The sequence below is a fragment of the Zootoca vivipara genome, chromosome 2, assembly GCF_965207765.1.
Source record: "Zootoca vivipara chromosome 2, rZooViv2.hap1.1, whole genome shotgun sequence".
In the NCBI taxonomy this organism is placed as follows: Eukaryota; Metazoa; Chordata; class Lepidosauria; order Squamata; family Lacertidae; genus Zootoca; species Zootoca vivipara.
In genome coordinates, this window is record NC_142584.1 from 101,981,105 (window position 1) to 102,117,498 (window position 136,394).

The 136,394-nt window shown below is 45.2% G+C and overlaps 6 protein-coding genes across 16 annotated transcripts; 2 read left to right on the top strand and 4 right to left on the bottom strand.

Annotated features, from left to right (window-relative positions):
• Positions 1-1,775: 1,775 nt before the first annotated feature.
• Positions 1,776-27,231, bottom strand: KCTD6 (potassium channel tetramerization domain containing 6). Of its 2 annotated transcripts, none has more exons than XM_060271283.2 (4): positions 27,046-27,231; positions 12,235-12,342; positions 8,161-9,218; positions 1,776-2,350 (listed from the first exon to the last, which is right to left on the bottom strand). In XM_060271283.2, the coding sequence occupies exons 2-3, from the start codon at positions 12,259-12,261 to the stop codon at positions 8,532-8,534; spliced, it is 714 nt and encodes a 237-aa protein (XP_060127266.1). In that variant the 5' UTR covers positions 12,262-12,342; positions 27,046-27,231; the 3' UTR covers positions 1,776-2,350; positions 8,161-8,531. The 2 variants fall into 2 exon arrangements, with proteins under 2 accessions (XP_060127266.1, XP_088518750.1); XM_088662624.1 differs by lacking the exon at positions 27,046-27,231 and adding an exon at positions 26,642-26,772.
• Positions 27,232-31,329: 4,098 nt separating this feature from the next.
• PDHB (pyruvate dehydrogenase E1 subunit beta) lies at positions 31,330-41,279 on the top strand. Its single transcript, XM_035104996.3, has 9 exons — positions 31,330-31,461; positions 33,386-33,493; positions 33,593-33,655; positions 33,813-33,848; positions 33,970-34,255; positions 37,393-37,503; positions 38,848-38,939; positions 40,003-40,144; positions 40,899-41,279. The coding sequence occupies exons 1-9, from the start codon at positions 31,339-31,341 to the stop codon at positions 41,042-41,044; spliced, it is 1,107 nt and encodes a 368-aa protein (XP_034960887.1). The 5' UTR covers positions 31,330-31,338; the 3' UTR covers positions 41,045-41,279.
• A 388-nt stretch (positions 41,280-41,667) lies between these two features.
• Positions 41,668-90,910, bottom strand: PXK (PX domain containing serine/threonine kinase like). 10 transcript variants are annotated; one of them, XM_060271281.2, is made up of 18 exons: positions 90,700-90,910; positions 76,840-76,890; positions 75,036-75,083; positions 68,606-68,792; positions 65,615-65,692; positions 64,175-64,248; positions 63,337-63,411; positions 60,975-61,079; positions 60,071-60,172; positions 57,903-58,064; positions 56,070-56,187; positions 55,867-55,945; positions 54,439-54,487; positions 54,144-54,221; positions 53,793-53,879; positions 52,591-52,660; positions 49,978-50,037; positions 41,668-42,738 (listed from the first exon to the last, which is right to left on the bottom strand). In XM_060271281.2, exons 1-18 carry the CDS (start codon positions 90,799-90,801, stop codon positions 42,530-42,532), a joined length of 1,734 nt encoding a protein of 577 aa, XP_060127264.2. In that variant the 5' UTR covers positions 90,802-90,910; the 3' UTR covers positions 41,668-42,529. The 10 variants fall into 10 exon arrangements, with proteins under 10 accessions (XP_060127264.2, XP_088518751.1, XP_060127263.2 ...); XM_088662625.1 differs by having other exon boundaries at positions 41,668-42,741; XM_060271280.2 differs by having other exon boundaries at positions 49,978-50,040.
• Positions 90,911-98,826: 7,916 nt separating this feature from the next.
• On the bottom strand, positions 98,827-99,776 carry HTD2 (hydroxyacyl-thioester dehydratase type 2). Its single transcript, XM_035106815.3, has one exon. It carries the CDS (start codon positions 99,774-99,776, stop codon positions 99,255-99,257), a length of 522 nt encoding a protein of 173 aa, XP_034962706.2. The 3' UTR covers positions 98,827-99,254.
• Positions 98,827-104,231, bottom strand: RPP14 (ribonuclease P/MRP subunit p14). Its single transcript, XM_035106816.3, has 6 exons — positions 104,020-104,231; positions 102,551-102,658; positions 102,349-102,433; positions 101,948-102,024; positions 100,442-100,520; positions 98,827-99,870 (listed from the first exon to the last, which is right to left on the bottom strand). The coding sequence occupies exons 1-6, from the start codon at positions 104,034-104,036 to the stop codon at positions 99,814-99,816; spliced, it is 423 nt and encodes a 140-aa protein (XP_034962707.1). The 5' UTR covers positions 104,037-104,231; the 3' UTR covers positions 98,827-99,813.
• An 8,774-nt stretch (positions 104,232-113,005) lies between these two features.
• LOC118080862 (monoacylglycerol lipase ABHD6-like) lies at positions 113,006-125,190 on the top strand. The gene is made up of 8 exons (XM_035106817.3): positions 113,006-113,211; positions 113,989-114,145; positions 115,489-115,602; positions 116,939-117,071; positions 118,596-118,753; positions 120,107-120,161; positions 122,213-122,313; positions 124,981-125,190. Exons 1-8 carry the CDS (start codon positions 113,090-113,092, stop codon positions 125,155-125,157), a joined length of 1,017 nt encoding a protein of 338 aa, XP_034962708.3. The 5' UTR covers positions 113,006-113,089; the 3' UTR covers positions 125,158-125,190.
• The last annotated feature ends 11,204 nt before the right edge of the window (positions 125,191-136,394 follow it).

The window sequence follows — 136,394 nt, forward strand, 5'->3', positions numbered from 1 at the left end:
GCTGGAGGCACAAGGTTGGGAAACACTGCCTTAGATGAAGCTAGCAGGGCCTCTGCTTGACGTTTAGAAATATTTTTAGCCTTCAGTTGAGTTTTGCAGGCCTCCAATGTCTTCAGAATTCCGCATTTCCCCCTCTTGCATTCCACCTTCTGGGATTATTTTATTTGGGAGAGTTTGGTAAAACGGCTAGCCATGCAGGTCACTGAAACAGCCTCTTACTTATCGCAGTCGCCTCACAAAATTAATGAGCCTATTTTGTAGTAACCAGGCAGCTGTTGCAAAGCAGAGGGCAGGCAAGCTATTTCACTTTTGTAGTGAAACACATTAACAACCCTCTGCCACTATTCCGGCAACTCCTGCAGCCAGGCTGGTGCCAAAGGAATTGCTCTGCTTTCCTTTGGACCACATCAGTGAGGCTGAGAGGGTGGTCTTGTTGTCTGGGTAGCCCAAGACCTCCATACACACTGCCCAGGCTTGCGCCCCGGGAAGGTCATTTATCACCCACCCTTTAAAAAAAAAACTTTCCCGAACGTTTTTGTGCTTTTACTGCTTTCATATAGGCCACTTATATATTTTTTTTTAATTTTTTGGTTCTTTAACTGAGCAGTATGCTTTTAAAAAATAAATAACCAAACACTGTAGGGGAAAACACGCTGGCGCAAGCCTCCTTTATCTGCCAGAGGCAGAAACCTCCTTCCCTCCCTTTGACATCACTGAAGAAGCAAAAGCAAGACTTAATGACTTTTTAATTAAAAACCCTTCAGGTTGTTCGCAAGCAAGGTTGCAACAATTATTGAACGCACACAAACACACACCTGAATGCCATGTTCCAGAACTGCTTTCTGTGCCAGCTCTAAAACATGACCTTAAAGGCATCTTACTTTGTCATATTTATAATACTGTTTCTCTCACGTTTCCTGTCCTCATGTATTTCATTGTATAAGGGACATCCGGTTATATTTGTGTTTACTACAAGCCCCATGCACAAACACAAAGCGAGAGAGACTGCTGCAATTGTACATTTCTAAATACTTTTAAAAAATTGTTTATCTGCATCCACGAGAAACTAGCTTTTTGTTTGTTTTAATGGCAGAGAAGGCCGGCTCCTATGTTCTTAAGAGAACCCTCTGTTGTCCCGAGTGCTCATCTGGAGGCTGGGAGTGCAAAGGGTGTTCTGGCATCTATGAGCGCTAAGCAGACGCAGAACACAAGTGCTCAGATGGTATGAGGTCATAAGCCTGGGAGGGGTAGGGTGGCTTCGTGAAACATTCCCCGAAGGATGGGAGATCCGCAGTGGCATTTGTGCATCTCCACAATGCAAATGCAACAGCAATACAATAAAATGCATATGAAACATACGTGCAGACTCACTACTTCTTCCCCTTACAAGCGAAATTGTAAAGCAAGATTTGCTTTTTAACCCGATTCGAAAAGCATTTGGCAGGGCCTCAGAGGACCAGATCAAATTGTTTCAAGGGCTGGATCTGGCCTGCAGCGTGCCAGCTGGCCCTTCTTATTCTACGGAAGATGCAACTCTTCACAATTATATTCCTCTAGCCCAGCCCAGCTGCCATGTGTAATATCGATCCCTAAATCCTGACGAAGTTCATTGCAGCACTGTCATTATTTTGGTTGCTTAGAAAATTCCAACCAGTGATTCTAAAAAAGTTTTCTTTCTTTCAGAGATGCTTCTTCATTTTCATTTACTCCTGTGCATGTTGGAATAATTTCGAGAGAGCAAAAAAAACCAACCAAACCAAAGAAAAACGAATCTGTAATTTTCATTTTTTTTTATTAGCTTCTTGTTGGCAAGCATTACACCTGGGAATAATATTGCACCAGGCATTTTTTTAAAAAGGTTCTGCCACAGGGATTCTTATTATTTCATTCCAAATTCAATGGAAATACTTCTAGCTGTATTTTTATCGCCATAGGTAATATTTGGCTGCTTGTTTTATAATGCATGGAAAGAAACAGTTCTCATAACTGTCTGAAAATAAAACCAGGGGCAGAAGAAGCCTGATGGTACCTCAATTATTTTAATACTGCTTGCTCACTGATTTATGAAAACTAGGTTAGATTACATGATGGTAGCTTTTCCTCTGTCCAGCTGGACTTTAACAAATCTGGGTACAGTCTAGAGAGAACTTCTCCTACGCAAACGTCTCTTGTACTGTTTCTTATTCGTTTTGGTGTAGCTTACGCATGAGATAATTCACACTGGACTGGAGCCTCTGGCATGTTCCCAGTGGTTTGTAATAGCACTAGACGGATTAAACACAGGTTAAAAACCAGGAGACAATTTTTAGCACTTTACATTGTACTATGTGAACACCACGGAAAACGTGTCCTAAATTGTGAGGGACAAGGGATACAGGGAAGTCCCTCCCATCTTAAGTTCCAGCCCATCACCAAGCGCTGGAGAGAGTAAGGAGAGCTCTGCCTCCAGCGGAGAGTCAGGAAGTGGTGTCCGAGGCTCAGGCAGGGTTGTGGAGCCCATGCCTCAGGTGGGACAGGAAGTTGGACGCACGGGGGGGAGGCCAATCCCCCCAACTCCCGAATTGCGACGCAAACGTAGGGGGAAGAGGTTGGGTCTGCCAAAGTTGTGGTGCTGGAAGAAAACGCGCCAATCGCCATTCGGGAGTTCTGACACCTCACCTTAAGGATGCATTTTTACTGCTCTGAACACTGTAAATAATCAGCACTTAATAAAAGCCTTAAAAGACCATGCTGGAGTCGTTACTCTAGAGTAGCCATACCAGGCCCTCTGACAGCAACTCCCGAATCTTTTTTGGCTACTTTGGAGTGCAGCGATGAGCGCTCAAGAGGCTGAGCATTGGAGGCTGGAGGCTGAAGCAGCGAAGCAGGAGCTACAGACCCTCACAGCGCACGCACAGCAGCAATTGCATGCCGCTCAGGAGGAAGCGCGAGGGGCGCAGGAGGAGCTGAACAAGCTGGTGGACCAGGTGAGGACAAAAGAGGAGACTGAGAAACAGCTAAGGGTGATGGTATTAGACCTGCAGAAAAAGTTGGAAGAGGAGAAAGCCGCTAGAGGTGGGGGGGCACCCCAGCCGCAGCTAGTCCAAGTGAGAAGGGGACAGAGCCTAGTCACCAAGTTCAGCGGAGACCCGAGGGAGTACCTCGGATTCGAGACTGAGATAAATTATGCGCTGGAATTGCATGCAGCAGAATTCCCAGATGACGCGCACAGAGTCTACTTTATCATAGAGCATTTGACGGGGGCCGCCCGGGAATGGGTAAGACCGCTCATCGCGCAAAAAAATCCTTGCATGAAGAACGCAACTTTATTTCTAGAAGCTTTAAAATTAATGTACGCTAGCGACAGTGAAATGGAGGCCACTAAACAGGAGCTTCATGACCTAACACAAGGAAAATCGACAGTTAGAGACTACTGGGCGAAATTCACCATGCTGGTGCACAAACTGGGGTGGGATCTGAACAGTGAGCCAGTGAAATCAGCCTTCTACCTAGGTTTGCATGCAGACGTTAAGGATGAGCTGGCAAGAGGTCCTAGACCGCAGACTATGGATCAGCTCAGCAAAGCGGCGCTAGCGGTGGGGGTGAGGCAGGAATCCAGATGGTATGACAAACAAGCGACGCGCGCAGCAAAACCTTGGTTCCCACGCTCTCAGGACAGACCACATCACCAAAACCCACCCCAGGGACCGCCCGCCCAGACCAAGCCCAGAGCCGGAACCGATGGAGATCGGGGGAGCGCGCGCGCGGGCTTTTCAAACCCCGGCGGCGCCAAAACGCAAGGAGGGAAGAGGAGGGAATTGCTTTCTCTGCAACTCCCCCCGGCATCGCGTCAGAGACTGCCCTCATCGCAGGGAGTGGCAAGGAAAGGCGGGAACGGTTGTACCTTCCCCCACTGACGTAGCACCACAGCAGGGAAACGAGACAGCCTGGCTGCAGGAGACAAGGGGCAGCAGCCAGGCACAGTCAGCAGTGAACAGCCCCAGCCCGCCCACCCGCACAGAGAGGAGCAGAGCCAGCCCACCCCTCCCAGAGCAGGAGTGGTTCTAGAAGTCACGCTGACGCTCCCAAATGGCTACCCCCTGTCAGTCCTCGCCTTAATTGACAGTGGGGCATCTGCCAACTTCTTCTCGAGAAACTTTGCAGAAGAGCACCAAATCCAACTTCTGCAGCTGGATTTTCCCCTGCATGTGGCCACCATTGATGGCAGAGAGTTGCTGGGAGGGGCCATCACTCATCAAACCCCCCCCATGAGAATGACGGTGGGAAGGCACTCAGAGACACTGGCTTTCAACGTCACGACCATCTCAGACCCCCCCATCGTTTTGGGAATGAGCTGGCTGGCGCGCCACGACCCTTCCATAAGTTGGCACCAGAGATGCATCACGTTTGGGTCGGACTTTTGTCTGGAACATTGCATGCAGCACCAACCAGGGGAGGGGCCTCCGATAGCCACGGTGGCCACCATGCACGTCAAAGGGGGTGAGGCGATACCCAAGCCGTACTGGGACCTGCAGGAGGTCTTCAGCGAAGCGGAGTCCGACCACCTACCCCCACACAGGCCTTTTGACTGCCAGATCAACCTGGTGCCAGGGGCAACTATACCCCCAGCCAAGCTGTACGCCATGTCAGACCAGGAACTGGAGGATCTGCGCGCTTTCATCGACAAGAACCTCAAGCGGGGGTTCATCAGAGAAAGCAAGGCAGCAGGGGGCAGCCCGGTCTTCTGGGTGGACAAGAAAGACACGCAACAGCGCCGCCTGGTGGTGGATTTTAGACGGCTGAATTCGGTGACAGAGCCAGTGGCTTTCCCCATGCCCAGAGTGGATGATCTCCTGACAGCGGCACGCAGGGGCAAGATTTTCACCAAGCTAGACCTGAGGGGGGCGTACAACTTGATCAGGATCCGGGAAGGCGATGAATGGAAGACCACGATGTTCACGCCTCTGGGCTCTTTTGAATATCTGGTGATGCCCTTCGGGTTGCAAGGGGGCTCAGCCTGCTTCCAGGCCTTCATGCACCACGTCCTGGGGTCCCTCCTCTTCAAGAACTGCCTGGTCTTTCTGGATGACATCCTTATCTATTCCAATGACCCAGTGCAGCATGTGAAGGATGTCAGGGAGGTGTTGCAGCGCCTGAAGGACAACCACCTGTATGTGAAGCTGGAGAAGTGCAAGTTTCACACCAAGGAGGTGGACTTCTTGGGCTACAAGCTGTCAGACAAGGGACTGGCAATGGACAAGGACAAGGTGCAGACCATCCTGGACTGGCACAGCCCCAGGACGCGCAAAGATGCCCAACGACTACTAGGCTTCGCTAACTTCTACAGGAAGTTCATCCAGAACTTCTCTCGGGTCACGGCTCCCATCACCGACTGCCTGAGAGGCAAGCAGAAGTTCAGGTGGACACCAGAGGCACAAGCAGCGTTCGAAAGCCTCAAGAGGGTGTTCGCGTCAGACCAGCACCTGTTCCACGTGGTGCAGGATGCGCCCCTACGCCTGGAGACAGATGCTTCTGATAAAGCTGTGGGAGCGATTCTGTTGCAACTGGACGCCAACAGAGAGTGGAGACCCTGTGCCTTCTTCTCCAGGAAGCTGACCCAGCCTGAACGCAACTACACAGTGTTTGATAGGGAACTTCTCGCGATCCACGCGGCGTTCCAGCACTGGCGACACTTCCTGGTGGGCGCCAAGCACCCCATCCAGGTGTGCACAGACCACAAGAACCTGGAGTTCTGGAGAACGGCCAGGGTGCTCAACCAGCGGCAGATACGGTGGGCAGAGTTCTTCTCGAACTTCAACTTCTCCATCCACTACATCCCGGGGGAGCAGAACGTCAGGGCGGATGCCCTCTCCCGCAAGCCAGAGTACATGGAGGAGGAGTTGCCACCAGCACCCAGGCACGTTTTCCCCCCATCTGCATGGTCATGCGGTGCAGCAGTGGTGAGCGAGGCAGAACTCACAGCACTGACGGCAGCGGATGAATTTGCCACCCGCATCTTCAGAGACCTGAGAGGGGGGAGGGAGCAGGCCAAAGACTTTGAGGAGAAGAGGGGTTTGCTTTTTTACAGGGGAGCCCTGTACCTCCCGACCAAACAGCTGAGAGGTAAGGTTCTCAAGCAGATGCACGACAACCCAACGGCGGGTCATTTCGGAAGGGACAAAACCACTCACCTAGTCATGAGACACTTCTGGTGGCCAGGGGTGCGGGAGGATGTTCGGGATTATGTCAGGGGATGTGACACCTGCCAGCGAGCAAAGGTGGTCAGAGCGCCACCAGCAGGTTTGCTGGAGCCATTAGCCACACCGCACAGGCCGTGGGAAGTAGTGTCCATGGACTTCATCACAGACCTGCCGTCGTCCAGGGGCAAGACCGCAGTGTTGGTGGTGGTGGACCTCATGTCCAAAATGTGCCACTTTATACCGTGTGCCAGGGCGGTCTCGGCAGAAGAGACGGCCAAACTGTTTGTGGACCACGTATTCCGACTGCATGGATTGCCTTTAAGAGTTATTTCGGATCGTGGCCGCCAATTTGTTTCCAGGTTCTGGCGACGGCTCATGAACCTCCTGCAGGTGGAGGTCAGCTTGTCGACGGCTCGGCACCCGCAGACCAATGGACAGGCGGAGCGGGTCAACGCCATTCTGCAGCAGTACCTGAGATGTTACGTCAGCCAGAGGCAAACGGACTGGGTGGATCGCCTGCCACTGGCAGAATTTGCCTACAACAATGCGGTGCACGTCTCCACAGGGGTGTCGCCCTTTAAGGCCAACTATGGGCGCGACCTCAGATCTTTCCCGGAGAGGGAGGGGGAGGAGGAGGAAGAGGGCCCACAGGCCGAGGAGTGGGCAGAGGACCTGGAGACGGTGCACCAACAGCTCAGAGAACACTTGGAGAGGGCCAAGGAAGCGTATAAGAAGGGGGCAGATCGCCACAGGCGGCCGGGAGAGGTCATAAGGGTGGGGGACAAGGTTTGGTTATCCTCGGAAGGTCTTCCCACCAGGGGGCGATGCAGAAAGTTAGCACACAGGAGGCTGGGCCCCTTCACGGTCACGCAACAGGTCAACCCGGTAGCCTTCAGGCTAGCACTGCCGGAGGACATGAGAGTGCACCCAGTGTTTCATAGATCACTGCTGTCGCCGTACAGGGAAAGTACCAGGTTCAGGGACAGCGATCAGCCTCCAGAGGGAGGGGGGGAGACGGGAAACGCCCGACAGCTCAATGAGGCAACTGAGATTTTAGACTCAAGGAGAGGGGTGAGAGGACTGGAGTACCTGATAGCATGGGAGGACACTCCGCCATCCCACAATGAGTGGATACCGGCCACGGAAGTACCTGAGGAATTTTTAGTGGAAGAATTCCACGCCCTGTTCCCCCACAGGCCCAAGCCCTGGCACATGGAAAGGGAGGGAGAGGGGGAGGAGCAGGAGGAAGGGATAGCAGGCAGCAGCTCCCCATGGAGATGGGAAGCGGAATTTGAGGACACGGAAGAAGAGGTGTGGGTTTCACCGAGGTCAACGACGTCAGAGGCAGGAGAGGACTGGCAGAACATTTTTACTCCCACCAGCTCTGATGCCACTGACTTCTTGGGATTTCCGTCTTCTCAGGGGGAAGGAGAGAGATCGCAGGATTGGGGGGAAATTTTCACACCCACAGGCTCGGATGCCACAGACTTCTTGGGATTTCACTCGTCCCCAGCAAGCAGAGAGCCACTGGGGAGGAGGAGAGAGGAGCCTGGGAGGGGGGTGGATGTGAGGGACAAGGGATACAGGGAAGTCCCTCCCATCTTAAGTTCCAGCCCATCACCAAGCGCTGGAGAGAGTAAGGAGAGCTCTGCCTCCAGCGGAGAGTCAGGAAGTGGTGTCCGAGGCTCAGGCAGGGTTGTGGAGCCCATGCCTCAGGTGGGACAGGAAGTTGGACGCACGGGGGGGAGGCCAATCCCCCCAACTCCCGAATTGCGACGCAAACGTAGGGGGAAGAGGTTGGGTCTGCCAAAGTTGTGGTGCTGGAAGAAAACGCGCCAATCGCCATTCGGGAGTTCTGACACCTCACCTTAAGGATGCATTTTTACTGCTCTGAACACTGTAAATAATCAGCACTTAATAAAAGCCTTAAAAGACCATGCTGGAGTCGTTACTCTAGAGTAGCCATACCAGGCCCTCTGACATAAATGTAATTATTTCACAGTCCTTCCAAGGATGCCCTCTTGCGTCACCCTTTGTGAAAATAAAAAATAAAATAAAAGTTTCTTTGATGGAATGAGCAGGCACATGCAAACATTTCCTCACGACGTGACGGGAGATGAGAGAGGCCGGAGCATGCCCATTCTCCGGTCCTTAGGAATCCATAATAAATATTTAAAACAAAAATATATATATCTATGTATATATGGAGAAAGAGAGAGATGCAGAAAGATTCTCCAACGTTGTTTAAGTGGAAGCCGGTCTCCAGTCTCTTAATACAGTACCTTGTTCTGAGAAGCTACTACATAGCTTCTAGACAGTAAACAAACAAAAACGGGGAAAGAAGGGGTGAAATCAGTCGTCCGTTTTCTTTGCCGGCCTACAGAAAGTCCAGTTATGTTCCACCGTATTTTCATTGGCTCGTTCGCTCATGTGGTGGACCCTCGTGTTTCGGATGGTGAAGCCTTGCTTCGTGATGTACTCCATCAGGTGGACCCTGAGGGAGACTTCTTGGTGGTAATCGCAGGGCCCAAACGTGAAAGAAACTTGGCAGTCCCTCGTGTCCATCATGTGCTTGTTCCACTTGGTGAAATAGTTGGAGATGCCTTCCAGCAACGAGTGGACCTTGGTCGTGATGGTCAGCTGCGTTATGATCACCGCCACTGGGTTGGAATATTTCGAGAGCTTGCGAGTGCTGGAAAGCTCCACCACTTCCTCAAAGGTATCCACGGGATACAGAGGCTTGGGCTCGTTAAGACACTGTATCAAGGGTTCGATCTGGTAGAAGTCCGCTTCTTTTCGAAGCAGGTCGAATTCCTTGAAGTCCAGAGGCAGAGTCAGCTCTGACGTCCGTAAAAAGTTGAGGACGTACCGGAAAAGCGGCCCGTCCCGGTCAATGAAATAGTTGCCCTGCGAGTCCCTGGCAGTGGGGAAGCCTCCCCGGAACATGGCCCCCAGCATCGAGTCGGGGTACCTCGTGAGCGTGGTGAGCGACGTCGTGTACAAATGGCCACCCACATTCAGAGTGACCGGCTCTGTCATCTGCGGAAGGGGAGAGGAGAAGTTTCAGAGCTCTCACAAGCCAACGTATGAATATCCCATTAAGTACCTTAAACAACCATTTTAAAAATCACTGCTTGTAAAAACAAGCAAGCAAGCAAGCAAGCAAGCAATAAGAACTGCACTTTCCCCCTGTATGGGGGCATTATTATCCAAAGGGTAGAGCCCAACTTGCACTCATGGAAGAGGTGGTGATCCAGAAGAACAGAAATGGAGGGGAGTTTTGCTGATCTGCCTTTCCTCCTGCAGCTCTCCCTCTCGCCACCTGCCACCCTGTTCTGGAGGGTCCCTAGCTCAATTTTCAGTTGGCACAAGGAGCATAGCTGCCAAGTCTCCCAGTGAAAAATGTGGGATCAGCAGCGGCGCGGCACCGGAAGTGGACATGCGTAGAAGCAACTTCCGGTGCTGGCGCCGGCCGATTTCCGGTGCCCATACATGGGTAGTGCGGCACCGGATGTCGCTTCTACGCATGTCCAGGCATGCGTAGAAGCGACTTCCGGTGCCACGCTACCCATGTCTGGGCACTGGAAATCGGGCGGTGCCAGGACCCAAAATGGAGCCTCACTGGCAGGTAGGAAATCCGGGGGATTTACGGGATTTTTTCCAATCCGGGCTGCCAGCGGGAAACAGTTTAAAATACGGGGGTTTCCCGCAAAAAACGGGAAACTTGGCAGCTATGACAAGGAGGGAGCAGGGGAGAGAGGACAACCCCCCCCCCATTGCCTGTCCTCTTAGCCTTGTCCCCTGAATCAAAAAACCCTTGTCTGAGCCCAAAGGCACCAACTGGATTCCTCCCCTAATAAAAACGGAATGAGGCAGAACCGTAATTATTATCTGCCTTTCAATTCTATCTGGAACACAACTGTACCATCCTCTGGGACGCATTCATCTAGCCATATAATCAGCTGCTCTCTTGGGCCGAGGAACAATTGCCGACGGGTGACCGAAAGCAGCCACCTATCAGTGGCACAGCATCTTACTCATCCCACATCGCCCTGGCTCTGCGTCCCATTCTCACCTGACCTGTCATTTCCTTTTGAGATCACAGTGCAGCCCCTGCTGCTCATGTGCAATTATTTTACTGCGCACAAGTGTCCCCACCTCTTGTCCAAAGAGGAGAGGAAGGTGGGCAACCAGGTGAAGGGAGGCGTGACTGCCTCTTTAGGCCTTATTTACAAAAGCTGCAAAAAAGTACCGGTAAGAGGTGCAAAAAGGGTACTTGCACCCCAGGATCAGTCGCAAACCACTGTTCCCTGTGGCACTCCTGGCACACAGGCCACATTGGTTTGCACCCAATTTTAGCTCTACTCGGAGCAGAGCCATTGAAATCCATGGCCATGGCTAGCTTAGGCCCATTTGTTTCAACTGGTCTACTATTAACCCTACTGGGCTTTATGCAATTCTGGTACCCCCCCTGGAAGCTGCACTAAATGGCTCCATGCGGCCAATTTCAACCAAGAATGAGCTCACTGTGCCTTTGTCCACAATGCTGCACAACCCTTTTGGAGATTTTTTTTGTGACAATGTGTGCATATGTCTGGAAGGGAGGGAACCTGCTTAGCCTTTGCAGTGTAGCCCAGCAGGCTAGAAAGTCTGGAATCAAGCACAATGCCTCTCCCCTCCCCCGCCTTGCTCTATGCACATTCAACATATACTAGGCAGAAATAGCTCAGCCGAACACACAAAAAAAGAAACCAATGCCGAGAGGACCAGCGGCACCAGACTTGAGTAAGGATCTCTTTTAGGTCGAAATAAAAGAGCTACATAACAAACGAAATGCTGAAATGAAGAGCCAATTAGGAGAAATGCGTGACTTGCCCAGAGAAACCCCCCGGGATGAGTCAATAGAAATAGCAAAATAAGGCTCCTTTAAAATATTATACTGAAGCTGGAGATAAAACTTTCTGGCTGCAAACATCAATGACTTCTTGACACTGAAAAAACAAGGCCAGGTTGGCATCATGCAGGGGCAGATTCATGGACAAACAAGCAGGACATGAGAGTGCTTTTGAGTCAAGGTGAGATGCTAATCTAATTCTTCCATTGCCCGCGGCATGGTTTTTTGAAAAGGATGCTTGGCATTAGGAGATTCACCTGTGCAGGCCTTATTAAGTGAGATTTCAGCTGTTCTAGTGCATTAGGAGCTATTGACGGATAATGCCCATTCTTTCAAAAGAAAAGAGGCAGAGATGAAAACTTTCTCAGATATGAATATAGTCTCTAGGATGTAGGCAAAGGACACCTGGGGTTTGCTACAACTGGAGTATTACAGTCGTTTTACAGTCGTCAACAGCTATTAGTCAGTCAATCACCCATTTCCACCACCCTTCTGAGTGATACCCCTCCCCACCCTTTCTCTACATATAAGCGCCTGGGGACTTCTATTTCAGTGTATCTGAAGAAGTGTGCATGCACATGAAAGCTCATACCAAATTAAAAAACTTAGTTGGTCTTTAAGGTGCTGCTGGAAGGAATTTTTAAATTTTGTTTCGACTACGTCAGACCAACACGGCTACCTACCTGAAACTAGAACTACCGGGTATTTGGGCAGCTGTAATCTTGGTTTGAGGAGCCATTTGGTGCCTAGCTTATATTATCTGAGTTTCTAACATTGCTTAAAAGCTTCAATGAATGTGACTTTCGTGCATAGCTGCCAAGTTTTCCCTTTTCCTGCGAGGAAGCCTATTCAGCATAAGGGAATTTCCCTTAAAAAAAGGGATAACTTGGCAGCTATGCCTTCGTGCTGGAAGAAGCTTCTCCACCCCTGCCCGCAACTGTCAGAGGAAATCTACTGGCCAAATCTTTGACTATAGGTGTGTAGCTAACAACACATACAGGGTGTTACTACTGGAAGAAATGGGAGCATTTGCATGGGGCCAGCTGTGTGGTAAAGAAGCACAGGAGGGCAGATTTAAACACATGTGCACAGCAGACACACAGAGATCCCCTGGGAGAACTTGGCTTCCCCCCCCCCCCACAGCCCAGCCGGCATACTTACTATATATCCCCAGTCTCCATTATCCATCTGTTCCAATGCGCGAGCTGCGCGAGCCTGGGTTTATCAGAAGTCTTTTGAAAGTTTATGCAACCCACAACTTATTCCTCCCTGGTGGGGGTGGGAGAGACAAAAAAGCAGAGCAGATTATGAGCACTTTCAAGGTGGAGAAGAGAAAGAACAAGAGAGCGGTGTTTCTACCCCTTCAAAAGGCAGGCTCTTTGCCTGCGCCTCGGATTCCAGCTACAAAGGAACTCAAGTACAATCACCTGCAAAAAAAAAATATTACCTTCCCGCCACTGACCTCCTTGCATCCTTTGCAGCTGTAGAGGCGCTGCGCCTCGCAGGGGAAAAACCTGAAATCATTACGCAGCCGCCTGAGTTAAAATAATGAGCACTTGGTCTCTTGAAGGTGATCCACACTTTTTAAAAATGGTCCACGTAATTTTATCTGGGCAAAAGCAGGCGGTTTTCAAAGGTTGCCCCGTACAAACATATGCCAAGGGAATCCTTCGCTCTGGACATGTGAATCGATGGCATGGATATACACCTCGAAATCCCCCTGCCCCAAGCTGGTGGCCTTTAGATTAGGGTTTCCCCAAACTTGGCCCTTCCAGCTGTTTTTGGACTACAACTCCCATCATCCCTAGCTAGCTGGACCAGGGGGGTCAGGGATGATGGGAAATGTAGTCCAAAAAACAGTTGGAGACCCGTGTTTGGGAAACCCTGTTCTAGATGTTTTGGTCTACATAAAACAGCCATCGGGCCTAGTCAGCACGGACAACGTTCAGGGATTGAAGGGAGGCAACCCAGCCAAATGGACAGGGTATAAATAATAAAATTATAATTATGTAAGTCCAATAACATCTGAAGGGTTCCAGGATAGGGGAGGGTTTGCCATTAACCCATGTGTGTCCTGTACAGGAGCTCATCGACTGGAAATGAGCCCGCACTGAGAATCAAACAGCAATAGCCACTGCCATGGGCTAGAGACAAAACAACACACAACCACCAGCTTCATAAACTTTATTATTTATTACCAGTCTTCACCAGCAGGTCCCAGGGCGGGTTACAACCATTAAGAAAGGAGAGGAGAATTAAGAAGTTAAAACATAAATTATGTTCACAGTAACTGGGTGCGGTGCTGAAAACACACATCTCAGATGTCAGAGGCCAGGATAAAGTGCTGCTCCCTCAGCATTCTCCAAAAGCTGTACCGTGAAGACTGCCATGGGAAGGGGGCATTCCACAACTTAGGAGCTGCCACAGAGAATGCCCCTTTGCCAAGCCACCTACCCACACAGTGTCTGAGGGTGGTGGAACAAGCATGAGGGCCCCCTTTGCTGATCTTAACACACAGCCCAGGCTTTGTATTTGAGGGCAAATTGGTACTCCACTCCCACCGATTTGGCATTAAAAACATTTTTTTCAGTCTGATCTCTTCCTACTCTCTAGTCATGCAGAAAAGATTTTAAAAAACAACAACACACAACCATAACAATACCACGGTTTTGTCCTTGGAGACTTTAGTAACTATAGGGAGCTCAGAACCGGAAAAGCATTTGCTCTTCAGCTTCAAACTGGGATCCTTTGCGAGTGCTTTGGAAGAATGCGGCTTCCAGTACAATTGTGCAATATAATAGGGGCTCTCAAGTCAGCAACGCAGGGGGGGGGGGAGGACAAGACGCTCAGCTTCTTTGCAATCTCACAGGAATGGCTAACTACAAACCGGTCCAAACGTCGACCCACATTTCCACAGGCAAACATGAACTCTCCACAGTAAAAACAAACCACCCTCTGCAAAAATCCATCTCATTAGTTGTAGCAATCTTTATTTCCAGCCTTGACATAACTGGCTCACCATCCTTTCATAGGCAGATGGGTTTGGGAAGGGGCAGAGATAAAATAGAAGCAGCTAAAATAGGGGCAGTTGACCTTTTTCGGCCAGAGGAACACACACAATACACACACTCTCCTCTAGAGAATCTGTGTGAATCAGAATAGAATAGAATAGAATAGAATAATAATTTATTGGCCATGTACTAATATACAGTACTTGGAATTTTGTTTCGGCTACATTGCAATGTAAAAGTACTTTATACAAAGTGTGCAGAACACTATTTCAAGATCGCCAGCAGAGTGACTTCAGAACAGGTTGAGGTGGTTGTTGGTGCCTCTGGCGCCAACTGAATGGCACTAGTTGATAATGCTTGACTTTCGAACCTGACTTTCTCTGGAGCAGAAGAAGATGTTCTCTTATATTCAGTAATGTTCTGTAAATTCTTCCAAAGACTAGCTGAGTCCCCAGTTAAGAGAAAGGTAATTGCCCCTCTCTACCCATCAAACGATTGATCTGATGACTGGTTATTTGCATCCTCATCAAGGCACTGTATCTACTTTGAACACACACACCCCTTTTTTTGCTGCCACCCATATTGGGGGTGGCAGGGAAGACCAGAAAATAAATGTTTGGAAGGGGGAGTGTCCAGATCAGGCCGGGACTAAGCCACCCCAAGCTAAGACCAACATCGCCAAATGGCATTCTGGCACAGTAGCTTTGCCCACAATCTGTGTGACATATTCAAATCGTACCATGCCATTGGTTGTACCTACTACGTAGGACTGAAAACACGCAGAAGTTGTGTCAACATCAGAAAATGTTCATTTTATTTATTTAACAAAACTTGTATACCACTTCACCATAAATAAAACCTCTAAGTGGTTGGTTGTTTTTATATGCTATCTAGGTTTGGTAAAGGTAAAGGGACCCCTAACCATTAGGTCCAGTGGCGGACAACTCTGGGGTTGCGGCGCTCATCTCGCTTTACTGGCCGAGGGAGCCGGCGTACAGCTTCCGGGTCATGTGGCCAGCATGACTAAGCTGCTTCTGGCGAACCAGAGCAGCACATGGAAACGCTGTTTACCTTCCCGCCAGAGCGATACCTATTTATCTACTTGCACTTTGACGTGCTTTCGAACTGCTAGGTTAGCAGGAGCAGGGACCGAGCAACGGGAGCTCACCCCGTCACGGGGATTCAAACCACTGGCATTCTGATCGGCAAGCCCTAGGCTCTGTGGTTTAACCCACAGCGTCACCCGCGTCCCATCTAGGTTTGGTAGGCTTGCCTAAAGAAAAAGGTTTTCAGTAGTACAGTCATACCTTGGAAGTCAAACGGAATCTGTTCCGGAAGTCCGTTCGATTTCCAAAACGTTCAGAAACCAAGGCAAGGCTTCTGATTGGCTGCTGGAAGGTCCTGCAGCCAATTGGAACCCGCGTCGGACGTCTGGGTTCCAAAGAACGCTCGCAAACCGGAACCATCACTTCCGGGTTTGCAGCGTTTGGGAGCCAAGACGTTTGAGTCGTAAGATGTTCGTCAACCAAGGTACAACTGTATAGTGAAGGCAACTGACTGATGTCAACTCCTTGACTAATTTTGAACCAAGAAAGCAATCCATGTAATCCATGAAAGCAATCCATGAAAACAAAGAAAGCAATCCATGTAATTGTCACAGCCAGGCTCCCCTCTAGATTTGGGAATTGAGTTCTCCAGTCTGTTGAGCAGGCAAGTGCAGATGCCTTGGCTCCTCAGTTCCTTACAAGAGCTCTGAGGCTTAAGCAACACACGGACTCCCAACCCTGTGTGATTGAGAACCCAGACCATGCAAGGTTGCATATCATGAGAGCACCTGGTGTGTACAGAGGCGGGCTCCCCGCTGCATTCATACCTTCAGACCCAATAGCAACTGTTTTTTAGAAAGCTAAAGGGGGAGCAAACATGAGGATGTGGGGCTAATGGATTTCACCGAGAGATCTCCATCTTTGCCCACCGTAATCCAAGCACCTTGTCTTTAAAGCACCTGTAAGAATCTATTATTCCTCTTTTCCCCACTAAGACCTCACTTTGCGAAGCGGGTGGAGGGAGGAAACAGCTTGAAGGTTTAGTTCAGTGGTGTCCACACTTTTTTCAAAGAGAGCCAGATTTGATGAAGTGAAGGGTTGTGAGGGCCAACCATACGGCCGACCAAAGTTGTTGAGGGTTTTTTAGGATCTTACCCCAGGAAATAGGCCCCCGAAATGGACTTTGGACATGCTTGGTTTAAGCCATGGGTAGGTAAACTAAGGCCCGGGGGCCGGATTTGGCCCAAATGCCTTCTAAATCCGGCCCGTGGATGGTCCAGGAATCAGTGTGTTTTTACATGAGTAGAATGTGTGCTTTTATTTAAAATGCATCTCTGGGTTATTTGTGGGGCATAGGAATTAATTCGTTCCCCTCCCCCCCAAAAATAGTCTGGCCCCCCACAAGGTCTGAGGGACAGTGGACCGGTCCCCTGCTGAAAAAGTTTCCTGACCCCTGGTTTATGCGAGCTTTCTATTGCGAGCCATGTTTTCTGAGAACACAGCTTATGGCGAAACCATCAACCATGGGAAACAAAACTGAAAGTTTTTGATGAATTCACTGCAGGAGAAAGTTTACTGCGGACAACAGAGGGAGATAAAGAACTATCCCACTGGAAATTAACCACAGTCAGATGTTGTGGGCATTTTCCTCCAGTCTTCCTTTGAGAAAGGAAGAGCAGTAAGTCTGTCGGCATCAACCAGCTCGGCTTTTGTGACTGGTTCCCATTCCCTTTAATGACCCCATATTGGCATTACAAGATGCCTAAATCACTGCTCTTTGCAGGGGAAGGAAGATTTACATCTTCTTGTCTCCTCCGCAGGCAGAAGAGACAGCATTTGATCGCCAGCCTGCTGCGAAGCACCAGAATGAATAATTTATCAAAGCAATTAGTTCAGGCAAGCCTCTTCCCATCCGTTTGCACAGGCAAAAGGGAGGCGCAGACAGCAGATGCTTCATTGATTTGGTGTAGGTTTCCAGGACTGCTAACAATCTAGAAATCTGGTTAGAAAACGTTAACACTTCAAGGAAGGAACAAAGTTATGCACAGCGACAATCGCATGCAGTTAGAACATTGCCTTTTCTTTTTTTAAACAAGCTGACTCCGCCAAACAACCTTAGCCTGGAAATTCTAGGGCTGTACAGTGGTGCCTCGCTAGACGAATTTAATTCGTTCCATGGGTCTTTTCTTATAACGAAAAATTTGTCTAGCAAATCCCATAGGAATGCATTGAAATTTTTTTGATTTTTTTTTTTGCCCATAGGAACGCATTAATTGAATTTCAATGCATTCCTATTAATAATTGGAAGAACAACGTTTTTTTTAAAAAAAATCTTTATTCTTTTTTTAGACTTTTCTTTCAAAGTTTTTTTCTTTTCTTTCCCTTCATTTTCACGATCAAATGTTTCTCCTGCTTCCCAAGGGAGGGGTCCACCAATTTTGATGGCAGTGGGGGAGGGGAGGGGAGGGGAGAGAAATGTAAATCAAGCACAGTGCTAAGGGTACAAATTGTCCTCTTCCTGGTCATCAGATTGATTATCTGATGAGAGAGAATGATGACCCCACAGATCTACACAGATAAGCTTGGGGGGGACGGACGACAGACGAACTGTGTGCTTTTGTGCATGACAGCGAATGAAGGACCAGCTATTTGCAAAGCACAGATGGCCTGAAATTGGGGGGAGGGGGGAGAATGTAGATTGTGGGCAGCCTGAATCTGGCATTACATGCCTGCCAAGCAAGTACCCTACCCTGGACACAGGGTGTTGTAGAGGTGCAGGGAGAAAACTGCCATGGTGTTAAAACCCATACTGCTCCTCAAAGCAACCAGCGTACCTACACCCAACCCTAAAAGGAAGGAGGGAAGCTAGGTGCTGAAAGATGGAAATATGAACGGTCAGGATTCTGACCAGCTGTCGACAAAATAATTTTAAGCTCGCGTCTAGAAATCTGAGCTGGTGCTTCGCTTTGTTTGCAAAGGAAAAGGTAGGAGGACACACGCGTAAGCTTATCAATGGTACAGTTATTATGCCTCTGCAGCGATCCCCTAAAGTGATACCTATGTGGTTTTCATTACACAAGGCCCAGCTTGTGCAAATGTCAGGTAATGATTCACACACCGCTGCAAAACCTTTCGACAGAATAAAAACGAATGAAAACAGAATTAGAGTGATCAGTTCTGTTAGTTACAGAGATAGAGCACAGCCTTAAAGGTAAAGGTAAAGGTAAAGGGACCCCTGACCATTAGGTCTAGTCGTGACCGACTCTGGGGTTGCGACGCTTATCTCGTGTTATTGGCCGAGGGAGCCGGCGTACAGCTTCCAGGTCATGTGGCCAGCATGACTAAGCCGCTTCTGGCAAACCAGAGCAGCACACGGAAATGCCATTTACCTTCCCGCTGAAGCGGTACCTATTTATCTACTTGCACTTTGACGTGCTTTCAAACTGCTAGGTTGGCAGGAGCTGGGACCAAACAACGGGAGCTCACCCCGTCGTGGGGATTCAAACCGCCGATTTTCTGATCGGCAAGCCCTAGGCTCTGTGGTTTAACCCACAGCGCCATCCACGTCCCGCGTCCCGCCTTACAGTGAGTCAAACCACTGGTCCATCCAGCCCAGGGGTAGGGAACCCGTGGCCTTCTGGGTGTTGCACAACTACAGCTGTATCATCGACCTCTGCCAGCTGAGAGTTGTAGTTCAGCAACATCCAGCTCACGGTCTTTCACCTTTTAACTGGAGGCACCAGAGACTGAGCCTAGGACAAAGCCATGTGTCCTAACACTGAGTGTGTCGGCTGCTCCCAGATTATCGCAAATGGATGATGTCCTACCTGTATGAACAACTACTCAGAGGTACCTTGGCTTTTTAAAACCTTGAAGATTTTACAAACAATACAAAAATGGGAATTTGAAAGAGATTTTTTTTAAAAAAAACACCAACCAACTGAAAAGGAGGCTGTAATTTTCCTTGCACAACTCCATGCACAACATTCAAGCTGTTTGCAGAATGACAATTGCATCCCATTATACTAAGATCCCTGCCTATGGCACCAAGATATTTTATATATGTAACAGATGGGAGTATGTGTCCTAGCTCCAAGGAGAACTACATCAGCATTTGTGCTGAATCTCTCCCTGCATGAGCATTTTTGTTTTTAAAAAGGAAAGGAAAGGAAAATGTTCAGAGAGATTAGAGTTACAAAAGAACCTAGGCAGCATAAGTAGTCAGAAAGCATCTAAAATACAGCAACAAAAGCATACCATTTAATGAGCAGTCTTTAAATGCTTTCAATGACCCACCACTTGGCTATTTAGCACTACTCTAGTATTGATTGTCTTTGTCCATGGAGTTTTCTTGGCAGGGATACTGGAGCGGCTTGCCAGTTCCTTCTCCAGGAGGATCACGTTTAGTCAAAACTCTCCACTATGACCTGTCCACCTTGGGTGGCCCCGCATGGCATAGCTCATAGCTTCTCTGAGTTATTCAAGCCCCTTCGCCACGACAAGGCATTGATCCATGAAGGGGTCAATGTATGTAGTGATGTATGGAAGTGAGAGCTGGACCATAAAGAAGGCTGATCGTCGAAGAATGGATGCTTTTGAATTCTGGTGCTGGAGGAGACTCTTGAGAGTCCCATGGACTGCAAGAAGATCAAACCTATCCATTCTGAAGGAAATCAGCCCTGAGTGCTCACTGGAAGGACAGATCCTGAAGCTGAGGCTCCAATACTTTGGCCACCTCATAAGAAGAGAAGACTCCCTGGAAAAGACCCTGATGTTGGGAAAGATTGAGGGCACAAGGAGAAGGGGACGACAGAGGATGAGATGGTTGGACAGTGTTCTCGAACCTACGAACATGAGTTTGACCAAACTGCGGGAGGCAGTGCAAGACAGGAGTGCCTGGCGTGCTATGCTCCATGGGGTCACGAAGAGTTGGACACGACTAAACGACTAAACAACGACAAAGTATTGATTATTTTTAAGCACATGCCTTCAATTTGTTCACCTAGCCCCCTTTATGGTGATAACTACTGTACTATAATCTCATCCTGTTTCAGACTAATGGGCTGCATTTGTGTTTTCACAAACAGCTGGAAGGGTAGCTACTGTTTTTGCACTGTTTGTGACTTTCCCTGCACGGTTTTCTCCCTTCTGCCCCAGGCTGAACATTAATTAGGGCTTGTTTTCAACATTATGATATTATCACCAGCTAAATATAACGATATTCTGATATATCACAATGTCTGAAATAAGGACGCAGCTATGTAGAGGCATTGGCTGGCTTCACGGTTTTCCCCACATTGTGGTTTTTTTCAGAGCGCACATGAAATTCACAATATGTTGCCAGCTCAAAAACTATGAAACCGACATCACAGTATGGACTTTGAACCGGTTAAATTGATATATTACCCAATCCTACTGAGCATGTGGGCAGGGTTCACAAATACTCCTTGAGTGGTATTCAGCTAAGTTTTACTCATTACTGAAGGTAATGAACTTAGCTTAGACATGGATGATGATGATGATTATGATGATGATGATTAGAATTTATATACCACCCTAAACCCGCAGGATGCTTTAGCTTAGATTCCTGCATTGCAGGGGGTTGGACTAGATGACCCTTGGGTCCCTTCTAAATCGAAGATTCTATTATTCTATGTTCATTAATTCAGTGCAATCCTATACTTACCCGGGACTTACTTCCAAGCTAAACGTTTACAGTCTTGTGCTGCAAGTGGGTCTTACCCTGTTCCACAAGGGTTCTTTAAAAACAAAACCCACATTCCCATCTACCCACTGAAACAGGGAAAGCTCGAAATGTTCAAAATTCCACAGACTCAGGCCATATGCTGGTATTTGCATCATGACTACTACTATGTAGACCAGGGGTCAGCAAACTTTTCCGCTGGCAGGCCGGATCGCCCGCATGCAGAGCGCATGGACGCGCTCGCGGGAGCACGCACACCCTTGCACACACACCTGCCACTCTTTGCCCGCTGGCTTTCAGAGTCATGGCGGGGGAGGCGCTTCCTGCAGCCAATAGGAAGTCATGGCTGTGTCCTGGAAGTTGGTTTAGCTCCACGCGGGGACTGACCGAGCGGGCAGAAAGGGCCGGGGGCCAGCTTAAAGACCCCCTTGGGCCATATCCGGCCCACGGGCTGTAGTTTGCCAACCCCTGATGTAGACCATCTGAAGACTTTCTTTAATGAACGGAGGATGAAAAGCTGCAGTGTTTTGTGGACGGTGCCTTGCACCTCCCAAATGCTATGGGGTCTGATTTACTAGCCATTGCCGTCTCCCACGGCTAAGCCAACATGGTGCCTTCCAGATGTCTTTGGACAACAGCCCCTGTCAGCTTGGACAATGGTCAGGGATGATGCATGTTGTAGTACACCTGGAGGATGCCACTTTGATTACCCCAAATATATAAATAGGTAGAACTAATTGATGGGACGCAGGTGGCGCTGTGGGTTAAACCACAGAGCCTAGGGCTTGCTGATCAGAAGGTCGGCGGTTCGAATCCCCGCGACGGGGTGAGCTCCCGTTGCTCGGTCCCAGCTCCTGCCAACCTAGCAGTTTGAAAGCATGTCAAAGTGCAAGTAGATAAATAGGTACCGCTACAGCGGGAAGGTAAATGGTGTTTCCGTGTGCTGCTCTGGTTCGCCAGAAGCGGCTTTGTCATGCTGGCCACATGACCTGGGAGCTGTACGCTGGCTCCCCCGGCCAATAACGCAAGATGAGCGTCGCAACCCCAGAGTCGGTCACAACTGGAACTAATGGTCAGGGGTCCCTTTACCTTTACCTTTAGAACTAATTTGGTGGCTAAAAAGAAAGGCCACCTGCTATCTAATCCAGCAGGTACCTGTCCATCACAACACGTATGGGCATAAGCTTAACATGAGTCAACAGTGTGATAGATAAGCTAATGCTAGTCTAGGCTGAATCAAGAGTGTCCCGATCAAGGGAAGTCATAACCTTGCTCTATTCTGCCTAGGTCAGACCACACTTGGGAGTATTGTGTCCAGTTCTGGGCAGCACAATTTAAGGAGGATACTGACAAACTGGAACATGTAAAGAGGAAGGCAACCAAGATGATCAAGGGTCTGGGAACCAGGCCTTATGAGGAACGGTTGAAGGAGCTGGGTACGTGTAGCCTGAAAAAGAGGAAACTGAGAGGATGTGTGCTAACCACCTTCAAATATCTAAGGGCTGTCACATGGAGGATGGAGCAAGCTTGTTTTTTTCCTGCTCCGGAAGCTGGGACCCAAACCAATGGATTCAAGTACAAGAAAGGAGATTTTGACTAAACATCAGGAAGAGCTTTCTGACAGTAAGAGTTGTCTGACAGTGGAACGGTCTCCCTCTGGAGGTGGTGGACTCTCCTTCCTTGAAGGTTTTTAAGCAAAGGCTGGATGACCATCTGTCATGTATGATCTAGTTGAGATTCCTGCATTTCAAGGGCTTGGACCAGATGTCCCTCGGGGTCCCTTCCAACTCTGCAAATCTATGAATCAATGAATATCATACTACAGAACAAGCAGGGCTGCAAAGCTGATAATTTGGCTAACGAAGACAAAGACAGAGGGAGCCCCCTTAGTTAAGCAGGACCTAGAACAGGCATGGGCAAATTCAGCCCTCCAGATGTTTTGGGACTATAGCTCCCATGATCCCTAGCTAACAGGACCAGTGGTCAGGGATGATGGGAATTGTAGTCCCAAAACATCTGGAGGGCCGAGTTTGCCCATGCCCAGGGTGGATAAAAATCAATGATTTTTTTAAAAAAATCAAAAAAATCGGATTTTTTTGATTTAAATCGGATTTTTTTGATTTAAATCGGATTTTTTTGCTTTAAATTGGATTTTTTTAAATAAAATGCTTTTTGAGGAAAGCATATTACCATCCAAAGGTTATTCCATCATGAAATAAAGATTAGTTTTTTTAATTATGTAGTATAAGGTTGTATATGTTTAATTTTGGGGGTAAATAAATTCCATTAATCCATTCACCTCTTCCAGAGGTTTTTGTAAGATTATTGGGCAGTTTCTCTGCCTACAAGATATTATCACAGGTGCTTGGTTTACTTTTGCAGTTCTCAAAACTGAATTTGACTCAACAGAGATCACATGCCTCTTCTTCACAGCAAAAATGTTATAACATGAACAGAGTTGAGAAAAAGACCTTAATCCTATTGTTCTACAAACCTATGAATACAGAAACAACCCCTTCAGTGCTAAGTTTCAAGAAGTTCAGTGAATAGAATAGAAACAATATTTTTCTGATTGTTTGGACAGTATTTAAGTTTTTCATGTGTAGGCTGGGCTGACAGTCTAAGTTTCTTAAAATATATATATTTTGTTTTTGTTTAGCCAAATTAGTTAACAAACATGGATGTTATTGTTTCAGTTGAATAAATCTATTTAAATTGTTATTATTAAGGTAATGATTATTTTTCTCCTTCCTAAGTACAACAGTAAAGTTGTCCAAATATGAATGATTAACCTATTAAACTGGGGATAAAAAACTAATATGAAAAGTTGTTATTCTAAAAATCTTCATCTACTTGCATAATAAAGTTATACCAGCAAGAATTAGTCTTTATGATTTAAATCAACTATGATTTAAATCAAGCCTTACTGACTAGTGATTTAAATCATGATTTAAATCGTGATTTAAATCAGTTTGATTTAAATCAAATCCACCCTGCCCATGCCTGACCTAGAACATTTACAGCTTAGAAGGAAAGTACCAGGATCTTGAACTGGACTGAACTGGAAAATGTCATGTATGATCTAGCTGAGATTCCTGCACTGCGACACAGTATGTTCCTACCTCTAGTTATAGGTAGGTAGCCATGTTGGTCTGACGTAGTTGAAACAAAATAAGAAAAAATCCTGCCAGTAGCACCTTAGAAACCAACTAAGTTTGTCATTGGTATGAGCTTTCGTGTGCATGCACACTTCTTCAAATACACTACTTCTGACGTTAATATGGAAAGAATTGATGCTTTTGAATTATGGTGCTGGAGGAGACTCTTGAGAGTCCCAAGGGCTGCAAGAAGATCAAACCTATCCATTCTTAAGGAAATCAGCCCTGAGTGCTCACTGGAAGGACAGATCGTGAAGCTGAGGCTCCAATACTTTGGCCACCTCATGAGAAGAGAAGACTCCTTGGAAAAGACCCTGATGTTGGGAAAGATGGAGGGCACAAGGAGAAGGGGACGACAGAGGATGAGATGGCTGGACAGTGTTCTCGAAGCTACAAACATGAGTCTGACCAAACGACTAAACAACAACATGGAAAGCAATGTGTGTGCACTGAAATCGTTCTGCACAAAACTGAATTTTTGTAACTGGCCTTACATACCCCTTCACATTTAAACGTGGCAGTAGCTATTTTGTTGATTGAGAGATGGCTAATGGAGAAAATTGGAATCTTCAGATCTCCATGGTAAGAAAGCCAAAAGGAGCGCTACTAAAAAGTAAATGTTTGTGAACAGGAAATTTCAGGATACATAGCTTCTTCTGTCTTGGCAAAGCTGCAGTGATAAGAATGCATGCACTTGCTAAAATTCTCACGGAACGCACAGTCAGCAACTGTCCCCAATGAAACCTGGTAATCCCATGGAATCTTCCATCAATGGATGCCTGAATTTTGTATATTGCAACCCGCAGTTTGAGAATGCACTTATACTCAGCCCAAGCAAATGTGGCGATTTTCTAAACAGCATGGAACCATCAACAGATGCAAAACACAACATTGAACCGTCACTGGGAGACCATGCTTCAAATCTCATTTACAGTCAAGTGTAGGCGTCAGGGAAATCTTTTGGCCGCAGTCCACTTAATAACTGAAAATATGAAGGCTGCTTTAACTTCAAAGGCATCACATAGCCACATATAGAATTAGGGCTTCTGCCTTAGAACAGTAAGAGCAGCAGAGGGTAATATATTGGCAGCTGCACTTATGCCAGTCCATATGTTTGCATGACACTATGAAGTAATACCCAAGGTTTCACATCTGAAAGCAAAGCCAGCCCTACCATTAGGTAGGGAGAAACTGCTGGACTCGGGCAGCAGATTTTGTGATTCTATAAGGCCATCAAATTATCAGTTATTTGGCTTATTATAATTCACGCCACTATGGTGGGTACCATTTGGATTTTCTGCCACAGGCTTCAAAATACAGTACCTTGGTCTGTTTCTTGATTGGAAGTGGTCTTTTTTGACAGCAGTTCCCCCTGTGGAAATATGTGACCATGTGCAAAGCAGACTGACTGGCACAGGCTATCATTTGGAATTCTGCTTATACGAAGCAATGCATCTGAGCTAGCTAAACCAAAGTGACTGGGGAAACCCAGCCAGATGGGCAGGGTATAAATAATAAATTATTATTATTATTAAATTCCAAGAACCAAAAGTGACTTGGTTGCCATAGGTTATAATCAAGGAGGACCTGATTTGGTTAATGTTAGTTCACATGTTGATTATTTCACATGTGAAATAATTGTTTCACGAACAGCAGAAGGGCACTGCACAATTACAGAACAGAAAGTGAAAGATATATACAGTAGAACAGTATTTGCAGCCCTGGATTGTGGGTGGGTTACCAGCAAGAATGAAAACATGTTGTGCCTGAACCAGCAAAAGACTAAACAAGAAACCCTATTAAAAATGCTTCCCCACCCTTCAATCTAAATAAGGATCCTCTTCACCTTCATTTCCAAACACCACTACCTTCAGAAGTGGAAAGCCATAGAGCCACAACACAGAGAGGCAGCTAAACACTTACTTGGGTACCCCAATGGGCTGAAAGAATCATGCTACTGAATTTTTAAAAATTAAAACAGCACAGGGACCCTTCTTCAACACATGCTTTTCTCCACCTTTCAGGGGAATAACTCCACCAAAAAACAGAGGTCCTGGCTATGCTTCAAACTGTCACACATAATACCAAGAATTCCATCTTCCTACAGATACTACAGAAGGATCCAAGAATCCTGGCAGCACACACATTAAAACAAAAAATTCTGGAAATCATCCATCCTTCAGAGCCAACACACACAGAGAGAACTTTAGGTATTTTGCACTCTAATCCCAAGCATGTTTGCTCAGTGGGACTAATTTCCTAGTAAGTGTAATTAGGATTGCAGCCTTAATGACATAATTCGCATGCTCCTACAAAAAAACCAAAACAAAACACCGAAATAAAACAAAGTCCAATATCCAGACTGTACCATGTGATCGCTAACACAGAAAAGTATGCCTAAGTTACCCATTAGCATGTACTGTACTGCAATAGCCCAGAGGATCACTCTTTAACCTCCGTTCCCGTGAGAAGGACGGAATGTGTAACATACGGAATGTGTAACATTTATGTGGTAGCTGCCCGCTATGTCGAATGATCCAGTCGAATGATCTTCAGACACATCCTGATTACCCACTTAATAAGAAGCCAGGCATCCTGACAAATCCCTAAACAGCCACACACCAGGCGTCTTGCCTGCACTCTCCTTACCCTCCTGAAAAGGGACCCAGGCGTCCTGCCTGCCTCCTCTCCTGAAAAGGGACCCAGGTGTCCTGCCTACACTCTCCTTTCCTTTCTGAAAAGGGACCCAGGTGTCCTGGCTGCACTCTCCTTTCCCTCCTGAAAAGGGACCCAGGCGTCCTGCCTGCCTACATCCTGCCTGCTCCTCCCTTTTCTCTCCTGAACAGGAACCCAGGAGTCCGGGCTGCATCTCCCACCCCTCCTTTGTAAGAAGCCCGGGCGTTCCGGTCTCCTTCCCTCCTCCCCTTCGCCGCGACGAGGAAGCCAGGCGTCCCGAGGGTGCAACAACCGCGGCGCATCCCTCCTGGCAGTGTCCCCCCCCCGGCGGCGCCTTCCCGCCATTTTATGATGCCCCGACCTCTGCCGGTACTCACTCGGGAACAGCCGCGCCTCGGGGAAGCTCGCTACGTCTCTTGGCGAGTCGCGCGCGCTCTGCGCTACTCCCGGGCCGGCAGCGACAGGAGAGCGCGAATCCGGCGGCGTCGCTGGCTCCTCCCCGGCGCCGGCGCCTCCTCCTTCCTCCTCCTCCTCCTCCAGGGCCTGCCTTGCTCCGCGAGGCCTCGTGCAAGTTGGAGGGGCGGCCTTCCTAGGGGAAGGGCTGGAGAGGAAAAGGAGGAGCGGAGCCGCGGCGCTCTGCTACGCGTCCGCGGGGTCTGGCGAGGCCTAGGCTGGAGGAGAGTCAGTCACTCTCTCCGAAGCGAGCCAACAGCAAAAAAAATCCCTATCATCCTAAGCAAATTGATTCGGATGCCGAGTTCAGCCCTTTCATTAAAAGCACACAGTTCCCTTAGGTCTATTGGAATGAGAAATTATTCACCTGCAGGCAGAAGGACAATGAGGGAGCCAGCCTTAACTAAACCATTCATCTGGCTCATCCTTCACTTTTTTGAGAATAATTATCTTTGATAGGGCTGCTCATAAATGCTTGAATAGGCATTAGGGGCTTAAATGCAAGGGTCGGGAACCTTTAGCACGCCAGATATTGCTGAACTACAACTCCCATCAACCCCAGTAAGCTAGGCCAATGGGCAAGGATGGTGGGAGCTGTAGTTCAGCAGCATTCTGGTGGGCATCCGTCAGTCTTGGGTTGACGATGGAGGAGTGCACCTTTGGGGGTGAAGTCAAATCGTTGGAGAGTTACAGCGCCTCCAGTGGCTGTAGCGACCAATACAGCAGAGACATGTTGTGTTGCAGGTGGGGCAGATGAAGGCGTCTGGTTGTGCCGATGCAGGTGTACCATGGCGTTTCTTCTTTCTACACTCCTCCCAGCGGTCATTTTCCTGTGGTCACTGCTGGTCAACAACATTGCTGTTGATTTCTTAAACAGGGCCAAAGATTTCCCACCCAACAATGCTGAGAGATAAGAGACTCTCCGGATATCACCCACTGAGCTTCACGTCTGAGTAGGAATTTGAAGCCTAGGCTCTCTGGCCCTGATTTGGAATGTTAACCATTTTGTCGCACAGACTCCGCACTGATTTGTAGTAACTCAGATGTAACTTGTAATATACAGTATATATTTCCACAAGTGGGAGAGATGGAAAGCAGGCCTCATTCCATCAGTTTTGCTGAAAGTCCAGCTCCTTACCCCTGAACTATGCAAGTTTGTTGTTATAAAAACAATTACTTAAGGATTGTCTGAGTATTGTTTTCTCTCCCTATCCCTTTCCCCTTTTGTGTAATGGGGATTTTTTTTTATTGGTTGTAAGCCTGTGGGCAGGGACTGTCTTGTTTAAGTTGGTTGTATGTGAGCCACTCTGAGAACTTTTTTTTTTTCCTAAGGAATAGGGGACAAGTGCTCTAAATAAATAAATAGCTGACTCTGCCACAAATTGGCAATGGGCCCCACTCCAGCCCAGGGGGAAAAGAGATGGGGAAAAGTAGATCCTACAAGCCTTCAATCTGCCCATGCCTATTTTGTGTATCATTTTCAAATACACAGTGAATGGCATCTATAATTTTAGTTAACATGTGATTTTATATTTAGCTAATAACCTCTCCAATAAGGTCATTGTAATTTGCTCTTCGAGTATTACGTGTTCACAATATGTACAAATTGCACTTGACTATTAGCTGTGCTAATGAGCCCACTTAGAATAATCTAATCATTAGCTATTTGAATGCCTTAAAAAAAGTTATTTCAGCTGCTTTCCGCTTCCATTCCTTCCCCCTTTCAAGCCAAATTCAAAAGATACAAATGAAGTCACTGCTCCTTTTGACTGAATAATGCAAAATTCTAACATACATTTCCAAGAAAGAAAGAAAGAGAGAGAGAGAACCAGCCAGCCTCAAGATTGACCCACTCAGTTATTTAAGCTCATGATAATTTATTGGGTCTCACGGTAAACTCTTATAGAAAAAGGTTAGGTATTAAGTCCTATGACGTGTTTTTTCATTCAATTGCTTCAAAATGTACTAACTACATTTTCACTGTCTGAAAGCTCTCTTCTTCTGGCATCTTAATTGGTGCTCAGATTTATCTTTCTGCATAGTCCCACTGTTTTCAAAGGTCCACAGCCCACTCGCATGCATTTTTACATAGAAGTAAGTCCCCTGTGTTCAGTTGGAGTTAGTCCCAAAATGGCTGTGCACAGGATTGCAGCAAGCTTCCTTCTGTGCCTAAAGAGAAACTACTTGAGAATGTGAGGGTGTCACTCTGAACAGACAGCATAAGGTGGCTCCTGGCATAAGAAGTCACCAAGCAACGGCCCAGCAGAGAGCCTTCCACCAACCGGAGAGGCCTTTTGAATTGACAGGTGCATGAATGATCCATCCTGATGTAATGTTGAACAGTCTGCAGGATAGTTCTGCTAGGAAACCTATGATAGTTACAAGTATTCAGTTCTTCAAATCTTCTACATTGTTGTTGACTCTTTGTATGGTTGGATTTTTTTATGAATAGTTGCTTGTGGATTCCCATGGAACATGCTGTTTCCCCCCATTTGATTCCTTTAATGAGTACTTTGAAAGGTATTTTTAAAATGTGGGGTTTCTGGTTTAGAAAAAAATCAAAGACAGAAAAAGAAGACTTTCCTTACCAGCATATTTATTTTAATTTTTCTCATGTTTTTTCTTGTGAAGTGTCAACTACAGCCCACCCACGCCTCGGAAGATGTGAAACAATTACTGGGATGTGAATTTTGTGCAGTGTATCTAGTCTTTTGACTGGTGAACTGGGCTGGTTTGGCTTCTTTAGAAGTTTTGCTGTTTTCTAGCAACACCATTGATTGCCTGAAAAGAACAACGTAATGTGGGTTCTGTAGAAATATTGTAGTTTAACACATCATTCCCGTCTTACTTAGTTGTAATGTTGTCCTTGGAAGTAGGTGTGTGAGGGTATTAATAAAAGTATAATACTGTACAGAGGCAGTTTCAGTTGTATCATTCTGTCATTCTCAAGTGTAAACTAGTCTGATCTTCAGATGAAGGGCAGTAATGTGCGGAAATCTAAAATGTCTCTTAACACATCCAGCTGTTTTACCAAGGGGTTGTTGGGTCTGGTTTTGTTCCGTTCCAGCTTTTGGCTTGTATCCTGTCCCATACAAAGAGCCTGCTGGATCAGACCAAAGGCCCTTCTCATCCAACACCCTCTTCTTACAGTGACTAACTGCTTGTCTATGGGGAAACCCACAGCAGGACACAAGGACCTTCTCCCACAGCAAATGGTGTTCAGAAGATGCATGTTGCCCCTGACTCTGGAAGCTACAGCTATTGATGACCATATCCTCATTTATCTAATCCCTTAAAGCCACTCAAGTTTGTGGCCATCGCTACATCTTGTGGTAACCAACAGTGAAGAAATGTGTGGCCTTTAGTCTGTTCTGGGTCTCTCATAAACCACCCATTCACACACACACATATATAACCTACTTAAATACATGGAAACTACCCCCAATGCCAGGGTCCTGTAATAGGGTCGCATCAAAACTTTTGCAGACACAGGCAAGCTGTATCAGTGGAAGAGATTTCAGATACTTCAAAGGCTTTCAGGCAGCCACTGTGGTGCAGTGGTTACTAGACCAGGGCTTGAGAGACCAGGATTCAAATCCCTTCCCTCAGGCATGAAGCTCGCTGGGAGCGACCTTGGGCCAGTCACAATCTCTCAACTTAAACTACCCCAAGGGTTGTTGTGAGGATAAAATAATAATAATAATAATAATAATAATATTTATTATTATTATTTATATTAATTATTTATTTAAAATGGGAGGGGAAAGAACTATGTACTCTACTTGGCCTCCCTGGGAGTAAAGACGGGATATAGATGTGATAAATAAACAAGGCTTCTCAGTTAATTAGTTCCTAGCCAGGTGGGTGGAACGAAATGCACCCCCTTCCCTCCCTAAGACATTTGACAGCCAAGCCCTGACCCGGGCTTAATGAAGCTGCTACCAACGTCACCCATGAAGCACACGGATTGACGCAACGAGCCGTCCATCAAACGGCAGGGCCCGCCTCGGCCTTACCCTTACCGAGTCTAGCCAATGGGCGCGAGAATTCTCGACTCATGGCGGAAGTGAGGCACGAAGAAGCGTCACGGAAAAGCCCACCCCTGCCCCGTGCTGCTTTCTCGTTGCTAGGCGGCGGCGGCGGCGTACGAGGCGGGCCTAGGGCGTGCGGCGTAAGGGTTACGCTGAGACTCGCACAGGGTTGAGGGCACATCCAAGATGGCGGCGGCGGCAGTGGGGCCACTGTGGGGTCTGGTACGCTGCTCGCAGCGGGTGGCGGCCGGGCGCTTCGCCGGACTTCCGCGGCGGCGGTTCCACGGCTCTGCGGCTGCCGCTGCTCAGGTACGGGTGCTCATGAGGGAGCGGGGACTGAGGCGACCTTCGGGGCAAGGTTATAGATCTCTGAAAGCGGAGCAGTTGCTGCTGCAGCAAAGCAGAGGTCGCATCCCTTTCTGTAGCCGGACAGAATTATTATTATATATTTGTTTATGCGTCGCCTTCCCTCCGCCCCACTCTCTGCTTTAGCACTTGAAACGGAAGGTCCTCTTTCTCCCGGGGGCGCCTTGGCATCCTCGCCTTGAAAGGCAGAAAAGGGCACTCTGCACCTGCTCAAGAGACACTGTTGCCCCTTTTACGACTGCACGCTCTCTGACGTACTCTTCTTCCCGCCCCGGTAGATACTATTGAAGTTACTGGCGAAAGTTTGAACACTTCTCTCACATCCCTTCTCTTTATTGCAGTAATAGCAATAATAATAATAATAATAATAATAATAATAATAATAATGTAGTAATATAGTAATTAATAATTAATAATGGTTTATTTATACCCCGCCCATCTGGCAGGGTTTCCCCAGCCACTCTCCACCAGCCTAATTTCTCTAGGAAGGGAGTTCCAAAGTCTGGGAGCAGACACAGGGAATGTTAATATTACAGATAGTTTTATTTTATAATAAATAATAATATAGATTGTAAACCTTTGAAGACTGTGATTATTTTACGTGATTTTCTTTTGTTCTCCTCGGTGTTCATTATTTCTAGAAATGTGGGTTTCAGAGCAGAGGGCAGATTTACAGGGTTTTTTCTTCTTCTGATACTATGGACAATTTTGTCCATGGCTGCTCAGAGGTAGATATCATTCAGTTCAACAGGAAGGTTTGTAGGATTGCAGCCTATGTAGCCCAGGTGTGGGGATGAGGTTTTGGAGTCTTGTGCTGGAAGTAGAGAATTGAGTGGGAGCATATTTGGTGCAGGTTTTGAAAAAATACATAGGAAAAAGAAGAGAGAAATGGTGGTGGGAAAGGGGTATGCATGTCCTTGTATTCACAAATCTCTTTTTCTAGGAAGCTCTATTGCTGTTTCCATATTGTGTCCCTATCTGTTTATGAATTTAATGTGCACTCGTGTACAAATTCAGTCTTCTCCTATCTCGTAACCATATTGGTGTAGCGTGCAAAAATGTTAACATGTCTCAAGGGGCAAAACAACCCATCAGTTAGCCTTCAGTTTGAATTTCCTAAAGCCGGCCATGCAGCTGTCACAAAGCGAGCACCCACATCCATGCTCAGATTAATCGATTGCTCAGAGTTCATTGACAGGTGAGGGCTCTTGAGAGGAGTCACTGCCAGTGAAAGTAGACGATACTGAGCAAGCACCAGCAGGCAGAATAGGCCTGCTGGCATCACTCTGGAGGCAAAGACCAGGAGACCCTCGGGGGCTGGATAGAGGCACATTTCTGCACCATCCAAGCCACATCCCATGTGGTGCGACAGAGGTCTCTGTTAAGCATTGCTACTGCTGACATGGCCATGGGCTGAAATTTGTAAAGAAAACAAAGTTTTACAAAAATATATTCCTTGATCTATAAGGGATGGCTTTAATTTGATATTTAAATCGCTCAATGATCTCTTTTTGCTGACAGATTAGTCAAAGGAAATCTACCTGGTTGTTTAGAATTGTCCTTTAGAATTGACTTGGTGTCAACAGGCATCTCCAGTAACTGCTGTCAGGATCTAGCCTGGAGCTCAATGTGACCCTAACCCTAACTTTTCCCACTCCTTTCATGAGATCGTAAGTTAGCCTGAAACATTCATTTGCTTTCAGCCATGGAAGTTTCCAATCAACTTTCCTCCTTGATTATGGTGGGGTTACTCTAATGTAATTAAAAAAAAATCATATCCTACCTTTCTTCCAAAAAGCTCAAGGTTCCTAATAGCAAAGAGAAATGGTTTGTGGATTGTGACGTAAATATGTCTTTTCATTAATAGGTGACTGTCCGTGATGCTTTAAACCAGGCCTTGGATGAGGAGTTAGAGAGGGATGAGAAGGTTTTTCTGCTGGGGGAGGAAGTTGCCCAGTATGATGGGGCATACAAGGTAAGAAGACAATGCAGTAATTAGAAGGGCAGCATAATCAGTGCTTTTCTTAAAAAGTTATAAATAGCAATACCATAACCCTCTTTTTTAAACCTATAGATTAGCAGAGGACTTTGGAAGAAATATGGTGATAAGAGGATAATAGATACTCCTATATCAGAGGTATGAATTCATAATACATTTTAATTTTTCTATTTTAGTATTTGATCCAAAAAAAGTGCAATAAGTCACCTAGTTTTCATGAAATATATTTTCAGATAGTTATGATTTAAATTTTAGTTTTCGTCACACTTTGTTCTTCCTCCCCCCCCCCCCCCAGATGGGCTTTACTGGAATTGCTGTAGGAGCTGCCATGGTATGTACCTTCCATATGTGTATTTTAAAAAAAGCTTCTTAAATACAAAATAGTGCCATTAATTAATCTTTTAAAAAGCAACTTGGGAATGGCTATTAACATAGCTACTTCGTCTTAACAGGCTGGTTTGAGACCTGTTTGTGAATTCATGACCTTCAACTTCTCCATGCAAGCTATTGATCAGATTATAAACTCAGCTGCCAAAACCTACTACATGTCTTCAGGTTTGGTACCTGTCCCTATTGTCTTCAGGGGCCCAAACGGAGCCTCGGCAGGTGTTGCAGCCCAGCATTCCCAGTGTTTTGCGTCCTGGTATGGGCACTGCCCTGGACTGAAAGTAGTCAGCCCCTGGAATTCGGAGGATGCAAGAGGTCTCCTTAAAGCCGCAATCCGGGATGATAATCCAGGTAAATGAAGGCAAGATGTCAGTGCAGGTGTAATGCTAAAGTGTTAGCTTATTGGGTTATTACCTGCATTAAACATTTTACGCAGGGCACTGGGTGTCAGAGACAAATCTAATTTGTGGCGTCTGCATCATGTTGAATGTCCGAGATTTAGCTGGTGTAGTGTGCAGTCTTTCATTCCCTTTCTAGGAGGAGAAGAAAACAGTTTGGGTATCCTTTCAGATACTAGATTAAGGAAACATTTTTGGATGGTTTCCTTTTGCACTTGTTTTAACACGCGGGTTGTTCTTAACTATAAAGCTGTGTGTTTTGCCTTGGAAACCATTATGGCTACAATGTTGTATACAAAGGTAGCAAATGAACAAAATAATTCCTCCTTTTTAGAGGAATTGTTCTTCTATTAGTGTTCCTTCAAGTCGAGCTAGCATTCAGCTTGAGCTGAAGTGAGTGTGAGCTGCAGATGTTACATTTGGAAATACAGTGATACCTCAGTTTAAGTACACAGTTGGTTCCGGAAGTCTGTACTTAATCTGAAGCGTACTTAATCTGAAGCGAACTTTCCCCTTGAAAGTAATGGAAAGTGGATTAATCTGTTCCAGACGGTCCGTGGAGTACTTAAACTGAAGCGTACTTAACCTGAAGTGAACTTTCCCCTTGAAAGTAATGGAAAGTGGATTAATCCGTTCCAGACGGTCCGTGGAGTACTTAAACTGAAGCGTACTTAACCTGAAGCAAACTTTTCCATTGAAAGTAATGGAAAGTGGATTAATCCGTTCCAGACAGGTCCACAGAGTGCTCAACCTGAAGTGTACTTAACCCGAAGTATGAGTGTAATTGGTTCTGGAAGTCCGTACTTAACCTGAAGCAAATTTTCCCGTTGAAAGTAATGGAACGTGGATTAATCCGTTTCCCGATGGGTCCGCGGAGTACTTAAACTGAAAGTACTCAAACCGAAGCGCACTTAAACCGAGGTATGACTGTAAATCTTCAGCTCTCTTTTCCCCCTTCAAAAAAAATAAAAAAAATCATGACCAGGATCTAAAGAGTTGTGCAGCAAGTTCCATGGTAACTCTAGAAGTACCTTTCATAAACAGAAGTCTCCCATGGAGCATATCAAACTACTTTAGAAACTGTGGGGAGTTAAACTTAGATTGGGCTCATGTGTGCTGCTGATGTAAGTAAGCCTCATCAGTTCTTTGGATCTCAGCCAGTTTTATCATTCTGCAGGCCAGAACATACCAAAATAGAGTATGTTCATTTAAATGCTATGTTTGGGGTTTGGTCAGAATTATGATTTCGTAGCGGTAGTGGAGGGAAGGGACAATACCCTTAGATACAGCAATCCTAGCTCTTCCGGGAGAGCAGCAGGACAGAACACAGCAGTCATAACTGAAGCTCTGACACATAGAATCCTAGAGCTGGAAGAGACCACAAGGGCCATCCAGTCCAACCCCCTGCCAAGCAGGAAACACTATCAAAGCATTCTTGAACATATGCCTGTCAAGCCTCTGCTTAAAGACCTCCAAAGAAGGAGACTCCACTAACACTAGCCAAGGCAGGGGCGGTGGTTCTTGGTCTTGTGTTTACCTATTTGGGTTTTGTCTTGTACTGTGCCAGCTCTGGAGTTGGACCAGCATAGGATCCAGTGGGTCCGTGGTTGGCCCAGCTCTGCCTCTGAAATTGAGGGCTTCCTGTTGGCTGCTGCCTAAACAGCACAGCACTAGTGATAGCACTTCCCTTCACCAGGCTTTCCATGATTGTAGTGGGGGTCTCCGCAGCAGCAGGGCCCGCACATTGGAGGCCATCGGACTGGGATGTCCATTGGATTCCAGTCCCCTCCAGCAGTGCGGCTCATGGATTAGGACTTCAGGTACAGGAGGCTAGGTTCCAACAGAGAAAGGTGAATAATAATAATAATAATAATAATAATAATAATAATAATAATAATATTTTATTCAAACCACGCCCTCCCCAGTCAAAACTGGGCTCAGGGTGGCTGACATCAATAAAATTACAATAAAACGTAAAAGAAAGAAAAACAATTAATTAAAATACAGGTTAAAATACAATTTAAATTTAAAAAAATTAAATGCAGCCTCATTTTAAAATGGCCCGAATCAAAACCATAAGGGAGGATAACATAGGGGTCAGACTGGGTCCAGGCCAAAGGCCAGGCGGAACAGCTCCGTCTTGCAGGCTCCGCGGAAAGATGTCAAATCCCGCAGCGCTCTGGTCTCCTGTGAGAGAGCGTTCCACCAAGTCGGGGCCAGTACTGAAAAGGCCCTAGCCCTAGTTGAGGCCAATCTAACCACCTTATGGCTCGGGATCTCCAAAATGTTGTTATGTGTGGACCTTAAGGTCCTCCGCAGGGCATCCAGGAGAGGCGGTCCCATAGAATGATGAAGAATGATGTCTGGTGACATAGGCATTCCCATGTACTAATCTAACACTGCTCTGGCTTTAAACTTTGAGCAGATGCTCCCTCAACATTTTTGAAGCATTCTACATTTATTCCAAAGGGTTAAAAACAAATAACAGTGGATGATGAGCTCAGACTACTAAGAACTACAGAATTTTAGCTCCTTTGGCCAACTTCAATTTGGAATAAAGCTTCGCTTGGCTGGTTGTTTTTTTTGAAAGCCCTATTTGAACTAGATGAGTCGAGCCCAGTTCTTTTTTTCTCTCCTAAATTTGTGGCTGTTCGTGCTATCAATTCATGCTTTTATCAGCTGATGTGGGTCAGATGACTGCATAAAGTTGGTATTGGAGAGTGAGCTGGGTCATTTCCCCATGCACACATCCTTAACTTCCACTTGGATATTTCAAATTGGTGTGTGCCGCATAATGGATGATGTCAAAATACTTGCATATTTTATGCTGTGTGCCTTGCCACCACAGGCCACATTTCTGGCATCAGCACAGGCTGCTTGAGCCAGGACAAGTTCTCCCTTGGCATGTTGTACCTGCTGGATCAAGACCCAATCCCTTCTCCATAGTACCAAACTTGGAATGTGGGGGTGTTCTCTTCTGACATGTCTTAGGAGTCTTTGACTACAAAATTAATTACTATGGCTCACCAGAGATTTGAAGAAATGCATCATATAGTTCACATGTACCTGTTATTTATATTGCCTTTCTAGTTGTAATGTTGGAAAACGAGTTGATGTACGGTGTGGCCTTTGACTTGTCGGAGGAAGTCCTATCAAAGGACTTTGTTGTTCCTATCGGAAAGGCGAAGGTAGAAAAGCAAGGTAAGCAAAACTAGCTGTTTTTACTAAACAAGGCAAGACCCTGCTGTGTTCTTTTAATGTATCTATCAGAGAAACACTGTGCTTTATTCTTAAAATGTGTTTCTTTTGCTTGCAGCACCACCTTTTTATGTGCAAAGCTACCCAGCATTCTTCCCATCCCAGATGCATATCCATTAATTCCTAATATTTTATGTATTTGAAATTACCAGTTCTTCTCTGTGAAAGTGTGTGTTTCTCTATACATTGGGGTTCAGTGAGAATGCTTTTTGTTTTCTCACTACACAAAAGACCACCCAGAAGTTGCATTGGTTTTAGAAGGTATTATGCCTTTTTTGAGGGGACGGTGGTGTAGCTCTTCCTTGCCTATAGCACTGTAGGATGATCACTCACTCCACATTGTAAGCCCAACCCTCTGCCCAGCAGCTTTCTCTGGATTTGTAAATTCCACGGTTTGCAGATTTGTTGGGGGGTGGGGTGGCCTGTCAGGGTCTTGGTTTCCTTCTGTCATTCATTGCTTTCCCCCATCCACCCTTTTGTTTTAGAAGGTTCAAAAGCCACAGAATGGCAAATATTTATTTTGCCTAGTAAACTAGCTTTTTTGAATTCTACTTTTCCTTGCTCTCAATAAGTACACGAGTGCTTGGATATCTCAAGTTTAACAGTAATAAAGAGCACTGTGTTCTGACCTTACTTGGCACTAATATGAATGAGGGCTTTTTCAGTGGCTACTCCACTATTGCAGAACACAATTCTACAGTAAAATAAAAAAATTCCTTCAGTAGCACCTTAAAGACCAACTAAGTTCTGACATCCTCTTTCTGTAAGTGCCTGGGGACTCCTATTTCACTGTATCTGAAGAAGTGTGCATGCACACGATAGCTCATACCAAAATAAAAACTTAGTTGGTCTTTAAGGTGCTACTGAAGGAATTTTTTTATTTTACTTCGACCCAGACCAACACGGCTACCTACCTGTAAACAATTCTACAGGACATCAGATGGGGTATCTGTCCTTGTAGCTTTTAAAAAGGCCCGAAAAGACATAACTCTTTATGCAACTCATCCCATTAATTAGTAAAGGCTGCAGTAATTACCATTTTGACCTGGTTTGGATAATTTTTTTATATCTTGCTGGAATAAGGTTTTTAAAGTGCATCATTGCATGCTGATAAATGGCTGTAATCATTCACCAGTCTCTAAAGGGTCATAAGCTGTTTGGTTTAAGAGGTTAAAAGAAGTTGACCGGGTGGCGACTGCTAGATAATCTTCTGGTTTTAAGAATGTATCTGCATGCTAAAGTTAACGACGTTGTAATTCTCAATCCTCACCAGCCTGTGTGTTTCAGGAACCCACATTACCTTAGTGTCTCATTCACGACCCGTTGGCCACTGTCTGGAAGCAGCTGCTGTCCTTGCTAAAGACGGGGTGGACTGTGAGGTGTGTGTGTGTTTTGTCACTCCATGAGATTACAATCCACAGTGAAGAAACCCTCTGAAGCACCTACTCTACAGCTAACAAAGTTGTGGCATTGGAATGTTCTGTTAGTTACTTCATACAGTTTGGTTCCACTATTTTCTTGGCGGTTTTTCAGTGAACTTTGCAGAGCTGGGGCAAGTTAGCTACAGGCAGTAGAAGAGAGTGATTGCTTGGATTTCAATTCATCTTGCAGGAGTTGGAGAAGGGTTGTGTCAAATCCAGACTTTGCACTGAGAAGCTGAACTATCTGATGATGATGATGATGATAATAATAATAATAATATATTATTTATACCCCGCCCATCTGGCTGGGTTTCCCCAGCCACTCTGGGCAGCTTCCAAAAAAAACCAAAATACAATAATCTACTAAACATTAAAAGCCTCCCTAAATCTGATATGTATAAATTATACCAATTCACTATATGAAGCTGCCTTATCTCAAGTCAGTTGTTGTCTACTATGACCTCCACCAGCTATCTAAGAATTCAGGTCTATTCTTGGCCCTACAGACCAAAATCTCTCCCCCCCCCCTTTCTAACAAGAGGTCACAGGGGCTTGAACCTGGCACAGTGCCACTGAGCAGTGAATTACTTGATAAAACTTTCAATTTGGGGCACCGTTTTAATCAGGTAATACATCTTTTTAAAAGTTATTTTTCCACATAGGTCCTTATTAAAAACTGCAGATCACAGGTGCTGTCTTAAGGGGGATGAGGGTCCCCTATGTGCAAATATGTACAGATTTAATCAACCAGTTGACTTACATAGTGTCCAAGATTTGAGAATACCAGTTGATGGGAATGGCAAATAGGTAGAGCACTGTTGCATTTGTGTCCCGATTGGCCACTATGAGAACAGGATGCTGGATTAGACGGGCCTTTGGCTTGATCCATCAGGGCTTTTGTTATTAGACAGGTGGTGGCTCAGTTTTTATGCGCTTGCTTATTTTTCATAATTTGCTTTCTGCTCAGATTAAGCTGAAGTTAATCAGAAATTATCTAAAGCCTGCTCTAATCTCTCTCCAGGTTATAAACCTCCGCACCATTAGGCCAATGGATATTGAAGCTATTGAATCCAGTGTTAAGAAGACAAATCATCTTGTAACAGTGGAAGGTGGCTGGCCCCAGTTTGGGGTAGGAGCTGAAATTTGTGCCAGGATAATGGAAGGTATTTGGGATTATCTCGTGTCTGACCTTCTTAAAATACGTTGCTATTTTCTTGGGAAGCTAGAGATTAGATCAGCAGTTTGGAACCTCTAGTCTCCCAGGTGGGACTGGACTGCATTATCTGTGACCAGTCTTCATGCTGACGGAGGCTGATGGCAAGTTCGAGGGCCACAGGCTCCCTATCCCAAGTTTAGGTCCTTGAATTTGCTCCGATTCTTTGCACAAAGTACAATTATTTAGTCTGCTGCAACGCAGGACCATCCTATTTGTAGTAGCAGCAGCCGTCTCTCCCACTTAAAAGGAAAATGTATTCTTAGATGATCTTAGAATAGATCATTGATGAACCGACGGCTTTATAAAACCCTATGTACAAACCCAATGGAGTTTATTGCATTATAGATTGCAGGTAGGCTATTCCACAAACCGTGTGGAAAAAGCATCTCCTGTTCTTCTACCTACAACTTTCTATGTGCCACCTTGAGCTGCTTGGAGGAAAGGTGGGCTATAAATGAAACCTACATGATCTTTGAGCTTGCTGCTGCCTTTACCTGCTGCTGAAAAGCAAGAATAGGTACTTTTTCTTAGGCAGGTTCACTGCCTCCTCATAGCCCTTTTTCTAAGCTAGAGGCAGTTGTCAGTGTGGTCTGTAACCTGTATCACCCCAGCCATTGACTATGCTGCCTACCCACCCCATCTTAAGTTTGTACTGACTGAGATTCCTTCAGCTTTTGAGAGATGAACCTTTCTGCTTTCAGGTCCTGCTTTCAACCACCTTGACGCACCCGTTGTGCGTGTCACCGGGGCCGATGTTCCCATGCCTTATGCAAAGATCTTGGAGGAAAACTGCATACCTCAAGTAAAAGATATAATTCTTGCAGTGAAGAAAACGCTAAATATCTAGTTCTGTGTATGCTGTATGTGGATGTTGTTCTTCTGGAGTTTAAAAAAAAAAAGTTTGTGGAATGTATATTGCAAGCGATTGTATACATAGCTGGCTTTGTATAGGATATAGGCCTCTGGCAGGGGAAGAGCAATAGCTACGTTGTCTGTTGCAAGGCATGTACTTCCTTCCCAAGGGAGATGCAGATGGCCTTAAATTGTAATAATTGTAATTCTCTAAAGAACTCTTGTTGCAAGATGAAGTGTTCTGTGTATCATTGTACATGGTGATCAGGCTTGCTCCGATTAGCAGCTCTAGTGTCTGAGGAACAGTCTCTTGCTGCTTCTGCTCGTTTTGTAACTTACAAGGCTTGGAAATAAAGTACATTAACAAAAAAGGGGAGAGGAAAGTATCTTTCTGATGAGAAATAGTCCAAAATGGAAGCAGACTTTCTTTGAGGAAACATTTGATACAGGCTGAATTGTCTTCTTTCAGAAATTAGTACATATTAATGTAAGGCAGAAGGTGCTGCAAAGTATCTCTGCCAAAACCATGTAGATAAATGGAATTTTAAAGCTTCAAGGCATTCATATTTTTCACCACGGAGGTGGTAATTTACATTAAAGTGTGTTCCCCTCCCAGCATTGTTGAAATTCCATTAACATTTATTTTAATAAAAATATGACTGAATAATATAATAGGTTACATGAAATCTTATACACAATGACACTCTGCATAGTAACAAACACTGGTGTATACTCGACTTTAAAAATCTACCGATAATCCTTTAAAGTGCAATTTAAGAGTTTGAGCAAATCAAGAAGGGCATCTTTTCACTAACATTTAAATTATGGAGCTCTTTTGTTAACACCCACTTCAACAACACATCTCACATTGCTGTAAATTTTGGTTCGATGGAAATGCCCTGCAACTCCCAATTTAAGTGTAACACAACCTCATTACAAAACCTACTTGCTTGAATTACTCCTCTTTTAAAGCAGAGCCATCTTAGGTTAACAGGTATTCCAACAGTATTAAGAGCAATGCTCAGGACTTTACAGAGCAGAGAAGAAAGGGAGACCAAGCCTTAAATCTCTCACCAGTGTTAACTTTCAGACTGAGTGAATGTTTAGCATAATTAAAGCTAATTCAATGCATCGAATCTTGATGTACGGGGTTTTAAACTTTCAGAAGCAGGTCTCAGAAAATGAACTGCTGTTGTCGAGCTATTTTTATTCTATTAGAAGGAATACAACATACCCAAAACAAGATCCCCCCCAAAAGAAGGAAGGTTCCTTTAAACCGGACACTTCACCCTCCGAAAACGGTACTGCTACTCAGTTAAGAGATTGTGCTAAGGGGGGCGGAGTGGGGAGGAGCTTGAAATGGCTCTAAACAAGCAGCTGTAAAACAAGACGCCACCAGGCAGTGGCTATATCAAATAGTTATTTAAGATTTGTTCCTAGAACACAAGGAATACCCCAAGCTGGGTTGGTATGAACAGTTTCAGCTGATTCTAGGAGCACTGTAGTCAAAGGTTTCTGTTTTCTTCAGACCTCCTTTCTGGAAATTCTGAATGGAGCTGAGTAAGGCGCCCCGGCTTGTGCTGTTTGCAGGCCGCAGGTCAGGCTGCTTTGCCACATCCAAATTAGGAGGAGGAGGGGGAGCTGCTGGCGGCGGCGGCGGCGGCGGCGAAGGAATTGTCGAGGCGCCTGCTGCTGGGAAGATATTAGACGTAACACACAGTCAGAAGCCGAAACCCATTAAAGCAAGATACTGCTGGATAAAAGGACACATCTGCGAAAACTGCCCAATGTACAAAAGAAAAGAGTATGGCAGGAAAGCATGCAAAATAAGAAAAAAAGCCAAGATGATTTCAGGTTAAATAATAATAATTTAAAAATGGACAAGAATACAGGCATACAGGAGAAGGATGAGAATAGATTGAAAAGGCAGGCAGGACAAGCAAGTCACACTTAAGATGTTTTATGGTCCTTGCAATCCATGTTCATGTGGACAAGTAAACTGGAGGAGGAAAGAATTATCATTCCAGGTCCAGTTCTTAAGCATAAAAGCTGGCCTGTAGACCATAGCTTGTGGGACGCAGCCAAGCAGCTTTGGCTCAGCTTGTACAAAGCAAGACAACTGGCCTTCCAAACGTTACTTCTAGACGCCAAGTAGAGCAGCATTGCAAGGAACATCTACCTCAAACGGACCACCACCTAACTCAGTAACTCTTTGAATTTACATGAATGCCGAGTGAAAGCTGGTGCCCGCTTCTCATGCGCAGCTAAGGTAAGGACCACTGTTGCAAGTCTTGCTTAGATAGGCACAGGGTCCTTATGTGCATTGCACACAATGGCATTTTGGTTGACGGTGCAAAACAGGAACGTGGTGATAGGCATTTCCTCCTACGTTATACATTATCCCTGACAAGCACAGCAGTAACAACTTCAGGATTAGCTCTTCCAGGATAAGAGGAACAGAGTGCCGTAACAGAGCTAAGAGGCTGCCGTAGCTACAATTCTCTCTGGAAAATGGGGTATAAGTACCTGCTATGCGCCCCCCAAAATATACTTTGGGTATAGGCACCAGGCCAGCATATCTAGAAATGCAAAATGGCACCCTGGGAAGGGCACAATTACAAACAACAAAATGTTATTTTTGATAGGTGCCTGCACTAGTACCTATCCAGGACTTCATTGTTATCACTGGCTTGAAAGACAAAAGTCATTGTATCCTCTTAGTAGCTTGATACTATGGAGAAAACCCACACAGCAGGGGTGAGGAGCCTGTGGCCCTCCAGATGTGGTTGGGCTACAGTTATCATCCCTGAGCATTGGCCCCGCTGGCTGGGCTGATAAGGAGTTGGAAACTCAACATCTGTAAGGCCACAGGTTTCCCACCACTGCCATATAAGGGTTGAATGGCAAAAGAGCTCACGTGGGGCTGCTCTCCAGCATTTGTGCCCCAACCTACTGCTGGTTAAAGAGAAGAATGCATGTGGAAGACTTTTGAGTTTGCTTGATACTAAGTGTTTTCAGGAATTCCTAAAGGAGATAGACCAGGTCCTCCTAGCAACCACACATTTGGCGGATTGCCCTTATCTTCTCCATGTACATAATAAAATAATTTATCAAATATTATGATTGTCAGAATAAAAGATATTTGAAAAGCCAGGTTTTTTATGGACATGGGAAAATAAAGGTAACCAAACTAGCCTACAGGTGGACAGAACATCCTGGCAGCTGAAGTCCTTTCCCACAGAGCAGGTAACCCCTAGGCAAGTGCAGAGGGCGAGTGTAAAGGCTTTAGCAGGTTAGAGGTAGCCTGCAAGCCAAGATCAACTTTCCACACCCAACGCAGCTGCTGGCAACCTTGTACGCCCTGTGTACATTTGCACCGCAACAACCCTCAGAACCCAAATCCTGCCTAAAGTGTTGGCAGAGCTGCTGCTTATGACGGCAGGCATGGAGAAGCAGCACTGTATTAAGGTCCTTCTCTCAGGTGCAGTCGCTTTTTCATCCTCCCGCTCCTTTCAGGAGACAAAAGCCAGCCTGGCGGTCCCTACTTCACGGCACATCAGCTTAAAACCAGATAAGCCACATGTAGCCACCATCTTTGACATGCTTATGGCAGCGAGGGATCTGGTTTCAAATTCTTCATAGAGAAACCCCTTTGAAACACTTACTTCCAGCAACAATACAGTGGTACCTCGGGTTGTGGACTCTAAACTGTTCCGGGGTGCCGTCTGCGCCCCGAAAAGTCCTCAACCCGAGCGGAGGTTTCGCGCATGCACAAAAGTGCGATAGAGCGCTTCTGCGCATGCGCGCGCGGCGGAACCCAGAAGTAAACACTTCCGGGTCCGCCGCATTCGCAACACGAAGAACGCAACCCGCAGCGGACGCAACACGAGCTATGACTGTATTTCTAAATGCTATGATTCTGTTGATAATCAGTTTAATGCTTTGGGGGCAGGAGGGAGCGAGCTCAGAAAGAACCAAAGAAGGCTGCAGGAAAGAAAATATACAGCATGGCGAAAAATGCATGGCAAAGTGACAAAGGAAGAAAAGACAGCATGCCACCAACTGAGCATGATCAAGCGGCAAAAACAACAGCATCCTAAACAAGCACATACAGGTTTGTCTTTCAACCATCCCTGAGACATCTAAACACTGAAGGTTGTGAAGACGAGTAACGTTCAACCAAACAACCAAGTGAAAGGAGGTGGTAGAAAAAGCTAGATACATATAGGTAAAAATGCACCAACAATAAGAACCAACTGAGAATGCAAAATTAGTTGCAGGATGCTTAGGAACAAAAGATCAAAAGCAAAAGGATGCTGAGCGCAGGTGCCAAGGCGCATTGCTTGCAATTACAGTGGCAGATGAAAATGTCAACAGTCCAATGAATGACAGCTTTCTACACTTAGGAATTCACAAAGTCACTACCCTCAGTGTCTTGGACTTGGACTTTTACACGGGGTACTTATGTTGCTTCACTGAACATAATTTTGGAAAAAATAATAATTCCAGTTAGAGACTCTCTGGCCTTGATTTGTCTTTTCAGATAGCAAACGGGATGGAGTGGGGTGATCCAAACATTCTTCTTCCAGCTTGCGTGTCTGTTAGAATTAAATACTGCTAATTCTCGCTGCCGACTTTACTCCCGACTTCTGTTTCACTAGGGAATTCTGAGTGGGGTCTTGCTGCACCAGTGTCAAAAGCAGCCATAATATCCATTTAAGAAGGTGCAAAGACCACTCCCCTCCCCACTCTCTCTCAAAAGCATAAACACCCAACTTCTACAGCAGAAATGCTTTCCTCCATGTGGAGGAATTACATCACTCAGGCAATACGAACCATCACTCATAGAACTCTCCACTTGAATTCCTAGAATTTCCTCCCTTGTTCTTTTACACACTACTCATATGAGCAGACTAATTGCTCAATCTGTTAAATCTGCCGATGTTGCCATTTGCTGTTCCTCCTTTTTTTTTATTAAGCAGTATTTCACTTGGAAGAATATGTTGACTGGCAAAAGCAAAGGAATCATAATACTGGCTAGGAGGTCTGGTACGTTCAGCAGAATTTCTGTTCCACTAAACTCCCGAAAATCAAGCATTTGCCCAAATGCACCGTTATGATTTAACAAACAACTATTTGATGAAACGGCGATCTTTAGCCAATTCTATCTACATCTGCTAACTAAGGCAGGCACCCCCAAACTCGGCCCTCCAGATGTTTTGGGACTACAACTCCCATGATCCCTAGCTAACAGGACCAGTGGTCAGGGATGATGAGAATTGTAGTCGCAAAACATCTGGAGGGCCGAGTTTGGGGATGCCTGAACTAAAGCATTAACTGCTTATTAGAATTTGCCCAGTTATAAATTATAGGACTAAAACGGAAGGGCAAACTAGCCACACTCCCTAGCATCAAAGAGGATGATAAAAGAACCTAATGATGTTTTTTATCTTTCTAGTTTGCATCCAATAATTTGCAGATTCCTTCCCCCCCCCCGCCATTCCACCATGAAAGATTACCACATTTACACGAATCTAATGCGCCATCAAATCTAACACGTACCTCAATTTTCAAAACTTTTAAACCAATAAAGCATTTGCTGGCGAATGTAAATGCGTCATCAAATCTAATGTGCACCCTAATTTTCGCGATGTAATTTGGCCATAAAATGTGTGCATGACATTCGAGTAAATACGGTAATTACAGCCAACTGAAGCCAAAGCACCTAGCTTAAAAAAACAAGGCTACTGTGTCTTTTTCCATCTGTATTGTCAATAAAGCCAGCTGTTCAGGCTTAAGCTCAACAACTTCTGTAGGACCAGATTCCCCATCCTTGTGCTACAGAATATCCCCACAGCACTAAGGGGCTGCTCAGTCTTATAGTGTCAGCTTGCTGGCTGCAAAAACATGAGCAGCCCACTCTCATGTGACATCATTCATGCTACCATTGAAGGGCAACTGATTACTGCCTGCAATCCCTCCTAGAACTGTAGATAGTGATTCAAGGTCAACTAAGATAAGATTCAAGGTCAACTAAGATAAGATTCAAGGTCAACTAAGATTCAAGGTCAACTAGCAAGTCTCATGGCTGAGAGGTGATTTGAACTTGGCCAAAGCATTTCACCTGTCTGCCTACCTGTCTACATTGGCTCACAAATTTATTTCAATTTAGGTAACACTTTTACCATCATGGGGATACATTTTGGGGGGTTCTGCTAGCACCAAAATATACTGGACTGCCTCTTGCAATTCACCCACTCTTGTGCTTGTCATTTGTGGGGTGTGTGTGTGTGTGTGTGTGTGTGTGTGTGTGTGTGTGTGTGTCCTTCAGAGGCCAGTTCTTATTTTCCTTCATGCCTCCTTCCCTTACAATTCCTTGAGTGTCCCCCTTTAATACATATTTCAAAAGGCTGCAAAGGAAAATATTCTTTTCTTAACTGCTAACAGCAAAGAGTACCTCTTTGCCCTTTCAGCAATATTTTCATAGAGACATTGATACTGTGGTTTGGAGATTATAAAGAAAAAATGTTTAAAAAGCAATCATCCAGCTAAAAGCTGAAGAGAGATGGCAAATAGTGTTTTGGTTTGTTTTTAACGCGCAGTTCACCACAATAACTTGTGAATAATGCTTTCCATTTTGGGATTTTTGCCCCCTAAACATCTTTAAACATCAACATCAGATTACTTTACCAAGAATTCACGTTCAAAATGGCGCATGCTCTATTGAAGACAGCGGAAAGGAAAGAGAGAGAGAGAAAGAAAGGAGACAGGAAAAAGAGCACAAACAGTCAGTATTCTGATGTTAAGAGGGCTATTCAACAATAAGGAGATACAGACATCCATTATTAAATACAGTTATGAACACAATGGTCACACAAACTGGCCTGCTGGCATGTTTTTCTATGGCTTAAAACAGGGGTTCCCTGTCTGCAAGCTTCATTTAGGTGGTTCGCAACCTGTCTGTGAAGAGTGACAGCAGCAGAAACAGCGGTGAACCTCTGTTACTCTTAGAACCTAGTGATCAACCCAGAGGGTGAGTTAGGTGGGCCAGAAGTGATATTGGGAGGAAATGCTTGCAAGGAGTGGAAAGGATTAGCAGCTGAATCAATGCAAGGCTATAATTAAGAAGTTTAATATTGATTCAATGAAAAAAATATATCATATAGCATCTAACAGAGTGGCTTGCAATTGCTAACAACATGCAGAAAAATCATTCAGTGGTCTACCAAGACCCTCAGCAGTTTTCATGTGGTCCATAGGCAGGGAGGGAAGGTTTGAGAACCACTGGTGTGGAATGAAATACCCAGAGATAACAAAACGTCCAGATCATAGTACATACATCACATACAAAAACATTCTATTTTTTTTTCCTTTTGAAGGACTTCAGAGACTGGAGCTGCTTTATAGTGTCATACAATTCACTCCTCTAGCCTGTATTGCCTACTCTGCTTGGCAGCAATTTTTTGAGCCCTTAGAAAAAGGCATCTTGCAGACCTGTTACCTAGGAATATTTAACTTCAGGAGCTAAGGATCAAACCTCTAGTTTGCTGCAAGGCATTTATGTGGTCTATTGAACTAAGGACTCCCATATGTCAAGCACTGTGGATAGTAGGTCGCTTTAGACAAGGTATCTTTTTCACAATCCTGTCCCCAGAATCTAAGCAATCTCGAAATACATTTTCAAAACCCATTTGTCTTGTGTGGAAAACATCACTAGAAAATGAACCTGAAATGGTCCACTGCCTTCCAAGCTACAATATAGGTTAATTCAGCTACTAAACTGTATATGGATTTGGTAAGCTCACAACAAAGTATCAAAACAAGCAAGCAACTGTGCCCAAATTAAAGCTACCAAAGGCCTAGAACCACAGAGGTTTGTGTGACGATCAACATCTGCCGCTATCTAAATAAATCAAGGAATAATGTATCCAACCAGGAGTAAGGAAATCCTTTAAGTCATTTCGCTTCTGAGCTGCCACCCACCACACAAACACACAATATGCATTTATTGTGTACTCTGGTGGAAATTGTTCCAATGGAAAACACAGAGTTTAAACCACTCACATGGCTGTTTCATCCACCACATACACCGTTGAGTTATCAGCTGCTCAATCAGGTTTTTTAAAAAAATAAATAAATGCCAATTTGTATTATTCTATTAAGAAAACGCACCACTCAGGATGCCTAGCAATGTGTATGTCTTGTCATCTGAAATTGGGAGTACTTTTTCAAACTGTTAAAAGGTGCAAAGGGGTGACACATAGACATGTAGTGAGACGGTTGGTCGTGGAGCACTGGCAAACACCCAAACATATGGTGGATCCAAGTAGTTTAGAGACAGCACAAAAGACTTCTCAGATTTCCATTCCTGCCCCTTCCATGTGAAAGAAACCCACTCAGGGAGCTTTGACTGAAGCCTGCAAAAATCCTAAAACTGGTCAGAGGAAAACTTGAACAAACAGGAATGAAAAGTGCACTAAAGAAGGCAGACAGAAGAACCCACCACACTGGAAAACAGGGAGGCATTAACCTGAACATATGAATATATCTTATACAGACTATTCTGCTTCGGTGCTTAAATGAAGTCATCTCAATGGGCTAGGAATAGCTTAGATTTCGCATCAGCAAAGGGGCCAGGCAAGCAGGATTAAAGGAAGTACAAACTATGAAGCACGTAGTTATCGAGTAATTCTCGTTTATGCCGATAAAACAAGAAGGCTGAAAACAGTCTGCCAGATTCAAAGAAGAGACACAAAAATCTGAACTCTCTCCTATGGTTACAAGGCAGAATCAAGAAGCTATGAAGATGCATTTCAAGGCAAGTGGTATTTTTTCCTGTCTCATAAAGAGCAAAATTAGTCATTCTTCTGCTCGGCAACAAAACCCAAGAGAGAGATGGGCAGGCAGCGCGTCGACTCTGTAACTCACCTGCTGTGCAAGGTGGAACAGGGGAAGAAGGTGATGTCAGAGGTGAACTCGCCCCAGAGCCTGCTGAATAAGAAACATCCAGAGTTGCTAAAAAGCTGCAGTTTCAAAATCCATTTCACTGCTTAAAATGAGGCTTGCTGAAATAAGCAGCAAACCTACACACAGACAGGGAGGGGACTGGGCCAACTGCACATTACACGTTAAATGCGGAGATGCATTTAATGTGACTTTTTTTTTTTACAAAGCCCAAGCAGCAGATACAGTGGGCTACACTCAAGATCAGGACCACAGCAGGAGGGGAAGGGGAATTTAACTGTTTCATTTTCTGCCACAGTCCATATGAAAACCCCACCTCCCCTCAAACTACTATTAGTAACAGGAGGAAAGCTTCTATTAGCGCCAATGAGAGTTTTCCTTTCCTTCCAAAACAAAATAGCAGGCAGGGGTGGGGAGTGGGGCAAGGTTTTTTTGTCACGAAGCAAAAGAATTAAACTTCTCCGCACCTGTCACAGTCCTGACTTTTAAACAAAGACCCGCACCGGCAGCTATTTTGTTTTGTTTTTGTTTTAAATAAATCACACTGAACGCAAAGATGCATTTAACATGATATAGTTTGGCGTTGTAGATAAGCTGAGGAAGTAGGCAGAATAATGAGTGGGTGAGATGCAAACAAGGCCAGGGTGTTCTGTGGTGGGTCACGCAATGCAGTTTGCAACAGAGAAGGGCAAGCCCTGCTGCACAAATTTCACTATTCTGTCTGTTTCGGAGAGACTAATTCTATCCTTAGGAGCACTGATCAACTAGTGCAAACTTGCCTGGAGGGGAATTAAAATGCCAGCAAGAAACTTTAGCAACTCTACTCTTAGCTAAATACAAGGGGATTTGCAGGTGGGTTTTGTCAGGTCAGCGGATGTTGTTGGCACCTGGTCATGAATAAACAAAATTAAACACCATGAAAAAGTTCTGGGTAGTAATGAATGACTAGCACTAAAAAAATCCTTGAGGGCTAAACTAGGGGATATGTGGGAGTTGGGAAAAAAAAGTCTCCCAGTGCTGGGTTTGTTTTTTAGAGAGAGAAATGCACCAGCAGTGGCTATGGATCAGATCAGATCAGATCAGAGTGTGCCTGTGTGTATTTAACTCCTGTTCCACAGGTCTATTGTCTGATCAAACCCCTGTGCCACAGCTTCTTTCCCACACACTGGGAAGAAGACACAAGGCCAATTTCATTTTGAAGAACAGCCCACTGGGGAGCACAGTCTACCTCCCAGCCACTGCTCGGATCAAACCCACAGCTTCCTATTGCTCAATTTCAGGCTTGTCTGTTTTTAAAGCAACAAACACCAATGGGTTTCTTCATGTACCCTCTGCGCACAATCTAATTTGGGTTGCTAAGTGCTGTGCAGCAACACACGTCTCTATGTGGCGAGGCTACCTTATTGATTCCAAAATGTCCCTTGGTGGAATCTATTTTATTACGATGCCTGTAGAAGTATGCAGAACTTTCTGTTAATTTTATTCTAAGGGGAATACCATGCTCTATTTCAGGCATTCTCAGACTTCGGCCCTCCAGATGTTTTGGACTACAATTCCCATGATCCCTGACCACTGGTCCTGTTAGCTAGGGATCATGGGAGTTGTAGGCCAAAACATCTGGAGGGCCGCAGTTTGGGGATGCCTGCTCTATATAGTTGTTCTTTATTGTTTAAGCCTTGTTTGGGTGTTGTTATGTTTAAAAACTTAATAAACACATATCTCTCTTTAAAAAAAAATGCTCTGCTTGGAATGTGTATCAAAGGCCTATTGCCCTTCTCATGGAGGCAGCTTTCATCCCCTTCCTGGAAAATCAATTGCTAGAAGCAGAAGGGAAATGTTGGTGAATTCACACTGAGATGATGTGCATTTTCCAGCTTCTGGTCTCAGTGTATTAGCCAGGCTCACCCTAAGCAAAGGGCTGCTGCCACAAAGAGCTGCCACAGCCAGGGCAAGTGTATGCCAGTCCTACTGTGTGCCAATCCTTGTGCAGGTATAGAAAATGGCTTAAAAAGGAGACACTGAGCACTGCAAGTCACTATCCCAGAAAACGTCCCCCTAGCTCACAGATCGAGGTCTGACAACCTTGCAGCAACGGCATTGTCAAAATTGTACACACACTTCATTAGACTCTGCAGGGAAAAATCTTCCTCCAGTGCCTCATATGTCACAACAAGGGTTGGTCTAGTTCATGGTTGGCAAAATAAGGCCAGGGGGCTGGATCCGGCCCAATCACCTTCTAAATCTGGCCCACAGACGGTCCAGGAATCAGTGTGTTTTTACATGAGTAGAATGTGTCCTTTTATTTAAAATGCATCTCTCGGTTATTTGTGGGGCCTGCCTGGTGTTTTTACATGAGTAGAATGTGTCCTTTTATTGAAAATGCATCTCTCGGTTATTTGTGGGGCCTGCCTGGTGTTTTTACATATGTAAATGCATCTCTGGGTTATTTGTGGGGCATAGGAATTTGTTCATTTTTTTTTCTTTCCAAAATATACTCTGGCCCCCCACAAGGTCTGAGGGACAGTGGACCGGCCCCCTGCTGAAAAAGCTTGCTGACCCCTGGGTGTAGTTAGTTACCTGAATTGTTAGAGTTGCTGTATTTCATTGTTTGTTCCTCTCCACTCTCAAAGGACGAGCGTTTAGACTTCTGCAGGCACAAAAAGGAAGAGATTCAACAGTTCACAAGTGGTTAGCTAACTGCTGTTTCACAACTCTTTTTCCTAGTTTCAAACAGGCCTGTGGCATTTCACACGCGTTAGCCCCATGAGAATTAGCATGGCGATTGCATGACAGGCAGCAGCGCTGGCTGACAAATCTTGACTGCAGGGGTCAAGAGCATTTACACAGGGTGCCCAAGTCCTCACCAATTACCACCTTTCGGAATACCGCAGGTACAGCTTCAGTGCACAGTGGCAACTGGAGCTCACTACTATCGTCAAAACATGACATCAGTTTCAAAAGGCAGTGTTGAGACCTGGAACTGGAATATTCGTTTCTCGTTGCGTTAGCTGGGGCCATTCCTCTGACTAACTCAATGTGCTGACGGAGGAGAACAACGTCCTTTAAATGAGCGGAACCTTCCCCTCACCGGTTTAGATTTTCCCCACGAGAAACTACCTCGAGAAGCAATGATTATCTGGCTTAGAAATGTGCCATTTTGAACCAGTAGTGTGGTCCTTTGTGCAGGGTAGATTTCAGCCTGTGTTTGTCTCCCGCCAGTCAGTCCCATTATGATCTTTTGAGGGTAGTATGCACATCAAAGTCTTTTGACACAGACCCAACTCTACAACCACCCACACAGAGTTGGTACAGATGTACCACAAGTTACCGCATTGTGAGGTAGTGTACAAAATGTTAGACTTGGATCAGGAACAGCTGGGTTGAAATCCCCTTAGCCAGGAAATTTCAGTATAGCTAAAACTTCTTATTCTAGCTCTAGCTTCTATTTCAGAGATGTTGCAAGTACAGAAATGGAATGATTCCAAAACACTATCTTCTTAGGCAGAAGATATATATATATAAATGAGATAAACAATGTGTTAGGCAGCTAGCCATCCCTGTTTTAAAACGTTATTAATAAATACAACTATTTCCCCATTATATTTATTAATAAAGTTTTTAAACAGGGATGAACAGCTGCCTAACATATTGCTGCTCCTCCCATTTATATCCTGCTTTCCTGTCAAGGAAGACAGTTCGAAATGGGATGATCGCATATACACTATTTTCCCATTCTGAGAGAACTATTATGATTAATCTTAGATTCCAGTGCTGCTTACTTTTCGTGCTAAGATCTTCCTCTTTTTTTTCTCTTCCTCTGAACCGTAATGAGATTGGGCTCTCGTCAGTCTTCTGTGCTGATGAATCTTTTAACGACAGAAGAAAAGGACTTAGGGGGGGGGGCAAAGCAGATTACAAATGTTTACCAATTGAAAAACCATTTCCCCATTAGATGTTGTTGTAATAGTTCTCTCTGCTTTATATACATTATAAAATGTAATAATTATAAAAATAGTTACCCCAAATAATAATAATAATAATAATAATAATAATAATAATAATAATTAGCAGTAGACTATAAATTTGTCTGAGAAACCATCAGCACTAATGGAAAGAGGTTCAAAACTTACCTGTTTCTGTTCTTCTACTAGTCTTTTCTCTATGCTTTCTTTGGCAATCTTCAATGCTTCTTTTAACTTAGTGGGGATCTGATGTGCAAAAAGAAAAAGGCCCACAGCTTGGTGACAGAGACTAATCTTTCTAAAATGGCATTCATGCAGATATTCTCTAAAAAGTCTGTTGGGTTTAGGGGGAGGGGGTGCCAGGGGGAGGTAGCAATGTGTCAGGGACTGAAAAGTTGGGAATGGACGGCTAGATAAAATATACTATTAAAAGCAAATTGCCATCAATGTAATTCAACTGTACCTTAAACTGTGTTTTTTCTGAATTTGTTAAAAGGACATCACTGAATAACCTGAAATAAAAAAACAAACAGAAAATGCACATTCAAAAGCCAGCCAGCAAGCACCACCCTACCTAACTGCTGGGTTGTTGTTGATTTTAATTTTACACTTGGACTAATAGGAACTGGAGCTACAGTGGTGCCTCGCTTAACGAATGCCCTGCTTAACGAAATTTTCGCTTAACGAAATTATTTTTCGAGCGGACGTTGCCTCGCTAGAAGAATTCATTTTATGAAAAATTCACGCTAGATGAATTGAAATTCAATTAATGCGTTCCTATGGGCAAAAAAAAAATTCATAAAAAATTTCAATGCATTCCTATGGGATTCGCTAGACGAATTTTTCGTTATAAGAAAAGACCCGTGGAACGAATTAAATTCGTCTAGCGAGGCACCACTGTAATTGGATTAAGCTCCATATGGCAAGGTAGATGGGTGAAACAGCTCCTTTCAACTCAAGTCTCCAGTGGCTTAGCAGAAACTAGTGCAACTAGGTAAGGAGCTGCTTCGCAAAAATAGCTTGCCGTGCAATGACTAAATCATATTCCAAGGAGCCAGCCTTAGCCGCGATACAGGAGACAGCAGCCTCCTACCCAGTGTTGCTCAGAAATTCTAGGAAATGAAAAAAAAATTGCAGTTTTTAAAATAGTGGTCAAAGCCAGTGCCATTTCAAAAGGTTCAGTCCACCACCTTGACTCAAAAAGGCGTCCTACTGTATCCGGATAGACGAAAACCTACTCCGTGATCCCAGGAACCACCCCACAAAATGTGGTTTGACACAGCGAACAAAGCAACTTTCAAAAAACACTTTGGGTTACTACTACTCCAGGAAGTAGTACCTCGGGTTAAGAACTTTTCCTGAGGGTGAGAACAGAAATCGTGCAGCGGCGGCGTGAGGCCCCATTAGCTAAAGTGTTAAGAACCGTTTCAGGTTAAGAACGGACCTCCAGAACGAATTAAGTTCGTAACCAGAGGTACCACTGTATAGCAGACGTTCAAACGTTTGGTTCCATGACCAAGTGAGTCACTCAAAGCCAGTTAGGAGTGACTACTAGCCTGTACAGCCCCTTCATGGATCACTGCATTGTCGTAGCGAAGGGGCTTGAATAACTCCAAGAAGCTATGAGCTATGCCGTGCAGGGCCACCCAAGACAGACAGGTCACATAGCCAAGAGTTTAGACTAAATGGGATCCACCTGGAGAAGGAACTGGCAAACCACTCCAGTATTTTGCCAAGAAAGCTCCATGGACCTAAAAAAGGAGAAGCTTTGAGGAGAAAGTGGGAGTTTCCAAGGCATGCTCTGGTTCACGGGGTCACGGAGAGTCGAACACGACTAAGACGACTAAACAACAACAACAAGCCTGTACAGAGTGAACAAAGAGGGACTTACGGCATTTGTAAGAGCCGGGAGACTGTTGGCATGCCGTTCTTCATGGCTTCGGGAGAAATAATGGATTCCAGTACAGTTACTGGAGGGGTGAGAAATACAGAAGCTAAGTTGAAGGTGAGAAATGTAGACGCTCAGCCTTAATGCGAACAATCCATTTTCCCGCTTGAACTAAGCTGAAATGTTGCTTCGAGCAGTTCACTCACCTACAGACGTGGATGGTGCAGGGGGGAAGCTGTCCACTGGAACAGAGTCTGGGGGTCTCCCGTAGGTCATTTCGTACAGCAAGTGACCAAAGCAATGCACATCGACACTTTCTAAAGTCTGCGAAACGAAATGGGAGGGAGAAACTCTTAGAGTTTTTAAGTGTCAGGTGTGACTGCAGCCTGAACACAGCAGAGTTTGTGCAGGTTTTTCCGGAAGCTTCTGGCGGTAACTGAAATGACTAGACGTCTGGACGCAGAATAAACTATTTACAGGATTTATTAAAAGAAAAGAAAAACAGAGTTTCTATATACAAAGCAAAGCAAAATAAATCCTCTCCTCTCTGTCTCTCTCTCAACCGATACAGCACTTTCTCTCCTACACTCACCACACACATACTGAACTGGCTTTCACAGATAACAAGTCTCAGTGTTGAACCTCAACCAATAGAAACGCTGTTTCTAAGGTAGAAGCAGACCTTGGCTTTCTGCCAAATGTTATTAGTTTGACCTAGAGTCGATTGTGTGAAGAAGCAATCTGATGGTGTTTTATGCTACTGACTCAGCAAAAACCCGAACAGAAACAGCTTGCTAAAATATGGATGTGATTTATCACGTGAACACACCTCTCCTTTGGCATCACCGATGCTGTGCTTGTAACAAATGTTTACTTCCTGCGTCTACTTGCTGCAAAATGAATAACCGCCAACTGCAAGCATGAATTACATGAATTAAGGCTACATTCCTTTGCACACTTACCTGGGAGTCTGTCCAACAGGACTTACTTCTGAGCAGGCATGGGTTAAGATCGAGCCACAGGAGGATTAGCAAGTTTAGGGGATTGTGATTTGGGACAGACGCAATACAGCCTCTCTGCTGACTGCTTATATTGCAAGTTCATGTCTCGAGCAAACTCAGAACAACTAGGTAACAATTTTTGAAAGCCGTAAGATCCAGCTTGTCCTACGAGGTATTTTCTGGAGTACCGATATGGCAGAGATCTCATCGGATAAGTGATGTTAAGTTTCACATTATAATAGAGAGGGGAGCTTTTCCAAGTGATAAAACAAGACCCCACCCCCTCCAGGATATTCCATTGGTACTCTACTCACAAGTTTACAGCACCAGTACTACAATACAGTTGTACCTTGGTTTTCAATTGCCTTGGGAGTCGAACGTTTTGGCTCCCGAACAATCAAAAACTGGAAGTGATTGTTCCGGTTTTTAAAAGTTCTCTGGAACCCGAACATCCGACATGACTTCCGTGACTTCTGATTGGCTGCAGGAGCTTCCTGCAGCCAATCGGAAGCAGCTCCTTGGTTTCTGAACGATTTGGAAGTCAAATGGATTTCCAGAACAGATTCCATTCAACTTCCAAGGTACCACTGTGTTCCAAGGTACCACAAATGCCTTTCTTTGGAGAAAAGACACTGTAGCAAAGGAGTAGCAACTGTACATTTATTGCGCAATATAATATTCATCTGAAAAAGCCAACTACGTACTGCAAGGTTTCAGCATTTCAGAATTGGCTTATTGTTCTCCCTTTCCCTCTAGGAAAACAAAATCAGAACGTGTCAGGGGTTTCTCCCTTCTGGTTTTTGGTGCCAGCCTCCATTTCTCCTCCTCTTCTTTCCAAAAAGAAGAAGAAGTGCTAACTAGCTCTTGTAACAAACCGAAAAAACATATTGCTGTGTTTCCAAACATCCTTTAAACATCTTTCTATGAAGCTTCTCTTGTAGCATTACTGAAAAGCTTTTCTTTTTAAATAAGGCAACTATTGCAAGGTATGACATCTATAACGGATTCCCACACACAAAGATGCTTGCCTCGACGTACATTAATTTTGCGGAACTGTGTGAAGTAGGACCGGTAGAAGGAGGGGAGCCCCAGCAGCGAATTCTCCAAATCCAGTAACCTGCATGTGTCCCCGTCCATCATGACATTGGAAGCATGGAGGTGGCCGTATGGAAATCCTTTTTCGTGCAAGAACTTTAAGACCTGGGAGACCAAACACATAGATGTTTTAGTTTGAGGAAATTAATTCCCTTGGCAAGATCGACAGCGGCTGTTCAAGGATGTATCCCACACCCTCCCACACATCCCAAAGAGCATTAATTGGGGGATTTCATTCTGTGATGGGTACAAGCCCTATTCACACTTCCCATGCCCACCCACCTTTGATGCATCTGTTATTACTATCAAATAGCCCTTCCCCCCGTTTCAGATGCTACATCTCAGTTTCTTCCCATTCTGTCAATAACTTGCTTAAATACCTTCCTTCTCTTCTCAAGCCACCTCAAACTCACAAGGTGCACATCTGCATTTTGTGGGATGTGATCCACGGGTAGCAGTCAAGTACAACATTCCTTGTAATGCTAGAGTGGACATGCAAGGGAATGTTTGGTCCAGCCAGTCGAAACTTCCTCTTCCTCCTGGCCTGGAGCATCCTTCCTCTTGCATGTGACCAGAGGTGGGTGTGACCTTACCTGTCCAGGTAACAAAAGGACGAGTCACGCAGCTCCCACCCCCCTTTTTTCTCTTTCTCCTTTTGTCTGCACTGCTCTGTTAACTTGCAGCCAACAGCAGCACAGCGACTGACCCCCATATGGGGTAAATCCACATGTTGCTATTTGTAACTTTGAGTCTTTAAGCCTGCCTTCAGGATTGATACTGTGTACTGCCTGAATGTGAGTAAACTTACTTTTTGTTGACTATGAATAGGATTGTGGTGTCTTTATTCTTTTAATAGGGATTCGAGGGAACTTACCAGGAACGTACAATTCAATCTGAGGCAGACTGAATTGCATAATAGTAAGAGGTTCTAATGAGCCTGCAAGCAGCTTTCTGCCGTGCGTGAGAAGGGGAATGTAACTCTGCTACCATAAGGAACTTGCTAGGGCAAGTTAGGAAGGATATTAATAAACAATATAACCTCTCCTGCCACCCTGAACATTCCCACACATTTTGCATTTTTGGGCCACGTACTGCACCTAGCACACTTCCAGTGATCTTAGGTAGTGGTTTCCAACCAGTGTGGCGTGAATGATGGTCAGGGGTGCCGCGGGCAACACTGGCCCTCTGGCCCTCTTTCCTTCCCTCCCTCCTCTGATGCCCTCTTGCATCTCTGCCTCCCCAAGGCTTCCACAGCTGTTTGCTGCAGCTGCCCTGGATACAAGCTCCCCAGGAGAATGGTGCCTCTGGGGCTGGCCAGGGAGTGCTGGTTGCCAGGAGCTGAGATGGCCCTGGAGTAAGCAAGCAAGTGGATGAGGGAGCCCAGCTAGCCAGTCTGCCAACCCTTGCTGTTGGGAATGGACAAACAAGTCCCAGGCCCCTGTGGGGCAGTGTGAAGAGGCACCTCTTTTTGGGGTGGGGGGCGGAGCAGCTCAGAGACCAGGGGTGGTAGCAGCAGCTGCCCGGAGGACTCCCAAGGAGAGGAGTCTGAGGGAGCCCTTCACAAGGGAGGGCGTCCGAAAAAGGGCGAGAGGCTGCCAGCTCTGCAGGCAAGGGGTGACGTAACTGAGCTCCTGAATGAGCCCCAAAGGGGTGACACAGAAAGAATGTAGTTGGACATGGGAGTCGTGGACTCAAAATGGTCCATGCATGTATTGAGTGACTGCTTCTTTCAAAACAGATTGACTTCCATATGGCAAAAAGTGGGTCCCTTTCCCAGGTGAGGTGTGCTGGATAGCTGCTTTGCACCTGCACCCCAGGAACATTTTACAGGAACAAAATGCAAGCAAGGCTGGAGTCTCCTCTACCTACCTACCTACCTACCTACCTACATGCATGCATGCATGCATGCATACAGTCAGTCATACCTCACCCATTTCCTCTGGGAAATTCATTTGGATTTTGCATTCCAATGTGACATTTCTAGCACACATGGAAAAACATTAACAGCTGAGTTGGGTTCCAGATACACTTTTCGTTGCCGTTTAGATCTTCAAGTGGATTGTCTGCCTAAACTGCAAATCTATTTTTGACAATAATAATAAATCCTGTACCTCTAGAATCTGTCTGCCGAACGTTTTAATTTGCTGAAGTTCAAGACCTTGAATTTTCTTTGGGTTGCAGTACTTCTTCAGAAACGGATCTTTTGGCTTCGCCTGTAATAATCGTGACAGCCGTTTTGTTTTTAATCTCAAACATCACAGAAGTTATCACATCAGCGCAAGGCATTTCAATTCTTAAAAAGTATTTTTTTCCTTTGCATGCACTAAGAAAATATTAGGGCAGGCCCCTGATTAAAGAAACCTTTAGGCAATTAATCACATGAGTTGCCGTCTAAGGGTTGTGTCCAATGATAGTCCTGCTAAGAGTAGACCTAATGAAATTAATGGACATGACCAACTTGGGTGCATCATTTCAATGGATCCACTCTCGAGTAGAACTTGAGTTGGATACAATCCTAAGTAATTACGTTTGCATGTGAGTAAAACAATACTTCTGAAGCAAGGCATCGTTTCCCTTGATTTTAGATGCAGGTCTTATAGCAAGCAACATCTTAGAAGAGGAACACCCCATCCCCCTTGTGTGTAAGAGAGAAAAGTTGAAAATGCCAAAAATGCCTCTTAGCTTGGTGCTTGGCACTTATAAGAACTTCGTTAAAAAGAATACTGGAATATACACCATACTATGTTGTAAAAATCTGCTGTCCAGTTATTATGGATACACACACACACACACACACACACACTCTCTCTCTCTCTCTCTCTCTCTCTCTCTCTCTCTCTCTCTCTCTCTATATATATATATATATATATATATATATATAACATGCAAGCAAAATTGTTCTTTCAATTTATTCAATGTTGCAGACCTAAAAAAATACGCTCTGCAAATACGTCAAGTCCATGTTACTTATGTACCTTGAAAACATTATGCCCCCGAGAGTATACTTAACCCTACCTTATATATCAGGTCTTTGAGTGTTCCTTTTTCGCTGAAGGGTCTTATTACCAGTGCAGAAGATTCATTGGCCATTGCAAAAGTGACTTTGTAAATATAGGGATGCTGTTTTTTTAAAAAAGGGAGAGAACACATTTAAGTTGTCTAACATTCTGATCCTAAGTCCCACCAAGTTCAATGTGCAAGTACGGTCTTCACAGTGATCTAAACCAGTGATGGGGAATATGGAGTCCTTTCAACCTCATGGTCAAGAAAATCTGGAAGGCACCAGGTTGTGGGAAGGGATGATTAAGATGACAGTCTGAACGGGGCTTTACTCAGCAAGTCTGTTGCTCGATAACACACCCCTGATTTTGTTGAACATTCATTGTACCAAACATGACTGACTCCTTCACATGACCAAGTTCCAGGCACATCCTGCACACGGTAATTCAAGAAGATTGTTGCATGATCAGTCCCCGTCCCCGTCCCCAGTATGCAGCAAACACCACAGCCTGCTCAAAAGAGATAGGTAAAGGTAAAGGGGCCCCTGACCATCAGGTCCAGTCGTGTCCGACTCTGGGGTTGCGGCGCTCATCTCGCTCTATAGGCCAAGGGAGCCGGTGTTTGTCCGCAGACAACTTCCGTGTCATGTGGCCAGCATGACAAAGCTGCTTTTGGTGAACCAGAGCAGCGCACGGAAACACCGTTTACCTTCCCGCCGGAGCGGTCCCTATTTATCTACTTGCACTTTGATGTGCTTTCGAACTGCTAGGTGGGCAGGAGCTGGGACCGAGCAACGGGAGCTCACCCTGTTGCAGGGATTCGAACCGCCGACCTTCTGATCAGCAAGCCCTAGACTCTGTGGTTTAACCCACAGCGCCACCTGGGTCCCTATGTGCCACCTGGGTCCCTATATGTGCTGGCAAAAACACTGCTGTGTGTTCTAGACAAATTTGTGCACGACCAATTACTCACATTTAAAGGATGAGCGTTTCCCAGCAGAGACCTTTACTTTTGTTCAAATTTTGAACATGACAATCAGTTTGTTTGTTTTTTTGTGGCAACTCTGAAATGTGTTTGCTTACATGGATAAACCAAACAACACTCTCAGGAGCTTCTATTGCATTGTAAATAAGTACCTAACGCCTAAAGTGATAAAAGAGAAGGGCTTACAAGGTTACTATTGCACATGGTGTTTGGGATGAAACCATGACGGTAGCTCATTTGTTTGCACAAATTAGCTCACAAATAAACTTGTTTTGTTCCTGTAGAGCTTATGGTTGCATACCTTATTTTACCCAATCCACACAGTTAAAATCCCCATTAACACAGTGGGGTTTGCTTTTGAATAAACATGCACAAGTCTTCAATGCAGCTTTTTTAATGGCTACTAGACAAGATGGCTATGTTTCACCTTCACGTTGAAAGGCAGAATTGCCAGTTGCTGGGGATCCCAAATGGGGAGAGCAATGAACTTTTACTGCCCCCCCTTCCTACTTCTCTTTTCCCTCAATCCCATATTGCCTATAACAGAAATGACTCGTTCTCTGAATATGATGGAGTTTATGACTTGAAAACAGGGACTCTGTATGTTCTACTGCAGGCTTCCTCAACCTCGGTCCTCCAGATGTTTTTGGCCTACAACTCCCAGGATCCCTAGCTAGCAGGACCAGTGGTCAAGGGATGATGTAAATTGTAGCCTCGAAACATCTGGAGGGCTGAGGTTGAGGAAGCCTGTTCTACTGTTACCCAAGAAAATATTGTAATAAGAGCATATTAAAAAAACAAAACGCAAGAAACAAAACCTGCAATAAAATGTACAGTGGTGCCTCGACTTACGGATTTAATCCGTTCCGAAGGCACCTTCGTAGGTCGAAAAATTCGTGAGTCGAAAAGCGCCACTGGAAACGCGATTTCCCATAGGAATGCATTGGAAACGGAAAAATTCGTAAGTCGAAGCAACCTTAACTAAAAATTCGTAAGTCGAAAAATCCCTATCTAAAACCGCCGCAGTTTCCTTTCGGATGTCGAGACATTCGTAAGCGCGCTGCCATTTGCCCCATTCGTAAGTCGAAAAATTTGGTTGTCAAGTCGTTCGTAAGTCGAGGTACCACTGTATTTCTTTTATTTTCTTAACAAAAAGAGAATGCTCAAAATAAACTCCTAGCCGGCTGTGACAGGGAGTTTCACAGCTAATGAAAACCACTTTAAATGCCCATCCAGTTTAAGAACGATGCATGGGTGGTAGGTAGCCCAGAGGCCAAGCTTTGAAATCAAGATGGGATACGGCCACCTCTATGCACTATTGACTTTTGTGAAGTTTTGTGTTGGACCAATGGAAGCACGTGGATTAAAAGTAATAATTAAAGAAACTACTCACAGAACAAGAAGAAAGGAGTTTCACAGCGCACTGAAGATCTTTGTCAGACAGGTACTTGTCAGGGCCCAGGTCAGCCTGGAAATACAATGACTACGTTATTCAAAATGACAAAACAAAAAACAAAAACACCACACGCTGATTACAAAAATAGGCACACACTATAACTGAAGCACCACAATGGCAGCCAGCACAGTGCCCTCCAGATAAAAAATATAAAAAAATTCCTTCAGTAGCACCTTAAAGACCAACTAAGTTTTTATTTTGGTATGAGCTTTCGTGTGCATGCACACTTCTTCAGATACACTGGAAACAGAAGTGTCAGGCCCTTATATATATACAGAGGGTGGTGGGAATGGGTGATGGGCTGATGGGAGTGGTACTTCTCGTGTTTACTTTTAGGACCTATCTGCATTATTAGAAGGGGTGGATGTCGTAGAAGTGGTCTTCTTTTGTCATCTTGGCTTCTGTGCTGAGTAACTGCTTCCTTGATTCAAAGTCTTGGTTACATTGAGCCATTGATGGACATTCAAGGCAACAGGTCAGAGTGGAAAGAAATCTCTGTATTAACCCTATAAGATTTGTTTTGCTGTTCCCCACAGGCTGGTGGGCTGTATGAGTCGCAGATTGCATGAGCCTTGGGGCAGAGATCTCTGCTGGGGCCGCATGCTGGTTGTCCTCATTCTGCTCTACCCCAGTTTATGTCATGGTACTCCTAAAGTTTCATGGTATCTTCACTACAGTGAGGTAGTTACTAAAAACTGCATTATGTAGAAGTACGGTCAAAAAGGAAGAAATTAGGAAACTGGAGATGACAGAACTCCCCAAAAGTGAAACTTGCCCAGCTCAACGCTAGCCGCTCCTTTGGTTGATTTTTAATCTTCATTAAGAAATATTTCTTCCGTATCCTCCACCCTAAAAAAGAAAGCAGCCACGTGATTACCAATAGTTTGACTGAAGTTGCCAAATCAGGGTTTTCATTTTCTACACAAGCCACGTTCAGATAAGCAGATTGGCCAGGCGTGCACCCAACATGGCCCCATTTCTCCTGCAGCAATTCTGCGTTTTCTATAAACACCAATTAGTTCGGAAAGTCCGTTCCAATATGATCTCATTGTTTCACTGTCTCAAATGAAAGGGAAAGGGACTTTTCACTGTCAGCTGTACAAATGCACTATTGCATTAAATTGTGGGGGGAGGTGTCCCTAAAAATTAATATTTTGGTTACTTGTGTTACTCAGTGCTTTTTTCGGGGGGGGGCACAGGGGTACACATACCCCTAAACATTTTGTGAATCTTTGTCCTTTTGTCCATTTACTGTATTTATTTTCCCCGATTTGAACTATAAAATGGTGATTTTTTGAGTCAAAATGAGAGTAACCCTAAACATTTTTTTAAAGAAAAAAACCTCACTGGTTCTCTCTAAATATTCTGAAGTGGGACACACCCTACGTATAAACTCACTTCCACTTTTCAAAAGCCACTTGTGGAAACTATCTCTCAAGCCTTGCTTTCCTCGTCTACAACAGAAAATGCAAAGAATCAGAAGTTTACATGAAACAAACTTTCTAATTCATTTTCAAGTTTTAAATGTTAATATAGAGGTGTGTGCATGGAATGTGCATTTGAATAAAATTTAAGCATAACCGAGGGAGGGGGGAAGTCTGTCTCTTGAAAAGGGCCTCAAACTGTAGCAGTGTTTTCTGACACACAGCGGTAAACGTCTGGAAAAGAGGGGGAACCAATCCAGAAACATATCAGGCTCCACAGTTTGATCACCGCCAACTTAATATATGACACAAGTATTAAACGGTCAAGGCTTTAATGGTCAAGGTGACACGGCACATGAAAAGGGCCCAGATTCAGTCTCTGCCATTACCACTCAGAAGGCTGGAAAAAGCTTTTACGGAAGGCTAAACCAGAGGACTAAATTAGCAACTGCATGATTATTATTTTCAAGTAAACAGAAGGCATGAAGCGGGGCAATCTGGATCAAGACTAGGAGGGAAGAGTAGAGGGATTTAACCCTGACCTCTGCCCCTTGTTTACATTGCAAATAATGCTTCCATTAGTGTAATTGGACCACGGCAGAGAACAAAATCCCTCTGCGTGCCTGATATTTGCATGAAGGTATCATGTCTAGTTTTGGCCCTTAGACCTTGGAATGGGATGCTGCTGCTGCTGCTATTCAGAGGATACTCAATTGGGTTGGATAAGCCGACAGCACATTTCTGTGGTTTGTGGCACAATCGCTTTACATAGTGAGCAAAAAAACTCTTACCGATGTCCTTTAGCGGTTCCACCACTTCCCACTTTGGCTCTGACCGAAAGAACATCGAAACGTGCTGTAAGGCAATCTCTGCAAAGAGAATTTTGGGTGGCCGTCAGGTACACATATGAACAAGTGTCAGTGGTGAAGCTGTTGCCTTATAACAGGCACCCCCAAACTTCGGCCCTCCAGATGTTTTGGACTACAATTCCCATCTTCCCCGACCGTTGGTCCTGTTAGCTAGGGATCATGGGAGTTGTAGGCCAAAACATCTGGAGGGCCGCAGTTTGGGGATGCCTGCCTTATAACGTTTTGCACAAGAGAGGGTGTCTCCTAAGAGGGTTCTTTCCCACAACTTAAATACACACACTTCCTGGGATTTTATTTAAAACCAGAGTACTAGGCACCACAAAGTAAATATTTTATATGGGTATAACAGGTGACAACCCCACCACCAAAAAGAGGCTGTTGGTAGGCTTCCATGAGCGCAAAACTCAACAAAGACTAAAACACTCTATTTAAGAAGAGGCGTCCCTAGATCAGGAGTGAGGAACCTGCAGTTCTATTGCTGGACTACAACTCCCATCAGTCCCAGAGAGAAGGGATGATTGACAGGGATGGGGGGAGCTGGAGTTCAATAATATCTGGAAAGTCGCAGGTTCCCCAGCCCTGCCCTAGATAAAATATTTTTTCTCTCATGGTAGCCTGGTGTTGAAATCAGGAACGGCAATCCTAATTGTCAATGTCTAACCAGGGAGGAACCCAGGTGGCGCTGTGGGTTAAACCACAGAGTCTAGGGCTTGCTGATCAGAAGGTCAGCGGTTCGAATCCCTGCGGGGTGAGCTCCCGTTGCTCGGTCCCAGCTCCTGCCCACCTAGCAGTTCGAAAGCACACCAAAGTGCAAGTAGATAAATAGGGACCGCTCCGGCGGGAAGGTAAATGGCGTTTCCGTGCGCTGCTCTGGTTCGTCAGAAGCAGCTTTCTCATGCTGGCCACATGACCCGGAAGCTGTCTGCGGACAAACGCCGGCTCCCTCGGCCTATAGAGCGAAATGAGCGCCGCAACCCCAGAGTCGGACACGACTGGACATGATGGACCTTTACCTAACAACCCTGGTAAGCTTTCTGTGTGAGGCCCTCTTAGAGGACCAGAGAGGCCTAGGTCATTTCAGGCTTTTGAGGTCCTTAGCAACAACAACATGACACATGGAAATAAAGTAAGACACCAAAATATTCTGCCATTAGAACAGATAGATTTTAAATATTCATAAATATTAACAAAACCTTTTTTAATTAACCAAAACCAAAACCAAAACGTTTTTTTTACCATGTCACATCTTTCTTTCTTTTTGCTTAAATTTGCAGGTCTGAACAGTGTGTGTGTGTGTGTGTGTGTGTGTGTGTGTGTGTGTGTGTGTGATGCACACAAAAACAAGTTGTGCAACTTATCAAATGCCCCAAAGTGAACGAGTTTCTAAATCTGAGGTTCTGGCCAAATAACCTTACCCTTCTTGACTGGCCCTGGTCTGAGTTGGTGGGTTAGGGGCGCACTGAAAAAAGGAGGATACAAGCATCTGTATAATGTGTGAAATCAGATGTGCTGAATAAAAAAATATATTTAACCTATGAAGTAAGAATTTCAGGTAGGTAGCCGTGTTGGCTATGAAGTAAGAGTCAACCAAGGATGCTGTAATCTCTTCAGAAGTCTCTCTTATCTACAAGAACATTGTTAAGCCTACAAAAAGGATATTCTCTGTCATTTGTCTGGAATATTTGCTCTTCGTTACATTTCTTCTAGTGCACACACACAAAAAATGGCCATGTGCCTAGTTTACAGTTTTCTATGAAGACAAATATTCTGTAAATCAGCATGGAAGGTTGCATCACAGTAGGTAGCAAGAAGCCGAGGAAATCAAAGTTAAAAACAACATTCCGTTCTCACGTTGCCCCACTGTGCTCAGGTGTTTCATCTCCAAGGATGAAAGAAGTGCGCAGTGGGAGATGAGGCCTTGGACTGTGAAATGTTTAAGCAGAACAGCCTAACAAGGACACGGCTGCTACTGTGGCAGGCATTTTTCCATGAGGTGGTGGGCTGAAGAAAGAACAGGAAGCTTTTCAGCTCCTTAGTTTAGATTTGAAGTGTATGGGTTCTCTTTCTGTAGTCCTAATATTCCCTCAGATAAATAGGGGGTGGGGGGAAGCTGTGAAAGTTTGGCTATGGTGGCAATGTGGATTGATCCTCCAACCCCCAAAAAGGAGAAGGGTGAAGTCCTCCAGCCTCCTGTCCAGGGCGGCTGTCTATCAGCTCCATCTGGTACGCAGGCTGAGACCCTACCTGCCTGCAGACTGCCTCGCCAGAGTGACGCATGCTCTGGTTATCTCCCGCTTGGACTACTGCAATGCGCTCTACGTGGGGCTACCTTTGAAGGTGACCCGGAAACTACAACTAATCCAGAATGCAGCAGCTAGACTGGTGACTGGGAGTGGGACCACATGACACCGGTCCTGAGAGATTTACACTGGCTCCCAGTACGTTTCCGAGCACAATTCAAAGTGTTGGTACTGACCTTTAAAGCCCTAAACGGCCTCGGTCCTGTATACCTGAAGGAGCATCTCCACCCCCATCGTTCAGCCCGGACACTGAGATCCAGCACTGAGGGCCTTCTGGTGGTTCCCTCATTGCGAAAAGTGAGGTTACAGGGAACCAGACAGAGGGCCTTCTCGATAGTGGCACCCACCCTGTGGAACACCCTCCCATAAGATGTCAAGGCAATAAGCAACTATTTTACTTTTAAAAGACAACTGAAGGCGGCCGTGTTTAGGGAAGTTTTTAATGTATGATGTTGTATTGTTTTTAATATTCATTTGGAAGCCGCCTAGAGTGGCTGGGGAAACCCAGCCAGATGGGCGGGGTATGAATAATCTATTATTATTATTATTAACTGTTGGGCTGAAGGACTTTCCAATGAAGACAAACAAAGAAATTTCAAAATAGCCTACTCACCAGTGTAGTTTACAGAGTAATTGTTTGGATCCAAAAATTTCTTTACCAATTCACAGTTGGACAGTATGTGATTGGAAGTAATTGCATTGAGATAGTTCTGCAGTCCTTTCTGTCTTTCAGCTATGAATTCACGATCCATATTTCCAATCAACTTTTTGGGAGGAAGAGGTAGACTCAGAGCAGATACCTTTAAAAACAAAAAGTTGTAGAAGAGGTACAATGGTAGGAGCTCTGCAGAAGTTACTATAAAAATCTCACTAAGCAGTAGATTTCCATTCAGTTAAACAGCCTCATGTACTTCCCTTCCCCCAGAGTTGCAACAGAGACTTTCACTTCTATATTTGATTAGCCACTGCTTAGGGTTAGGTATGAACCCTAATCTTGGCTATACTTGGTTGAAACAAGTCAGCTTCATAACCTACTGTTTGAAGTTGGCTTGTTTAATGCAAACCGTAATTCAGATTCATAGAATCATAGAATCATAGAATCATAGAATCATAGAGTTGGAAGAGACCACAAGGGCCATCCAGTCCAACCCCCTGCCAAGCAGGAAACACCATCAAAGCATTCCTGACAGATGGCTGTCAAGCCTCTGCTTAAAGACCTCCAAAGAAGGAGACTCCACCACACTCCTTGGCAGCAAATTCCACTGCCGAACAGCTCTTACTGTCAGGAAGTTCTTCCTAATGTTTAGGTGGAATTTTCTTTCTTGTAGTTTGAATCCGTTGCTCCGTGTCCGCTTCTCTGGAGCAGCAGAAAACAACCTTTCTCCCTCCTCTATATGACATCCTTTTATATATTTGAACATGGTTATCATATCACCCCTTAACCTTCTCTTCTCCAGGCTAAACATACCCAGCTCCCTAAGCCGTTCCTCATAAGGCATCGTTTCCAGGCCTTTGACCATTTTGGTTGCCCTCTTCTGGACACGTTCCAGCTTATCAGTATCCTTCTTGAACTGTGGTGCCCAGATTAACCAGGGTTTATTGAGCTCAGATGAAATGCTGGTCAAAAACAGAAGCAAAAGCCCTTTTTTTTCTCCAAGCATCGCCAGAGAAGAAGGAGGGAAGGAGGAACTTCCTGCATCTCATTCCCATCACAGTATGCTATAGTAAGCTATGCTTTTAACATGACATTCAAACACAACTGCTGACATGCAACTGAAATTTGGTCATTAACAAACCCAAACCAGAGTGAGTTAAGCAATCCTGAGTATGTACCCAGAAATATCAGATTAGTTATTCCTAAATACACCAAAATGCCTGGTTTGGATGTCAAAGCACAGTTAAAAACAAACCATAGTTTGATGTGAATGAGCAGCATGAAGATGCAAGCTATTGAAACGTTGCAATAGCTATTGAAACGGGACTCGGCGCGTCGCGTGCTGCTGCCCTTGCTGGCTCCCGCTGGGTCGGGACTCGGCGTGGCGCGTGCTGCTGTCTTTGCCGGGTCCCGTTCAGTCGGGGCTCAGCACAGCGCCGAGCCCCGACTGAGCGGGACCCGGCAAGGGCAGCAGTGTGCGCCGCGCCGAGTCCCGACCCAGCGGGACCCGGCAAGGGCAGCAGTGTGCGCCGCGCCGAGTCCCGACCCAGCGGGAGCCAGCAAAGACAGCAGCACGCGCCGCGCTGAGTCCCGACCCAGCGGGACCTGGCAAAGACAGCAGCGCGTGCAGCTCCGAGTCCCAACCCAGCGGGAGCCAGCAAGGGCAGCAGCGCGCGCCGCACCGAGCCCGACCCAGCAAAACTCTCTGAAAGCTTAATACCGGTAAAAAATAAAAAAGCTTAACAAAAAAAAAAGACATCCCCTGAAAATAAGCCATGGTGTGTTTTTTGGAGGAAAAATAAATATAAGACGGTGTCTTAAAATATGAGAAGCACGGTATGTCCCGGCTGCTTTGAGTCACGACTCGAGAACAGGTTGCAGTTATTCAAGGCGACTACAGCAGTACCTTTCTCAGGAAACAGAATGAGGATGGACTGTGCAAGTCGTCGTTTCATTTTGCAACGGAAATTACAAAACGTCTTCCCAGCCTGAACTGGATTTGATTCTTGCTCTTCGTGCTAAAAGCAAAGGGTCAAAGATCCTACAACTCCCAGGGCAAACAAGGAGTGCTAAGGTCAGAATGCACTGCTACCTATTTATGCCATCCCAGTGCTGCACAATATGTAGGAATAACTTCACTGTCTGCATAAATGACAGCGGCAATATTTACATTGCCAGGGCTAATAATTATAATGGAGTGGAAGTATTTCAGGCGCTTAAAAAAAGAAGTTGTCTCCAACCGTATTTTTCGCTCCATAAGACGCACCTGACCATAAGACACACTTCGTTTTTAGAGGAGGAAAACAAGGGGAAAAAATTCTGAATTAATGCTGCTGTTGGCGGCGGCGGAGGGGGGAGCAGCCCGATTTCGGACTGCTCGTCCCTTCCCCGCCCCTCTGCCACTGTTGGCAACTTGAGGGATCCCGCTGCCGTCCAGTGCCTTCGCTCCATAAGACGCACACAGACATTTCCCTTCTTTTTTAGGAGGGAAAAAGTGCGTCTTATGGAGCGGAAAATACGGTAGTTCACAATTTTGTATAGGGCGCCTAAGCAGAATCAGCATCAAGTTTAACCTGCTGGGGAGTGCAGGACGTGGGGGACACACACACCCTAAACAGTTGCCCAAGTGGTTCCCCCCTGTTTTTTGTTTGCTTGTTTAAACTTGTTTTATTGCGTGTTTTTTTAATGTGCTGTTTTTCAGAAGAATTATCAGTCCATACGGAGGAAACAGGAAGGAAGGTTCACAACATTAGTAAGTACCACAGAATTGCTTCTTCCTTCCCCAGGAAAACTTTTGCTGAGCTCATTCACTTTTCAGGCAGTGATTTACTATCATCATCCTGCTGAATTGACACATATATTACAGTCTTCTTTGCAATGAAGGCTTTGGCTTGTCAAACAGATTTTTTTAAAAAAATCTACTGCCATTACTCTTTTAACTGGTGGTTAAATAGCTGGTTTTATCCTCTTTTGTGTTTGATAGGACTGAGCTATGCTGTATTTTATCTTGTTGGTCATTAACTGCCTTGAGCCACAGTGTGTCAAAAGGCAGGATATGAATGTAAATAAAGGGATCCTTGAATCTGAAAATGCCCAGTGCTGATCTTTAAAACCACCCTGGAGACAGCAGTACTTTTTAAATACAAATCATTTCTTCACACCAGTATAGAAAAAGAATATGGTAATCTCTATCTCTATCTCTATCTCTACCTCTATCTATATCAATATAGAATCATAGAGTTGGAAGCGATCACAATGGCCATCCAGTCCAACCCCCTGCCAAGCAGGAAACACCATCAAAGCATTCCTGACAGATGGCTGTCAAACCTCTGCTTAAAGACCTCTCTGGAGCAGCACAAAACAACCTTTCTCCCTCCTCTATATGACATCCTTTAATATATTTGAACATGGCTATCATATCACCCCTTAACCTTCTCTTCTCCAAGCTAAACATACCCAGCTCCCAAGCCGTTCCTCAAAAGGCATTATTTCCAGGCCTTTGACTATTTTGGTTGCCCTCCTCTGGGCACGTTCCAGCTTGTCAATATCATTCTTGAACTGTCTATATATCTAGCTAGCTATCTATAGTACACACACACACACACGCAATCACACACACACACACACACACACACACACACACACACACACACACACACATATATATATATATATATATATATATATATATATATATATATATGAAATCCATTTAAAGGATTTAAAAAGAATGTACTTCTCTCCAATAGTCTGCTGTTCTGAAAATTTGGTACACCACACACAGAGAACAGGCACAAGGTGGTGATCGTAGTTCTACTGGCTTGTTTTGCTGGAATCATCAGGGTAGGACTTTGCCGAATGAGGAGGCCCCCCCCCCAACATAGCACAGCTGGTTTACTACGTTTTGAAGCAATGTGAAACAATACTTCATTGCCCCCTAAAGGAGAAGGTCTCGATAAGATCATTATGCCTTGCAGCCAAAATTACTTAACTGCACCATTTGTTTTGCATGTTACAGTCCACGAGAATGCCTTAATAGAATTCTTGCTCCATTTGTATCTCACAGAGAATGCGAGAGGAGCAAAAGGGCCTGCTGAAACCCCACTTGACAAAATTATGCAATCGCTAACTTCCCTCTTCTGCCTAGAAGTCACTGGACAGTTCTTTAGCATACATCCTCTTCCCTGTACTTTCCCACGCACACTAAAAAGAATTCAATGTTCTGGGGAAGCACGAGCACACAGTAGCCGCAGTGTTTGAAAACTGAAGGAATGCTTCAACTCAGCGACAAGGAAATACATCACGATATAAAACAGCACCAGGAAGTACTTCGGAAAGGAACAAAACGACTGCATACACTGCATAATTTTTTTAAAAAGCACATTATGACTTCTGCTTTTGTAAGAAATAGGCGTTTTGACCACAGAAGATGAATCAAATTAAATTACGGAGTGTCTGCCACTCTTCCCGTTGCGCAAAACATTACTAGGAACGGTACTTTAGTAGTTTAGAGTTAGCAGGTCTGTTTCTTCGGCCTGTACCCCTTTGCCTGTTCAAACGTTTGTCTTTTCATTAGCCTGGTTCATTTACCTTGTTTAACTTCAGAATGTTTAACTATGGTTTAATGCACATGATCAATGTGCTGGCACACGCTGCTCCAGAATCCTCGCTTCCCCTGCTCCTGGCTATGCCATGCCAGAAACAACAACGCTTTGGCTTATCAGATCGTCTGAACCGAGGTTTCGTTGCGCCCAGCGTGCTGCAGCCACGAGAAAAGCATCCTCCTCACTCCCGTTAAACCACTGTTAAACATTGTTAAGCAGATGGTGACAGCAGTCACGAAATTAAAAGATGCCTGCTTCTTGGGAGAAAAGCAATGACAAACCTAGACAACATCTTAAAAAGCAGAGACATCACATTGCCTACAAAGGTCCGTATAGTTAAAACTATGGTTTATCCAGTAGTGATGTATGGAGAGCTGGACCATAAAGAAGGCTGATCGCCGAAGAATTGATGCTTTTGAATTATGGTGCTGGAGGAGACTCTTGAGAGTCCCATGGACTGCAATAAGATCAAACCTATCCATTCTGAAGGAAATCAGCCCTGAGTGCTCCCTGGAAGGACAGATCGTGAAGCTGAGGCTCCAATACTTTGGCCACCTCATGAGAAGAGAAGACTCCCTGGAAAAGACCCTGATGTTGGGAAAGATTGAGGGCACTAGGAGAAGGGGACAGATGACGAGATGGTTGGACAGTGTTCTCGAAGCTACGAACATGAGTTTGACCAAACTGCGGGAGGCAGTGCAAGACAGGAGTGCCTGGCGTGCTATGGTCCATGGGGTCACGAAGAGTCGGACACGACTAAACAACAACAAAACATTAACTCTGGTTTAACAAAACGGGCAAGCACACGGCATCGATTCACATATGCAAAAGTGACTTCACAAAACACACAGTAAAGAGGAATTTGATCTTTGTGAATTCCCGTACAAACTGTCCTGATCCACACTTCCAGGGCTAATGTGAGGATCCAGAAACTTAGCTGTCCCTTGGATAACACTGGCCCACTTTGCTACTTGAGGCAAAACAGCAGCCACCAGCACTGCCATACCTGCACCCACCGCTTACCCTGCCGCTACCACCACCACCTGCCCACCCTGCTTGCCTCTGCTGCTGGCGGAGAAACGGTGCTGGCATCGGCACCAATTTCCGATGAAGAAGAAGAAGAGTTTGGATTTGATATCCCTCTTTATCACTACCCTAAGGAATCTCAAAGCAGCTAACATTCTCCTTTCCCTTCTTCCCCCACAACAAACACTCTGTGAGGTGGGTGGGGCTGAGAGACTTCAGAGAAGTGTGACTAGCCCAAGGTCACCCAGCAGCTGCAGGTGGAGGAGCGGAGACGCAAACCCAGTTCCCCAGATTATGAGTCTACCGCTCTTAACCACTACACCACACTGGCTCTCCTTAGTGATTGGGGACTGCTGAGATCCTGCCCCAAATCAGCACTGCTTCCCTCCTACTGGCGGAGATGGCAGGATGCCCACAGGAGTGCCACCGCCTGAGGCAGTGGCTTCACCCCGCCTAATGGCTGCGCCAGCCCTGAATTTCACACTTCCCAACTTTCCAACATGCCTCTTGGCTCAAAAAAGTATCAAAACGCTCTTCAAGATCCGTATATTGAATATGACTTTGAAATGCAGATTTTTGGCACAGAGCTGCCGCTTCTTCTTTTGATGCAGATTAATGCAGAATACATGTCAAAACAGATTTGTGCCTGAGACAAGGAGAAGTGACAGGGAACAGACACAGACTGATTTCTCCAGCCCTAAATTCCAAGTAGTTTTCATACAGCAAACAAAAAAACAAACAAAAAACCCCCCTCTTACCTGCAAACTATTATTCAGCAAATCGAAGTCACTGTATCTTCTTATAATCTACAAAAGCAACACAGAATTAGTGCCGGTACCACACATTCTAATACAACTGGGTATCGACAATCCCATTCTATAAAGCAGGTACAATTTTGGCAGGAGCCAGGATCACAAAGATGCAAAACCTCCAAAGAAAACTAGGGAAATCTCTCTCTGGGCATGCTGCAATCACTCTATAGGAGCAAAGCATTGCTTCCATTTCATGTACACAAGTTTACTGAGGCTTGGGCTGCCCCAGTGGCATGGATTTGCAGTGATCCTTCTTATATCTGGGCTTACATCAAAATAAATTGTCGGCGGAGGAACATAAATAAGAGCCTAATTTTATTAAGGTTTCAATGTACAGGTGTTTCCCTTTTGAGTATTGCTGGCTTCTGTTTTAGGAAAAACCGGTCGCCCTTTCCAGAAATCTTCACATCATGGAATCTGGAAATTCAGGAGGGGCTCCACACATTAAATGGGAATAGCGCTTCGGATTCTGGGCACAACAGCATTTCGCACAACCAACAACACAGGCTTGTGTCTTTAAGCACCTTCTGGCATGCACACATTAAGGAGTCACACCCAACCAGATTTCTGCAGCTTGCATACTTGGATGTTTAAGGATGCTCACCCAAGAGCACGTGCAAACAGTAGGCAAGCAGACTGAAAGGAAGAAGAGAGTCATATAAGCTTTCTCAGCTCGCAAGTGAGAAATGTGGCAGTTGGCCATGTCCTTCTAGGCCAAGCATCCCCAAACTGCGGCCCTCCAAATGTTTTGGCCTACAACTCCCATGATCCCTAGCTAACAGGACCAGTGGTCAGGGATGATGGAAATTGTAGTCTCAAAACATCTGGAGGGCCGAAGTTTGGGGATGCCTGTTCTAGGCCATACTTTTAGGGTCTCTCCCCTACATTTCTCTCTTCCTTCAGAAGAGATTTGAGTTGTCTCTGGTGCCTTCTATTCTATAATAATAATAATAATAATAATAATAATAATAATAATAATAATTTTATTTATACCCCGCCAATTTGGCTGGGTTTCCCCAACCACTCTGGATAGTTCCCAACAAAATATTAAAAATAAAATCAAACATTAAAAGCTTCCCTAAACAGGGCTGCCTTCAGATGTCTTCTAAAAGTCAGATAGTTGTTTATTTCCTTGACATCTGATGGGAGGGCATTCCACAGGCAGGCACCACCACCAAGAAGGCCCTCTGCCTGGTTCCCTGTAACCTCACTTCTCGCAGTGAGGGAACCGCCAGAAGGCCCTCGGCGCTGGACCTCGGCGCTGGGGGTGGAGACGCTCCTTCAGGAACTTGCTCTCTGCGCTTGCAGCATACTTTAGTACTGACTGAAATGGGGTAGGTGTGGAAAATCAGTATGAATATGGCTCCTTATTACAGTCTCATGAAGAGCGGTGCTCTTTCATGACCTAAACACTGATGCAAAGAAGACTCTGCACACATAAAAACATACAGGAACAATTCACCAAGCCCACATTCCGCTGCACAGCTTCTTTCATTTTTTTTAAAAAAGTTGTGCATAGAACAGGCATCCCCAAACTTTGGCCCTCCAGATGTTTTGGACTACAATTCCCATCTTCCCTGACCACTGGTCCTGTTAGCTGGGGATCATGGGAGTTGTAGGCCAAAACATCTGGATGCCTGGCATAGAAGCATCTTGTCAGTGCTCAGATGACGAGGGAGCCTTTCGCTGTGCTCCCTGTAAAATCCAATCAACAAAATGCATTTCCTTATGTCAGAGATTAACAAGTTACCTGCCAACTGTTTTCCATGGAAATCCCTCTTTGCACACGAATGATGTATTCCTAGGAATGAGAAGAAAACCCAATTAGAAAGCAGAGATCGCACGTGACGATTTTTCCATTTCAAACCTATTCATGCTTTTATGGTAATCTAAATCTGCCCATTTGTTGTAAGAACACGCTGCCCCCCCCCCACCAATGAACGTTATCTTGACCTCTGTGGTTTTTTCAAGGCTATGCAGAACTCTGCATTTTGCTCTCTCCTCTCTGTGCTGCCCTATCACCCCATCTGACTTATTTCGTTTCCCTCCATCGCATACTCTTTTATGTTTTGCATTATGCCCCCCTCGATGACGGCTGCACTCCTCTCTTGTCAAACAAACACTGAAAACAGCAAAACAAGAAACCAAGTCATCCAAAACAAGAAACCAAGTCATCCAAACTATCTCGGCTACTGTTCTGCAGGAAGGGACCATGTTATTTCCGCCTTCTGTACCAGAATACCCCCACTAACTGGAGCTATGCAAGTATCTCTATGCTAAGAGAATTGCACATATTTTTTAACTACTTAAGTGTTTGACGTTTACTTAGTAAACCAAAAAGCAAGATACACCCTACCCTAACCATGAGTAGCAAAATAAATAGAAGTGCTCTCCAGAGAACTAACGTAGAAGCCATTTATTTCTATATGTTATGGCCTCCTCCTTACATCAAGGCAATCTCAGGTTGCCCATTTCATTTATTTTTCATTTCAGACTTTAAACACAAATCCCCGGAGCACACTCGAGACTCTAATTGCAAAGAGGTACAGCTCTACCCAAAATTGCTCGTTAATTAGTTTTTTTTAGAGCAAGTTTTAAAGCAGGTGAGGAACCACACGTTTAAATGTTGTTTAATGACTTATAATTTCAATTTCAATTCATGTAACCAGTTCATAAATGTGTTTTCATGTACTGTAATGTTTAATACTTCCAGCTGATGAAGGTGAAGACACCGAAACAGGGCCCTGTCCTGGCTTCTGATTTCTGATTAATGATTGAGACTTTAAGACTTCTACATCAAACACGACATTGATATATCCTGATTTTGGACTAGCATGAACTCGACCCAATTTAAAGACTCTCGCATCTAATGCTGTAACAGATTATTGTAGTTTTGAGTTTACAACTTCTGTATGACTATATCAGGCACTGGCAACCTCCGGCCCACGGAGGCCGTTTATCCGGCCCATGGGCTGCCCGTGAACTGAGCTGCCCACCCGGCAAGTCCCCCACATGCTGCGGTAAACAGGTGCAGCGTGACGCAGGGACTCGCCGAGCAGCACCAGAAATCGCGTCTATGCAGCCACAGAAGTGCATTCTGGCGCTGCGGACATTTTGGAAATGGGCAGCCAGCACCGGAAATCGCTTCTACGCAGCTGTGGACATGCGCAGAAGCCATTTCTGGTGCTGTGCTGCCCATTTCCAAAATGTCCGCAGCGCCACCAGAAATCGCTTCTGCGCCTGTGCGGCCCATGTCTGGCCCACGGACAATAGTCCGTGGGAATCCTCTGGCCCGCGAGCAGAAAACGTTGCCAACGCCTGGACTATATGTATTCTTGTTTTTGCAAATTCATATTTGATTTGTTACTAGGGATTATTCTCACTATTGAATCTTATATTGGCCTGGGTTCTTGGTCTGTTTTTTATTGGTGCATTTACTAGAGACAGAAGAGGATGCACAGCTGGAACAACTCTCTCTCCTTGCTATGCATTTTCTGCTGCTTTCTCTGCAAGAGAAGGGAGCCGTGGGATCACAAAGAAACACAAACACACCACTTTACAGCAGCTGTCTTGACCCTGGACTTCTTGCTGGAAGGGAGAGATTTAAACCAAAAGACCACTGAACATTAAAAAATATGGTTTTTCTTTTTTTTCCTGCTGGCTAGTGGCTAGGAGTATAGTATTTTTTGGGGGGGGGTGTAGGTTTGTTAGAAACGTCCACTTCCTGATTACCCTACTTCATTTCAGCAGTCTAATTCAGGAGGGAAAAGTAATTTTGCTTGCTGAATAAAAAGGCAGTCAAACGCTTCCTAATCTGCTGCAAATCAGCCAGAGACCTAGCAGTAGATTCCAATCTACTTTCTGCCCACCCCTGCTGTACAACAGGCACAGTTATACGTAAACCAGCATATTTATGTAACTTGCCGTATTTTTCGCTCCATAAGACACACCTTTTTCCTCCTAAAAAGTAAGAGGAAATGTCTGTGTGTCTTATGGGGAGAATGCATGGTCCCTGGAGCTGAATTGCCCATGGGTAAATCATGTTTGGGTTTTTTTAGAAAGAGCTAAAGGCCAACAAGAGGGAAGGAGGGTGTTTAAAGGAAGCCGCTCAGCAGCTGATTGCAAGAGATCGGGAGGGAGTTAAGAGACTCTAGCTCCCTTCCCACCCTGCCCCCTTCCCCAGGCCTCCATTGCTGTGTTTCCCCAGCTGACATGTGACTGGCTGATTAGATTATCTGTCTGGAAACTGTAGAAATGGCTCCCGTTCCTTTCCTAAAGAAGCTGCAGAACTGTGAGTTGATCCCCATAAAAACAGGATTTTTTCCCCTTTGCAAGGTAAGCTCAACAACTTTGAGCTGATCCTCAAAAATGGAGCTTTCCCCTTTTGCAAAAAAAAAAAAAAACTGAACAACTGTGAACTGATGCTCAAAAAAATGGGGCTTTCCCCATTTGCAAAAGAAGCTGCACAACTTTGAGCTGATCCCAAAAAACAGGGCTTTCCCCTTCCTCCTCTTAAAATTAGGTGCATCTTTTGGTCAGGTGCGTCTTATGGAGCGAAAAATACAGTACTCTTTCACAAGTGAAGGCAAGCTCTCACAAATGTAGTCTTCACGAACCGCATATACCAGCCCATCCTATTCTTCCCTGCCCTCCAGTCTTCCTAAGCATTTCGGTCTTCTTGACAGTCACCATGTTCAATCTCCCTGCTGCAAAGCAGCTGATCTGTTGTCTTGCGTTCAGAGCTGAATGAGGAGTCCAGGGGAGGAGCGAGACTGGCATACTGGCTAGAGTGCTGGACTAGGTCCTGAGAGGTCAGGGTTCAAATCCCCACTCAGCCATGAAGCTCACTGGGTGACCCTGAACCAGCCACCATCTCTTAGCCTAACCTGACGTACAGGGCTGTTGTAAAGATGAATGGGGAGGAGGAGATCCTTGGGAGAAAAGGCAGTATATAAATGTCATCAATCAATCAAAATACTGCTGTGGCTGCAATTAGGGAGGATGTTTTCTAGGGGGGGGGGGAGGTGCGCGCGCGCATAAGAAAGAGAGAGAGAGAATAAGAATGGTATGTGTTGTATGAAAATGTTTCATATGAATTTTCACCTCTATGGTTTAATCATTTCTTTATATAAAAAAGTAAATTGCTTGGATACCTGTTAGGTAACAAGCAATAACAAGTTGAATTAATATTATTATTAATAATAATAATCCACACATGAGGAACTGCCAGTTTACATAGACTGGGGGCCTATTATGTAGTCTACTTAGGTAATGGTTTAATCCAGCTCTAGACTGCCTGGGTGAAAATTGCCTTATGCTTTGTTTTCTAATAAATACTGTATTGTGCGAGAGGGAACCCACATTCGGTTTCCGATTTCCACACGCTGAGGAAACACACTTTTATTCAGCTAGCTATCAATAGCTCTCTCGGGGCCACAATTTGCATATGTTAAAAACCAGGTTTCTACTGTATCCTACTGAAAGTGAATTAGTAGCCCTCTGCATTGAAAATAACAACAGAGCCTTCAAGCCCTTGCTTACGCTGGCTGTATGAACCTCTAATGGGAGCTGAAAGCCAAAGGCCCCCCAACAAAAAGAGTCAGAAAACCAGCTTTGCTTTCTGAAGCACACACATGTGCACCAAAGCATTGCCATTTACGCTGCTCAACTTTGGAGAAACGGGATGAAGGGAGGGAAAGAAAGAAAGAAATAATATAAATTAGAACGTACAAGAAGATGCCAACGAAAGAGTGTAAAATTATGAACAGAAATAAAAGGACAAGGTAGCTAAATCCTGAAGCAGTATGTCATAAAGAGATATTCACTTATTTATTTCATTATACATGTATATATAGAGAGAGGGTGCTTGATTGTAAAAAATAATAAAATAAAACAAACCCCTATGGTATGACAGTCTCTAAATAGGTTTTTTTTAAAAATGGTGAAGGACCCCTGGACGGTTAAGTCCAGTCAAAGGCTCATCTCGCTTGAGGCTGAGAGAGCCGGTGTTTGTCCACAGACAGCTTTCCGGGTCATGTGGCCAACATGACTAAGCTGTTACTGGCACACAGAGGACCATGAAGGAAGCCAGAACGCACGGAAACGCTGTTTACCTTCCCGCCACAGGGGGGAATTTATCTACTTGCACTGGTATGTTTTTTGACTGCTAGGTTGGCAGGAGCTGGGAGCTCACCCCGTCATGGGGATTCGAACCGCCGACCTTCCGATTGGCAAGCCCAAGAGGCTCAGTGGTTTAAATCACAGGGCCACCCGCTCCCTTAAAGCCTCATAGACATACAGGGATACTAGCAGCAGAGCAGCAACCACATACAGTGGTACCTCGACTTACGAAGACGATCCATTCCACGGACGTCTTCGTAAGTAGAGGTTTTCGGTTCTCGAAGCGCCGCTTTGGCGCATGTGCCGACCGCGCGCACCGTTCTGCACAGGCGCAGAATGCACACACCAGGCGTGCACGGAGAAAAGACATCTGGGGGTTGTCGACTTTGGAAGTCGAAACCTTCAGAAGTCGAAGCGTTCGGTTGCCGAGGTATGACTGTATATGCTCTTCTGCTCAAGGGCACAATTGGAAATGAATCACTGCACTCTCCTGACACAAATTTGCAGTTTACGCATATACCTCCAGTGCTTCATGCTTCAGGGTTGACTATGGTGCACAGATTAAGGACTCTAGGCTAGTAGAAAACCTCTCTTTCCCCTCCCCCTTATTGACACTCATCTCTGAATGAACTCTGACACCAAAGCAGCATTACTCCTGTGGGGCTTTGACACTGATAATGCTGATGTAATGAGTGTAGAGAAGCAAAACAAACAAACGCGCTCCCCTCCAGAGGGAAAGGAAAAGTATTCACCCACAAAACAGCAATGCCTCCCTCAGAATGCCAACGGAACTTTACATACATTAAAAAAGTACATTAACGGAACTTCAATGTATGTAACCTGCAAAATCAGGAAATATTAAAGCACCTGTTTACTGTAATATGCAGCAATATACACAATCCTCATCATTCTGCGATAGAATCTGGAGCTCTGTCTTTGCTGCCCTGTTTGATCCGAAGCCAAATGCTCTCACAAAACCCAGGATGTTTTGGAACAGCAGAAATATTGCTTAAGCTACCCCCCCCCCCCCACTTCAGTATTTACAAAACTACAAGTACGGTTTCAACACTGCTGCAAGCCTATAACACGAAGCTGCCAAGATAGAAACCATTACATTGCCCAATAATGCCTGTGCTTGAAGGCAGGGCATTTTAAAGCATTACATTGCCCAATAATGCCTGTGCTTGAAGGCAGGGCATATAAAAATATATAAAGTATGTGGGGGGTTTGAAATTCCCTTCCATTCCTCATGCACCCTCCACCATCACCCGGTGAACTCAAAATCCCCCAGTTGTGCACTTTTAACTCTGCCTGACACCGGTTTCCATTTGGGGAAAACAAAATGCAGGTTTAGATGCTGTTCATTCCTGCCACACTGAAAATTCCTTTTTTAAAAGAAGCCCTATTTGAAGGTTTGGACTCATCAGTTTTACAACTGCTGGTTTAGGATCCACAACTGGGTTGTATCCTAATCTAAAGTGGGTCACACCCACAGATTATTATTATTATTTAGCTTGTTAAGGTATTTCATTTTGTTTTTTTCAAAGGAGAGTGACAGATGGAAAACAGGAGACTCTGTGCAGGGAAAAAGGGAGGTGAAGAAAGAAGAGGAAAGGAAGAAACAGAAAGGCTGAAGAATACTGATATGTACTATTACTATAGCAAAACTAAAAATCCATAAATCCTAGTTTAGCCATAACTTTTTTGAGTAGGATTTCCCACTGGCATACAAGCCCGTGGCTTTTTTCTGGCTACAGTGTCAATCTGTCAACCTGCCAGTGAATATATGGGATAAATATGTTACCAAGAATTCTTTCAATTCCAAAAGGCCTCTGGATTCCAAATGCAAATCTAGAATTTGCCTCTACTGGAACAACAGGCTTTTCTGATCCCTGCCTCCACCCAAGTAATGAACACCCCCCCCCAAAAAAAAACAAAAAAAAACACAGAGAGAAATACAAATCATTTGTTATACCACACCCCGGATTCCACACATGCATATGGAAGCTGGAGGGGGGGACCTTTGGAAAGAAAAAAACAGATGGCAGGGAAAGAGTTAAGCATGCTTACTCCCTTCCCTGCTTCTGCACTCAGAACAGGCCACTCCCAGAGCTACTTTTCATTAAAGCTCCATTTCATGCCCTGCTTCCAGGCCAAGAAAGCCACCCTTCCCCAAGGCAGCGTAGCTGACAATTAGGAGAAATAAAATACACACAGCAAAATGAAGCAACAAAATCCGAAACAGTGCAAGCCATAAAACAGGTACCAGTAAGTCAAAATGCTTTCCTACCAAGCAAGGTTTTGATCAGCATTTTAAATTCCAGAAGGGAAATAGGCAAGCAGAGCCCCTGTTGGACAAAGTCGTCCCAAAGAGCAAGAAGGGACACAACAGAGGAAAGGCCTTGTGATCATTTGCCACACCTGCAACACTTCAGAAGACAAGGGCACTCGTAACAGGCTCTTTCCTACAAATAAGGCATGAGAGGGTGTACATGAGACTAAGTGCTCCTTCAGAAGTTCAGTGACTAGACCAGGCATCCCCAAACTGCGGCCCTCCAGATGTTTTGGCCCACAACTCCCATGATCCCTAGCTACCAGGACCAGTGGTCAGGGATGATGGGAATTGTAGTCCAAAACATCTGGAGGGCCGAAGTTTGGGGGTGCCTGGATTAGACCATTTAGAACTGACCTGGACATACAGTGTGATTTTATTTTATTTTATTTTTGTACTGCCCTTCATCCAGAGATCACAGGGCCGGTTCGCAACATAAAAATACAAAATGAGAACACAAAATGCACCATAAAAACAAAAAGAAACCAATATTTCCCCTCCCACAAACGCATTTAAAAGGCCACAGAATGTGAATTAACCCAATAAGAATAAGAATATGAATAATCTGCAACCCTCCATCATCCCAAACTACTGGCGATGCTGGCTGGGGCCGATGGGAATTGGGAGTCCAACAACATCTAGAAGGCCTCGCGTTCCTACAGGTTACTGGTGCATGTACTGCAATAGTTAGATCTGCACTTCCCCCACTCAAAAAAAAGTGGGGGGTTCTGCTATTTACCATCCAAGTTGAGAAAGGGCAGTCCTATCCAGCCTTATCTGCACTTAGCGTCTTCCAGCCCATCCTGCCCAACAGGTAGCATGTTGGAAAAGCATGCTATTTGGGAACTATTGATTTGGAGTGACTTCCGAACACCTTGAAGCACTGTGACATTTTCTCAGTGTTCTGTCTAGTCAAAAGAGGGCTAGAGCGGTGGTAAAGGGAAAATGTGATTTGCCAAATGCAATTGCTTCAAGTTTCCTTGCTCCAGCTCAAGAGGACGTTACTTTAAAATGTTAATTCATACTTGCATCAAAGGACAGAACCTGCTTCTCACTGTATTCAGACTGTTTCACACTCCAGATAACAGGAAACCCAATGAAACATTGTGGCAAACTACGAAGTACAGCTATGTATCATATTCTTTCTTAAAAAAATACGTCAACACACTTTTTGCCACCTTGTGCAACTATTTTGTCTCTGCCTCCTAACAGATGAAACAGAAGTTTAAGAATGGCCAAATACAGCTCTGAAATTACCGAGAAAGCCCAGCAGGACTCTTGCTTCACAGTACACATGTGATTTAAAGAACAAACCTCTATTTGAACTTTCCTCAGTGTGCCTTGACAAAACGGAAATGCAAAGATAAGCAATCAAGGCTCACAAAATTGGTTTTTTCAACTCCCACATATGAAAGACACACTATTTCTCTGGGAAAACTGCTTTTAAATGTTTGTCAATGGGAAGCTAGACCTGACTCTCCCTTTGCCAATTTGAGCTCCCCAAAGACCCGTAGAAACCAAGGCAGAATGTCAAGTCCACAAAAACCTTTGGGTTGCTATTATGCCCTTTAGAATAATAATGATGATGATGATGATGATGATGATAATAATAATTTATTATTTATACCCTGCCCATCTGGCTGGGTTTCCCCAGCCACTCTGGGCGGCTTCCAACAAAATATTAAAATACAATGGTCTTAAAATATTAAAATACAATACATTAAAAACTTCCCTAAAAAAGAATAAAAATAAATGTGTCAGATATACTTAATAGCAAGAACTACAGTGGTACCTCGGGTTAAGAACTTAATTTGTTCTGGAGGTCCGTTCTTAACCTGAAACTGTTCTTAACCTGAGGTACCACTTTAGCTAATGGGGCCTCCCACTGTCGCCATGTGATTTCTGTTCTCATCCTGAGGTAAAGTTATTAACCTGAGGTACTATTTCTGGGTTAGCGGAGTTCGTAACCTGAAGCGTCTGTAACCCAAGGTACCACTGTACATAGTACATATGTGTAAGTTTTAATAAAGTAGTATTTCTAGAAGACAACCCAATACACAACACAGCAAGTCAAAAACCTACTCTACTACTGAGCCATGACCCATCACCTAAAGTGTGGCTGATATAAACCATATCCAATTCATTTGAATGGGACTACATTAGTTTAAATCCACATTCTCTGGTTTACAATCTGTGAGCCAAGGAAATAGAGGGAGGCAAGGAATATCCACATGTCAACCAATGTCGCCACTGAAGTGAAATTACTAAATTCAGGTACTCCAATTTAGCCTATACTAAATGAAGTAACACTAAATATGACTCCAACTATTTTGTTCATGTTAACAAATGAAGATAATGTAACTTGGAAACCTCAAGGAAATACTGAAAATTATTCAATTTTCTTTAAACTTACTCCTGAACAGTAGGTTGAGAGGAATTTCTTCTATCATCATCATGCTAGTTGGAGTCTCAAGAGAATGGGCATGTCAAGGCAACCGAGGGATAAAAAGGTGATGTGGTTTAATATAAAATCTGGTTTGTCAAGAAAATGTTGTGCAGGATTGTTAAAATATGTGAGCCATGTGACTTAAGGCCACAAAAGGACCAGGCCCCACACATTTTCATTTGTATACTTGCCCACACATGATATTTGTGCTTGTCATTTAAGGACAACTCACAGCCTGAAAAGAAAAACAGAGTAGATTCTTTTCCAGTATAAAAATACTTTCCTCGTTTTGAGGCAATTGTTACTTGCCAACAGAGTAGTAGTTATTTATGGGACCCTACTACTACAGGCGGGGGGCGCAGGTGGCGCTGTGGGTTAAACCACAGAGCCTAGGGCTTGCTGATCAGAAGGTCAGCGGTTTGAATCCCTGAGATGGGGTGAGCTCCCGTTGCTTGGTCCCAGCTCCTGCCAACCTAGCAGTTCGAAAGCACCTCAAAGTGCAAGTAGATAAATAGGTACCACTTCAAGCAGGAAGGTAAACGGCGTTTCCGTGTGCTGCTCTGGTTCGCCAGAAGCGGCTTTGTCATGCTGGCCACATGACCTGGAAGCTGTACGCCGGCTCCCTCGGCCAATAATGCGAGATGAGCGCTGCAACCCCAGAGTTGGTCACGACTAGACCTAATGGTCAGGGGTCCCTTTACTACTACAGGCTTGTAAATAGTTAGCAAAGTCTTCTTAAAACTGTGTTTGGAGGAGGGGTGGGATGATGGTTAGTGCAGGTAAGTTTCTGATTTCCTTATACTGTTCCTGTCTTAGTTGTAAACCTGGCTTTGTGTTACATGACCATGAAGGATAGTCAGGTCATGGCAAGGAAGAATACCAGAAGTTTTGGCAGATAAACATTAAACAGGTCCAGGGCTAAAGCAATTTATTCCAATATGAGGCCTGCTTAGTCCCAAATCTCTATTCAAGGCCATGGCTACCCTTCTAGTCAACAGTTCTCGGTTAATTTGTTATGGGGTATAAACACTATTACAATCTCTCTTGTTACACACTTGTTACACACTTAAGTAAGTGTTCCATATTTCCATAACTAGATAACTCTGCTGCAAATATGCTTTATTTATAACTACACAGGCAGAGCCATGAGGAAGAAAATAGGCTCCTAAAGCACAACTGTTGATCCTTAATTAGATTTCCAAAGAGAGCACTGAATCTCAAAGGTGGTTTACCAGTAATCTAATCCACAGTTTTATCTTCTCTCAAAACCCAAACTGAAAACTCTTTTCTCACATTGCACCAAAAGGGCTCTTTCAGAAACCATCACCGAACAATCATTCCTATCATGCAATCAGTTTAATGAAGGGCGATCACTAAGCAGCAGCAACCCACAGACATTCAAACAACTTAAAACTAAAGTATGTTCCATACAGTAAATCACTCTTGATAATAAGCTGCCTGCTCTTAGCCCCACTGCAAGTGACCAACAGTTGTTTCCTGGAAATAAAACTGATCAGAGATCATAGTCGGATGAAGGCAAAGAAACATGCATTTCTATGATTTCTTAGTATGATAAAATTCATCTAAAAGTTACAATTACCACACTGGCTAATCTAAGCATATCACAGGATTATGCACTTCATCTGTCTATGATCTCTGATCAGTTTTATTTCCAGGAAGCAACTTGTCAATATCTAAGCTGTAATGGATCACAACATAAAGCAGGGTTGGGCTTTTACTGTTGTTTGTGCCCTTTACACTTGATAAACATAAGCATTATACCTGTGAATGCCAGGGGGAAACAAAAGGTGACTGCTACTGCCTTCATATTCTAGAATCATAGAGTTGGAAAAGACCACAAGGGCCATCCAGTCCAACCCCCTGCCGAGCAGGAAACACCATCAAAGCATTATTGACATATGCCTGTCAAGCCTCCGCTTAAAGACCTCCAAAGAAGGAGACTCCACCACACTCCTTGGCAGCAAATTCCACTGTTGAACAGCTCTTACTGTCAGGAAGTTCTTCCTAATGTTTAGGGGGTTTAGGTGGTTTAGGTTCTTTCTTGTAGCTTGTATCCATTGCTCCATGTCCGCTTCTCTGGAGCAGCAGAAAACAACCTTTCACCCCCTTCCATATGACATCCTTTTATATATTTGAACATGGCTATCATATCACCCCTTAACCTTCTCTTCTTCAGGTTAAACATACCCAGCTCCCTAAGCCGTTCCCTTCATAAGCCATCGTTTCCAGGCCTTTGACCATTTTGGTTGCCCTCCTCTGGACACGTTCTAGCTTGTCAATATCCTTCTTGAACTGTGGTGCCCAGAACTGGACACAATATTCCAAGCAGTTTGGATGAATGGTTTCTAGTTTGATGGGAAGTGTTTTCTTTTAATGCAAAACCCAAGGAGTACCTCACACCAATCTAAATAACCTCAGTTCCCCGTCATGCACTAACACCAACTTCCAATCTACCCCACCATGGCAATACCTGGCATTTTACATATTGTATTGTGCAGAAGGTATCCTCTTAGTTGATTATTATTATTATTATTATTATTATTATTATTTACTTATAATTGGCAAGAGGGGTTTAGCTATATTTTAACTTATTATTTTGTAACACTACACGCCGAAGAATTGATGCTTTTGAATTGTGGTGCTGGAGGAGACTCTTGAGAGTCCCATGGACTGCAAGAAGACCAAACCTATCCATTCTGAAGGAAATCAGCCCCGAGTGCTCACTGGAAGGACAGATCCTGAAGCTGAGGCTCCAATACTTTGGCCACCTCATGAGAAGAGAAGAATCCTTGGAAAAGACCCTGATGTTGGGAAAGATTGAGGGCACTAGGAGAAGGGGACGTCAGAGGACAAGATGGTTGGACAGTGTTCTCGAAGCTACGAACATGAGTTTGACCAAACTGCGGGAGGCAGTGCAAGACAGGAGTGCCTGGCGTGCTGTGGTCCATGGGGTCACGAAGAGTCGGACACGACTAAACGACTAAACAACAACAACAACAACACTACATGCAAAATGGGACTCTTGAATGTTGTCATGTGGTTCTGAACTGCTATAGGACGGCAGTGTGGTTTTTGCTGTGTGTTTTGTCATTTCTCTCGGTTTACAAACTGCCTTGAGTACAGTAGCATTCATTAAGGTTGAAATGAAAATGAAAAGAAAAACATTCACACTAACTCCGCACCTGAACACAGCATCTCACACCAATACAGTACTCCATTTTCTGGTCACAGCTGAAATCCACTTTGAAACAAAACACTCTCTTTCCTGAAAAACCCTTCCCTCCAATTCACAACAGTGCAATGACACTCTCCATTACTCTGCAGTCAGAAAAAAATACACTCTGCACCTACTCGGTGGGGCTGCCAACTATTCACACTTTCTGGAGTTGTATTTTTCCGTAACATTTCACCTGACTATTCTTCTATGGCAAGAACTCAAATCAGCCAGTGTACATGGCATGTCCTTGCCTCCTATTTTATCTTCACCAAAAACAACAAAAAACCCAGAGAGATAAGTTTGGGAGAGAAGTCCTTCAGCCTCATCCAATGATGTTTGTGGCCGAGAGGAGACTCGAACCCAAGTCTCTCCCCAGTTCTCCTCCAGCCACTGTAACCCCTAAGCCCCACACTGTGGCTCGCAAGTCTGATCAGCAGATAACACCCAAGGCCTTTCCTTGCTTGTTTTAACCCATGCACCCACTGTACTCAAAAAGTTTGGACTTTGTTATTTAACCCATGTACTCATCCTACGTGCCGGTTCTATAGTTTCCCCATGTTTTCAATTTCCCTCTGCCGTTGCAACTGTTCCCTCGGTTTTAGGCACACTACAAAGTGGGAAAAAAAAACAAAAATTACCCCCCCCCAAAAAAATCAGCAACCCTAGCAGTGACAACAGACCCCCAAGGCTGACCCCTTAGCACTAATAACAGCAGCAGCTGCAGAAGAGGTAGTAGTAGTAGAGTGGCTGGGGGCAACCCAGTCGGATGGGTGGGGTGCAAATAAATAAAATCACCATCATTATTATTAAGACTTACTTTCCACCTACAGGTGAAACTCGGGAAATTAGAAAATCGTCGAAAAGTGCATTTATTTCAGTAATGCAACTTAAAAGGTGAAACCAATATATGAGATAGAGGCATGACATGCAAAGCAAGATATGTCAAGCCTTTATTTGTTGTAATTGTAATTATTTGTCCTTAGGCGGGTCCATTACAAATGGAATGTAATTAATGAAAGGTAACAGCGATGTTTATTTTTGTATTATTGTAACTATTTGTTTTATTACTGTGGAATTTCCAAAAGAAAGCATTTGTAAAAATTAAAATAAAAATAAATAATAATAATAAGCTGCGTTACTGAAATAAATGCACTTTTCGACGATATTCTAATTTCCCGAGTTTCACCTGTATTCTCCACTTTCTCCCCCATCTCCCTCCCAAGCCCACGATGTGCAAAATCCTTCCTGGGGGAGGAAGGGAGGCGGAGGGAGGCTCTTGCTACCTCGAAGAAGGGGACATGTTGCAGCCAACAAACCCCCACGACCACCACCCATAACCTCAAGCGCCCCCCCCACTCGTCACGACCAGGCTCTGCAGACGCCCCCCACCCAAACGCGACCCCCGAGAGCAGCGCCGAGAGCCCGGCCTGCGCTGGCCGCGGCGACCCCCTTCTTCCTGCTCCAGCCCGTATACCGTGTGCGAATGGAGGCTCTGGCTGGCCTCGATCACGGCTGTCAGCGGCGCCGTGTCGTCCAGCAGCACTTTGCCCGCCGCCGGCTTCTCCATGAAGGCCATGCCGAGCTGGAGGGGGGAGGAGGAGGAGAAAGCGGCGCCTCGCCCGGCAGCTCCCGCCAAGCCCCGAGGAGGATTTGCTGCTGGTGGCGATGGTGGTTCCGCCGTCAACACCGGAGCGAGCGCAGCCGGCCAGCGAGGCCTCCTCTGGGTCTTAAAGCCCGCAGGGCTCCCGGCCTCCGCGACTCCGGCCTGGGGAAAAAAAAAGGAGGCTGGAGCTTTACGAGGCGAGGAGGAGGAGGAGGAAAGAGGGAGAAGCGTGGCTAGGAGCCAGCCCCACCCCCTTTCCCAGAAACCGCATCGGATCCGCTACTACTACGCCGGTTGTAGGATTCGCTGCCCCTTAAACAGCCCTCCCCCCCAACCACAGTGGAAACGGCCTCCCTCGTTGGAAGGGCGGTGGGCTCTCCTTCCAGTCGGAGGCTTTCCCAGTTGGATGGCCGTCTTCCAGGGATGCTTTCGTTGGAAGTCCTGCATTGAATTGGGGGGGGGGGGAGCGCAGTGCCGGGTTTACGTATAAGCTAAACAAGCTATAGTTTAGGGCAGGCCCCCCTCAAACTCGGTCCTCCAGCTGTTTTGGGACTACAATTCCCATCATCCCTGACTGCTGGTCCTGTTAACTAGGGATGATGGGAGTTGTAGTCCCAAAACAGCTGAAGGGCCGATTTTGGGGGTGCCTGCTTTTAAGCATGGCATGGTTCTCACTTTCCATCCCTCACTAAGGAGGTCAGTTTTCACCTTGCTCTGCGATCTATAATTTCAATATTTTTCTGCAAAACGGAAAGTGTTTTGAAGGTACTTTATAGATTTTTCCTACCAGTTTGAAAGTGGGTGGCTTCATTGCTGGTTTCACTAGCCCTTTTTGCGCACAGACAAAGCAAGCTTGCATTTTGCAAACTTACAGTTTCATAGGTGTCCACCCTCCCACAATTTTTTTTCACTTTAGGTATATGCAGGGGAAACAGAATCCCATAGCTCAACATTCTGTCCCATTTATTTATTTGTTTGCTCTGGACTGATGTGCTGGCAATTGTTGCTACGGTAAGTAAAGCAGTCAGATATTTATCCATAAACAAACACAGGAAATCCCACACTAAGCAGGAGACTTTATCATTCACAATAGTCCCAGTGGTTCCCAACAGGTGGTCCGGGGACCCCCAGGGGTCCGCGAGCTATGCCAGAGGGGTCCGCAAGATGCTATTAGAATAAAAAATATATTAAATATATTTCGTATGATAACAGATTTTTTGTTTTGGCCGCTTCCTGCATGAGCAGAGTCTAGCGCAAAACTAGAATTAGATAGAGGCAGTAGTTCTGCTGTATGCCGTTAGGTGGCGCTTTACAAACACTACTGTTTTGCAAAGAGGCAGCGCGCGCATTCTACTAACGCTCACCTCCCCAAGATGCTTTGCGCGCGTCGGCTTCATTTGTGCGCTACTGCGCAGGTACCCTGTCTTCTCCATTCCCCTCCCTCCTCCCTGGACTCTTATAAAAAGACTCTTAATTTGGCTCTCACTTTTTAATTTTAGGATTAGGAATTAATGGGGGTCCTTGTCACAATAGCGGCTCGATGAGGGGGTCCTCGAGAAAATTTTGTTGGGAACCCCTGGTCTATGCACATTTACTCAGAAGGGAATCCTATTGTGCCTGATGGGGCTTACTCCTTTGTAGCTTCTTTAGAATTGCAGCCTATACTACCGTACTTATTTTTGCACTTGCAATCAAAGGAGAACAAAGAATAATTCAGCCTACTTACTCTCTTTAAAGGGTGGCATCATAACACGTTTTGACATTTTGGCATTTCGCACATGTTGTAGCGATGTGGTATCAATGAATTCTATAACTATGGTCAAGGAAAGAGAATTTTTTTAAAGACAAGTTTCAGCCTTATTTTTATTTCACAGACAGGTGAAGGCTTTTGGGGAGAGGTGATGTGTGGCACCAGGTTAAGGCAGTTGTCCTATATCCTGCTACCAAGTGAATTCTATTTATTGCATCAACTATAAGATAATATATATATAACAACCTTAGTTTAAAATATTGCAGATTTTATTTTTTTGCACTGCCTGTCCTGGGAACGTTGAGTGAAAAGTCAGCCAATAGTCTCAGAAATAAGTCAGGGGCTTTTCAGCTGGTACTATCCTAGGAACCATATTAACACACACACACACACACAATGGGGGGGATGGTGTACTGAAATCGGAACCATTTTCCCTCCCCCTGCTTGCCCCCCTTCCTTTCACTGCTGTTGCCAAACCTGTTTTGTGGTATGGAAGGCCCTGGGAGCAGTTAATATGTTGGGCAATGCTCCCAGCGAAAGCACTTGGCAGCAGTGAGCTGAAGGAACTCTAGGAAACAGAAACCGTGAGCTAAAACTTGACAGTGGAAACGAAAGCAAAACTACAATGCGTCCACAGCTAAAGTGGTGCCAGCGGTCTGCCAGACTTGAGGCTACAAGCACCATCATTATTACACTTGGTAAATGTGAGCAAACGCTCATTTGGCAGCCAGCTCACCATAGTGGCTAGAGGGTTGGGTTAGGACCTGTGAGACAAGGGTTCAAATCACCACTTAGCCATGAAGCTCATTGGGTGACCTTGAACCGCTCACCGTCTTTCCACCTAACCTACCTCACAGGGTTGTTGTGAGGGTAGCACAATGGAGAGCCATGTATACCACCTGAAGCTCCTTGGAGGAAAAGTAGTGGGATACAAGCACACACACATACACAGTGAAATGTAGTCCTAACTGTGTTTCTTGCCCTCATCTAAGCCTTGACAGAACACCTCTAAGCCTCACCCCAGTGATGTAGCTTCCGCCTGGCAAAGGGGCCTGCTGCTTTTCTCAAGCCACAAACACAAATTGCCTTTGCATGAAATGGGCTGCCTCTCCCAAGTACTCTCCACAGATCGGGCTATAGCCCTGGACCGGGGGTAGCTTACATGGTGCCCTCCAGATGATTTTGGACTACAACTCCCATCATGCTGGCTAGGGCTGATGGGCATTGTAATCTAGCAGTATCTGGAAGGCACCACACCTTAGCTACCCATGGGCTTAGGCCACACTTCTCAAACTTTGTCCTCCAGATGTTTTCAGACTACAATTTCCATCATCCCTGACCACTGGTCCTGGTAGCTAGGGATCATGGGAGTTGTAGGCCAAAAACATCTGGAGGGCCGAGTTTGAGGAAGGCTGGCTTAGGCAGTCAATCCTCCAACTCTGCCTTGTGACAAGCACTCAAGAGCATTGAAGCATGTGCCTAAGAGCGGTTTCAGACTGTGGAGGTGGCAGGCTGGCATTAGCAATTTGCATTTTCCTTTTATTAGGTCATGCGGAGTGGCGCTTTGTATCTCTTACTGCAGTCAGGGAACAGAGGGGCAGTTGACACCTCTCAAAATAGGGCGAGATGCAAAAGTCAGGCCCGGCTCTAGGGGTAGTCTCGGTGGCGCAGGGCGCCAGGCTGGCAGGAGGGCGCTGCGCGGCAAAGCCACACGGAAGCCATGCTGTGCGCTGCGCCCGCCCACTAGGGTGGGGGCGCCGGAGCGATCTCCGCGCCATGGCGCCCGACCGGCTTGAGACGGCCCTGGCAAAAAGTTCTACTCCACACATTATTAATTTAAACAAAGTTTATGCAGAAAGGTGTGGGAAGCGCCTTTTATTTTACTACTATTTTTGTTTCTCTCTGAATCTCCAGCTAACCAAAAGCTGCTCTGAGAGGGTAGCTCCCTATTGAGATGCTTGATAAATGCCACGATGACTGACTGAGGAACAAGGGAATCAAAAGACAACTTTACAAAGGTTCACCATCCTTTTCGCTGGGAAAAGGGAAACATGTTTGTGTCAGGACAGACCACATGGTCTTTTTCTTCTTGCTCTTTCATTCACTATCCTTTTTATGCACAAAAATCAAAGAGGCTATTCAGAAGTAAACAGGACGCAAGGACCCCTGTGCCACAACAACTTTGAAGTGTGTGCGTAGTAGACATCCACACAGCTTTGATCAAAATCTTTAAAGGATGCTCTGGGGAGTCAGAGGATCCGTAATGCCATGAAGCGTAATTTTAATGTATCATTGTACTTCAGAAACACACCATTGCACAGATCCAATGAAATCTGGCAAACAGATTCCCCCCCCCCTCCGTTACTCCCTAGATAACTGGTCTAAAAAGCAATACCACAAAAGCTCATACCAAAATAAAAACTTAGTTGGTCTTTAAGGTGCTGCTGGAAGGAATTTTTTATTTTGTTTGGATTAACCACAGAATGTGAAACAAATTTCTCCTCAAGGAGTTGTTGTGTTTTGCAGCTATTTAAAACCTAAGTTGACATACTGACCAAATTAACTAGGAATGCAGATTTTTCAGTCGTGCTGAGCAGTTTATGTTTTAAACCCCCGTCTTTCGCCCCAAGCCATAATCCTACAAACATCACTGAGGAAACGCAAACCATTTAAGGCCACCATTTTAATGAATGCTAGCTCTACAACTTTTAAGAATATAGTGTTTCAAAAAGAAAACCATTATGCTGAATGGAATTGTTTCAGGGGAAGTTAATGTTTTCCACTCAAAACATCTTTTTGTGCAAGTTGTGATCTCAGGACTTTATGTTTTCTGCATGCCCTAGCTTTATGAGTAAAGCCCAAAGCAACCCACACATCTTAGGAAGAGTTTTAGTTACAGGTAGGTAGCCGTGTTGGTCTGCCGTGGTTGAAACAAAATTAAAAAAATCCTTCCAGTAGCACCTTAGAGACCAACCAAGTTTGTCATTGGTATGAGCTTTCGTGTGCATGCACACTTGCACACGAAAGCTCATACCAATGACAAACTTAGTTGGTCTCTAAGGTGCTACTAGAAATATTTTTTTTATCTTAGGAAGAGTACACATGACTTTACACTTTGGAAATAATCATAGCTGTCAAGTTCTCCCTTTTGTTAAGGGAAATTCCTTTATGCTGAATAGGCTTCCTTGCGAGAAAAGGGAAAACTTGACAGCTATGGAAATAATGGTAAAGCATTTAATGAACCCGAGTTAATAGTGGCCAGCTTAACATTGCCGCTTGTCAGTTTAAAAATATTCAAATTCCATTTTGGCAGTCAGCAAAACTAGTTGCCGTATTTGATATGGTCAGTCGTCCAAGAAACTAGCACTTCTCTATATTCATCCTGTTTAGCTAACAACCTGAAGTACCCATAACTATTTTGGAGGGAACTGATTTCTACAGGAAAGTGTTAACCTAGAAATTCTACCCTCCCTGGAATTAACAAGCATTCAAATTATGAACAGGCTGCTCTGCCTTGACCCCAACTCTTATGGGTCCAGGGATGGGAAGGGGTGGTTGTCTGATCTCATTACCAACACAGGGGGAGAAGATCCCACAAATGAAAAGAAGAGGTGGGACCAATGACTCAAGTTCTCTCTCTCACTCACACACAAGTGCTGGTTTTGACCAGATGGCTGTGCAGGAGAAAGATAAGACAGCTCCAGGATATGGAGAACCTAGGAGCATGTAACCAGAGTCTTCTTGAACTTAGCAAAGTGGCTTGAAACAAGTGATATTTTAAAAATACTATAAAAATAAAATAGAGGCACCGAGCCTGCTCTGTATCGCTAGCCAAACCCTGAAAAAAGGAAAGCACTCACTATTGTTCTACGCATCAGCTGAAAGTCATTTGATTTAGAGGTTGTTGTTGTTTTTACAAAAAGGCAATATCTTTTAAAACAAACAAACAAACAAAAAGCTTCATAGGTTTTTACTGATTTTATCTGTTTAATTGGGGGCATTATGCATTTTTAATTTTTTAATAGATTTGCATATTTTATTAAATTTACCGCCTGCTTTTTTACGTGGGTAACTAAAAGCAACTTAAGATACGTTAAAAATAATTAAAAAAAAGGCCCTCAAAACAAGTAAAAGTCTATTATGACAAACTGGAGTGAAGCAAAAAATCAAATGAAACAAAGAAAAAGAAGCGGATTCTAACAATGAGCACAATCTTTGGTTTGCTCTCTGCAGCAGCTTTGATATGATTGAAGATCTTTCGACACTTCAACCCTTTCTTAGGTTTGTGTCCTGTATGAATTCTTTGATGTGAAGTAAGGCTGCCACTCTGACTGAAGCTTTTCCCCACACTGGAAGCAACTATAAGGGCTGTCCCCTTTGAGTTCCTTGATGCAAGGTTACCGTATTTTCCCGTGTACAACACGCCCCTGTACAGTGGGACCTCGACTTACGAGCTACTCAACATCCAACGTTTTCGACTTATGAGCGGAAAAAGTGGCCACGCACTTACAATTTTTTCAGCATCTGAACGGAAAACCCGTTCGCGGCTAGATGCGGTTTCCTCGACTTACGAGTTTTTAGATGCAGTTTCCTCGACTTACGAATTTTTCCGTTTCCAATGCATTCCTATGGGAAACCGCTTTTCCTATGGGAAACTCGACTTACGAAGTTTTCGACCTACGAGTGTGCATTCGTAACGGATTAAATTCGCAATTCGATTTCCCACTGTATATGACGACCCCTATTTTTTTGGAATCCAAATTGAAGGAAATGGGGAGAGATTGCCTTGTCATAGCCACCAATCACCCACCCAATCGCCGCTTACAATCTCCTGCTCGCGGCTGCCACCAATCGCACATCACCCCTCTGCACTATCCATGTATAAGACAACCCCCAATTTTTAACAACTCTTTAGAAGGGAAAAAAACCCTCATCTTATACATGGAAAAATACGGTAGATGGCTACATTGAGGGAAGCTGTTGCCGCACTCCCATGGGCATGGCCAGGATTTACGTGGGGGTGGGGGGCAGAACTGAGCTATATGTGATACAATTGCCCAGTTAATTATTTTTTATTTATGTACTTGGTTTTTTGGGGGGGCAGCTTGCCGCTTGCCCCCCTTGGCTATGCCTTTTTTCCATCACTTACTATGAATGCCTCCCTTATTCTCTTAACATAGCAATGGCACCCACCAGAGAGGTGCTGGAACTGAGCTAGCTCCGGCAAGTTCTTGCTGAGAAAAAGCCCTGGAGAGAACTACAGGGGAACCGACAACAGCCATTTTTCTGGAGGCCAGAGCAATTCCAATAGTACTTGTTGCCCACGTGAAAAACAGATCTTTAAAAAATAATAATTTAGTCAGCAATAGTTAAAGAAATCAAACACACGCAACCTGTGCATTTGTGGATAAAGGTAAAGGGACCCCTGACCATTAGGTCCAGTCGTGACCGACTCTGGGGTTGCGCGCTCATCTCGCATTATTGGCCGAGGGAGCCGGCGTATAGCTTCCAGGTCATGTGGCCAGCATGACAAAGCCGCTTCTGGCAAACCAGAGCAGCACATGGAAACGCCGTTTACCTTCCCGCTGTAGCGGTTCCTATTTATCTACTTGCATTTTGACGTGCTTTCGAACTGCTAGGTTGGCAGGAGCTGGGACCAAGCAACGGGAGCTCACCCCGTCACAGGGATTCGAACCGCCAACCTTCTGATCAGCAAGCCCTAGGCTCAGTGGTTTAACCACAGCACCACCTGGGTCCCGCATTTGTGGATAGGCTTGTCTAAAAACAAGCAACAGGCAGCAAAAAGAGCTCAGTGAAGGCGCCTGTCCAATATCAACAGGCAGGGAGTTCCAAAGAACAGGTGCAGCCTGCACTAAAATACCCATTTCTTACAAGCGCAGAACAAGTACGGTGGTACCTCGGGTTACAGACGCTTCAGGTTACAGACTCCGCTAACCCAGAAATAGTACCTCGGGTTAAGAACTTTACCTCAGGATGAGAACAGAAATCGCACGACGGCGGCAGCGGGAGGCCCCATTAGCTAAAGTGGTACCTCAGGTTAAGAACAGTTTCAGGTTAAGAACGGATCTCCAGAACGAATTAAGTTCTTAACCCGAGGTACCACCGTATTATGTAGCACCTGTCAAGAGTGCCAGTTCTGTGAATCCAAGTGGCTGAGTGAATATATATGGGGTAAAGGGATCCTGCAATTTGCTTTCTGCATGAAGGGAATAGGTAGCAAAACGGCCTTTTGAAAGTAATTATTTTTATTGTGGGTGGGGGGAGGAACCCACCAAACTATGCACTCGATTACAAGAGAATGAATTTTTTATAATGGGATCTGTGTGATTTATTAAAGTTTATGAACCCATTACTAGGAAAAAGCCGTTTTGAGCAACCAACGGTCCAAAGGAATCCAAACCAGCCACATTAACAAACCACAGAAATGTAGGTGGGAATGATGCACTGGTGCAGGAAATCTGCATTCAGCTCTCTGTTCTGAGCCGTGGTGGGATAAAACAAAACACCAATGATTACAGATATAGATAAGATGTACTCTGTGTATCATTAAGCAGTTGCATTAATGTACAGCCGGCACTGTCTTGAAAAGCATCTAAATGTATGTCCACACAAACTATTCATGGCCCCAGCTACAATAATATACTGCAGCTTGGGGTCAAATCTGTGATTTCTGATCGTCTGGCACCATGACTTTAACGGTGCCTTCCATCACTGTTTTGCCACTTTCTGCAACAGTACAGGAGACGGAAATATAAGCAAGGCATCTCTTCAGTTTCTTCACTTCCGCTGCAACTAAGACCTCTTCTCCAACGTATAACGGGGATGGAAAACGAATTTCCTGAGAAAGAAAAACACAGCCATGCCCTGGCATCTTAGTACCCAGAAGAGCAGAGATGAGTCCATTGATCAGAACACCGTGTACAACTCTCCTGCCAAATATTGAGCTCCCTGCGTAGTCTTCATCCAGATGCAATGGGTTCGTGTCTCCTGTTAACTTCGAAAATGTAACAACATCCTCCTGTGTAAATGTCTTGGTTAATTCTGCCTTGTCTCCTACTTGTATGTGCAAATGATGAACAGAGGGTTGAGCGAGTGGGGTGGCAACATCTGGCCGTGCTGGGAAAGTTCTTTGGAGTCTCGCACGTAGAAATCTGCATTTCAACCATGCTACCTGCATCTTAAGACAGCTCAAGTCAGTTGCCTTTTCAGTTTATTTAATCCAGCACCAGTTCTCTGCTGTTCCCAGCTAACGCAAGAAGAAATGGAGAAGTCTAGGAAGGAGAACAAACAGGAACATGCATTTCAAAACAAAGAACAGGAAAATTCCTCCTGCAGAAAGCAAAATGTGAGTAACTTGTGCCAACAAAATGGAAGTTGATTAATCTTCTTGGAAACCAGATTTCAGAAAATATAAGCCTAGGAGGCGAGGGTGAAGTGGCTAACCTTCCGCATTTCAAAGACAATGGGAGGGCAGGAACACTCAGTTCTGCAGCCACCAACAGTCACTTTTACATGCTGATGACAGCCTATATAATTATTTGGTATTCAGAAGAGGGCCAAGGACAATTGGGGGGGGGGTGTTCTTGCAAAAATAAAAACACAACATGATATATCAGCAAATCAGTAGCTACAGAAGTGACCATTCAGGGAGTGAGCTGCGACGAACCCCCTCGCCGACATTGACGATAGATTATGAGACGAAAGGGTACAGGGGTAAAGTAATTCTTTATCCATCTAGGAGTAACTCAAAGTGACAAACTCCCATGTAAATCCTGAAAAAATGACCATTCTGTTAGGCAACTTTATAACCTGGGATTAGATTGATTGCATCTTAACTCTTACCTGTATCACCCTAAAAGCACACTTTCTGTTCTGATATGATCCAAACAGCGTCAGAGCACTCCACAGCTTTGCGAGGCCACTGTTCAAACGACAGAATGAGAGGCATTCATGCTTACATAAAACAAGTGCCAACACAACATGACAGAAAAGGCTACGGACAAATATTAAGATTTCAGTCTCATTCATTGAGAGGCAAGATCCACAGTTCTGTGTTGTTGGAATTTTTAAGTACACCTTTCCACACACAAATTTAGCAAAAAAAAAATCCTCTTTTTTAGGAGAATGCAGAGAACACCTTGCACAGGATTGGTATGTGGTTGCCAGAAATCCATTTGACTATTGCCAAGTAACTCAAATCAAGTTCTTTTGGTTAACATTGTGTAGGCCTGGTGCTGGTACTTCAAGCAGTACCAGCACCAGGCCTACACAAGTTTGGTTCACAAACTTAATCCGTTCCAGAAGTCCGTTCCAAAACCAAAGCGTTCCAAAACCAAGGCGAGCTTTCCCATAGAAAGTAATGCAAAATAGATTAATCCGTTCCAAACTTTTAAAAACAACCCCTAAAACAGCAATTTAACATGAATTTTACTATCTCAGAGACCACTGATCCATAAAATGAAAGCAATAAACAATGTACTGCAGTCACAAAATCAATCAATCAATCAGAAGCTGAGCTGGGTTCCACAGTCACAAAAACAAAATGAAAAGAGCCGCAAAAGCAGACAGACCTCAGCGTGACACTCAAAATGGAAGTGTGGCACTCAAATCGGAAGTGTAAAACTGAAAACGGAGCACGTTCGGCTTCCAAAAATGGTTTGCAAACCGGAACTCTTACTTCTGGGTTTGCAGTGTTTGGGTTCCAAGTTGTTTCCGTATCAAAGTGTTTGAGAACCAAGGTACCACTGTACATGCATCTTGAAATTGGAAGTATTTTTCCAACCCTGACCTTGCAGGAATGACGAGGAAATTGCACCTTCACCACCATAAAGTAACACTCCTACACCCAAGCAAAAGCAATGCTACATACAGGCAACTCCCCATTTGTGCATGACTGGCACAAGCACAACCATGGAAGCAAGCACCGTTTTCGGCACCAGAAGAGGGTGAGGGGGACGGGCGACGTACACCATTCCTCAGAATGCAACCCCTGTGTAAATGAGGATTTGCCTGTACTGTGGTACCTCGAGTTAGAAACGCCTCAGGTTACAAACGCTTCAGGTTACAAACTCCGCTAACCTGGAAGAGTTACCTTCGAATTGAGAACTTTGCCCCAGGATAAGAATGGAAATCGTGTGCTGGTGGTGCAGCAAAAGCACGCCTCTAGTTAAGCACAGTTTCAGGTTAAGAACAGACCTCCGGAACAAATTAAGTTCGTAACTAAAGGTACCGCTATACCAACCACGCTTGCGACATCTTCTTTAGACATAAAGAGCATCCCCTTCATTTTAGAAAGCCTTGTTTTCATCCAATAGCGCTTGCTAAGGATGTAGATTCAGAGTTCCTTACGCATTAGGTACGCGGAGTACTGCAGACAATGTTTCTTCCTCATATGTCAGCACATCAACAAGCAAAGCTGCACCAACCTAAGAAAGAAAAGGTATTACGTTGTTACTAAAAAGCAGAAAGAGACTTTGCAAAATGAAGTTGCTGAATATTCATATTTTATATCACTTCCTCTCTTCATAGTCTTCTCTTGTTATCACTGCAATGTTTCACCCTTTAAAGTTGGGAGAAACAGCTGCCTGTTCTCACCTAGTTTTAAAAGCATAAACAGTGCATAGTTGTACTCCTTCAGAAGCCATCTTTCCTCTATGCAGTGAATCCAAATAAACAAGGGGATATTTACATATACATAATTTGGAAACTGAAGAAATGTCATCTCCAAATAACATACACAACAAACATACCTCACCATGCAGCCGTTTCAGAGCAGAGATGATAAGTTGTTTGAATTCAACAGCATTTAGGCTAAAGTCAGCTTCCTGAAACTCCCTGAAATGTAAGTTAGCAATAAGTCTTATTAGCAAATCCTATTGAGCAGCAAAAGAATACTCTGCACAAAATCCTTCCAAGGTGAAGGGACAAAAGGAAAAAATGGCATGAACTTACAAATGGATCTTTAGATAGTGGTATTCAGAAGCATTCTTGAGAACTATTCTTTTATAGGAAGCTGGCTTGTTGCCCTCTCCAAATTCAGTCATTTTGGTAAGCCGACTTCTAAAAGAAGAAATAGCCTATTAAAGCACAACAAGTCCTACACTAGAAATTCCACAAATTGTCAAACTGTCATAAGCCAAGGACTCTTCAGCAAAGATCTTCAGGCTTGGGGTGTCAGGGGCTGATGGGAGTGGTAGTCCAAACAACTGGGGGGCTCCCAAGTTGCGAAACCCAGTACTGTACAAATCACAAGTAGGAAAAATGCCATGCAAAGCTCTGCAGAACTTTGAAGCATTCTATATGTTTATATATGCTGGAAGCCACCCAGAGTGGCTGGGGCAGCCGAGTCAGATGGACAGGGTGCAAATAAATAATAATAATAATAATAACCACAAAGCATGCTCAGGACATATAATTAAACCACCTTCCGAAACAGTGGGATACATAGGAGATTATCATTGGGATTATAATTATGTATTTATTTATACACTGCCTTCTTCTCTGACAAGGGCGGCTTACAGATAAAATAGGAACAAGTAGAAACTTGGGGTGGGGGTGTCAATCATTAAAAAACGAAACAAAACAAAAAACCCACCCTTCTTTTGAATTCCATTGCACTTACTGTTAGCAAACTAACATTCCCCGAAAAGCTTAAACTGGGGCGGGAACCCACAATTTCAGAACAAGGTGGGAGAGATGTTTTGGAAGGTTGACTGCATGTACAGTGGTACCTCGGTTTACAAACACAATTGGTTCCGGAAGTTTGTACTTAACCTGAAGTATACTTAACCTGAAGCGAACTTTCAGTTCCAGATGGGTCTGTGGAGTACTTAAACTGAAAATACTCAAACCGAGGCGTACTTAAACCGAGGTATGACTGTATCCCTGCTCGGAAACAATCCTTATGAGATTCCGTGGGGCCTTTCTGTGAACCACCCAGAGCCATCTAGGTATAGGGGCCAGATTTCCGTATAAGCTAAACAAGCTATAGCTTAGGGCCCCACTCTCTTGGGAGCCCCCCAAAATTTCACTATTAATATACTTCTTCTTAATTGTATTTCAGTTCAACAATTACTTTGATAAAATACATAAAATGGCTTTAGATACCTATTAGGTCCATAAATTACCACAAAGCATATATTCAACACAAAAAAACAGCGACAATTTGTTGTTGACAAAGGACAGCTGGACGTATAAAGGGCCCCAATACCTTCAGTAGCTTAGTTAGGGCCTCATCAAACCTCAATCCGGCAGTATATAAATTCAATAAAAATGAATGCATGAATGAATTTTCCCGCAAGTTAAGCGGGGCCAGCATTGAAGTCAACCTACGAAATACGCATCAGATACACACAGGAGCCGGCCAAGGCTGCCACGAGTTTCTTCGATGGAGGCTGGAGCCCTGCGAGGGGGGAACCTACCGACAACTGTCCTGCATCGAACCAGGCGCCACATGCCGCCCGCACGTGCCTTTCTTCTCGGGACAACACTTAGAACGATGCACGGTGGGGTGGGGGACAACCGGACAGAACTTCCACCGGCCAATGATGGAGCTCCGTATCTTCCATTCTGACCAATGGCGGATGCGCGAAGTCGTCAGGAGCTCCGCCCCGCGCTTAGGCTGGCGGCCCAATGGGCTGATCGATCACGGGACAGACGTAAAGGAGCACTCGGGAGAAGAGAGGGCGGGGAAATAATTAGAGTGGGAGGGGCGGTTTGGAACGCTTGGTAGCCAATAGGATCAAAAACTCTATGCTTCGGAGTCTCTCCCTTAAGTTACTAGACGTTGCGCGCCTGCGTCAAAGGGCGTTCGAATCGGGCTGCTTTGTAGAGCGCTGCTGCGCTGTCGCGGAGGCTGAGAGCTGGAGAAGGGAGACGGGCAGCGAGCAGTTCTTGCCTTGCTGTGGGGCCAGTCTTTTTTCCACCCCCATGCCGCTTTTGCCGGGTTGTGAATTTTAATCCAGGGAAAGCTTACAGTCAAAGCAAAAGGCCACAGAATGCCTCGCTTTGCTGCCATTCTTAGTCACAAGCAGGCACCATTGTGCTCAGTGAGGCTTACTCCCGGGTAAGCACGCAGCGTTTTCCGGGAGCCCTCCCGTGGATTAATGCCTTTTGTTGTGGGTTTTTCTCCTGCTGAGTCTGTTTCTTCTCCATGTCTACATACATGGGTGGAGGGGGGAAAGTATCATATTAAAAAATCATTCCAGCAGCACCTTAAAGACCAACTAAGTTTTTTTATTTTATCATACCAAAATAAAAAACTTAGTTGGTCTTTAAGGTGCTGCTGGAAGGATTTTTTTTTATTTTGTTTCGACTACGTCAGACCAACACGGTTACCTACCTGTAATTAAAAAATCATTTCCTTTGCAAAATTGGGCATGAAGCTGGATGGGTGGCCTTGCGCCAGTCACTGCCTCTCAGCCCAGTCTACCTCACAGGGTTGTTGTGGATACTATTACTCAGTGCTTTTTTTCTGGGGGTATGTGGGGTGGGGGTACACATACCCCTAAACATTTTGTGAATCTTAAGTTTGGCCTCATTGAGGGGCAGTATTTCAATAGGAGTAGGAAAATGAGAGTACCCCCTAAACATTTTTAAGGAAAAAAACCTCAGCTTGTTGTTATACTGTGATTACTTACATTAAAAAGTATTTTTAAAATTGCTGTATTTTTTATGTAAATCACTTAGAAATTTGGTTATATTGATACAATAAAAATGTTATAAATTAGTGGCAAAACTGAAAAGAAAGATGGCAGTCGGAGGAGGAAATGCACAATCAAATGAGTCTCTTTGAGGTGATTATGCAGATTTCTGTTAGCACCAAGGACGGCTGGGAAGAAGAAACATGCAAAGGTTGATTTCCTGGAAATGCAATTTTTGCATGTGTCTTCTTTTATTCCTGCTCAAATATATCTTACTTTCAAATGTTGTTATTCCCCTGCTTCCCCAACTTTAATAGAGAATACTAAGCAAATAGGACAACCAATTTTGGGTCAAATAAGGCCACAACTTTATTGATTACAGATGTAAGAGGTTTGGTATAGGCCAGGCTTCCTCAACCTCGGCCCTCCAGATGTTTTTGGCCTACAACTCCCATGATCCCTAGCTAGCAGGACCAGTGGTCAGGGATGATGGGAATTGTAGTCTCAAAACATTTGGAGGGCCGAAGTTTGGGGGTGCCTGGTATAGGCATTGGGTATAACCATTGACTCCATGGACCATAGCACGCCAGGCATTCCTGACTTCTACTGACCAAACTGCAGGAGGCAGTGAAAGACAATGGGAGACAGGAGTGCCTGGCGTGCTCTGGTCCATGGGGTCACGAAGAGTCCTAAATGACTAAACAACAACAACATAACCATTGACCTCCAGCCGGCCTGCTAGAAGTATTTCTTTTAGGGTCAACCCTGAAGCAAGGAGGTCCTATGACTTACATAAAATAGAAAGGCCCCCCAGAGTTATGCCACCTTGAGGCGAAGTGTGGCTGTGGCCCCCACATGGGCATTTGGCATAGCTGACAAGTTATCCCTTTTTTTAAGGGAAATTCCCTTATGCTGAATAGGCTTCCTCGTGAGAAAAGGGAAAACTTGGCAGCTATGGCATTTGGACAGAAGCAACTCCAATATCCCTTTAGCAGCATATCCTTTACCTTTGGAGGGGCAGGCAGAGGCTACAACCTCCCCTCCAACCAAGACTTAGGCTTACCCAATGCCTAAAGTTGTGGTGGTTGCTATGAGGTAGGTAAAACCACCAGACATTGGCAAATTGGCCTGATGGGGGGGGGGAGGGGAATATCCTTCCTGCCCCCGAATACAGCAACCAATGATGTCAAGGACAGTACACAATTGATAATACAATAGGGAGAGTGGGCGGGAGGTCCAATGACGAACAGGATGCAGCGCAAGAGGCAGATTGGTCCATTTGCAGGCAGGCTTGCATTCAAAGTCCCAGCCGGTGGGAAGGACCTTTGGCCCCTCGCCAGCTGGGCATCTCCACCAACAGCCGTTTGACATCAGATCATGCCAGGCAAGGCACCGCCGGCCTGCAACACTGCTGCACCTGTGAATGGCAATCAGAATTTTGAAGGATGGCTGCGTTTCAGTTCACATATTGATTCAGGAAGTGTTATTGAGGTTGCTTCATATTCAAATGGATACAGAATCAAGCCCCCCTCCACCCTGCTGCCTGCCACGTGGGCACACCCTTCAGAGGGCGAAAACCCCAGGGAATTCTGATCATAAATCTCTGGAATCGATGGCATCGTGATTTCTAATCACTAGTTACTCTGTTCCATCCAACCCAGCCCTGATTCATTTGCATCATGACGCAGCACACTGTAACCCAGTTCTTAACAGAGATCTAATCACCTTCTCTGGTGAGTAACAAATTTGCCTTTCCTGAAAAACAGAACTGGAAATCAGGTCTTTCTCTTTTTTCACGGCAAAGAAATGGTGATCACTAAGGAAACTGCCAGTCCACTCGAGGATAATTATGGCTGAGCAAATGATAATGTGAATGGCCAGAAGAGGGCTAGAGAGAGAAACAGAATTCATCTTGTCTGCAGGTGTGTCAAGTTTTGTACTGTACATCCACCTGTGTCATCTGAATATCTGCAAACTGAAAAGCGAATATTGCAAAACACCACAAGTCATTCTGCATCCTACAGGGGAAGGGTAGAAACCCAACATAAATAAGTGTTGCGTATAAATGAAACCTCACCACCACTGGGGGATGATTGACTTTAGTAATAATTATATACTGGGCCAAATTTGATTAATCTATTGGACTTGGTGTGGTGCTAGCAATCAATGGCTTATTCATTCAAAAGTTTGCCAATAAAGCTTGCCTCATGGGTTAAGAACCAATCTTCGACTCAGAGCTATTCGGGTAGGACTTGAGTTTATTGCGAAAACCTGATCTCACCCACTGAACAGGTGCAAACAGAGGGTTTTCTATGTGACTGATAGGATCCAGTGAGCAAGATCAGGTTTTCACAAGGCACATCTGCAGAACACTGAGAAAATTTATTGGACTTCAGGAAGTTAATCAGTACACAATACAATACAGTCAAAATACAGGTCAAGCAAAAGTGTGGATGAGCCTTTAGGGTTTATCAGTTTGGAAATGAAACGAGGCTACCCCCAGAAAAGTTTAAACAGTTTTGAAAGAGCTTCTAGGACTTATCCACTGCTAAGTAATCCATTGAGAAAAAGGAAACTGAAATGTTTAAATTAACATTCTTAAAGAAACCAGAAGCTTTTCTGTTGGGAATTTTAGGCAGAGATATCCCGAAAAATATAAGAGAAATCTTTTTATATGCAACAGCGGCCGCCTGTCTATTAATAGCATCTAATGGGAAGGGGGGAAAGATACCAATGCTAATGGAATGGCAAAATAAATTATTAGACTATATGGAAATGGCTCAACAAATAGGTTAAGAGGTAACACAAAACAATCATTTTCTCAAAAATGGGAAATGTTTAAGAGATACTTACAAAAAAACACAACAGTGACATATGGCCGTGTTTGAATGACCCTTGTGTACGTAAAATATTAAGAAATAAAGAAAAATCGGTACAATATGTTGTAAGAAAGTATTAAAATGTATATTAAATGTAAGGTAATAATTATAAGTACATTCAAAATCATAAAGGTCAACAATATCGGGAAACGATGGGAAGTCTACATTTATTTTATTTTACTTTATTTTGTTATATGTTACTTTATTATATGTAATATTATTTGATCTTAGCTTAGTTGAAATCCAAGTGAAACTAGAAGTTTAAATTAACATCTTATGGTAAATTAATTTAAGGATAATTTCTCTTTTTTCTTTGTATGTATGAAGTTAAATCTGTAATGACATTAATGAATTACAATAAAGAATTTTTTTCCACCAAAAATAAAAAAGAAAAGAAAGGGAGCTTTTTAGTCCTAGGAAGAGAGAGGGAAAGATGATACTGAAAGACTTGAAGTTGAAAGCAAGGGAAAAGGAGCATTTTTTCAGCCTGAGGACCTCACTTGCTCACTGGCAGCCTTCAGGGGCAAAGAGTGAGTGGAGCAACAGGTGTGACTTTTCCCTTTGTACAATAGTTTAGGTCCAGGTCAAGCAAAAGGAGGTTTTTCTGTATTCCTGGGTAGAACATCTCTCCACCCTGCATCCAAGAAAGTAAAAGGCACCCTTGCACAAATCAAGGGCACAGTTCAGCCAGTCAAAAGAATCCAACGAAGACATGCAGGGATGTGACCTAGTGATGGGGATTGACTTGGAAAGAGTACGGAGGGCTGGATTGGGAGACTCGGAGGGCTGCATTCATCTCCTGTCATGGACTGGCTGTATGTAGAGGAGTGGAGGGAGACACCAGCTGGGGAACCCCCCAGGGAAGAAGTCTCAGAACCAGGGGACTGGTGGTGGTGGGGTGACAGTGAGTGGCCAGAGGGAGCAGGCTGGGAGAAGGAGGAGGTATCAGAAGCAGATGAGGTCACAGGGTTTGGTGAGCAAGAAGAGTCTGTGGCAGAGGACAGTTCAAACTCTGAGGCAGAAGCGGAGGCCAGGAGACAGAGAGGCAGGTTGCTGAAGAAGCCAGGGGGTCTCCCCCTCCTGCTGCAACCAACTCCCCTCCACCTGGTCTCCTACCGGTAGGGCGTGCAGAGAAATGAAGAGGGCAGAACAGAGGGGGTTTGCAACGGCTTGAGGTGTTGGGAAGATGGGGACCCTTCAGTTTTCGCAACTGCTTCATTGGGACGAGACCTACTGGGAAGAGTTGTTGGGATCACTAGGGCTGCACTGTTTTGCTTTCTTTGAATAAAGTGTTAACTTCAGTGACACTGTATATTTCTTTGGTTGATGACCTACGCTTGACACTAGTTCCTGACATCTCCCCAGGCTTGAGGTTTACTCCCCTACTTTAAAGTACAGTATCCTGGAAGGATGAGTGAAATTAGGCCCTCAGGAGGAGGAGGAGGAGTGATGTTATATCCTTTCCCAATCCACCACCTGGGATCCTGAATTGGCCAACTAGTGAATTTACACATATCCAGTGGAATGGGAACACACAACATTCATCTTTGAAAAAAAAACATTTTTCTGTTTCAAGGGGAAAGGGAAAAAAATATATCCAACCATATGAGAAAAGGGTGGTGAGAAATTTCCAGTGACATACAAGTAATCCATTGTTAATGGTTACAAAAGCAGCAGATCTTGGCTGTGAGTCCCAGAAGACCTACTCCCTGCCTTGCAGGCCTTTTCCACCTGGCCTGGGAGGGTGAGGCCTTGACTGGCTCCAGCTACGGAAGCCGAGGCTGCTGAACAGACTCTGGGGCTGGAGGGGGTTGTTGCTGGTGGGTTTTTGTATCTTTATTTCAGATTTTGATTTGTGTGGAAATTGTTCAGTATGGTTTTGTATTTTGCATTGTTTTGTTTATTGTTTTTGACTCCTTTTGTTACGTTGCAGTTATGTATTTTTCTCCGTGTTGTAAGCTGCCTCGACCATGCTTTGAACTGTGGAAAGGCGGACATAAAAATAAAATTATCTATGGAAGACAAGAGTGCCTGGCGCGCTCTGGTCCATGGGGTCATGAAGACACGACTAAACAACAACGATGCAAATGTGTGCACGCTCTTGGAACACATCCCACAGGAAATTGATGCTGATGGCATTCTAGGGCACTTGAGACATCCTGAAAAATTGGACAGTACTTCCTCTAACCCAGGATGGGGGAATGTCCGGCCTCCAACTCTTATCAGCCTCAGCCAACATGACCAGTTGTCCGAGTTGTTGGGAGCTATAGTCCAGCAAATATCTGGTTCCTCATATCTGCTGTAACTGAACCATTTTGGCCAAGGGAAAGATGGACTAATAGCTTTCCCCATAGTACCCCTTGATTGTGTGGGGCAGGACGGAGGGCAGTTATCATTCACATGAGTGGTAGTTGGTTCCAGAAAATAGTCACCTTGGTTTTCTCTGTGAAGTGAGATGAGGTCTTTCTTTTTTCATTCATATCCTTCCTTTCTTCTTCCTTCATGATACCCAAAGCAGTGTACATGTGGCTTCCATAGGGTCGCCCATCCAAACCCTGACCAGACTTGAACCTGTTTAGCTTTAGCAAGGTGGCTACCTCATGTGCCTTCAGACCATACCCTGGGACCATCCCTCTGGAGTCAACCAATTATTATTACTATCATTATCATTATTATTATTTATTTGTACCCCACCCATCCAGCTGGGTTTCCCCAGCCACTCTGTGCGGCTTTCAACAAAGATTAAAATACATTAAAATGTCACACATTAAAAGCCTCCCTAAACAGGGCTGCCTTTAGGTGTTTTCTAAATGTCAGGTAGTTGTTTATCTCCTTGACCTCCGATGGGAGGGCGTTCTACAGGGCGGGTGCCACTACCGAGAAGGCCCTCTGCCTGGTTCCCTGTAGCTTTGCTTCTCACAGTGAGGGAACCGCCAGAAGACCCTTGGCGCTGGACCTCAGTGTCCAGGCAGAACGATGGGGATGGAGACCAGGTATACTGGGCCGAGGAACAAAGCTGGTTTCAGGGATGTATCAGTCAGGGACACTAACCATTTGGTTACAAAACTCCCGGTGGTTTCAGTCTTGCAGTGAGATGGACATCAATATGAACCAGCCTCTGGAATATTCAATAGCATCAAAGGGTGTTGGCAGAAGAAATTATCATCTTAACACCTCCACTGACCTGGGGAAGAAATTGTTTACAACTTTGCAAGCTCCTCCTACCTGCTACAAGATGCAGATGCCCACAGCCGTGACAGCAGTGAAAAAGTGAGATTGAAGAACAGCTCACAACTTCCCATCCCAGGTAAGTTTCAGCATATGTCAGAAATAGGAGTGAGATTGCCATTTATGTATTTGTCAGCCTCTCTGAGCATGTTGGCTATGTCAGTGGGAAGGGGCAGGTGGATCAACATGCTGAGATAATGTAAATTCTGTATTATAACACAACATTGATTGTAGTACATTGTGTAGAACAACTCATCCTTGGACATTTTGCTGAGCTCAGTGCAGTGTACAAGAGGAAGATTTGTTGTCTATTGTACTGTATTTATAAGTTGCTGCAATTCCGCTAGTGATGGGAGATATCCATGAGATTCATGCAAGATGCTTGGCCTAAAAACCATTAAATTTTGGGTGAAATAGATCTTTACTGGGTAGCACAAACTGTTGGCGTAGTGGTAATGATTGGAATGCGTATACCGTTCCTTCAGACGCTTCTGGCTCCCTCTTTTTCAATGTGGCTTACCCTGATTGGACAGAACCATTCATCCCACACAGTCAGAGTTAAAGCACACAGAGAGATGAATGGAGAGATTTCGGAGAAGTGGCCCCAGGTGGTGAGTTTGGTTGTGAACTTTACGCACAGAATTCTGAATGAGGTTTAAGTTTAAAGTTTCGAACGGGCCCTTTGTTTGTGCCAACGGCCAAAGAGGACCCTCCAGTTCATAGCGAGTTTGCTTTCATTAAAACACTCAGACTTGGGGTTGCGTCCAGTTGCGTTGCTCCGATGAAGGGAGGTTTTTGACCCAGCAAGTGGATCAGTAATGCATATTCGCACACAAACACACACCCTGCAGACTCCATCGCCCACTCTTTTCTAGAGGCTTAGTGGACACTTTGGAACAGCATGGGAGCAGGTGGCACCAGAGGCTGCAGAGGGGAGGGCAAATAATCAAAAATAGCTACCCATCCCATTTGGCTAACAGGTGCTTCTGCTGAATTAAAGCAGCTTCTGTCAACAGAATGATGATTTTAATAATAATTTTTTTTAAAAAAAAAAAGAATGATGATACAACCCCTTGATTGTACAAGTGGGGCTTGCCACAGAATGTTGGACTGTAGTGAGCTGGTCCTGTGCAGCTTTTTGGCCAGGTAGCTGTGTCCCTTTCCACTCCCCCAGCTTCCTGTTATTTTACTCCAACAGATACTTAGTGGTTTCTGGCCATGGAACATGCTCAGCCTTCATCGGGCTCAGCACCCCTTGGGTTTATTTTCTTTCTGCCTTTCTTAATCTCTCCTCTCTTCACACACACACACACTGCAAGCCTTGGTGTTTTCCAAAGCCTGGGGTTACCCTCCTCTTGTGCATGGATGATGTTATTCTTATGTTTTGGCTGTGTAAATTTTGATACTCAATGAATTCACTATTAGTAGATAGGACTTTATGGGCAAGGAAACTGAGTTGTTTACCTGCTGTCTCTTAAGATGTGTTTCAACCTCAGTTTGAAGGCATCTGAAGGCAACCCTGTATCGGGAAATTTTTAATGTCTAATGTTTTACAATGTTTTATGTGCTGTAAGCCACCCAGAGAGGGAAACCCAGCCAGATGGGTGGGGTATAAATACAACAACAACAACAACAACAACATTTTGAGCTGTAATTTTTATTACCTGTACCCCTTTAATCTTTCCTGTTGTTGTCTAAATGTTTACTACACAGGCAAGTAAAGAGAACCTTGACTAGTTGGCATGAATTTCACTCTGGTCAAGATGCTGCTGCTGATTGCATTCTTCTTTGTGGGTACCTTTTCAATCATCTTTGACAGGTGGTATTCCCACTGGACTTTACTATTGTTCAGGATCATGATAAGGTAAGTGTTTACCTAGGGAGATATATGGGGTGACTTGTAATGCCTTGGTCAAAGAGGCGAGCATCAGCATGCATGGTCTAACATGAAACCTGGATGAGAGATCACACAGGAGTCCCTCATCCTTGGCTCTGAATCCTACCCCTACCCCTACCCCTTTCCTTGGGGAATATATTTTGGAGAAGAAAAGGCTACGGAGGAAACCCTACACAAGTGTGGAGTCCCTAAGATGGTTGGATGGTGCTTTGCATGCCTCCTTCCAGCAACTCTTGCAGCCAAACATATTGCTCTACTTTCCTTTGGACCACATCAGCGAGGCTGAGAGGAGGGTCTTGTTGTCTGGGCAGCCCAGGTCCTCTGTACACTCTGCCCAGATCTGTGCCCCAGGGATGCCACTTGGGTGCTGCTAACATAGTGGTTGGACTTCACCCCCCAGAGGCACACTCCGTTGCCTCTCAAGACAGACAAATGCCAACAACTATGGCTTATTACAAGTTTGCCATCATCTTTGGCCAGAACAGTAAACGTATGAACTAAGAAGGGATTCTTTAGCTGTGATTCCTCCATCGCAGGGGTTTGGACCAGATGACCTTCCAACTCAATTCCATACTGTATTGGTACAGGAAGTACAAGTTAGGCCGGTTGGCATTTTAATGCGAACCAAAACTAATTTCTCCTTACGGTAGAGTTAGGCGGCTCCTTCCACTCCTCGCTTTAACTGGAAGTGCTTCCTCTGAAGAACCACCAGTCTCTTCATCTTGCTTCTTTCTGTGCTTTTAGGTACAAGCGTCTGAAGAGGGGCATAAAGGTGAAATTCGTTGAACATGAGGGCTACAGGTTCTGTTACTTCTGCCGAGGGAAACCAGGCTCCCAGCCATCCATGCTGATGCTTCATGGTTTCTCATTCAACAAAGATATGTGGCTAGACACCATCAAAGTAGGTTCCCGTTTTTCCAATCAGGCAACTTGGATGTCTCTTTTGTGCCTTCTCTGAGACTGTTGGAAATGACCAAACATACCCAACGTTTTGGGATGCGGGTGGCGCTGTGATCTAAACCACAGAGCCTAGGCCTTGCAGATCAGAAGGTTGGCAATTCAAATCCCTGCGATGGGGTGAGCTCCCGTTGCTCGGTCCCAGCTCCTGCCAATCTAGCAGTTCGAAAGCATGTCAAGTGCAAGTAGATAAATAGGTACCACTCTGGAGGGAAGGTAAAAAACGGCGTTTCCATGTGCTGCTCTGGTCCGCCAGAAGCGGCTTAGTCATGCTGGCCACATGACCCGGACAAATGCCAGCTCCCTCGGCCTATAGAGCGAGATGAGCGCTGCAACCCCAGAGTTTCCCCGGTGAGACGTAAAGCACGAGCAGCATCTTCATCTTTCTGTAGTGCAGGGGTTGGGGGCATCATGTGGCCCTCCAGATGCTGTTGGACTCCAACTCCCATCAGCACCAGACGCAATGGCCAATGGAATGGGTGAGAGGAACGTTACTCCAGCAACATCTGGAGGAGCCATAGTTTCCCTACCCTTGATGCAATGTGTTAGAAGCCATACCTGGATCTAAATTGTGGAAGTACAGCTGTGAGGCCAGGCTTGTTGGTCTAGCAAAGGGAGACGAGCTGGTGTCCCCCAGCTGCTGTTGGGCTACAACTCCTGCAGACCCCATGGCCAATAGTCAGGGATGGTCCCATAAGCCATGTGGTTGGCCACTGTGAGAACAGCATGCTGGACTAGATGTTCCCTTCTAATGTTCCCATGGGGTGAGTTGTAATCCAGTAACAACCTGAAGGCATCACATTGGCTGCTCCTGGGTTGGGAGAAGCATGATCGCCACATTAGATTTTAAGTCTGGTGTTCAGCTGCCCAACCACCTCATGCTCCCATAGCTGCCAAGTTATCCCTTTTTTTAAAGGGATTTTCCCTTATGCTGAATAGGCTTCCTCGCGAGAAAAGGGAAAACTTGGCAGCTATGCATGCTCCAGGGGGGGGGAAAGGCACCATATCATAAAGAGGGAGTGGATGACCAAGTGGCAAATCTTATAGTTTGCATCATCTTGTATCTCAGGCATTGCAGCTCTACCTTTTTAACTTAATCCTATCTACCCACTCCATAATATACACAAACATTTCCTCACTGTATATGTTTCTTTATACCATAGCATAGGCTGAAAAAGGGTGCAATGGTATTTCGGCATATCAACCACTCCACCCCTTCGATAATGACCAGCCCAATTATGGTTGCCTTGAATTCTCGGTCTCATTTCCGATGCCGTCTTTCCCCAGCTCTTTCCTAAGGACCTCCACCTGGTCTGCCTTGACATGCCTGGCCATGGAGAAACCACTCGCCTGCTGGCAAAAAGCTACACGGCAGTTAACCAAGCTAAAATGATACACCAGGTAAGGCTGGCAAGCAAGTGGTTCTGGACTGATAAGGGCGTCACTGTCGCCGATTCATGAAGTATGGAGCCAATATGGATTGATGAAGTTTAAGCTGGAGCCAAGGGGCTGATTTTGCAATTGCTCACCCTCAGGGTGCATTGCAGCTTTCCTGTCCCTGCAGAAGGACATGGCTTTCCTTGAACATTTCCCTGCTCCACAGATCGAGTTCCTCTCAGAGCAGTAAGTCAAGCAGTGGATCAGATTACAGGAGGCAGGAAGCAGAGAGTGAGGGACAAGGCTCCAGCAGCGTCAAAGAGCCTCCACTCCGAGCAGGGAGGGAGGCAGAGAGGCAGGAAATGCAAGGAAAGCATTCAGAAGGACGGCCCTTTCCCCCGACGCCTGAATTGAGGCAAACGGCACCCCGTAGGACAAGAGGGAGGCACTTTGGTGTTCCCAAGCTGTTATGTTGGGCGCGAAACAGAAAGAAGCCATTGCGAGGTTCTGACTCAGACTAAGCAGACATGTTTTCCATAGACTTTGCACTGTAAATAGAATGCACCATAATAAACACCTTAAGACAAGCAGGCGTGGAGCGTCTTTACTCAAGAGTAGCCGCAAAAAACCCTGACAGATTGGCAGCAGCTAGGGACTTGCTTGGGGAATTCCTTAAACCAGTAGAGACACCTTTCCTTCTTCTTCTGCTTTGGCGATCACTTGTAGCCGAGCAGGCCCGGCTCTAGGGGTAGTCTCAGTGGCGTGGGGCGCTAGGGCGCTGTGCGTCGAAGCTGCGTGGAAGCCGTGCTGTGCATTGCGCCCATCCACCAGGGCGGGGGCGCCGGAGCGATCTCCGCGCCACGGCGCCCGACCTGCTTGAGATGGCCCTGTAGCCGAGTAACATTGTCTTCCATAAACACAGTTATAATAGTGAGTCCAATTCTGGATCCACACGTCCTTCCACAGTGGGAACATAGCTTTCCGGGTGGGAGTTGATCACGGTGTGGATTTGCCAAACGTGCCTTCCTCTTAGCATGTTTCTCCCTTGCGTCCTGAGTTTGAGTGTCTTCAAAGCCCACGACACCTTTGGTAAAGGCTGTTCTCCAACTGGAGCGCTCGCAGGCCAGTGTTTCCCAGTTGTTGGTGTTTATACATTTTTTTTAGATTTGCCTTGAAAAAGTCTTTAAACCTCCTTTGTTGACCACCGGCATAATAACGCTTTCCGTTTTTAAGTTCGGAATAGAATAGTTGCTTTGGAAGATGATAATCAGGCATCCGCACAACATGACCAGTCCAACGGAGTTGATGTTGAAGAATCATCGCTTTAACTTTCCGCCTAACCCCATGCTTCTTCTTTCAGTTTGTTGAGTGCATTGGCCTGAACCAAAAGCCTTTCCACCTGGTTGGCATGTCCATGGGCGGAACAATTGCTGGTATTTATGCGGCTCGGTATCCATCTGACGTCTCTTGCTTGTCTCTCCTTTGCCCACCTGGTGAGTTTATGAGGCAGGCATGTCAGACCTGGGGACCAAATGCAACCCCCACTCCAGGCCTCTCTATTTCATCCTCAAAACTCTCCCCAGGTCACACCCTCTCTGCAGCCTTGCTTTGCATCCCAGATTCCTGGCTGCAATTGAACACTGATGATTGCCTCTTGCTTGTCTGACTTAAGGATTGTGTGAGTGTATATGGAAACTAGCCCTATACTATTAAAGCACATTCTTCCCCTCAAAGAATCCTGGGCACTGCAATTTATCCCTCACAGAGCTCCCATCCCCAGCAGCACATAACAAACTACCATGCCCAGAATTCTTTGAGGCCAAAAATGTGCTTTGAATGTGTTCAAAAGGTACAGTGTATTGTTCTCAGTGCTGCTCAGAGAGTAGCTTCTCTTCACAGACAGATCACAGTGGTACCTCGGTTTTCAAATGTAATCCATTCCGGAAGACTGTTTGACTTCTGAAATGTTCAAAAACTGAGGCGCAAAGGGAGGTCTGCAAATTTAATTGAGAAAATTGAGAAACACTCAATGGAAGCCGTTCGACTTCTGAGGCGCTTTCGAAAACCGAGGTACCACTGTATATGAATATATACAACTAGTCTCATTCAGCCCGTTAAGAAAACGGGCGCTAGAGGTGCGACGGGGCCGCTGCCTTCCCTCCCTTTCTGCGCTCGGCCACGGGGCGCGCGGGGAATGCAATTAAACAAAGCGCTCTCCCGTCGTGTCCCGCGGCCGAGCGCAGAGAGGGAGGGAAGGCCGCGGCCCCGCCGCTCCTCCCACGGGCCAGGTAGGGTTGTCAGGAGGAGGAGGTGGCGGACCAAGATGGCGGCATCGGGCTCTGGGGCCGCGGGCCGCGGTGGCGGCGGGGGGAGCCGGACTGGGCTCCCGCCGCCGCGGCCCTGGAGCCCGATGCCGCCATCTTGGTCCGCCACCGCAGGGGAACGGAAGGCAGAGGGTTGAGGGGGGGAGAGAGCGCACGCGTGTGTATATCCCACCTCTTCGTCCAGTCCCTGTGTCCGTGGGGCACATGCGCATTAGCGCGGACACAGGGACACAGGGACTGGACTCAGAGACACAGGGACTTTATTATACTGTATAGGATATACAGGGGAAAACCTAACCCATACATTCTTACATAAATTTGAAATTATTATCCTAACACATACATTAATATTAATAGCGTACCACATTTGACAGCTGTGCTAGGACTATTGAGGTAGCCACCAGCAATATTCCTTGCTCCATTAGCTCACTCCAGTCCCAACATCTATTCCAGCCATTACCAACTTGGCCTGGCAGATATTGCTGGACTACAACTCCAATCAGCCCTTGCCAGCATGCTCTTACTGCCTGGGGCTGATGGGAGTTGTGGTCCAACAACATCTAGATGGGGCCAGGTTGGCAAAGACTATTGTGGGCTTTCAGCACTGTTCTGTAGTACCAGATCTCCCATTTATAGCAACCGGTTGACCAGTAACTACATTTCTAAGCCACACATTTTCTCCCAACTCTTTAGGCCTACGGTATGTAGAAGATAATGAGTTCATCAAACGTTTGAAGGAGCTGCGGAAATCTACCAACTCACACAGCAACCCTCTGGTTCCTTTGACCGTAAAACAGGGAGAAAGTTTTCTCAGACTTGGCTTATACCACCCCAGCAGTACAAACATGCAGGTGAAGGGGTAGCGCCCTGAAAAATTGTAGTGCTCTGGCCTAATAGTTTGTAACAGTATCCCAGACCTTGGCAAGCTTGTCCACCTGCCTGTCTTCTGCAGAGTTTGGTGGTACAGGCAGGAGAGGCACGAGATGAAATCTGAAACAGAAGGCTGGGTAAATAGACTGTGTTTTGTGAACTTGCAACTTTTCATTTGTCAGGGATTCTTAAGCTCAGTTGCTTAGAGCGTGGTGCTGTTAACGCCAAGGTTGCAGGTTCGATCCCCGTATGGGACAGCTGCATATTACTGAATTGCATCGGGTTGGGCTAGTGTCAGGGTTCGGTGAATCAGCTTCCTCCCCGTGGCCGTAAATGAGCAGATCAAACGATAGGAATTCTTACCAGTTAGTTTCTTTAATAAACACAGTGAAGGGCAAAAGAAAGCATCAAACCAGAATGGCGGTGCTCCCACTTAAGGTCACTCCACCCTCCGTCCCTATTAATTCACGTCACTCCCACATCTTGTAATCTGAGTCTGTAGTCTCTGTGCTTTCTGTTCGGACACTTTCTGAGCTCTCCATGTCTTTGGGGAAGGGGTGGGTGGGTGGATACTATCCAGAGACTGTGAATCTGTTAACTCACTCTCTCTCCTAGTGTTTCTTCTGCTAGCTGTTCCCCATCCAGTATTTCCCAGCTTCTGCCTTCTGAACTATGGCCCTCTGCAAACCACTGTTCCAAATCTATACTGTCCTCCTGCTCCTGGGAAGATTCAGGATCAGGAACAGGGAGAGGGGGAGGGGGAGGGGGGAGGCTACCACCATTCTTCCTCAGTGCAGCTCCCCTCAGCACAGTCCCTGACTGCTCAATGATCCTCAGGGCCTCTTCCAACTCTACAATTCTATGATTCTATGGTTTTTAGCTGTGATTGCTGTATTGCAGAGCGTTGGACATCTCCTCCTCCTCTTCTTCTTCTTCTTCTTCGTTCTACCTCACCCACCTAGCTGGGTTGCCCCAGCCACTCTAGGCCACCCTTGGGATCCCTCCCAAGATGACATTTCTATGCTTCTAATTAGGAGAGAGCTCCCGCATCCCTTTCTCCCACATGCATTGGGAAACTTCATCCATCCATTCATTCATTATATAGCGCCATCAATCTGCATGATGCTTTACAGAGGATAGGACTTTGCCTGAAGAGCATAAGACAATATAAACAGCGAAATGGCAGGAAAAGAGGGCAAGTGCAGTCAGACTTAAAAGTTTGGCTTGGAACACGTGGAAGCTGCCTTATTTTGGTCAGACCATTGGTTTTGCCTACAGGGGTTGCCAACCTTTCCAGGCCTTCTTACTTTTCTTTTTCTTCTTTGCCCCCTTAGCTCCTGAAGGGCTATCTGGAAGACAGGAGGCCACACAAGTCGTTCTTCTTAAAATGTAAGTTCAATAGCATTGCCTGTGCTCTGCCTGGGGCATTTCACAGAGGCTGATCTGGGATTCCTATCAATATGATAAATGGAACAAAGTTATGCAGCCCAGCCCAGCTGTTGTCTTGAGGCAGGAGATTTGCTGCTTGAAGAAGTCTGGCTGCACCTATGATCAGCTTAGCTTGCATCTGCACCATACAGTTAAAGCACTCTTGTACCATGTTTAATAATAATAATAATAATAATAATAATAATATTTTGCAGGGAACCAGGCAGAGGGCCTTCTCGGTGGTGGCGCCCGCCCTGTGGAATGCCCTCCCACCAGAGGTCAAAGAGAACAACAATTACCAGACCTTTAGAAGGCATCTCAAGGCAGCCCTGTTTAGGGAAGCTTTTAATGTTTGATTTCTGTATTTTAATGTTTTGTTGTAAGCCGCCCAGAGTGGCTGGGGGAACCCGGCCAGATGGGCGGGGTATAAATAATATATTATTATTATTGTTGTTGTTGTTGTTGTTGTTGTTGTTGTAATAATAATAATTTATTATTTATACCCCGCCCATCTGGCTGGGTTTCCCCAGCCACTCTGGGCGGCTTCCAACAGAAAAATGAAATACAATAATCTATTAAACATCAAAAGCCTCCCTAAACAGGGCTGCCTTCAGATGTCTTCTAAAAATCTGGTAGCTGTTTTTTTCTTTGACATCTGATGGGAGGGCGTTCCACAGGGCGGGCGCCACCACCGAGAAGGCCCTCTGCCTGGTTCCCTGCAACTCGGCTTCTCGCAACGAGGGAACCGCCAGAAGGCCCTCGGTACTGGACCTCAGTGTCCGGCGCAGAACGATGGGGGTGTGTGTGTGTGGAGACGCTCCTTCAGGTAACAGTCAGGGGAAAGTCCTGGGAACTGTAGTTTATTAAGGATGCTGTGAGTTGTAGGTCTGTGAAGTCAGCAGAGGGTGGTGTCCGTTGGGATAAGTAGAGCGTTAGGCAGGAGGCCAACAGTAGGTGGAGCCAGAGCCAACCGGCCAACTAATTCTAGTTTTGCCCCTTCCCTCCTCCCTGCTTGAGTTCTACAAGGACAGTGCTGAGACTTAAGGTGAAGGAAGCTGATAGCGGGTGCCACCCTCTGGACTGGTTGTAAGGAAGCAGGCAGGTAGGTGGGCGCTAGAAGAAGGCAGATTGGATGTCAGTGCCCCACTTGCTCCAATCGACTAGCCTCCACTGCACCCTTAGCAAACTACAGTTCCCAGGATTCTATAAGGGGAAGCCATGACTGTGAAAGCGGTCTAGGAGTTCGTTAAATGTATGGTGTGAATGTTGCCTTGCGCAGAGGCAGATTGAGGGCAGTGCAATTGGTTCTGCTGCACCGGGCGCCAAGCCTAGGGGGCGCTGCAGGGCATTGCAACAGAAGGTGAGAGGTGTGTGTGTGGGGGGGTGAATTTTGACCTTGTGCAGGGCTCTGCTGAAATTCGAAAGACCAAAATCTGCCCCACCTTGCGTATTTGTAAATACTGTAAACCCAAATATTAAAAAAAAACCCTCCAGATGTCATTAAGAAGAAGAAGAAGATATCCCGCTTTATCACTACCCGAAGGAGTCTCAAAGCGGCTAACATTCTCCTTTCCCTTCCTCCCCCACAACAAACACTCTGTGAGGTGAGTGGGGCCGAGAGACTTCAAAGAAGTGTGACTAGCCCAGGGTCACTCAGCAGCTGCATGTGGAGGAGTGGAGAATCAAACCCGGTTCCCCAGATTACGAGTCTACCGCTCTTAACCACTACACCACACTGGCCCTCATTAACACTCCAACTCCCATCAGCCTCAGCTAGCATGGCCAATGATAAGGGATAATGCACACAGCATTAAGATAGGACATTCATGTGTGGAGGTGGCCCTGTGTTTCCAAGAAGACATGCAAAGTGACCCTCTGATGATTCAAAATGGTTTGAAGGTGGTTGCTGGGCTTCTGGGTTTATCTTCTGCTGCAAAATAGACGCACACCTAACTTCAGGGCACAAGCCTGGAAATAGAATCAGGCCTAACTCTGCTTCTTTCTTGGAAAAGGCTTTTTAGACATGTCCAGCATGGAGTCGAGGTACATCTTGTATGACAGCATGAGCAAGATCAGGGCTCCAGCGCAAATCATCTGGGGAAGGGAGGACAAGGTAAGCTAACTGGTTAAATCAGCAATGACACACTGGGCTAAAGATTTAGGTCATCATATTGACATGGCCTCGGGGGGGGGGGGAACTGCGGAGAGCGGGTATGAAATTGACAGCCCGTTTTACTTTCAAGGATTTTTTTAATGGAAATGATATACAAGTGTATTTAACGCCAAATAAATTAGCAAGCAGGTGGCACTGTGGGTTAAACAACAGAGCCTAGGGCTTGCCGATCAGAAGGTCGGCGGTTCGAATCCCTGTGACGGGGTGAGCTCCCGTTGCTTGGTCCCAGCTCCTGCCCACCTAGCAGTTCGAAAGCACGTCAAAGTGCAAGTAGATAAATAGGTATCGCTACAGCGGGAAGGTAAACGGCGTTTCCGTGTGCTGCTCTGGTTCGCCAGAAGCGGCTTTGTCATGCTGGCCACATGACCTGGAAGCTGTACGTCGACTCCCTCGGCCAATAATGCGAGATGAGCACGCAACCCCAGAGTCGGTCACGACTGGACCTAATGGTCAGGGGTCCCTTTACTTTTATGGACTGTGTCCAATAATTTCTGGAAGTGTAAGCATAAGGAAGGGACAAAGCAAGATGTATTTGTAGGTAGAGTTAGACAGATGTAACAAAATGCGAGAACTGTTCATGAAATGGTGCTGAACTGGTCTCCTGCAGTGTAGTTCAGTTAGGGAATTGCTCAGCTTCCCTGGCTGAATCACTATGCTATCAAGGGCTACTATCCATATTGGCTGCACTCTGCCTTGATGGCTGCTGCTTGGAGTGCTTTTGTGCTTAGGTTCTTGATTGTGGGCTTCCCATAGGCACTTTGTTGGCCATTGTGAGAACAGGATGCTGGACCAGATGGACCACTGGCCTGATCCAGCAGGGCTTCTCCTTATGTTCTTGTATTTAAAATAGGACTTGCTTGGTTTCAACAGCCTTTTAATTCCAAAGGTAGTGGGCACAGATGGCAAGAGGGGACCCAGGCCTGTTACTTTTTCAGCTGGCCCCCTGACAAGACTACAGGGAGATATGATTTGGTGAACCTTAGGGGAAGTATCTGGGAGTTGAGATTGTGGATTTTGCAAAGAGACCCTTACATTTCCCCCAATGAATATAGATTGTTGTAGCCGGGAACTGGGGCAGTGAGATTTCTGTCCTCAAACAGGGTGCAACACACCCTGAAACTCACATACAGATGGTACCTAAGACCATGGAAACTGGCACTGATATGCCCAGGAGCCTCACCAAAACATAGCTGCCAAGTCCGGGTCGTAAAGATCCGGGATCGGCAGCGCGTGCATGACCGGAAGTTGCGTGACGCAACTTCCGGTGGCGCTTCGCCCTCCTATGGGCATCAGAAAATGGCCGGCGCCAGCACCGGAAGTCGCTTCCGCGCATGACCGGAAACACATAAAAGGTGCCGCCATTTTCTGATGCCCATAGAAGGGCGAAGCGCCACCGGAAGTCACGTCACGCAACTTCCGGTCATGCGCGGAAGCGACTTCCGGCGCCGGCGGCGCCATTTTCTGGTGCCCATAGAAGGGCAAAGCGGCACCAGAAAAATGGCCGCCGGGAAGAAGCGAATTTAAGGGAGAATGCCGGGATTTATCGCCAAACGGGATACCGCCGGGAAACAGTAAGAAAAAAGGGGTTTTCCCGGCGGATACGGGATACTTGGCAGCTATGCACCAAAATGCTGGAGAGGCTGCACTTCCACAGGCACATACCTCCACTGTGGTGGGAATGCCCCAAAATCCAACTCTTCCGGACATCAGTCATACAAGAAATATGCAAAATAACTAAGCAAATATTAGAAGTCACCCCAGAACTGGCCCTACTGAACATCTTCCAAGATAATAATGCCTACTCACATCGTTAAGAGCTCATAACCCACCGACTCTCAGCAGCCTGAAGCATCATAGCCAGACACTGGAGAGAGTAGACATGGACCAATGGTGTCAAATAGTATGGGAAACAGCCTTATTAGAAAAACTAACCAATAAACTGAAACTGACACAGGGACAAATAGAAGAAGATGCCTACACTCCGGTATGGTTCCTCTTTACCAGGCATCCCCAAACTGTGGCCCTCCAGATGTTTTGGCCTACAACTCCCATGATCCCTAGCTAACAGGACCAGTGGTCGGGGAAGATGGGAATTGTAGTCCAAAACATCTGGAGGGCGGAAGTTTGGGGATGCCTGCTCTTTACATACATAACCCAGCAAGACAACAACAAGAATTCACCGACGGCGTACAAATCAATCTGGCTAGCCTGATCCAAAAATCCACACCCCACACTCACACACATAAACAAATACGCTATCACTACAGCCAACCAAAGGCAACCAACCACACCCTAGGCCACCCCAAACCTCTCTACCCCCAAAGTAATACAACAAGCGAATAGTCAGAGAACCCACCCAAGTGATGCTGACACACAAAACCCCACACATGCATCAAGTAGAAGAATAAAAGTATGGCCCCCTCCCCCTCCTCCCCCCTCTTTTCTTCCCAACCTAATTCTGCATGCGACACTAATGTCTCACAACATATGAAACTGATCTGTAGAAAACACAACTTGAGAAAAAAGACACATATTTTTGTAAACTAAGAAATCTTTAATAAAAAAAATAAAAAATTAAAACAATGCACACATTGTTTTGTTATATAGGTGATGGATCCTTCCGGAGCGGAAATGTTAGCCAAAGCCATCCCTGCCTCTCAAGTGAATATGTTGGAGAAATGTGGGCACTTCATCACTCTTGATAGGCCCAGGAAACTGTCAAAACTTCTTCTAGAATTCCACAATTCAGTCCGTGGCACAGCAGAGAATAAGAAGATGGCGTAAAGCTCGCCAAGGATGGAGGAGGAGCTCATGAAGATTCAAAGCAACTTGGTACCTCAGAAAGGACAATGTGGAAACAACATTATGAATGTCTGTGAATGTTCCCCTCCCCCCTGCAATTTTCACTGCAAAAGGTTTATGAAATATGATACCGTATACAGTGGTACCTCTACTTACGAATTTAATGCATTCCGAACACACATTTGTAAGTCGAAAAAAATGTGTAAGTCGAATCCCATAGGAATGCATTGGAAGAAAAAATTCATAAATCGAAGCAACCCTATCTAAAAATTCGTAAGTAGAAAAAATCCTATCTAAACCGCATCCAAGATGGCGGACGGAGCTCCATTTGTAAGTAGAAAAATTCGTAAGTAGAGTTATTTGTAAGTAGAGGTACCACTGTATAGGCTCTCCACAGGGCCCAGACAGAACTGAGGAATTTGCATGCTTCATTTTCCATGTCACAACTTGTAATTAGGCCACGCCAGCGAAGAGAAGCCAACCAACTTGTGGGTATTACATTTCAGATTGCAATCCTATCTAGGGGCGAGCCCCACTGAATGCACTGGAACATATTTATAAGTAAACATGTGAAGGGTTGCACCAGATGGCTGTATTGTTATGCATACTTAACTGGGAATAAGTTCTCTTGAACTCGATGGGTGTAACACTGCAGGAAGGCATTAAAGCTGCGGAGGATAAAACACGTCTTCTCAAACTAAGGAATAATGTTTTGAAATACAGTGAAATCATCTAAGCCACACGACATTTTAGAACACTTTCCCCCATTTTGAAACTGAACTGCATCCACTTAGGAAATCTTTGCTTAATCTTGACCTGTTGCCAACAAGTCACCCAGCCGCCTCCTATTAATATTTGACTTATGCATAGCCTCCTCCACTGTACATGCTCCTCCACTGTGGCACCAGCACTTTCAATTGCTGCTGCCCTTTCATGGAGCCCTGCTTGAGGGCATCACAGAGGCAGCTCTGTTTGAAGGGTTGTCCGGACCACCTCTGGTTTCAAGAACCATAAGAAGGGGCAGGAGGGGGCCTTGAACAATTAGCACCTAGACATCAGATCAAGCAGGCACAGAGGGCAGCCACAGGCCCCATCCACACTACGCATTTAAAGCAGTATCATGCCACTTTAAGCAGCCATGGCTTCCCCCTCCCCACAGATCCTGAGAACTGTATTTGTGGTGGGTGCTGAGAACATAGCTGCCAAGTACCCCGTTTTTCCCGGGAAACCCCCGTATTTTCTTACCGTTTCCCGCAGGTGTCCCGAATGGCAAAATACCCCGTATTCCCCCCGGATTATGGAGCTCCTGCTGGCGGCCATGTTCTTCTGGTGCCGCACCGGCACCGGAAGCCGCTTCTACGCACTTCCGGACATGCGTCGAAGCGATCTTCCGATGCTGCTGTGCCCATTTCCAAAATGTCCGCGGCGCCAGAAGTCGCTTCTACGCATGTTCAGAAGTGCATAGAAGCGACTTCTGGCGCTGCGGACATTTTGGAAATGGGCATAGCAGCATCGGAAGTCGCTTCTACGCATGTTGGGATCTTTCAATTCGGAACTTGGCACCTACGGCTGAGAATTGTCTGGAGACCTCTATTCCCCTCACAAAGCTACAGTTCCCAGAGTTCCCTGGGAAGAGGAGTTGATTCTTAAATCACTCTGTGGATTGTAGGTCTGTGAAGGGAATGGAGGGGCCTCCAAACGATTTCCCCCACCCTTAACGAATTATGCTTATCAGGAATCCTTTGGGGGAAGCCATGAATGCTCAGTGGCATGAGAGTGTTTTAAATGGGCAAATGGGGCCTCCGTCTTCCCTGCAATGGTGAGACGTGTTGTCAATTCATAAATTTGCATCTATACATAGAAAATAGCACATGCAAGTTGTACGTTTATCTGCTTCCTCTTGTGGCTTTGCCACTCTTCAGGCGAACAGCACGGAGCAGTTTAATATAAATGCTAAATCAAGCAAGCAACACTTATTGCTACATAATAATGCCTGCCAAGGAATTGCTTTGGGTGAGAGCACTCTTCAATGGGTTGCATCACCAATGAATAAATTGGGTCCATATTGGAAATGGAGTCATCACTTCCTCTTGGAGAAATGAACACCTGGTCAGGTAATGGAAGAAACAACTGAATATTGTAAAACCTGTTTAAACTGTAGGGTTCCTGTGTGCTCAGCATACTTTGAAAACTTAGGGGACTTGGAAGTATTTTTAAGTTTATCCAGGATGACCCAAGACATTTTGCCACCTGAGGTGAAGGGCAAAATGAGGGCAGTCCCACTTATTTCATGCACAGAAGTGGGCTGGGCTGGTGCTTGACTCTTATATCAACACTGAAGAAGAAATAGTGTCCTCTTGCAGGCAGCAAACTAGTAGAGTGGATGTTACAGGTAGGTAGCCATGTTGGTCTGATGCAGTCAAAACAAAATAAAAAAATCATTCCAGTAGCACCTTAGAGACCAACTAAGTTTGTCATAGGTAGGAGCTTTTGTGTGCATGCACACTTCTTCAGATGCACTGAAACAGAAGTCACCAGACCCTTATGTATAGTCAGAGGGTGGGGAGGAGTATTACTCAGAAGGGTGGTGGGAATAGGTGATTGGCTGATAGAAGTGGTAAACCTGTTGATGACTGTTAACGACTGCAATTGGTCTTGCAGGAAAAAGCAAGGGCTGAGGTGCTAAAGAAAGCTTGATCATGTATAATGAGATAAGAATCCAGTGTCCTTATTCAGACCAGGTCTCTCCATGGTTTTAAGCTTGGTGATGAGTTGCAATTCAGAAACTTCTCTTTCCAGTCTGTTTCTGAAATTCTGATGGTAATGCAATAAACCCAGATGCCAACTTTGCTGCCACATACACCCGGACAACACCATCACTGGCCCCAACAACATCAAACATACCATCTCAGGACTATTTAATTGCTCATCTTCTAACATTGTGTATGCCATCAAATGCCAACGGTGCCCTTCAGCTCTCTATATTGGACAAACAGGCCAAACCCTACGCCAAAGGATAAATGGACATAAATCTGACATCAGGAATCACAAGACAGAGAAACCAGTAGGAGAACATTTCAATCTCCCAGGACATTCTATACAAGATCTCAAAGTAGCTGTTTTATTACAGAAAAATTCCCACCACCCTTCTGAGTAATACCCCTCCCCACCCTCTGACTATACATAAGGGTCTGGTGACTTCTGTTTCAGTGTATCTGAAGAAGTGTGCATGCACACGAAAGCTCATCCCTACCGTATGACAAACTTAGTTGGTCTCCAAGGTGCTACTGGAAGGATTTTTTTATTTAGTATAGTGGATGCAAGGCAAGCCATGTGATATGAACAGCTCTGTCTTACAAATCTTGTCCCCACTCATTAGCAGCTGCCTCCTGAGGCAACTGCAACACTCTGCCTAATCAAAGGGCTGGCCCTGGGCTTATCTTCATCTCAGAAGAAATCATGGCAAGAGGAACAATGGTCTATTTGGAAAACATTAGAGAACCTCAGAAATTGCATAAACAAAGGAATAACAAAAAATATGAGCAATTGGAATTGGAGAGGAAGAAACAAGATTTGTTGTTGATGTTGTTGTTATAGTTTATTTATATAATGGTGTATTATTATTATTATTATTATTATTATTATTTCTATACTACCCTTCATCCGAGGAACACAGGGCAGTTCACAATATAAAAACACAAAAATACATAACATATGGTAGTAACAAAAAACAACAACACACACACATAGTTCAAAAGGCCGTACTGTAGTTTGTTTAATTAGCCATAGGTAGGCCTGGGAGAAGAGGAATGTTGTTGCCTGTTGCCTAAAGATATGCAACGAAGGTGCCAGGCGAACCTCCTTGGGGAGAGCATTCCACAAGCAGGGAGTCACCACAGGAAAGGCCCGCTCTTGTGTTGCTGTCTTCTAGAGGCCCCTGGTGGAGGAAAAGGCCCTCAAATGATGATTGCAGGGTTCAGGAGAGAGGCAGTCCAAACAACATCTACAGTAGCATACAAAAAAAAAAAGGCCCTGAAGCAAAGCAATCACAGCAGAAATCACAGCATAGGATGGCTGGAAGAGAATCTTTCCCAAATGATTGAAGGATCAAATTGCACCCAGAACATTTTGTGCAGTTTACACAGATGATCTATGAGATTTAAAATATGCCTGCAGGCTACTATCTGGGAAACGTTTTCTTAAATTCAACTCGGGAGGCGTGGCTCTTAAGATTTATGTGAATGGGGTTTCTACCACTGAAGGTGGCATAAGAAAGACCTGGGAATAATTCAGGATTTGTTAATAAAATTCTGGCAAGGTTGCTCAGTGCCTTCCCTTTGTTATGGAGATTAAGTGATGGATCTCAGCAGGCCCGGGTTTAGGTTTGATGAGGCCCTAAACTACTGAAGGAAATGGCATAGCTGCCAAGTTTTCCCTTTTCTCACGAGGAAGCCTATTCAGCATAAGGGAATTTCCCTTAAAAAAAGGGAGAACTTGGCAGCTATGGGAAATGGGGCCCTTTATATGTGCAGCTGTATATGCTACAATATATGGTAATCTATGGACCTAATAGGTCCATACACAACACAAAACATTAATAGTTTATATGTAAATCCAGCACTGGATCTCAGCAGATGGCTGCTCTGACAAATAATCTTACTGGGATTCCTGTGCCAGGAGACAACTGCTTCTGCTCCCTGGGGCTGATGGGGCTTGTCATCAGAAGGCAACTACAGGCCAGTTAGACCTGATGGGGGTTACCACATATAACGAAAATGTGAGCCTTATTTCAACATATTATTCTCCTTTCTCCAGTCCATGGGGAAAAGAATATACAGTAGCTGATTTTGGCAAATACTACTGCCACTACTCCCCTTCATGGATCACTGCCTTGTCGTGGCGAAAGGGCTTGAACAACATCTTAAAAAGCAGAGACATCACCTTGCCGACAAAGGTCCGTATAGTTAAAGCTATGGTTTTCCCAGTAGTGATGTATGGAAGTGAGAGCTGGACCATAAAGAAGGCTGGTCGTCGAAGAATTGATGCTTTTGAATTCTGGTGCTGGAGGAGACTCTTGAGAGTACCATGGACTGCAAAAAGATCAAACCTATCCATTCTGAAGGAAATCAGCCCCGAGTGCTCACTGGAAGGACAGATCCTGAAGCTGAGGCTCCAATACTTTGGCCACCTCATGAGAAGAGAAGACTCACTGGAAAAGACCCTGATGTTGGGAAAGATTGAGGGCACAAGGAGAAGGGGACGACAGAGGATGAGATGGCTGGACAGTGTTCTTGAAGCTACAACATGAGTTTGACCAAACTGCGGGAGGCAGTGGAAGACAGGAGTGCCTGGTGTGCTATGGTCCATGGGGTCATGAAGAGCCGGACATGACTAAACGACTAAATAACAACAACAACTGCCACTACTACATACTGGTAGGTCACCTAGAGCCATGCTCTTCAATCTTGGGTCCCCAGATGTTGTCCATGGTGAAATAAATTTTGTTGCAGGATTTGATCCTAGAAAAGAAAAGAAAAAACCATAATCTTGAGAAACTGAGCCTGGATAAATCAGGAAACTGCAACAGCAGTTAAAATATCAAGTGTCCGTCTCTGAGCAGGGCAAATACTTTAAGCCAAGCTTCCTCAACCTGGGGGCTTCCAGATGTTTTGACTACAGTGCCAAAACATTAGGAAGTCATCTGGCTGGGGAAGGCTGTGAGCTCACCCCACCCCAATCTCTCTGTGTGTTTCCATCATCTGAAGAAGGTAGGTATGTTTATGTTATAGTAATGAACGGTGGCAGCTACTTTTCAGAATATTTAAGAAATACAGGGAGAGGTATGTACCAGCCCCTTCGTGGATCAATGCCTTGTTGTGGCGAAGGGGCTTGAATAACTCAGAGAAGCTATGAGCTATGCCATGCAGGGCCACCCAAGACGGACAGGTCATAGTGGAGAGTCTTGACTAAATGTGATCCACCTGGAGAAGGAACTGGCAAGCCACTCCAGTATCCCTGCCAAGAAAACTCCATGGACAAAGACAACAGGCGTATAAAAGTTATGACGCTGGAATATGAGCCCCTCAGGTCGGAAGGCGTCCAACATGCTACTGAGGAAGGGCGGAGGACAAGTACAAGTAGATTCAGAGCTGATGAAGCGGCTGGGCCAAAGCCGAAAGGTCGCTCAGTTGCAGATATGCCTGGAAGCGAAAGGAAAGTCCGATGCTGTAAAGAAAAATATTGCATAGGAACCTGGAATGTAAGAACCATGAATGGAGGTAAGCTGGATGTGGTCAAAAATGAGATGACAAGAATAAATATCGACATCCTGGGCATCAGTGAACTAAAATGGAAGGGAATGGGCGAATTCAGTTCGGGTGACTATCATATCTACTACTGTGGGCAAGAATCCTGTAGCAGAAATGGAGTGGCCCTCATAGTCAACAAAAGAGTGGCAAAAGCTGTAATGGGATGCAATCTCAAAAATGACAGAATGATCTCGATACGAATCCAAGACAGACCTTTTAACATCACAGTAATCCAAGTTTATGGCGTGCTATGGTCCATGGGGTCACGAAGAGTCGGACACGACTAAACGACTAAACAACAACAACAACAACATGTACCAGCACTTCAGCAGTATGATAAGGTGTGTTCCAGGGTGATCTCTACTTTGGGCAACCTGGTATTTTTGGAGAGTGACTTTGGTTCATTATTTCTTTCATTTTGACTATTGGGATTCATTATCCATTTGTTGACCAAACTGCGGGAGGCAGTGCAAGACAGGAGTGCCTGGCGTGCTCTGGTCCATGGGGTCATGAAGAGTCGGACACGACTAAACGACTAAACAACAAACAACAATCCATTTGTTGGATCTGCATTGGCTTTGATTATGCATTCATTCACATTGTTTTTTATTTTGTTACCCACGTTAATTTTCTAATCTTTCCCCCTCCATGGGGACAAACCCCTGTGCTGGCAATTTCTGTAAAATAATCTACACTTGACGGCCTAAGTTTTATTTATAGAGAGCCTGAAAGCAATTAAGAAGTTCAAAATGTTAGGCAAATAATTCGTGACAAGGTGCATACTCTGGTAACTCATGTTCTATTGAGCAAAACCGGAATATTGGCTAATTGCTAATTAAAGTGAGCAGCTGCCTAGCCCTCATAATTAAACGATAACCCTCTCGGGGAAGCATTGGTGACTTGAACCTTTGCCAGTGACTGTATCCTGGGCAATACTGTCTCAATCTGGTAGTAAGTATTCTATTTCTCAGTTGCTTTGAGATAAAGTTTGGTGTACATGAATGGGTTGTTTCAGATGTATTGTTATAAGAGTCTAATTTTGCTTGCCTTTTGTTTCTGTCTTCTTGAAGTGGTTGTATAGGTATGGATTTTTTAAAAATTTAATATGCATGACAAAGCACGTAATACTTGTTTACAAGCAGCTAGATCTCGTCCTCTAATGGTTTTGTTTCCCTTTAGGAGGAGGCATTTTAGAAGGGAGTATTTTAAGACGCATTGTTATTTTGTCTAAAGCAGGGAAGGGGAACCTGTAGTAGCCTTCCATATGCTCTTGGACTTCAGCTTCAACTGTGTTTCTTGCATGTGCAATTATTTTGATAGTTTGCTTAAGTGAGGGGATAGGCTTTATTGAATAAGTGTTTTCAGAAGATTTAGCATAGCATTTCAGGAGCAAAATCTGAAATCTCTGTGAAGAATGTTTTGCTAATATGCATGGCATTTTTTTCAGCTGGAACTCACCAGAACTCAGTTCTGGCACCCATTCTAAGAGAACGAGGGAGGTGTTCGTAGTGAGTTCCGGCACCCCTTTTTCTAGAAAAATAGCACTGGTAATATGTTTGTTCTATGATGGGGTAGGTTTTAAGAACAGTAGATTTATAGGCATCCTAGAAATTGAAATGCTGATGGATTTAAATTATTTTGATGGCAAAACATGAGTGTTCAGGTTTCTTTGAATGCACTGTATTCATATACAGTATTGGAAGCCACTTTTCTATTGCGTGTAAAGTGCACTAGGATCTAAAACAAGTATGGTAAAGTTTTGGTCTATGCAGATGGTTATTACAGTGGTACCTTAGTTCTCAAATGAATTGGTACTCAAAAAACTCGGAACCCAAACAGTGCACAGTCAGTGTAACTTTTTTTGGAAGCTGAACGTGCTCCGTTTTGAGTGTAACGATTCTGTTTTTAGTGCCACATTTCCGTTTTGAGTGTTACGCTGAGATCTGTCTGTTTTTGCTATTTATTTTGGGGTTTCGTTTTTGCGGCTCTTCCTTTGTTGTTTTTGTGACTGTGTTGGAAAACAACAGCTACTGACTGACTGACTGATTGATTGACTGTGTGACGGCAGTACATTGTTTATTGCTTTCATTTTATGGATCAAAGGTCTCATTAGATAGTAAAATCTATGTTAAATGGCTGTTTTAGAGGTTGTTTTTTTAAAAGTCTGGAACGGATTAATCCGTTTTCCATTACTCTCTATGGGAAAGGACACCTTGGTTTGGGAATGCTTTGGTTTTGGAATGGACTTCCGGAACGGATTAAGTTTGAGAACCAAGGTACCACTGTACTTCTTCATCTTTTTCCTTAAAACAGGAAAGTAGTTCTAAGTGCAATCCAATACATAGCTACTCAGAAATAAGTCTGAGAAATAAGTTTTCACAGGTACCTGTCTTGAGAGCAGTACATGCGAAAAGGATCTAGGAGTCTTGGTAGACCATAAATTTGAGTCAACAGTGTAATGCAGCAGCTAGAAAAGCCAATGCAATTCTGGGCTGGATCAATAGGAGTATAGCATCTAGATCAAGGGAAGTAATAGTACCACTGTATTCTGCTCTGGTCAGACCTCACCTGGAGTACTGTGTCCAGTTCTGGGCACCACAGTTCAAGAAGGATACTGACAAGCTGGAATGTGTCCAGAGGAGGGCAACCAAAATGGTCAAAGGCCTGGAAACGATGCCTTATGAGGAACGGCTTAGGGAGCTGGGTATGTTTAGCCTGGAGAAGAGAAGGTTAAGGGGTGATATAATAGCCATGTTCAAATATATAAAATGATGTCATATAGAAGTGGGTGAAAGGTTGTTTTGTGCTGCTCCAGAGAAGCGGACACGGAGCAATGGATTAAAACTACAAGAAAGAAGATTCCACCTAAACATTAGGAAGAACTTCCTGACAGTAAGAGCTGTTCGGCAGTGGAATTTGCTACCAAGGAGTGTGGTGGAGTCTCCTTCTTTGGAGGTCTTTAAGCAGAGGCTTGACAGCCATATGTCAAGAATGCTTTGATGGTGTTTCCTGCTTGGCAGGGGGTTGGACTGGATGGCTCTTGTGGTCTCATCCAACTCTATGATTCTATGATTCTAAGTCCATTTGGGTCCAGTGAGGCTTATTCCAAGGTAAGTGGGTATAGGATGGCACCTTAGTGGCCCTCCAGATGTTGTTGGCCTCCCAAAAGCCCCCCTCCAGCATGGCCAGTGGCAAGGAATGATGGGAGTTGGAGTCCCACAACGGTCTCCCTCAGGAAGTTGTAGACTCTCCTTCCTTGGGTGTTTTTAAGCAGAGGATGGATGGCCATCTATCAAGGGTGCTTTAGCTGAGATTCCTGCATTGCAGGGGGTTGGACTAAATGACCCTTAGGGTCCCTTCCAACACTACAATTCTATGATTCCATAAACATCTGGAGGGCAACAGCTTCCTCATCCCTGGTACAGGCCTGTACTAAAATAGTTATACCCTACAACAGGGGTTGGCAACCTGTGGCCCATGGGCCACAAGCGGTCCACGGGGGTCGTTTAAACAGCCCAAGAGCCGCCCCCGAACTGAGCCGCCCGCTCAGCGAGTCCCCGTGCGCTACACTAAGCAGGTGCAGCGCGGAGCGGGAACTCGCTTCCATGGCACCGGAAATCGCGTCTGCGCAGACGCCGGAAATCACATCTGCGCAGACACGATCTGGCCCACGGGAGTGAACCGGCCCAGGCGAGGTATACCTTGCCGACCCCTGCCCTACAACACAGGACATGTTTGCCTACATTGGAAAAGGTGGCTGCAGCAGTGCATGTGCTATGAACATGAATGAATCACAGGGAAGAATATCAAGGACGCCCTTGCTTCTTGCAACAGGCCATCATATTGCAAGGAAAAGGCGGTAAATCTGTGACTCTTCAGCTCTTGTTGTCATGCAACTCCCACTATCCGTAATCCAGAAACTTTGAGCAACACGTCAACAGTGCTTTATTTTGGCAACACCTCTAGGAAGTAGTTTCCCTCCAGTGGATCCGGACAACAAGCTGAAACACGGCAGGAAAGAGTTATTGATTATTAGAGGTCCATAGAATCATAGAATCATAGAATTGTAGAGTTGGAAGAGACCACAAGGGCCATCCAGTCCAACCCCCTGCCAAGCAGGAAACACCATCAAAGCATTCTTGACATATGGCTGTCAAGCTGTCTTGACATATGGCTGTCAAGCTTGACAGCCATCTGTCAGGAATGCTTTGATGGTGTTTCCTGCTTGGCAGGGGGTTGGACTGGATGGCCCTTGTGGTCTCTTCCAACTCTATGATTCTATGATTCTATGATTCTATGATTCTATGATTCTATGATTCTATGCTTAAAGACCTCCAAAGAAGGAGACTCCACCACACTCCTTGGTAGCAAATTCCACTGCCGAACAGCTCTTACTGTCAGGAAGTTCTTCCTAATGTTTAGGTGGAATCTTCTTTCTTGTAGTTTGAATCCATTGCTCCATGTCCGCTTCTCTGGAGCAGCAGAAAACAACCTTTCTCCCTCCTCTATATGACATCCTTTTATATATTTGAACATGGCTATCATATCACCCCTTAACCTTCTCTTCTCCAGGCTAAACATACCCAGCTCCCTAAGCCGTTCCTCATAAGGCATCGTTTCCAGGCCTTTGACCATTTTGGTTGCCCTCTTCTGGACACGTTCCAGCTTGTCAGTATCCTTCTTGAACTGTGGTGCCCAGAACTGGACACAGTACTCCAGGTGAGGTCTGACCAGAGCAGAATACAGTGGTACTATTACTTCCCTTGATCTAGATGCTATACTCCTATTGATGCAGCCCAGAAATGCATTGGCCTTTTTAGCTGCTGCATCACACTGCTTACTCATGTCAAGTTTGTGGTCTACCAAGACTCCTAGATCCTTTTCACATGTACTGCTCTCAAGCCAGGTGTC

Excerpts from the sequence above, each read along its gene's own strand:
- KCTD6 (XM_060271283.2), bottom strand. The coding sequence starts at position 12,261 with ATGGATAATGGAGACTGGGGATATATA. Across the intron at positions 9,219-12,234 it reads ATGGAGACTGGGGATATATA|ATGACAGAGCCGGTCACTCT; the intron begins GTAAGTATGCCG and ends CCCCTTCCGCAG.
- PDHB (XM_035104996.3), top strand. The coding sequence starts at position 31,339 with ATGGCGGCGGCGGCAGTGGGGCCACTGTGGGGTCTGGTACGCTGCTCG. Across the intron at positions 33,494-33,592 it reads AGTATGATGGGGCATACAAG|ATTAGCAGAGGACTTTGGAA; the intron begins GTAAGAAGACAA and ends TTAAACCTATAG. Across the intron at positions 40,145-40,898 it reads TTGTGCCAGGATAATGGAAG|GTCCTGCTTTCAACCACCTT; the intron begins GTATTTGGGATT and ends TTCTGCTTTCAG.
- PXK (XM_060271279.2), bottom strand. The coding sequence starts at position 90,801 with ATGGCCTTCATGGAGAAGCCGGCGGCGGGCAAAGTGCTGCTGGACGAC. Across the intron at positions 56,188-57,902 it reads CACAGTTCCGCAAAATTAAT|ACTTTAGAAAGTGTCGATGT; the intron begins GTACGTCGAGGC and ends TTCGTTTCGCAG. Across the intron at positions 53,880-54,143 it reads TAGTAGAAGAACAGAAACAG|ATTCATCAGCACAGAAGACT; the intron begins GTAAGTTTTGAA and ends TGTCGTTAAAAG.
- HTD2 (XM_035106815.3), bottom strand. The coding sequence starts at position 99,776 with ATGCAGGTAGCATGGTTGAAATGCAGATTTCTACGTGCGAGACTCCAA.
- RPP14 (XM_035106816.3), bottom strand. Across the intron at positions 100,521-101,947 it reads GTACTCCGCGTACCTAATGC|TGGCCTCGCAAAGCTGTGGA; the intron begins GTAAGGAACTCT and ends TCGTTTGAACAG. Across the intron at positions 99,871-100,441 it reads GTGCTTTTAGGGTGATACAG|ACTTCTCCATTTCTTCTTGC; the intron begins GTAAGAGTTAAG and ends TCTCCTTCCTAG.
- LOC118080862 (XM_035106817.3), top strand. The coding sequence starts at position 113,090 with ATGAATTTCACTCTGGTCAAGATGCTGCTGCTGATTGCATTCTTCTTT. Across the intron at positions 113,212-113,988 it reads TTGTTCAGGATCATGATAAG|GTACAAGCGTCTGAAGAGGG; the intron begins GTAAGTGTTTAC and ends CTGTGCTTTTAG. Across the intron at positions 118,754-120,106 it reads CCAGCAGTACAAACATGCAG|CTCCTGAAGGGCTATCTGGA; the intron begins GTGAAGGGGTAG and ends TTGCCCCCTTAG.